This window comes from Panthera uncia, chromosome B1 (genome assembly GCF_023721935.1).
Source record: "Panthera uncia isolate 11264 chromosome B1, Puncia_PCG_1.0, whole genome shotgun sequence".
Classification (NCBI taxonomy): Eukaryota; Metazoa; Chordata; class Mammalia; order Carnivora; family Felidae; genus Panthera; species Panthera uncia.
Window position 1 is genome coordinate 173,983,606 of NC_064811.1, and position 144,179 is coordinate 174,127,784.

At 45.4% G+C, this 144,179-nt stretch overlaps 1 protein-coding gene and 2 long non-coding RNA genes across 4 annotated transcripts in view; 2 read left to right on the forward strand and 1 right to left on the reverse strand.

Annotated features, from left to right (window-relative positions):
• Nucleotides 1–12,472: 12,472 nt before the first annotated feature.
• On the reverse strand, nt 12,473–16,130 carry LOC125923885 (uncharacterized). Its single transcript, XR_007458186.1, has 3 exons — nt 15,999–16,130; nt 15,633–15,728; nt 12,473–12,507 (listed from the first exon to the last, which is right to left on the reverse strand). It is a non-coding gene; the product is annotated as an uncharacterized LOC125923885 (long non-coding RNA).
• Nucleotides 16,131–17,508: 1,378 nt separating this feature from the next.
• LOC125923882 (uncharacterized) lies at nt 17,509–76,695 on the forward strand. Of its 2 annotated transcripts, XR_007458182.1 has the most exons (5): nt 17,509–18,504; nt 26,621–26,696; nt 45,107–45,234; nt 64,839–64,995; nt 76,502–76,695. It is a non-coding gene; the product is annotated as an uncharacterized LOC125923882 (long non-coding RNA). The 2 variants fall into 2 exon arrangements; XR_007458183.1 differs by lacking the exons at nt 64,839–64,995; nt 76,502–76,695 and adding an exon at nt 47,143–47,342 and having other exon boundaries at nt 17,513–18,504.
• Nucleotides 76,696–129,424: 52,729 nt separating this feature from the next.
• The window catches only part of DUSP4 (dual specificity phosphatase 4), a 15,876-nt gene continuing 1,121 nt past the window's right edge, over nt 129,425–144,179 (forward strand). Inside the window, exons 1-4 of the mRNA XM_049632505.1 lie at nt 129,425–130,388; nt 139,302–139,447; nt 140,458–140,677; nt 141,290–144,179. The exon at nt 141,290–144,179 is cut by the window's right edge and continues 1,121 nt beyond it. Coding sequence (XP_049488462.1) covers nt 129,956–130,388; nt 139,302–139,447; nt 140,458–140,677; nt 141,290–141,675 — 1,185 coding nt within the window. The 5' untranslated portion in view covers nt 129,425–129,955 and the 3' untranslated portion in view covers nt 141,676–144,179. The remainder of the gene's footprint in view (nt 130,389–139,301; nt 139,448–140,457; nt 140,678–141,289) is intronic.

Here is a 144,179-nt window from a genome sequence, read left to right on the forward strand (position 1 = left end):
CATTCCCCCAACAGTACCCGACAAAGGAGGCTTTCTAGGAGGAAAAGTACTGATATTCATGGAACATATGTCCCTGTAATGCCCGAGGGGCAAAAGTCAGTTGACTCAGCCCCAGGCAGGAGCCCCTGACAGCCCTCCCTGCACCCAGGGCACGTCATTTGTTCAGTGGCCGCGTGGGCCAGCATCCTGGCAGAGGCGATGCTCGGGGCACTCAGCACGCTCAGGCAGATGGGCCAACCCTCAGGGAAAGGAAGCTCTTCTGAGATCCTCCTGTCTTCGTTCTTCCCAAATGGGCTTTGCTATAAAAAGCAAATTAAACAGCCATTGTTCCTTTCCTCCATGAAGCTGGCAGACGGACATCCTGCCTAATCCCAAAGCTCCCGGATGTTTGCTGCCGGCCTGCTGATGCCTGCTACTGCTTGACGCAGGAAAAAAGAACTTACCCTCCCCTGGGGAACGGAACGCGTCTTAAGTTCTGAGCTTTCCTTTTTCATTGGGGACTTTTAAAATTTTATTTTATTTTTAAATCTCTTATTGAAATATAGCTGACATATAATGTTATATTAGCTTCAGCGTATCGTTTGACCACTACATACATTATGCTGTGCTCACAAGTGTAGTTACCACCTGTCACCACACAAAGGTATTATAATATTTTGACTCTGTTCCCTATGCCGTACTTTGTATCTCTGTGACTTACTTAGTTTATAACTGGAAGTTTGCATCCCTTAATCTCCTTCACCATCTCCCCATCCCCTCACCCATCTCCCTTCTGGCAACCAGTGTTCTCTGTATTTATTTATGGGTCTGTTTCTTTTTCTTTCTTTCTTTCTTTCTTTCTTTCCTTCCTTCTTTCTTGATAAAGAAAATGCGATGTATGTACGTAATGGAACCTTCCTCAGCCATAAAAAAGAGTGAAATTGTGTTGTCTGAGACAACATGGATGGTCCCAGAGGGTATTCTGTTAAGTGAAATAAGTCAGACAGAGAAAGACAAATAAATACAGTACAATGTCACTTGTATGTGAAATCTAAACAACAAATACAAATAGCAACAACCAAAGAAAAAACAGACTTGGGTCCTTTATTTTCGGTGACATATAATACACAGCAGAAAAGGACTTTCTTTTTAACCCTGGCCTGGAGAAATACTTCCACTGGATTGATAAATAGGCTTAGGGTCATAATCGGAGGAGATCCTAAAACACTGGCCCTTAAATCTTCCCCTACCTGTGAAAGTATGTGTCATTTCTCAGTGAAAGACTTACTTCAGTGTTTTTGGGAGTCCCTCTAAAATGCCAAGTAGTCAAAAGGAGATTATGCGGAATGATTGATGTGTTATTTAACTTGATTGTGTTAGATATTTCACAATGTGTACCTATATTAAATCATCATGTTGTATACTTTAAATGTATACAATTTTATTTGTCAGACCTCAATAAAGCTGGAAAGAATAGAATAGAATAGAATAGAATGAAATGGAATAGGTAGTCACCCACCCTCATCTAAAGTAGAAAACATAAAACACTTTCTAAAAAGACAGACTATGGAGGGAAAGACAAATGATACTCTGAGCACTTACAAAGCAAGGCCTTAAAATATCATCTGTCCTCAAGTAGCTCTGGGTCTCTGCAAAGAAGAGAAAAGAGAAAAACTGGGGAGAGGAGAAAGAAAGAAGAGCAGGAAAGGAAATTGGAAGAGAGAGAGAGGGAAGGGAGGCGACCTGTGTTTCTCATATCATGGCATTTATCATACTGTAATATAATGGCTTGTGTAATACTCTCTCCCCTTTATAGACAGTCCAGGATCTACCTTGCAGGCTTTTATTTCATATTATTTTTTAGTTTATTTGTGTTCTTTTTTAATTTCTATTTTTATTTCGATTTTCACTGAATTCTAACCTGTATCAATGGGTCACTGAAAGCCATAACATCCCAAAGTGACTCACATGGCTAATCCTTCTGGAAGAGTATCTCTGAGACTTCTCCGTGGACCGTCCACGGACAACTGGGCCCTGGCTGACGTTGTGTGACTGGGTGGTGCCATTTCTGTTGGAGAAGCCGAGATCTCTCCCTTCACACTTTTATGTGGCCCATAGGAGGCCACGAGCCACAGATCGCTCTGGCTGATGGAATTCCTAACTTACAGCAAATGACTCAAGTATCCACTTCATGACGCTTCAGGAACCCTAAGGCAGAGATCCAGCATTTCCAACAAACCTCAGGGGAGCTCCAGATACAAGGCACTGATGAGGGGCAGTTCTGTAAAAGTAAGTCCCAGGAGGAAAAACAGGTCTGAAAAATGTGGCTGGCCTCAGGCCGAAAGGCTAAAATTATTCAAAATGATTTACTCTTCCATCGTTTAGAGTGAAGGCTAGAATAGCCATTTTAATCACTAGTTTCTGAAAAGTCAAGTGTACCTACCTTTGGGTCATTTCACACTTACCAGTTCTCTAAACCATTACTAAACTTGGGGGTCTTTGAGGTTTCTAACGTCAGCTCTCACATTAAGATTTTCAAAGTGAAACTTCAGTACGTGTTTCCTGAACAGCTTCTCTCTACATGGTCAAGTGGACTTATTCTCAGAAAAGGAGAGCCACTTCTGGTAAATAAAGGACCAAAACAGGAAGTGAGCCCATGACAATCAAGCAGAGGGTGTGAATGGTGTGGAAAGATGAGGAAGGTTCCTTAGGGGTACGGCTCATGCTCTTCCAGCCACAGCTTCTCCACAACAGGGTCTTCTCCCCCTCAGCTCCTCAGCTATGAGAGTCCTGGATAAAGCCGCTCCTCGTACCCCTGTAACCACAGGAGCTCATTTTTAGACTCCTGCCCTTTCTCCGATGCTACAGCATTGACCAAGCTAACATTCTGGGAGACGCAAATGGTACTAGATTCCTAAGGCTGCTGTGACAAATTACCACAAACTTAGTGGCTTGAACAATACAATTTATGATCTTACAGTTCTAGAAGTCAGAGGTCGGGCACAGGTTTTACCAGGGGCCCAAACCAAGGTGTCAGCCAGTCTGTGTTCCTTCTGGAGGCTCTACGGCAGAATCCGTTCCTTACCTTTTCCAGTTTCTAGAAGCCACCTACACTCCTAGGCTCATGGCCCCTTCTCTATCTTCCAAGCCATCAGACAGACGGAGTTCTTCTCGAATGGAGTCACTTCTGCTTTTCTCTTCCACTTGTAGGAACCTTGTGTTGACATGGGTTCCACCCAGATAATTCAGAATAATCTGTTTTAAGGTCAACTGATGAACAGCCTTAATTCCATCTGCAATTTTAATTCTCTTTTGCCATGTATCATAAGAGTCACAGATGTTAGGATATGGACCTCTTTTGGGGGGCCATTATTCCACCTGTCCCACAAGCAAACCAAAATAAAAAGGATATACAATGGGCAGAACATACCTTCTAGATTAACACACACGAAAATATCTTGAAAACGCCAGGAAATAAACGTGAAGTCAAAGGTCAAAAGTAAAGAAAGAAAGTAGAACATCAATTCACGTTGTATCAAAAGAGGTCATTAATTAAATCAGAGCGGAATAAAGCACCCTAAGATGATCTATGAGACCTGGGGGGAGCCTTATGAAGCCATATGGCTACCATTACTTAGTGCTCAGACAGTAGTTCAGAGTCAAACGTTTTCACAGTCAAATGTTTTGATGCAGCAGTCAACGATACTCAAAGATGGAAACCAGCACGAAGCAAGCTGTCAATCATTGCAACATTGCAACCTTACCTTGGAAAGCATCTCTAGCTTTCACATTATTTGTCTGATTCCCACCCCCACCCTCTCCAACTCTGAGTCACTGTTGAAAAGAACTGTTTACAGCTCAGGAGGCAAAGTTCTTACACCTCCCTGTAAAAACATGATTTTTTTTTTTTTTTTTTTTTTTGGCAAGAGCTTGCACGTAGCAAATTGAATCCCCATTACCCTGTGTGTTGAACTGGTTGTTGGAAATCTGACAAATATCCGGTGCCCTGTTGGACAACCAGTGCATCTTTCACTGATTGAGACCCAAGGACCAACCTCTCACTCTATCTCTCAGAACTTATTGAGATAGGGGGGAACTGCTGTCCCCATTTGGCAGACAAGGGAGATTGAAGTTCCAGGAGAGCTGAGCTGGAGTTTGGACCTTTCTAGCCCTGAGTCAACATTGTTCTACTGTATTGACGGCCACTCATCTAATCATCCCTGATGGCCCTGCTCTTCTTGTGACATTGCACAGCAGGTGAATTTCCTGGCTGTTGTATATATAAACAGTGTGTATATGTTACCCAGATATGCAAGTTAGTGTCAGTAAATACCTCTTTCTTTCTCTCCTCTAAGTTTTTCCAAATACTGAATCTCATTATTTCTTGTTTTTGTATGAAATACTGCATCTACAAAACTGTCAGGATGCCTGGGTGGCCCAGTTAAGTGTCCAAGTCTTTATTTCGGCTCAGGTCACGATCTCGCAGTTCGTGAGACTGAGCCCAGAGTCAGGCTCTTTGTGGACACCGCGGAGCCTGCTTGGGATTCTCTCTCTCCCTCTCGGGGATTCTCTCTCTCCCTCTCTCTGCCTCTCCCCTACTCGTGCTAACTCTCTCTCTCTCTCAAAATAAATAAACATTTAGAAAAAAATTTTAAAAACCCTCTCTTTCTCTGTCTTTATCTGTTTCTGTCTCTCTCGGTCTCTCTCTGACTCCCTTCCTGTCCTTTGGAAATTCACCCCAGTGTGTCACGTCCAGGGTCACGTCTGTATCTTGTAGTCAGCAAGAAGCAAGTTGTCTTCCATCGTAGATTTCTGGGTACTTCCTCAACTTAAGCCATTTCCATTCGTTTTGCTCTACCTCTCTCCAGCCAGACTGTCTTAGGTCTAATGCACTTGCCTTTCCTAGATGAGTTAGAGCTCTTTTCTTAGTCTCAGCCCAAACCACTGCTGGGCTACCCATGAATTCCAGCCCCCTACCCCCTTTGCTGCTGCCCTGCTGAGCTCTGCCTTTTCCTCCTTCATCTGTTCATTTCAGCCACATTTGTAAGGTCCTATCCAAAGTGTTCTCATGGGAGATTTTTTACCCCAGACCCACCCGCTCCCCTCCTCCCCTTCCCCATCTGGTAAAATCTTGCAAAATTTCCATCTGCCCTGCAACATTGTCACCACTGCTCTGCTTTAACAAATACACCCTTTCCTCTAGGGTGGTGGAGTATGTGAATAACAGCAGGTAGCAGCTTTTAAAAATAAGATCCAGAGAAACAGTCTGACATTATAATTCATGAATGTAAATTCATGCAAGAATGGGAATGTGTTCTTCCCTTCCTCCTCAGAAGGGGCTTTACCCTGTCAAAGGAAAGAGAACAGGTCTTATCAAGATACGCAATCTGCTCCATTCACTCAACTGCTGAGGTTTGTAACACCTCTCCGGTGAGTTTTTGCAGAAAGAACTTTTGCTTTGTTCAAAAGGCTTCTGTGCTAGAAAAAAAGCTCCAAGTTTCAGAAGAGCAATTAAAAGAAGCCGTGGAGCTTAAGCAAGGCAAGAGGAGGATCATTTTCCCTGGTGAGGCAGACAGGTGAGGGAGGAAAGCCTTTGAAGATCAGAGGAGATGGGAGAGAGTCCTTGGCTCGCGGAGAAATCCCAGATACAGAAATTGTCTTTCTGTATCGAGGGGAGGGACAGCAACACAGACAGCCTTGCCCCAAAGCTTGCTTTATTTTTATTTATTTTATTTTCTATTTTTTTAATATGAAATTTATTGTCAAATTGGTTTCCATACAACACCCAGTGCTCATCCCAACAGGTGCCCTCCTCAATGCCCATCACCCACCCCCCCTCCCACCCCCATCAACCCTCCCTCCACTCCCTCCCACCCCCCATCAACCCTCAGTTTGTTCTCAGTTTTTAAGAGTCTCTTATGCCAAAGCTTGCTTTAAACTGAGATGTTCCACCCCATTGGCCGGCTGTTAGCTTTAAATTTGAGAGAACACCAGAAAAGTTACTGTCCAGAAGTACAACACTAGTTTCTTTCCATCTTTAAATGCTTGGGGAAAATACCAAATGGGAACACTGGACCTGAAAAAAGTTGAAACAGAATGCAGTAGAGGCAAGACCCTTATTCAGCACTTCAGCCACCAGCCCCCCCAGGAAAGAATGGGTGGACTTAAGTGTTCACAGCTACCCATAAACTCTGGGATTTTCATTACACCCAAGGGTGTACTATTATTTATTTAGCAACTAGTATAATGCCAGGTGTGTTTCATATCTCTAGAAATTACTGTAATCCTTCAAGAAAAATATTTTTAGACCCATTTTACAGTTGTGGAGACTACTATTTTACTGACAAGTTGGTATAGCCAAGACTCAACTCAATCTGATTCCACAACTGGTGTTCCTTTGCTCCGTGAAGGTGGGAGGAGGAGAGTGTCTACCCTTCGGTACACTGTCACTTACCAGTGTTCCCATAGGAAGCCCACTTGTTCCTACCTTTAGGAATTAATGTGAATGGCAGTCCCAATTCAAATGCTTTGCTCCATAGTCCCCTTGAAGACTCATATTATTGAGCTATTTTTCCTGATGTTTAGACAGTGAATTCAGATATTTCCACATTGTTAATACTCAGAATGAAAATGTCAACTGTCAACACAGAAGAAAGGATTCTTCAAGAGAGAGCTGTGAAACTGACAATTTCTGATAAGACTTGAAAATCACTAGTATTTACGGTTAGCATTCCTGGCTGCACGTCGGACTCACCTGGGGAGCTTTATAAACTAAATGTCCTGCTCCGTGCCTGGGGATTCTGTTCGGGATGTATGGGGCAGGGCTCAGCAATCTATACTTTAAAAAAAAAAATCACTCTAATGGTTTTGATCTGCAGCCAGGGCTGGTACCCACAGACGCATGGTAAAAACAGCCTTCAGATTTCCTCTCTGTTCTGTCACTTGCAAATGCAATCACAATGCAATCAAAGAGAGTCACAAATCCCTAATCCAGAAACCCTCCCAAAGCAACACAAAGCAATCACAGAATAGTTTTTTTAAAAATGAAGGCCAAAACTAAGCATAACTGGAGCAGGAAACCACCAGATGTGAATATATTAAGCTTTATTTTAAGAGATTGCAATTGGAAATTGTTTAAATACTAGAGAGTGCTGTGAGCTGACAGATGGCGAGCGGCACCGAGGAGGAAGGCAGCCTGGACTAGCAAACACTACCTTAATCCCGGTCACCGTCGTGGGACATGCAGGATTGTGCCCTTGAGACTACTGCCCGCCCCCGAACTGTTTTCATTTTCATTCAAACTTGATCCTCTGAAAGGGTCTCAAGTGCTACTGTTTTTAGAACTACAGTTGCAACAGCAACACCCCAGATGTATTATGCGTGTGTCCCATGTACGGAGGCTCCTTGTTATCTTGATCCTCCCCAATCACCACAAAAGTCATGAGTGTTAAACCCAAGTGCACAGACCGCTGGGAGAAGGATGGAAGCAGCTCCCATGGGCTAGAAACCGTCGGACAGCACGGTACACCATTCCGGTTGCCTTTGCTTAGCCTGAGGACCGTGTCGTAATGCCAGGGATCCCCCAAAACTAGAGCCACATCCACCTGCTACAAAGCGCTGGGCTCCGGGAGCCACTCGGTTAGTTCTAAAGGTGTTTTGATGTCTTACGGTGGTGCAGCTTTAAGAGTTTGGGGTCTCCCTCTCGGGTTCACAGAGAGCAAGCAAATAAACCGTGCGGTGAGCACGGCTAGGCTGGAAGCTCAGGGGGCACAGGCTCCGGGGGCAGCTATGTAGCAGGCCCCGGACACCTGCTGCCCGCTGGAGACAAAGCAGCCGGCCCTGCCACCTGAGCAGAAGGGTGAAGGACACTTCTCAAAGAAAGTCAGACTCAGTGAGCTAAAATGGGAAGGGTGTAAAGAATTCGCCTGATAAACTGGCGTGGGCAGAGAACAGCGTGTGAGCAGGAACGTGGTCCATTCCAATGACAGAAGTTCAGCGGAACCAAAACAGAGAAAGACAGTGAGAACCCCAGGAGTTAGAGACGGGGCTGGGTCAGCAGCCTCGCTGACTCAAATGGACTTGTAAAGCATGATCAGGAGTTTCGACTTGATTCTAGAAGCAGCATAATTGAAAGGTTTAAAGCCAGAAAGGGCACACTGACATTCTAGAATTATTCTGGGCAGGAGAATGGGCCAGCAGGGGGTATAACCCGTGAGAGGAGACCAGCTAACAGGTCAGGCATGGCGGGAATGAGGGTACCATGCAGAAGAAGCGTTGTCGGCAGGACGTGAGCGTTCATTTGACTGGCGGGCAGGAGTTAGAAAGACATGGAGAGGGAGAGAGAGGATCCAGCTAGCTGCGGTGCCATTTATTGAGGGTGAGGAAGCTCTGAGACCCTTTTGGACTGGTTGACTTTGAGGCACTGTGGCACACGCAAGGGACCGTGTCAAGTAGGCAAATGACTAACAGGCCCTGAGCTCCTTCAGGTCATCTGGCTTCTCCCCACAAGGTTAAACCAGCAGCCCTGTTCGTTCAGCCCTCCTGTCAGCTCTCCGTGTTTCCCCCCGAGTGACAGGCTAACCATCGCTGAAAAACGCTCCAGGAGAAATGAATGAAAAGCAAATGGCCAGTGGTGGACTGGTAAATATTTATAAGTGCTTCTTCTTCCCGCTCCCAAGGAAGCCCCGACCGGGACCATTCGGTGAGTTCCGTGGTATAGCTCTTCGTGCTGTGGCCCAGGTCGGGATACTGAGGTGCCACCTCCGGATGTGGACTTGGGAAGTATGTGCAGATTCAGCTTCGGCAAGCCAGCGTGAGCCGATGGCAGCCCAGCGTTGCAGACACGCCAGCAAAACTGAAACCAATCAGTGAAGCCTTCAGGCAAGAGTCCAAACCACACTGGCCCATCAGGCCAACCCCAGGTGACTTCTCCTCTCCAAGACCTGGGTCTCACAAAAGTCCTAGAAAAACATAATTCTGTTTGGTGCCTGGGAAGATCCGAGACCTTCTAGGGAGGTTGAGTGGAACCTTTAGACATCTGTTCTCTAAAACAGGGATCAGCACATCATAGCCCTTCGGCCAAACTGGGCCTACTTTTTAAGGTCTGCCAGCCACCGATGATTTTTACACTCTTAAATGATGGCATTTTAAATAGTTACATAAGTACCTGCATCATAGCCTTCATTTTATCTGTTGACACATAATCCCTGCAGCCTAAAATATTTACCATTTGACTTTTTAAGAAAAAGTTCACTGACTCTTGCTGTCCTGAAGGTCCTGAAGACACAGCCAATTCTGACCCCTAACATTTTTTAAGCAGCACGGTAGCCAGTGTTTTTCCCTCCCCACCCGGGCCATCTCCCACCTCCTGATTGGGCTACACCACCATGGAATTAGGAGACCCCCTTTAATCAGCCTCCCCTCTCTAGGGCACCCCCACTACTTGCTCCATCTGAGGCTAGCCCTGGAGTCTTCCAGAGCTGCTCCCACCATGCCTGCATTTGCCTGAAGTTCAAACCCAGGGCAGGAGCTTTGGATTCCCCTGGAGCTGGGCTGTGCAACCTGCAAATGCAGGGCTTAACTTCCCACGAGAAAAACCTTGATCTATGAGAGACAAAAGATAGAAGGGAGCCAACAAATAAACTTCTTCTTCCTTCCTCCTCCAGGGGACTATTCCGAACACAGTATTTCTGTGTCACCTGCCTTGATTCATCCCATGTGGCTGAGCAGCTAGCTGTATCCCTTATGAGCAGCTTCTCTACCTCACTTCTCTTTTCCCCAATTCTGGTTACCCTGGATTTGCACCTCTTAATAAAGTATTAGCACTGTAGCTGTGCATTAGGCTCTTTTTTTTTTTTTTTTTTTTTTTTTTTTTTTAGGAAACTGGCTAAACAAAACAAAACAAAACAAAAACAAACAAACAAAAAAAACCAGCCGATAAGGTATTATCTTTGACAATTCAACTCTGTCCCTAAACAACAGCAAAAACTAGGTCACCGTGCCATACCTCCTAAATAAGTTCAAATGGTTATACAATTTTTTTAAAAATAGGCATGAAAGGAACTTTTCAGAAAACTACAGAAGACCAAAGTATGATGTGATGGCATTTTTACAGTCATAAGATATATTCATTATAAAATAAAGACCTAAAATGTCAGGTATTAAAAAAAAAAAAAAAGTAACAACCAGAAGAGAAAGAGCAGAGGCAGTGAGCAAAGCAAAGAAAAGACTAATCCCGGAAAATGCCTCAGGGGAAAAAACAAGAAACTATTAAAACTCAGGTACTTAGGCTGTAATCTGACCTCAAAGGTGAGGCCCAAGCACACAGCCAGAATGGATCTTACTTCTTTATTGGCCAGGGAAAAGGAAGAAGAGGCTTTATCTGGGAAAGAAAGGAAAGGAAAATGGAAACCCAGAGCGAGAAAGAGAAACTAACTACAGAGATGCGGTGAATGCGTTAAGGGATATCAATCAGGTGGGTTGCAGCTGATGTGACTGAACTTATGTCTCTGTAACTTCCAACACTGTTTTGTCCTAATGGTCCCTCCTGTCAGGACAGCTTTGCCTTCTACATAGATCTGTGCTGTGCTAAGAGACATTACCTAAGAACATCACACTTTGTGGGTGAAAGGAGTGGATCTCCAGCAACAGATTCTTGAGGGTGGGAGGGGCCTCTGAGCCCATTTGATTTATCCTTTTCCATATTCTTTAGCCTTTTTCATGAAACCCTATCAAGCATTTATTGTTTTCCATGGCCCTAGATAAAGGTCTTAGAACTCAATTCGTGCTCCACATCCAAGAGCATCTCTAAACTAGGTGTATGGACAACAATGGATCAGTATCCAACGTCATGCCTGGCACCATGGACACCTAATAAATATTGTTCAGGAAATGACTGAGCACATGGCCAGTCCTTGAATGCCCATTTGTCCTTTTCCAGAGCGGGAAGCCCAGAATGCACTGTTTTTGTATACCCAAGCCAAATGGATTTCAATGCCCTTTCCAGAGAATCAAATGATTTCTTCCTTTGAGAAAAGAGTGAGGAGCAGGCTCACTTATTCACCTCACTCTACCACATGACTTAAAACTCTGCCATTTGGGCTAAGAAGTTGGAAAATATCTAAGAGACAAGATTCCTTGGCTGCCTCTTTGCCAAGATAACCACTTGATGGGTCTCAAGAATTAAGTGAAATAAGGGTTGCAGAGCATTTAGCACAATGTCTGGCACACAGCAAAGGCTAAATAAATGTTAACTGCAGAGGTAGGTTTGACTTACTGTTGTTGCTGTGGTTGTGACTTACTTGTTAACTATTCCAGCGCAATAGTGAAAGCAGCCTTCGCACGCCTGACTTTTAATGAGTTCCATCTAAATGAAAAGTCTTATACTAATCCTCTATCCAGACCTGCAGAGGCTTTCCTGAGATGATTTCCAAACACAACCATACAACTTAAGCTTTTTAAAATGTGGAGGATTTAGGAGAGCTTTCTATGCAACAGAAGGAATTTACAATTTTACAAGAAGAAACAAACACGCAAACAGACAGACACCTTCCCTGAGCTCAGTACAGGGTTGAATTTTCCTAGAGAACAGTAAACATTTGGCCATGAATGATCTGCACACCTAGAATTCAGGAAAGAAGTACACCGCACTGAGCCCAAAGCCCCCTCCTCCTGCAGTGTGCGTGGCCCTCTCAAAGAGGGTCGAAACTTAACCACTGTTCTCACGGACACTCATGACCCCCACGTGCCCAAACTCCCTTCATCCAGATTGCTCCTGGCTTCAAAGAATATTCTAAAACCCCGCAGGGAGAGACCAGGTAAGGCCCTGACCCATTGGTCATATTTAAACAGTGTAGCCATGTACTGGCTAAGTTTATGGCATTTGAAAATCAGAATAAAGTATTGAATTTCCTGGGTACCTGGGTGGCTCAGTCAGTTAAGCATCCAGCTTCGGCTCAGGTCATGATCTCACCGCTTGTGGGTTCAAGCCCCACGTCGGGCTCTGTGCTGACAGCTTGGAGCCTAGAGCCTGCTTCGGATTCTGTGTCTGGTTCTCTGCCCCTCCCCCACTCACACTCTGTCTCTGTCTCTCTCTCTTTTTCTCTCTCTCGAAAATAAATAAACATTTAAGACTTTTTAAAAATTAATTAATTAAGGAAACAGGTTGGATCTTGGGGTGCCTGGATGGCTCAGTCGTTTAAGCGTCCAACTTCGGCTCAGGTCATGATCTTACAGTTTGTGGGTTCGAGCCCCACGTCGGGCTCTGAGCCGACAGCCTGGAGCATACTTGGGATTCTCTTCCTCTCTCTCTCCGTCCCTCCCCTGCTCATGCCCTCTCTCCCTCCCTCTCAAATAAATAAACATTTTTTTTTTTTTTTTAAAGGAAACAGACTGGATGTCTCTAAGGACCTTTCCAGACCAGCGACATTCCAACACTGAATGAAGAAGAGTGCCTCAGGCTCTGGTGAAGACCCAGAATGAGAGAAGGTACTTGCCTCGGGTGCCTGATCTAGGCTAAGACAGCAGCACCTGCAAGAGACCAATATAAGGGGAGACAATGAAATACGCAGGAGTGGTGACACCATGACAGTTTCTGTGATATTCATGGATTTTAAGTCAATACTAAGAGAGCTTCTGGAAGAGTGAGTGCATCCATTTAGTCACCCTCAACTCATTTCACTAGAAATAAAAGAAAGGGGAGAGGAGATACTAAAATTTTACTCCATCCTTTTCTAGAAATGTCCTAACTGTCCAGATGAGATCTGGGAGAGAAAGTTAGTCTGGAGCCATGTTTGACTAGTCAGATAGGCTCACAGGCTTGGGATCTTCTGAGCAGGGGGAGACCATCTTTCTGGTGCTGCCCCTGACCACTGCCCAGCTGAGTCCCCAGAAGTGTAACAGCTGTCCATCCTCCTTTCAGCCAAGTTCAGATACAGCTTCCGCCCCTTTTCATGAGCCACACCATGCACTTAGTCAGCAGGGGAGGGACAACAGCAGTCATATTTGAACCAGAAAGGAGGTGTTATGGACTGAATGTTCATGCCCTCCAAAAATTCCTGTGTTGAAACTTAATCTCCAACACGGTGGAACTTTGAGAGGTGATTAGGTTTAGATGAGGTCATGAGAGTGGGGTCTCCATGTTGGGATTAGTGCCCTTATAAGAAGAGATACCAGAAAAACCTCTCTCTCTGTCTCTGTCTCTGTCTGTCTCTCTCTCCATCATGTGTGGGCACAGCAAAGAGGCAGTCAACAGCAAGTTAGGAAGAGAGCCCTCACCAAGAACCTAGCCACACTGGTACCCTCATCTTGGACTTCCCAGCCTCCAGAACTCGGAGAAGTGTCTGTTTATGGTATTTCATACGCCCCATCTATAGTATTGTGTTTTAGCAGCCAGAGATGACTAAGACGGGGGAAACTGCTAAATAGAACAGGAGTGGGTCCAACAAACTTTGCAATACCCTTCAGGCCCTGGCAAAACAACAGCTGCCTTGTTCTTATCCAATCTAATCTTTCCGAATTTATGTTCCTTAATTCTCCTATGTGGCCTCAATACAGACAAAAGAAGTACGTGGCCTTTGCCAGATCAGGTGCCATCACCCTGCCAAGTCACAGGCCTCTCTCAAAAGCCAGTAGGCCCACGCTCCTCCAGGCAGCTACCCTATCACATACCTGGACGCGTGGGCCGCGGGCATTGGGTAGGTGAAAAATAAGTCTGTCTGGGAAAGTGGAGCTTTCCTAATGGTCTAAAGAGGAGGCAATCTCTTTTCTGAGCAAGGAGTCACATGGATTAGATGGACTCTGAGGTCCTTCCCCAGAATCTACACACAAGTTCTTGGATGCCCAGTGACGTCTGCTGTTCGGTGGCTTCAGGAGGCCGCTTTTCCTACCGGATGCAAGCCCGGGTCAGAGCAAAGTGGGCAAAATATACTCACTGCTGGGGGTTCAACTGAGCTCCAGCTGAACTCTAAAGCACCTCCAACGGTGGGTGTAGAATTCAGCCACTTAGAACCTCATGAGCCCTCTTTAAAGAGCTTGTCATCCAAAATGCAGGATAGGATGGGGTCATCTGGATCTACTGTAAAGTAATCCTGACCCGGAAGCAGGTAATATGCAAATGACTTGCCTGTTTCCAGAGCCAACTTTGAATAAATCCCATCAAAGTCGTGTTTCTGCCTGGCGCAGAGCCTGTGCTTTGGCCGCTTCGGAGGCTTTGGTGGTCCTGCCAGGCCGTTGGGTCACCAAGGCCAAGAGTGCTGGGGAGAGCTCGAGAGTTGTAAGTGGGCGAGCAGCTTCATGGAAGCAAATGACCTCTTCTGGAGGCCCAGTTTTCTTGAACAAAGAGAATTCGCCTCATGTAAATGAGCACTTAACTGAGAAGAGGGAACACGTTTCAAAATCTGTTGTTGTTACTGTGGAAAAACAGTCCTTTGCCAACACCACACAGGTGCTGCAGAGAACAGGGACAGGGCGTGGCCTTTCCTGCAGTTTTCTGGCGGAAGGAAAAACGATGCTCACGTCTGGAAAATGGGTGACTTCCACAAGTGAAAATCTGGCTGATTCCATCCTGTCGAGAAGGAGCAGATGATTATCTGCCCCTGCTGCCTTCCCTTGTGCTGACTTTTATGGTGGTGGCAATTTTTTTCTTTTTTTTTTTTTGAGGGACAGAGAAGACAGAACTGAGATCTTAATATTTTCTGTTCCTCTCCAGCAGGCATTCAAGAGAGGTCACAGGGACCATTGCATTTGGGGAGGAATTTGAGAAGGGCGGGACAACAATGTGAAGAAAAGGCAGTCACATCACACATAGAAGATGCAGACAGTTCTGAGAACGCAGGTGAATTGAGTGACTCCAGCTGTGCCCAGACAAAGGGACAGGAGACAAAGTGTTAGCATGGATCAGTGAATGCCACAGGCTAGAAATGAAAGAGAGGGGCATCAGCTTTTCCTATCTGGGCAATGACAGGCATGATCTGGTTCCCTTATCTAATATCAAAATGTTCATGCTGATACCCTGCCCGGAACACGCAGACATCTGTACAACACGCTTCATTTTGTAAATGGTGCAAGAAGGGATGGAGTCCACGAATTACTCACTCGAGAGAACCCAGTAGACACTCAGTGGCAGAGCCAGTACAGGTCCCTAAATGTCCAAGATGGTGGGATAGGAATTTGAATCATCTTCTTGGAACAGGTGAGGTTTCCTTAGATGTTAATGCATACTCACATGAACAAACGCCAATTAGAGTTGCCAGATAGTATACAGGAAACCTGGTATATTAGGATTTCAGATAAACAACAAATAATTTTTAGCGTAAGTATGTGCTAAATATGGGACATACTAGAAAATCATTCATTGTTTATTTGAAATTCAAAGTTACTTGGGCATCCTATAATTTTATTTGCCCAGTCTCACAACCCTAGTGTCAATGGCTTTTCCTCCCTGGTCACTGTGGTTATGCTGCTAGAAATGATCTCCTCTCCTTGCATCTATTTAAATCATGCCCATCCTGTAAGGCTTAGATCACACTTTGCCTGCTGCAGAAATCTTCTCCTGACTAGTCTCACTCATGCCATTGTCTCCTTTTTGTCAATACCTGTGCTATATTGTGATGGAACACGGGCCAGCCTGGCATGCACTGCTATGCCCTTCTCACCTTGCTTCGTAAGCCCTCACCGCGTCTCTCCATGGATGTTTCAACCTCCGAGGGTCAAAATCATGTCTGATTCTCACTTTGTATCGTCTCTTGCATCTATGAGGGGACCAGGAAGGATAGTCAGTAATGGATGAAAAATTATTTGCTTTAGAGCACACGGAGAATTAGACAAAGAGAAGATTAGGATTATCATTATCATTTTCCCCCTAGTTTCTCCCGGGTATGAAAAAGGCAAAGGATAGAGGCGGAAGAGACTAGAATGCATGAAAAAATGATTTGCACATAAATTAAAGATAACATTTGCGTGTGGGATAAGAAGCCACAACAAAATTGTGCTGGTATGGTAAGAGCAGGTGCTATACTGACCTGTAGATTTGCTTCTATGGAAATTCTCCTCCCATCTAAAGTCTCTGCAAGTATTGTTTCATGCATTGAACATTAAAGCTGGAAAGACCTTAAAAATCATCTGGGTCAGACTATCATCATACGGGAAGAGAAATTGAGACCCAGAGAGGAAAGTCGCTTGTCCACAGTCATGTAGTGGGTTAATGACAGTCTCCTGGTCCCCAGACAAAGCTCTTTCAATTTGTCGAGCTGACCTTTCAGTCTCAGGGACAGCGTCTCATGCCAGGAGGCAGGTTTTCAGCTCTGCTTACATATGTATGTATGTATGTATGTATGTATTTAGAGTGCCAGCAGGGGAGAGGGGCAGAGGGAGAGGGAGAGAGAGAGAATCTTAAGCAGACTCCACATTCAGTGCAGAGCCCGACACAGGGCTTGATTCCACAACCCTGGGTCATGACCTGAGCCAATATCACGGGTTGGATGCTCAACCAACCCAGGTGCCCCTCAGTTCTGTTCATTTGAATAAAAAGACATCTGTTGTCTTTTTTTAATCTATAAAAGGTATTTAATTTTATCAGGAAATCTAGAAGATATAGAAATACATAAAGAAAAAAGTTTAAGTCACCCAGTAACCAGAAAAACTACCGTGAACATATGCTGTATTTGCTGCCATGGAGTTTCCTATGCATAACAGACTATAAACTCCATGAAGGCAGGGATTTAATTACCCTTGTTTGGCTCATATCCTCAGCATCCAGCACAGTATCTGGCAGATAAAAGTCACTCCATCCATTCTTGTTGAATAAATGACTACATAAATATGTATATGTGCATATAATTATGTTTATGTGATTTCAAAAATTGAAGTCATGCCATTATAGTTCACTTAATGTTTTCTTCAGTTAAGATTATAGCATAAGATTGTCCCCTGGGTGCTTTAGTCGGTTAAGTGTCCAACTTCGGCTCAGGTCAGGTCAGGTTGGGTCACCTGGGTGGTTTAGTCAGTTAAGTGTCCAACTTCGGCTCAGGTCATGATCTCGTGGCTCATGAGTTCGAGCCCCACATCGGTCTTTGTGCTGACAGCTCAAAGCCTGGAGCCTGCTTTGGATTCTGTGTCTCCCTCTCTCTCTGCCTCTTCCCCTCTAGTGCTCTTTCTCTCTCTCTAAAAAATAAATAAACATTATAAATAAATTTTAAAAAAAGATTGTTCCCTATCAATAAATATCCTCCTATAACAATATTTCTTTTATTTATTTATTTATCTTTTTATTTATTTTTGAGAGAGAGACAGAGTATGAGCAAGGGAGGGGCAGAGAGAGGGAGACACAGAATCCAAAGCAGGCTCCAGGCTCCGAGATGTCAACACAGAGCCCGATGTGGGGCTTGAACTCATGAACTGTGAGATCATGTCCCGAGCCGAAGTTGGACACTTAACCAACTGAGCCACCCAGGCGCCCCTAATAATATTTCTAATAGCTGTAAAATTCTTCTATCGTATGGCAGAACCATAATTTATTGACCATTCTCCAATCAGTGCATGTTATGGCCCTTTGCAAATTATTTTGAATTACAAATAGTACGATGATAAATATTTCTAGACATGAATCTCAGTAAGAATTGGTGCATGGGGAAATAGACGTTGTCTTCACCATTAGGTGAAGTTTGGGCAAAAAAGTATAGCGAGTGACATGCCTGGGATCATCTTCTCGGCCGTGTGTGCCATTTTCACTCAGGTTCCCTCACAAATCACAAACCTCAGATTGGAGCTGCCAATCTCTGACAGAAGGCGTGAGATGGTCAATTTCCATGTTATCTCCCCATGTGGGTGAGATAAAGATGTCTGAACCAAACAGCATTTCATAGTTGAGTTCACCAGCCTTGTTCTTAGCCAAAGTGCACTTAAATCTAAATAAAAGAAGTGCCCTCCTCTCCCCAGCAAGTTCAAAACACATATTCCACTAGGAAATGACTTCAAATTCAAGAAAAATAATATAGATGACCCAAATCCCAAACTAAGTAACAGATTTCTTTTTCTAATGAAATCCATATACATGAGTCCCTGCTTGCCCATACTTGATAGAACATTCTTCACAATGTATATTACAGGTCCATTGACATTCAGCCATCTCTGAAGTCAAGCTGCCTTTTTAATTTTCCCTTTTCGCTGAAACAAAGAAAAACCAAAGCAGATCCTCCAATGGCCTGAAGCTTCTGTTCTGAGATGCCAAAGGGATCTTTGTGACATCATTTTATGTGCTGCTCTGGCCACTGAGATAAGGGAAGTGGTCAGGGAAGATGCAGGGGGTCCTTTCCCACCAATGTCACCTCCTTCTTCTCTCCTATGTCCCAACCCAGCTGAGTTCCTGGTCTGAGGAAAGGACATCCGATTCAAGGATGAGGCAGAGAGCTTTGGTAACCTTTCTACTGTAAAATGTTCTGGTGTCGGTATTCTGGGTGTGACTACAGACTGCATCTGTTTCAGGATCGTTCACGCCACTGTCCTGGAGGCCAAGCCATGGCTGGACAGGTAATGCCTCTCTCACATAACCTTCCAGTCGGAATCCAACTAATGTTGAGGACTGTGGCCATTTCTAGTCCCGCCTTATATCCTGTGGAAGATTCAGAGCTGACTAGACTCGTGCAGGCATTCCAACTGAAAGATAAAGAGATTGGACAAGAAGAACAAATATTCCTCATCTTATGAGCTGGTTCGAATTGACTAGTGGTGATTTCCTGCAGTACTATCTGAAGGATATCAGCCCTTGTCCAGAGCATAAAAGAAAAAAAAAGTTTCAGAGTCACAGAGTGATGGGCCCAGAAAGAAAACCTAGCACCACTCAAAGCCCAGAACTGTGACCCTGAGGGTAGGCATTTCTTTGACTCATCTTGTAACCCCAGTGGCTGACACAGTGCCTGGCATGTGACGGACGTTGAGTACATGATTGAATGAAGAAACAAATTCTGAAAGTCTGACCGCAGGGCTTACATTAAGTTGTTACTGCTGGTACAAACAACAGGAAATTCTCTGCAAAGAGAGAACGTATGCCAACACTTCATAGAGATCAAAAGGAACCTAAAAGGAAAGACACCTCACCAGGGATTGCTAGGGAGGCAAAGGACAGAAAGAACAGTGGAGATGCTGTCTCCCTTTCACCTCATGCCCAGCCAACAATATGGCTGAGTGTGGTTAACAGGGAAAGGCCGTATCCCATACCCACTGGTGAAAACATTCCTGGAGCAGAACCATCTGGACTAAATAGGTTCCTACAAAACTGATGGTGTCATCGGCCTAACCTTCCGCTTCCCACCCACTTCTTCTATTCTAGTGGAAACCAACTCCATTTTAGAGAGCTAAAGCATCAGTTTTCTTAACAACCACCTCTGCAGTGAGAGCTTGAGTGTCTGACCCATTCTAGAAAGGGTTTCTCTTTAGTCAAAGTGTTTTGTCTACAGATGATCCCTTCAACCTTGGCCACCGACTTTTAACCCTGAGGAGATCATTCTAAGGATGCAGCCACTACAGGGAAGAGGGTAGAGGAGAAAAATGGGGAAAATACAGTCCCTGGTAATAATACTGTTGAATGATAGAAGTGACCTGGAATGCCCTAATGAAGAAATTTTTATTATGCATGATTTCAAAAGTGTATTATTTAAGCTACTTTCAGTTGGGTATTCTATTGCTTTCTGTTAAAAACATTCTGGGGCGCCTGGGTGGCTTGGTCGGTTAAGCGTCCGACTTCGGCTCAGGTCATGATCTCACGGTCCGTGAGTTCGAGCCCCGTGTCGGGCTCTGTGCTGACAGCTCAGAGCCTGGAGCCTGTTTCAGATTCTGTGTCTCCCTCTCTCTCTGCTCCTCCCCTGTTCATGCTCTGTCTCTCTCTGTCTCAAAAATAAATAAACGTTAAAAAAAATATTAAAAAATAAAAACAAAAAACAAACAAACAAACAAAAAAAACATTCTATTGGATGTACCGAAGTTTCATGGCCACAGGAGGGCTGTGACAGGTATGACTCTAAGATCCAATTCACCTTTTGGAGCTGGTACCAGATCTTTAACACAAGGGATGGAAGTTTTTCCCTAGAAGCCCAGGGCAGCCATTGATACGGCCCAAGATTGGCCGGAACAGTGAATGTCCGGTTGTGAATGACAAAGCCAGGTTGAGGAAAGAAATTATTCTAGAAAGGAATCAACCTTAGAAAATTGAGAAGAAATTGAAATTTGCATCCTTCCCTACTTTCTGCCCCCCTAGGAGATTTTTCTTGAGGCTATGAAAAAAAAAATCAAAGATCATCAAAGTAAAATAGATTACTTCTATTCTATTTATAGCTTATAGGTGGTAACGCCAACAGCACCATTCACATCCTTACTTTCTTTTCTAATTACTACTTTTCTATGTGAGGATTATAACACAGAGTGTCACCAGCAATTCCCCCAGGCAAAAAATGAAAACATTTCAGGGGAGAATAAAGATCCTTAAAAAAAAAAAAAGAAAAGAAAGGTAGTACAGTCACTCTGCAAAGGTGACTGATAGTAAAAAAGAAAGGAGGAGGGAACGGTGGAAGGAAGGCAGGAAGGAAGGAAGGAAAAAGGAAGGCAAGAGAGAGAATGGCAAGGAAGAAGGAAAGAAGGTAGAGAGAAAGAAAGATAGGGAAAGAATCTATTATTACAACAGATGTTCTAAATCCTTGAGTAAAGAAAGTGATGAAAAATAAATCTGATGCTCTGTCTAGTATTTGTGGTTCCCCAGGATGATTTCACCACTGAAAAGACTAGAACAATCCATTCGTAGGAGGCAGAGTGAGACAATGGAAAGAGCACAGACTTTGAAGAAAGGACACTTGGATCCCAGCTATGCTAATTGTTTGCAAAACTCAGGCCTGAGGTCAGCAAACTACAGCCCACAGGCTGGTCCCATGTTTTTGTAAATAAAAGTTTTTTTGTTTTTTTTTTTTTTTAACACAGTTGCAGTCATTTGTCTATATATTGTCTATGTAGCTTTTGAGCTACAGTGGCAGAGCTGAATGGTTGTACAGAGGCCATACGAATGCAAACCTAAAATAGTTACTATTTTGCCCTTTAAGTAACATTTTGCCCACCTTTGCATTAAGCAATTGTCTAACCTCTTTAGCACTCTGTTTCTCCACGTGTAAAATAAAAGTAGGATTCAAAGCAGATTTGAGCTTACAGAAGAAACCATCAGTGAACTTGAACTTGAAGACAGATTCATAGAAATTTTCCAATCTGAAAAACAGAGAGAAGAAAAGATTAAAAAAAAAAAATAGTCTCAGAAATCTGAGAGAAAACATCCAGAAAGACAACATACATGTAATGAGGGTTCCAGAAAAAGAGAGAGAAAAAAGCAGAAAAAACATTTGAAGAAATAATGATTGAAAAGTTCCCAAACTTGATTCTAAAAATATTAATCTACAGGGTTGCCTGGGGGCTCAATCAGTTAAACATCTGACTTCGTCTCAGGTTGTGATATCATGGTTCGTGGGTTCAAGCCCTGCATCGGGCTCTGTGCTGACAACTCAGAGCCTGGAGCCTGCTTCAGATTCTGTGTCTCCGTCTCTCTCTCTCTGCCTCTCCCCCACTTGCACTCTGTATGTCTGTCTGTCTCTCAAAAATAAACGCTAAAAAAATTTTTAAATATTAACCTATAGATCCAAAGAGCCCAAAGAACCCCACATAGGATGATCATAAAGAAAGCCACACCCACATACACCACAAACTGCTAAAAATCAAAAAAGAAAAGAAAAGAAACAAAGAATAAAGTGATACATCGTGTGCAAGGGAACAATACAATTAATGTCTGACTTCACATCACACCGATAGAGGCCAGAAAGTAGTGAGACAACATATTTAAAGTGCAACAAATAAATAGCCTGTCCTTGCCAACCAAGAACTTTATATCCAGCAAAACTATTCTTCAAGAATATAAGCAAGATGAAGATATTTTGGGGTCAACAAAAGTTAAATGGATTTTTTCTCTCCTTGTCCTTCATGTTAAAAGAATATGACACTAAACTAACCTGAATCCACAGGAAGGAATGAATAGATTTTTTCTCTTAGGCTTTTTATAACAACACAAGACTGTATAAAGCAATACTTATAACACTGTTACTGCATTTATAATATATATAAATGTACAATATATGACAATAATAGCATAGGGTTGGGGTGGGGATGTAGTGAGACAAAGGTGCTCTACTTTTCCAGAATTAAGTCGGTATTTACCTAGAGTGTGGGGCCACCGTGAGAAAATAACTAAAAAAATTGCCTACAGAATCAACAGAGGCACTAAAATGGCACACCAAAAATGTTTAACATGAAAGATGATTATAAAGAAGGCACAAAAGATTAACAGGTGAGTTCATATATGTAAGAACATATATGACATATATGTTGGCAGATAGGACATGCCACGCAAGTGTGGTCATCAGTGTTCTCGTAGCTGTTGTCATTCAACTCTAGGAGCAAAACGAGCTCACCCAGGAAGCTTTCAGGCTGGTAAATCACCAGGTGTGGAGAGCTAGAAGGGAGCTAGCAAGCATCTGGAGAAAACAGTATCAATACAGAAGCAGGAGGCTGGCTCTCTTGACGACTTCAGAATTCTTAAGAAAATGTAAGAATTGTTGGAAGATGGAAAGGGGTGGGGGGATATGGCGATGACGGGGGCACTTGACCTAGCATAAACCTCAAGGTCATGGACCCGAAAGATGCCTTGGCATTTTAGCCCAGAAAGAGGACTCCCACAAAGGTATCACATTCCAAAGGGGCTCTTCGAAGGTTGTGTGAGTGACAAGAGCCAACTGAAGCTTGAGGCTGATGGTGTCAAGTTAATGAAAGACAAAGAAAAAGCAGAACCCCACCCACTGCTGCTCTGTAGGTGCCTTCCAAAGAAAGGCTCATTTATGGGCTCAACTATATGCTGAGACGTCTCACTGAATCTTGAAACCCAGGAAGACAGAAACTAAAGCCTCCCACTGAACAATGAAAGGAGTTGCACCTTGCTCGGGGATTCACAGCACTTAAGACAAGTCCTGTCTTTTTTCCCTGTTACTGTCTCCGTCAAATAGAAGATCTCTGATCTAGAATTGTAAATGTGAGAGAGCTGAGCCAGCAGACCGAAGGGGCTATAAGGAGGTACTGGGTTGCCCTGCATGGGCACAGCCTCCTCACCCTGGGGAAGTCTCCCCAAGTGCGGACAGAACAGATGCATTTATTTCTTACAGCTGCTGTAACGACACACCACAAACTGGGTGGCTCTTAACTGCAGCACTTCAACCAAGGATGGCCTCGTCTTAACTGCCAAGACCCTATTTCCAAATAAGATCACGTTCTAAGGTTCCGGGTGAACACAAATTTGGGAGAATACCATGTAATCCAGTACAGGTGTCACGTGCACACAAATGCCACAGGACACTTGTTGCACATAACAAGAAAGCTAGAGGGCGTGTGCAGGGTGAGGAAAGAAGACGACCAAAGCTAGAGCCAGGGGTGGGAGGAGGCATTCCAAACATAAAGGAGGCAAAATGCAACTCTTCGAGACACGTCCTGAGAACAAGAGGTGAGAGCACCATACAAGCCATGGAATCGTAGGGTTTCAAGAGGGAAGAAGTGGCAAATGTTGCAGAAAAGCCAAGCAATAAAACCCAAGCAGGCACCAGGAGGTGCGGCAATTAAAGCTCATGATGTACTTGTTGCATGGTTTTAGTGGAACAATGGGAGTTCCATCGCTGCCTGAGTGCAGCGACCTAAAGAAGGACATGAGGACTGGGGGGTGGTAAGCAGAGATGTTCTGCGGAACATGATCCACAGAGGATGGGGAAGGTAGGTCGTAGCTGAAAGGGGTGCGGAGTCATGTACTGTTTTGAAGATGAGAGACACTCACCCGTGGTAATATGCTGAGATCAAAGAGCCAGGCGTGATATATGGATTGTACAGTTTTCATGCATAAAATGAAGGGGAAATTGATGACTCAGTGTGAAGAATAAGCCTTAGATAAGAAAAGAATCCCCTGAGACACAAAGAAGGAAGAATGCGTCCTGTTTAAAAGAGTGAAAGTTGCCACAGGAGATTAAGCTGACAGCCTGGATCATAATGATAATAACAGTGATGGTTTTGTTATTAGTATTTGCTGTGGGAAGGGGCCAGATCAAGGGCTGAAGCAAACAGAGAGGAAGCCAGCCAAGCATAAGGGCAGCAGAAGGTTGGGGACCTCAGATTTGCAGCCACGCCCACCTGCATTTCCTCCACATCGACTGCTCTGCCGAGGAGTTGATCTAAGCCTCCAGCATTTGTGCCCCAAACCACCCCATAGGTACAGGGTAGACGATGTATTATGTCAGCAGTAGCCTGTGTGAAATTGACTTCAGAGTGTTGTAACTGAGCGGCTGCAAGTCTAAGTGCATGGTCTGTTCAAGATGGGGCTGCAAGTTCATGGTTCGTCACACCCCCTCTGCTCCAAACACATAAAAATGAGCAACAACGTATCAAAAGAGAAATCCAGTAAAACACAGCTGGCCTCAGAAACAAACTAAACATCTCCACAGACCAGAAGCAGATGGGAACCAAGGCAACGGGTGGAACTGGAGCCTTGAGCCTCTTGGGTTCTGGGGTCTGAATCAGGCAGTGGAAGCTAAGAGGTCAGCTGCCTGGAGAAACAGGGACTAACGGGTTCCTGCCTGAGCCAGAAGTGGTGCCGTGGCTGAGAACTTGGGGGCAGCCTGCTGCCCGGGGCTGTGGCTGTGGCTTCATGGGCAATGGTGGCTCTAGTGCCTGGAGAGGATTAAGACTCAGCCCCAAGGCCAGGAACAGAAGTAACTGCTCACTGACTGGGAGGCTGGACCTGCTACCCCCTAAAATCCCAGGCAGGCAGAGCTCCCTTCCGGATGACTGCGGACGGGAGTGTGGTTCACTGTGGGGGCCTCTCAAACTCGCCGAACAGAGTGAAGTAAAAACAGCAAATGAGGGAATTGGCCTGTTTGAGCAACAGCAAGGAGGCCAGAGTGGAAGAGAGGAAATATGGGGACCGTGGCAGAAGATGAGGTTGAGGGGAAGCCAGGGGCCATGTTGTACAGGGCCCAGTAGACAGTAGTGTTTGGGAATGTGATCCCAACACAGAAATAACATGACTTATTTTGGGGTCTAGACAAGCTAATCATGAAGGTAATGTGGTAAAAATTTAAAGCCAGGTTATCCAGAAATTTTTTTAAATGGAGACCAAGGACGGGGGAGGGGGGGAATATTAGCCCTGCAAACATTACAATAGAAAGGCACAAGAAATAAAATAAGGTAATATTAATACATTAATAAGAAGATAGACCAAGATAACAGGTCTAAAAGTCCAGAAATAGAACTCAATATAATTTTTTTTAATTTAGTATATGACAAAGTAGCACTTCAAATCTGGGGGAAAAAATCTATAGACAGGGGCTGGCTTCACTAAAACATAGATAGGCATCAATATTCCAAAGAAAAACAAGCACAAATATCAAAAGTTCATGGGGTGCCTGGATGGCTCAGTTAGTGGAGCAGTGGAGCATGCAAGTCTTGATCTTGGGGGTCATGAGTTCAAGCCCCATGTTGGGGGTAAAGTTTACTTACTAAAATAAATAAATAAATAAATAAACATAAATTGTTTAAAAATCAAGAGTTCACAAAAAGGAAAATCTAAGTGGCTCCTAAATACATAAAAAGACATTCAAAAGAAATGAAAAATAAAAACATATTAAGGGTTTTCATCTACAAGACCGGCAAAGATCCAATACATTGGATTATGCACCACATCGGTGAGCTTGCCAGTCATTCGCCTATTTTACTCTCAAATCCATTGCCAACTCTTTCCTTCCTGGCTCGTTTTAATATGTACCATATCACCAAGAAGCATCTGGCAAGACAGCCTTCTGGAAGCTTGAGACTGTACAGTTGGGATACCGTCCCAACAGGATGCAGTACGTGGTCTGAACAAGAAACCCATATATGTGTGGTTTCCCCCATGGTGCCCAGGAGCAGAGATAGAGGAATGACTTCTCACTATACCTGATGGCCCATCACAGAAAGCTTCCAGTCTTGCAACCCTGGGCTCTGCCCAATTAGGAGTATTGACTCCCAAGAGAGGAATGTGTCCACCAGCAACACAAGAATAGTTGCACAGAACTGGAAGTTGAGATTGCCATTGGGCTACTTGGAACCAATGGGCAGGGAAAGAGGTTATCAGATTGGTGGAGGGGAATAATCTCATTTACCCAGAGGAAATAGGCTTTCTGATACACCATGGGCAGGGAAGGCTATGTCTGGAGCAGAAAGCAATCTCTTGGTGCCTTTTAGTACCACATGACCCGTAGTAAATGGAAGGCACTTTACTCAATAAAGGCGGGACTATTAAGAAATCAGACTCTTGGGGGAAAGAAAAGATTCCTGCCACTCTACCAGGTAAAGATTCCCCAAACAGCCACGTGTTGGCAGAGGACAAAGGGAATGTTGAATGGGTCATGGAAGGAGAAAGTCATAAACATAACCTGCAGCCTCGTGGCCAGCTAGATATGAAGACTGAACAGCTGTGTCTGCCTTTGTAGGTATGTATTAGCTAACTTTTTTTTTTCTTTTTCTTTCTCACTCCCTGATGATTATGTACGAGGGATGCCAATGGTACTTAAGTTCACAATCAGAAGAAACATCCAGACCTGAACATCTAGGCTTTTGAGACACCTGTGGTAAGTGAGGGGCTTTATATGTCCTCATCTGGGGGAAGGGCTTGAGTGCTGGTACAAAGGATTATTGAGCTCTGTCACACTGCACAGGACATCATTGTCACATGACCATTAAATATGGGCGGCCGGTGAGAACGGGACTGAGCACAAAAAGATTGGGCTGTGCTAGTCACTGGCCTGATTTGCTCTCAGAGCTGCTCCCCTTCTTTCTCTGCTCTGGTCTGTATTCATGGGAAAATGCATTTCCTAAGCTCTGGCTGAATCCGGGTCCTTTTCAGAAACGTGAGGCATTGGCAGGCAGTCTGGAAGGCAGTGGAAGGGAGAAGCCAGGGTATTTCTCCCCTTCCCTGGCTGCCTGGGGGTTATCTCTATCTGCGGGCAGCTACTTATCCTCCAGCTCTCTCCTGACAGCACCACCCCCCCCCATCCTCCCAGCTCCTGCTAGGCAGGCCTGTCATCCTTCCAGCTGCTTCCAAGGCCCGGCTCCTGGGGTCCAGTCACACTGCCTCCTTGCCAGGCCTCAAGGAGCTACAGGTTCCCGCCTCACCACCCCACGTTTGACTTTGCTCACTCTTCCATCTCTTGGCTCATCAGTACCATGTTTAAAATCCCAACAGAGGACTCTTTGCTGACTTGGTGCTCTTGGTCCTTGGTCCTTGGCTGATTTGGTGACGAAATGGGAAAACCAGCAGGTGGGCATCAGAACGAGGTGGAACATTCTTTTCTGGCGGGAGCATAAACTGACAAAATTCTGTGGAGGGTAATTGGGTGACATCTATAGATCCGTCAGGATTATGAAAGCATGCACCCTTTGTTCCAGCATTTCCACTTCTGGAAATTTCTTCTATACGTACACTCGCACGTATTTAAATAATGTTTGTACAAGATTAGTCATCACAACGTTGTTTGTAAAGGATTTGGAAATTACCTAAAAATCCACTGATGGGAGATAAGTTCAACAGACCAGGATACATTCAAAAGTGAATCAACTGCAGTCACTCAACAGAATGAGGAAGTTCTTTATGTATGTTAAGGGTAGATCTCTGAGATCTGAAAAGGCAAGGTACAGAACAGTACATATAATGCCACCATAAAATAAATAAATGTAGCTACTATATTTATTTATATTCACAGTGATCTTACTTGGAAAAAACTAATAATTTTTTGGCTGCCTCTGAAGAGAGAGTCTGGGAAGATGAGAAGGAGAGTTTTTACTGTTTCCTCTTTAGTATATTTAGAATTTGGTAATTTATGCTGGATTACATATTTAAAGAATACATAAAATTTAAACTAAAAAAAAAAAAAAACAACCCGCATCTCTACACTACTTACAAGAGACATACCAAAAATACACACATGCACGCACAGAGGGAGAGAGAGAGAAATGTTGAAAATAAATGGATGGAAAATATATACTATGAAAAACTACATAAAAAACAAAAGAATGCTGGAGAATAAATCAGACAAAACAAAAATTAAGGCAAAAGCCTTAATTTAGGGGCGAAGAATGACATTATATATAATTTAATGGAAAAAATCCACCAATTGCAAATATGTATATTCATGCCAATCTACCCACGTAAGAAGAAATTGATTGTGCCAATACAAGATTAGTAAGGGCGTAGACAATTAGAAGAATAAAACCAACAAATGTGAGCTAATAGACATAGAATCGTTCACCAACAAATGGAGACCACATTCTTTCCAAGCACAGAAGGCAGCATACACAGAAACTGACCATGACTACAGGGACAGAAGAAATCCCAGCATGTTTCAAAGAATCCATGTCATGTAAGCCATCTTCTCTGACCACATGTTGATAAGAAATCAGCAATGAAAAGATTCTTTTATAATGTTTGGAAGTTTAAAAATCTGTTTTTAAAGTAAGTTGCACACCTAAGGAGAAATCACAGTAGAAATGACAAAATATTTGGAACGCACCAGCAATGGGTGGTACTAAATATCAAAACCCGTAGGAAGAATATTCAGAGGGAAATTGATAGTTTTGAATGCATCTATTTTAAAAAGGTGAGAAAGACTGAAATAAATGAATAGACCATTCACGTCTCAAAGCTAATACTTTTAAGTTTTTTAAAATTTATTTTTGAAAGAGAGGGAGAGAGAGTGCAAGCAGGGAGGGGCAGAGATAGAGGGGAACAGAGGATCGGAAGCGGCCTCTGCACGGACAGCAGAGAGCCCAATGTGTGGCTTAAACCCATGAACCGTGAGATCATGACCTGAACCGAAGGCAGATGCTTAACTGACTGAGCCACCCAGGCGCCCCAAAGCTAATAGTTTTATAGAAAATGGAAGAAAGGATTCTGGGTTATGATATTTGAGCCCATGCACCTAATTATTCCCCCTCCAGAGGATCCACTAGGAAAGTGCAGAGAAGGAACTGCTTACAAGGGCAAAAATGCACAAGCACAGGGAGACAGGAGAGGTGGGAACAGCAGTTAAGATGTGGATGCTGGCACACAGGTGGATAATGAGAAAGGACTCTGCAGACGGGCCTCAGCCCAAATCCTCCACTGGCCATGGGGGGAGCTGTGAGCAAGGCTGGTTCACAGGCCAGCACCCTCATGGGCTCAGACACTGGCAGCACCAGGTCCCTGGACTTGGGAAGAAAGGGGACTACATTAAGGAGGATTTGGTGAAAGCTGTTTGGGAATCGGTTAACCCTTAGAGCCCCTCCTCTTCTCCACACTGCAGATGACCAGGCAGGTGGTTGACCAGAAAGTCTTCTCGGCTGGGGGCCACTGAGACACAGTGGAAGGCATGGGTATTTGGGATGGATGGTCTGAATGTCTGTGTCCCTCCCAAAATTCATATGTTGAATCCGAACCCCCAAAGTGATGGTATTAGGAAGTGGGGCCTCTGGGACGTGATGAGGTAATGAGGGCAGAGCCTCAGACCGAGTCCTGAGAGAGCTCCCTCACCCTTTCCACCATGAGACATCACAGCAAGAAGATGAAGAGCCAAGCACTCACCAGACACTGAATCTTCTGGTATCTTGATGTTGAACCTCCCAGCCTCCAGAACCATGAGATAATGTTTGCTGTTTATAAACCTCCCGGTTTATGGTGATTTTGTTATAGCAGCTGGGAGGGAATGATCCAGTCTCCTGCCCCAAAAAGAGAGATAAAGTGGCCTATGCAACTGAACACTGAGGTCCCAGCCCTCTTTTGCCACTTGGTAAACACAGGCAATCCTAAAACTTTTTTCCAAGAAAGGCACCTGGGTGGCTCAGTCAGTTCAGCATCCAACTCGTGATTTCACTCAGGTCATGATCTCACGGTTCATGAAACCAAGCCTGGCATCGGGCTCTGTGCTAACAGTGCAGTCTGCTTGGGACTCTCTCTCTCTCTCTCTACCCCTCCCCCCTCGCATTCTCATTCTTACTCTCTCTCTCTCTCTCTCTCTTTCTCAAAATAAAGAAATAAACATTTTAAAAAATAAAAAATAAATAAAACTTTTCTCTAGGGAGCCTGACAGTCCGAGAGGACCTCGGTGTTTCTCCAACAGCCCCCCTCGATCACTCTGCAGTGAAGATAAACGCTGACCAGCTTCACTATTCTCTCAATACTTCCAACCAGCTTTTAGATCTCTACTGTTAAATATGAGCAGGTACCCAGGATCACGTCCTCCCAAAGGGATTCATAAACTCTCAAGCTATCTGAAGCCCGCGCGTAACTTGAAGATTCTATTTAGCCTGTCTTCTCTGGCAGGGGAAATACTGCTCTTTCTTTGCACGGCTGGCTTTGGATTGGCTACCCAGTTTGGGAAAATCTGCTTTTGAACTGTCCTGAACTGGGATGTGTACAGGTTGGAAAACTCTAGTGAAACCGAGTGGTGTCTCTCTGGGAGAACCAATAAAATGAGGTAAATGAGTGCCATAGAGGACCAGCCTGGCTGGTCTCCATTTGCACCACCGACAGATCCCCTTCGCCGCCCTGCTCTGACCCCTGGGGAGGCGATCCCCACACGCTGAGGCACCAGCCCTCTGGCTGATGTCCTCTGACCCCCTTTGGGATTTGACCAACAGGAAGTAATGGCCAAAGATCAGAAGGCCTGAAAAGAGAGAGGAGGAGGTTATTCCCACACCCCCTCCCACTCTGGCACTCCTCTGTCAGGGGCTACGTCTGTCTATACCATGATTCTTGTGGGTGGCCCCTCTTCCTCATCTCCAGGAATCACCCAGTCTCCTCTAACACCATCCCCTATCCTTGCACCTTGAGGCAGAACCGGCTCAGGAGGAAAAGGGGTGTAATGCAAAGAAAATGTTCTGGGGCAACTCGTAAGCCTTATGAAAAATATAATAAAATTAAATCCCTGCACCACACACACACACAACTCAATTCCAGGTCAATTAGAAACCTAAATTAAGGTTGGCAGGCCCATAACACTTAATGAAGAAAATATAGAATAATAGATTTATGACCTCTGGTGGGTAGTAGGAAGACTTCCTTAAAAAGACAGGAAAAAAAAAAAGAGGGCAAACCTTTTACAACACATTTAACGACATTAAATTTAAATCTTTGTGTTCATCAAAAGACACATAAACAAAGTTAGAGACAAGGCACAGTCTGGGAAAAGATATTTGCAACATTTAAAGCTAACAGAGGATTATGTTCAAAATTTATAAAGGATTCCTACAAATGAATAAGAAAAAAGACAAACATATCCAGGGCAAAAGAGGCGAAGTACAGAAAGAGGCAAACCACAGAAGAAGAACACTGAAAATAAACATATGGAAAACATATTCGCCAGCACTGATAATTAGGGAAATGCAAATTAAATTTTTTTTTGAAGTTTATTCATTTTTAAGAGAGACAGAATGTGAGCGGGGGAGGGGCAGAGACAGAGGAAGACCCAGAAGCTGAATCCAGGCTCCTCCGAGCTGTCAAGACAGAGCCCTACACGGGGTTTGAACTTACAAACGGTGAGATCGTGACCTGAGCCGTGGGACGCCCAACCCACTGAGCCACCCAAGTGCCCCAAGGGAAATGCAAATAAAAACAACCCTGAGATACCCTCAGATTGGTGAAGAATGTGAATGTGAAAGAAATAAGCCATGGAGCCATGAAAACGTGGGAGAACCTCAAAGGTTCATCACTAAGTGAAGGAAGCCACCTTGGAAGGCTACATATTGTATGATTCCAGCGACACGACCTTCCGGAAAAGGCAAAACTATGGAGACAATAAAAAGATCAGTGATTGTCAGGGGTGGGGGATGGGAGATGCGGAGGCAGAGCACAGAGGATTTTTTAGGGCAGTACAAATATGCTGTATGATATTATAATCCTGGACATTTTTCCTTACCTATTTATCCCAGAGAGTGTGCAACACCGAGTGAACCCTCAGGTATTTGGGTCATTATGAGGTGTCAGCATAAAAAATATACCATTTTGGTGAGTGATGTTGATAATGGGGAAGGCTATGCATGCGTAGGGGCAGGAGGTATATGGGAAATCTCTGACCTTCCTCTTAGTTTTGTTGTAAACCTAAAACTGCCCTAAAGAAAATTAGTCTTAAGAAATGGTAATATGGGGGCACCCGGGGGGCCCAGTTAGGTAAGCGCCCGACTCTTGCTTTCGGCTCAGGTCCTGATCTCACGGTTTCGTGAGTTCAAGCCCATGTCAGGCTCTGCACTGGCAGCACGGATCCTGCTTGGGGTTCTCTGTCTCCCTCTCTCTCTGCCCGTCCCTCACTCATGCTGTCTCTGTCTCTCTCTAAACTTTACAAAATTTTTAAAAAAAGAAATGCTAATGGGGTAACACCAACATTTGGTTAGATTGCGGAGAAACGGGACCTCGTACGCGTACTCACAGTTGTGTACTTGGCAATATTCATAGATCCAGCAATTCCAAGAGGTGTATATGCTGGAAAAAAATGTTTCGTCTGCAAACTAGGGAAAAGGCACTAGAAGATGTATTGCAGCATTTTGTAAAAGGCAAAGGAAACAGCATAAATATCAAATGGAGAGTGGATACACAAATTACACTATATTCATAAAATGCAATTCTATATAACAGTATAACAAAAAATGCAACAACACGGAACAATCTCCAAAAAATAAAACGCTAGATGAAAACCAAGTTAGAAAAGGATCCTACCGACTGACAACATGTATGTAAAGTTTTAAAATGTGCAAAACACCACTGTATATTTTTAAGAATATATGCATGTATAGTAACAGTGTAAAAAAAGAAAAAAAACACACACACATACAATTGAAACCTACGAGACTTGGGATAATGATTACCTCCGGGGAGGGAGAGTGTGAGTCAGGAAGCCAGGGAGTAGGGGAGGGATATGAAATGGGATTCCCAGGAGACACCAAGTGTGGCTCTTAAGATTTTATGGCAAAAAAAAAAAAAAAAAAAAAAAAAATTAAAAAGCTTTCGATGGAGTTGGGAAGCAGGTACATAAGCATTTGTGATTTTTGTATTTTTTTGTAGGTTTGAAATATTTCATAATGAAAATATTTAAATCTACTATGATCTTAAAGGGTGTTAATAGAAACGTGGCACCAGAGTAGTGGAAAGAAGGCTCCCACTCTAAGCTGTACTAGGCAGATTCCTTAGGAAGTACCATGTGCGTACTTGGACGACAGACGAACAGGTGGTTGGCTAGTAAGTAAGCAGTGACCAAGACCTGTCAATAAACACAAACTAGGTCGGGGGAAAAAAAAAAACAAAAACAGAAGGATGCACCTGGGATGGTTAGCCCGGAGTCAAAAGACTTTCTGACATTTTACAAGCAGTGGGGCATGCCAGCCGCCCATGGAATGTCATCCTAGAAAGTGGCAGCTGGCCAGCGACCACTTTGTATCCCACAAAGGATACAAGTTCAGATGAGAGACAAATGCTGTTCGGTTCTCGGCCTCACCCTCGTTGCAGGGCAGCTCTGGCAATCCAGATTCATCATGAAAAGAATCACCACGTAAAGCTGCACAGAGTCAAGCCTTCTGTGCCTTGCCAGAAAGGCACAGATGCCCTGACTGCCCTGTGGTCCCAAAGCAGATCCCCTGAAAGGCACAGCAGCCCAGGAGCAAACTCAGGGTATCTTGTGGCCATTCAGATCATCAGTCTTGGTCTTGGCCTGAGCCCTGGAGTGCTGTGTCTAAGTGGTTAGATGCAGTGATCTATTTACATTCATTGAGCTAACCAATAAATGGGCAAAGAGCTCGTTTGTGACACTAAGTACAGCTTTCTCTCTACCGCGCACCACCAACAACAAGCTTCCAATCATTTCTATTCCATTAAACATTGCAAATTAGAGTCCAAGGAGGAGGCTAATTTCCAATCAAACAGAAGAACCAAGGGGACCCAAATCTGTTCTCGTTTTTGCCCAGATGGCCATGTAGGCACACACTCACAAGCCAACTCGCCCACTTCAAAATATAACAGAGCAAACACACAAAAATAAACAAGTGACTAGATCCTGTGTCATGTGCTCTTTTGCTTTTATTAAAGGCATCCATTTTTGGAAGCAACTCAAGGGACAGGCTTTGGATGCTCCAATATTTTGCAGAAAGGGCACAGATATTTTAAATGGGTTTGCTTCCTGACTCAGTCCTCTTGCATGGGTGCTAGAAGGTTGTGCCACAATTGCCCAGGCAGCCTTGAAGTGTGCTACAATCTTCCATTTGAGCTGATATTACACTCGGCCAAATGAGAGCAGTACATCCACATTTCAGACCAATTTATTCTACTTGAATATAATGTGTCTCATTAATCTCTTCCATCTGTTGTTTATGTGCATGAACAATTCTAGTGGGAAATATAAAGGACTGACACAGGATTTACTACTTGGGCCTCTGAGTCCAGCTTTCATTTGTAAGGAGTTACTATTCTTGCAGATGGGTCACAGATATCTCAGAACTGGCTCTCCCCCAGCCCCAGTGACATTGTGAGAACTTCCCCGTCTGCCCGGGCAGCGTTCCCATGGCTGGTGCCACACAGATGCTCATGTGTCAACCTATCCTGGTATCATCAGAAGTCAAAGGCAGAATAGGATCTCCCAGACAGGAAGAGAGGTCCGCCAACTCTGTTATTCAGGCATTTTTCCTCTGCCTTCTGCTACTGCTGCTTTCTGATCGATTTGTTGCCCAGTACACCTTCCCCCAGGCTCCGGACAGGACAGACAAAAGTCAATGTCAGTTGGTTTTCTACTTGGTAGCAGTGCAGTTGGAAATGCTCATGTGAGAAGACTCTGACGTTAAATTGGCTCCACCGAGGATTGGGGATTACTGCCTATGCAGCTTCCAATCCCCACATCACCAAGGATAATCAACATCTTGGAGGGAAAATTAACACCTTATGAAAAGCCAATCTGAAAACCCCTAGTATAATTAGATGAGACTAGCTAAGTGTGTTCGTTAGTTCAACACATTTCTGAGGGTCCGATAGGCACCGTGCTTTGTGCCGGACCCTGGAGCACTCAGTGGTATGTGAGACAGACGATCCCTACTTGCCTGAAGCATTCAGTGTGTTGTGTGCCCATTCCCCAAATTCAGATGTCAGAGTCCTAATGTCCAGTACCTCAGAATGTGACCTGATTCGGAGACAGAGTCATTACAGAGGTAACCAAGTTAAAATGAAGTCATTAGAGTGGACCTTAATCCGATATGACCAATGTCCTTATAAAAAGGGGAAATGTGGAGACAGACACACACACGGGGAGGACGCCTGGCAAACATGAAGGCAGAGATCAGGGTGATGCTCCTATAAACCAAGGAGCCCTGAAAATTGCCAGGAAACCATTAGAAAGTAGGCAAGAGGTGTAGAAATATTTGTCACCTGGACCTTAGAGGGAACCAGTTCTTCCAACACCTCAATCTTGGACTTCTAGCTTCCATAACATGAAGCGATGCGTTTCTGTTGGTTAAGCTGCCTAGTTTGTGGTACTATGTTCCAGCAGCCCTAAGAAACCAAATATGTATGCCTTCCACAAAATAATGTCACCTAAAAGGGAAGAATTCATGAAAAATTAGAAAAACCTTTCCTGATTTTCCTTTAACCAGCTGAGGGATCCAGCTTCCAATAAACAAAGCTGACCTCCATCACTCCCAATGGCAACAACCATTCCCAGTGATGCATGACCAGCTGCCTCTGATGGAACGAGGGCCACAATAAGTGAGGGCTCCTTGGGGGCCTGTAGAGAGGACCTTAAGGGCCAGTGGAATAAGAAATAATAATAAAAAGAAAAAAACTCTCCAAAATTTGTCTGAGGGTTCCAGGATTATCCTGTCACTTTATCTGTCTCAAAAACTTCTGGGATGTACTGGCTGGCTTCAAAGATATAAAATTTCTAAATTGCTATTTTTAACCTGGGTTCTAATCCCATTTTATGCTTCGGTCAACTCTGACCTCAGGCAAATCTTGTCTCCTCTCTGAAACTCAGTGCACCCATTTGTAGAGCAGGAATCTAGACTACAAGATACATAGGTTCTCCCTTTAAATTCAGTTGCTATGCAATTTGCCCCTCACTAGTATTGGGTAGTCTATGAAAGTAATGATGATGATGATAAATGTGAGGGCTTCTTTTACCAAGTTTTGTTCTATGAAGTTTTTATAAATTAATGAATTTAGTCCATGAAACTCTTTTGGAAGAAAAATAAAAGCAAATAGCTCTTGGTCATTCTCCAATTTCTCCACATACCCAGACTCAGTGGAATAAAAAAAGTTGTCGTCACAAGGAAGCAAGTGACTGTCTCAACAGTGTGTGAAATGGTTCCTAACCTTTAGAGCACCAGATGAAATGGCTTGGTCTGCCTTGCATGCTAGACATGGGGCCTGAAGTCAGCCACAGATGCCACATCCCGGGCAAACAACCCAACACAACAAGTGGGCCTGTGTAGCCTATTAGCAAACTCTCATAAGCAATTATACAGAGACCGCTGTCCAAAAAGCCATTGACAGAGAAGCGAATTCAGTGTGTGATGAAACCATTGCTAAGAATTCCACCTAGTCTAGAAACACGTTCCATGAAAAATAACTCCTCTCAGGAAGAGGCTAAAGTCCAGTACATTGTTGAGGCTTCTAGGTACTGCTAAGGGTCAATACTTTTGTCTGGAAACCAGAAGCAGTGGGGCCGGCCTGGAGGAGGAGGTCACTGGGGCCACCTCTCCTCTTGCGAAGCAGGACAATAGGATCAAGATGACCAGGCGCACTCTGTGGTGGCCACCTGCTACCTGGAAAGAATTTACGAGCCCTAAAAGAACACTTCTTGGAACTCTCTGTTGCAAAGACAGGGAAGGATATGATGAAAATTTGTGGGCTTAGTTCAGCCTCTTTTAATGCCTTCTTTGTAACTAGAGGATTTTTAAAAATTATACAAGTGAAAGCACTTTGAAAAGTGAATTAAAAGATTTTTTAGGGGAGCCTGGGTGGCTCAGTCAGTTGAGCATCCGACTCTTGAATTCGGCTCAGGTCATGTTCCCAGGGTTGTGGGATCGAGCCCCCCACAGGGCTTTGCGCTGAGTGTGGAGCCTGCTTGGGATTCTCTCAATCTCTCTGTCTCTCTGCCCCTCCCCTCTCTGCTTGTGCTCTATAAATAAGTAAATAAATAAATAATATTTAAAAAATATTCTTTAAAAATAACACCACAACTTTAGTGTGCATTGTCTTGTAACAAAAGACAAATCGTTGATTAAATTTGAATCAATCATCCGTCATTAAATCTGACACCATTTAGTCATCTCTATAGATCAGTGACTTTGTCTTAAACCATCATCCTATAAGGAACTTCTGAGTAGAGGAGCAATCAAAACTATAGATTCATATCTATATGAATAATCCATATGAGTATATTGAACTAAAAGGAATCTTCTAGAATATCTGATCTAACTCCCTATCTTTTTACCGAGAATACCGAGGCGCGGAAAGAAATAAAGTAATGTGCCTAAGATCACGTAGCTAGTTAGAGACAGAGCTAAAAGGAAACCCACAGCTTCTGACACTGGGTGAGCCAGGACTCAGCGTTACCCCCACCACCTCCTAGATGCCCTCAGATCCTTCCCTGCACTCACCTCAGTGACTCACCACTGGCCTGGTTCTTCATTTCTATCTCTTGCACGTGAAGGTTGCGGGGCTGACCATCTGTAAAATAGAAGCGTCTTTAGAATTATATTTTTGAATATCTAGAAACATCATTTTAAGTAACTGGGCTTATAGCCAGAATTTTCCACCGAGTGCTACCACCAAATAACTTGAATCTCATTTGCCAGACTTTCTTCCCTAATCTCCCTTCCCCTGTCCTCTATTAACAAAATAAAACAAAACAAAACAAAACAGAACATCAGGAAGAAGGAACAAGGAAGAGGCTCTCCATAACTGCAAGAATGCAGAACTGGTCCCTGTTTCCTCAAGGCCTGGCTGAAGCCAGGGGGAGGCTGAGAACAGTTTTCAGGAAATGGGCCCCTCTAGAGGGTTCCCAGAGTGACAAGCAGCCATACTGGGTGTAGACTGAAGAGCTAGCTTTTGTAGGGAAGTCGCTCAGGTGAATGAAGTTCGATGGGAAACAAGTTGGGGAAGCTTTAAGCCATGGCTTCCTGCACAGGACCCTCGGCCCTTAGCACTTTGGTGCTTAATGTTCTCAGCTTCAGCTGTGGACATACGATCCCACAATCCATGACATACTCATCTGTAACTTTGGGGAGACACCAGTTTGAATCACATGCTTTGAGGGGACTGTGAAGAAGTCAGCCCCTTGGCTAAAGCATGGGCCTAGCTCAGTATCCAACTTTCCTACTTCACTGGCCATGATTCTTTTTCTTCTGACACCAGCTTCTGACATGACAGCATATGCTAGAATGGTATTGTATATGTGAGGATTTCCAGAGCTCTAGTGTTTTTCCAAATCATCAAAGATCTGCTCTGCAAGACCTGTCTGTGGAATCCCTCAGAGATATTCATTCGGCCCACGGCTGAAAACTGAAGAACAATCCTTTGATCAACTTGCCCTGAAATTCTTTTTTGTTTGTTTGTTTGTTTTTTGAGGGGGGGGGTGCAAATGAGCAAGGACAGAGAGAGAGAGAGAGAGAGAGAGAATCCCGTGAAGGGGGGAGAGAGAGAGAAAGAGAGAGAGAGAGGGAGAGGGAGGGGGAGAGAGAAAGAGAGAGAGAGAAGCAGGGCTCACCCAAAACAGGACACAACCTCCCCTGACGTGGGACTCAAACTCATGAACTGTGCGATCATGACCTGAGCCGAAGTCAGATGCTTAACCGACAAAGCCACCCAGGTGCTCTCCTTGCCCTGAAATCCTTCCATCATTCTCTTGGCAGTTTACCTGCCATCTTCTCTTAGCCTTCAGCCCTATTCCCTTCTCCTTCATTATGGCTCTTTCCCCTTGCTTGTCTAACCTGTAGGGTCTTTCCGTGCCTCACTAGGGTAGTGGTGGACCTCCGCTTTCCAGAGCAGAGGTTCAGACGCAGTATGCATGTAGAGCTGATAGTCTGTTGCATCTTCTAGTACCCTGCTTGCTGGTTTCATCAGCTAGAAGAACCCTAGGGGAAAACCTGCATGTCCACGGATAGGGGTCAGATAACCACAGACATGTTCAGCAAGTTGGCAAGAGATGAACAGAAACCAAACTGCACAAGGAGAACTCAAGGAAGCCTCTAGCCTCAGGGAAGGTGGCGGCCAGTGTTGACTCAACAGCTGAGTAAGAGGTGGAGGGAAGTGGTCCCTGGAACAACACGGGGACTGTTTCCTGGGATCCTTTGCCCATTCCACCACTCCAACAGCTTTTGTGGAAGACAGAGGCAGAGAAGCCCTGTCCCTATGTATTTTGCAGAAGAACAGTAAATATGAGCAGTCTGGAGTGTAGCAGCAGGCGGGGCACTGAGCAGAAGTCTGGGGTAAGGGAGCTCTCGTGGTGGGTGTGCCCGTCAGCTGGATTGGTAGACCCGGGGAGAACCGTGGGGTGGGCGGCCCCCCTGGGGTGGCCCTGAGGGGGTCTGCAGGAAACAGTGCCTACAGATCAGTGAGCAGGTCTGCAGCCACGGTAGCCCCAGAGGGTCCCAAGGGGTGATCTGCCAAGAGACCAACACAGCGTGGTGAGATGAAAATCTGCCAAGAGGATCATTTAGATTGAAGACCTCCAGTGAACTCAGACACTCTACCAAAGGGAGGAGATTGACATGGAAAGGGGCCTCGGGTCCTGCAGTCAAGAAAGTGGAAAGATCCAGCCACATTTGGGCCTGCGTAGGCATGTGATCTTACCTTTCTTGAGAGTCATAAGGTTGGACAACGTGAAGTTTAACAACACAGTTTGTAGACAGCTCTCAACAATTCACAGAAGAGGGGGTCTCTTCATTTCTCTGTGAACCACTGTGCATGATTTGGCATAGATATAGACATAAAAGAAGTAAATCATAAGAACCAAGCAGGCATGTGAACCCACCATGGGAAATGCAGTTTGCTACAGGACAGGGAGGTACAGAAATCATCCTACCAAGAGGAATTCTAAATCGTGTGATGTATGGTGTGCACGCTTTTATTTCTTCTTATTCAAATGAGCAGCATTTTCTGTGTATATGTGGACTCAGATTATTGGGCCTCCACCTTGGCCTCTAGTTTACCCAAGTTCAATGCACCCTGGTGTGGACCTCCAAAGATCGCCAAAAATTGCCCTGAAGACTTTGGACAATGATATCACCTTAGTGCTCTACATTTAGCATGCTTCCTTTCCACTGACTCAGTAGAGCCCTGTCTACATTCTGGGACAAGAATGCTAACTCTTCTCTGCAGGAAGGCTCTGAGGATTGAGGGGGCTTTCTTTGTGTGGGCCATAAAAATCATTAGTACTTATTGTTAAAAAAAAAAAAAAACAACAACTTAGATTATAGAAATGCATAAAAGTAAAATATAAAAAGTTCTTTATTTTCCAACAGAACTTACTCCCATGCAGACGATCCAGACTCCCAAAAATAGACTCTGTGAAGAGGCTGGGGTACGTGTTTTATTTTCCAAGTATATTGAAGAACCCCGCCCCGCCCCCACGGACACACACACACACACACACACACCAAGAAATGTAATCATACTACCCATAGTATAGGCATTTTGCTATTTCAATCGATACTCTGTCTTGAACACCTTTCCTGCCAGCACTTACAGATTTCCCTTATTATAGTTTTTAATAGCTGCATGGTTAGTCCGTTCTATATATGAACCATCTTTATTTAATCCATCTTTTATTCATAGACATTTAAGTTATTTTGAGTTTTTTGCTTTTGCAAAGAATGCTACAAAACTATCCTCGTGCAGATATCCGTGCATGGTTGCATGGTTTATTTCTAAAGGTAAATTTCCTGAAGTAAAACCGGCAGATCAGGGGGTGTATGTGTGTTTTGTATTTTAATGAATATTTTCAAAGGTTGTACCAGCCTATCCTCCCAGAGAGGTGGTGTTTGTGGATGTGGAGTGTGTTATTGCTCTAGGTCTTGAGAGATCCCTGTCTTGCCTATGAGGCTTGGAAGTAAAATCCTGGGGTGCCTGGGGGATTCAGTTGGTTAAGCATTCCACTTTGGCTCAGGTCATATCTCGTGATTTATGAGTTCGAGCCCCGAGTCAGGCTCTGTGCTGACAGCTCCGAGCCTGGAGCCTGCTTCAGATTCCGTGTCTCCTCTCTCTCTCTGCCCCTCCCCCACCCCTCAAAAATAAAAACATCAAAAAAAATTTTTTTTAAAGAAGTAAAATCCTGGACATCCATTTTGACTAAAAGAGCTCTCTGGTGCTCTTGGCCATTAGAAATTCAGCAAGTTCACAGTTCCACCAGTTTATTTATGGACAAGGTGGTCTTCAGCAGTTACGGGGGAGGTGCTGTTTCAGAACCACAGAAGGTTGGCACAATAGGGTCCCCAGGGAGATGGTTGCAATCGACCTCCTCATTTGACAGATGAACAAATGGAGCTGTGGGCGGATGCTGTCTCTGGGTGTGCATCACCCTGTCCCCATCCTTCTGTGAGATGTGGGTGTTCATCAGTCATCCAGAACTTCTGGGTCTTTCTAATGCAACCTCGGTACGGGGTGGGAGGGGACCTGCTTGTGGACGTTTGGCCGGCCACCAAGGCTGTGAGAGGTGTTCCCGCAATGTTCGTCATCCCAGTGTAAATACGTGGTACCTGCACGGGGCTGGACAAAATGATGACACTGTGTTTGTTGAACAACAGATTGAGGTATAAATCTACCTCTCGTGGCATGACTCACTCTTCAGCATGTGATCTGTGGGAGCATCCCTCTCCATCCCAGCCTTCCTACTTCAGCCGTTAGAGTCAGAACTCCCTCCCTGTCAGTATGTCTACCCAATTTCCCACCTCTCTGTCTCCTCACCAGAAGAAGAAGCCTGGCTCCTCTGAGTGGTCGGACTGGCAAGAAGGAAGGGCCCCCCCGGGTCCTGTCCCAGAAGAGGTGTGCCTGAAGCGCCACCCTCCCAGGCTGCCTTGTCAAGTGTGTGGGTGCACACCTTACAGGAGGCGCCTGACCCGGTCCAGCTCTGACTATGTTCCCGCACGCGTCTGAGGATAGACAGGCAAACGGATTCAGTATCTCTGTGGCCCTAGTTCTAGGCTGACTCAGTCTGGCTAATCAGAGGATATTTTCATCAGACTTCTGTTTTGATCTTTTGATTGATACAGAACTCACCGGAAGAAAGGAGTTTTATTCATTGGCTGTCTTACAACCATAACATTCGCCCTCAAAGGCTGTGAGTTTGAGGACAGGGGAGATAGACCCAGTGACTCACCTAACAAATGCTCAAAGGCTTTCTGTGTGCAGCAGCTGGTGGGCCACGGGACCCTCGTTCCTTTTCCCCTCAAGGAACAGGGATCCAGTTGGACTGGGTCTCTCAAGTATATTCAGTAAGGCAATGCCCTTTTTTACCAGACTGATAGGATTGGGATCCAGGAACCTCCTGGAACTTCAACAGGCTGGTTAGCAAGGGTGCAGAGGTGCCTGCAAAGCTGAATTGCACAGAATTGTGAGAACACGTACGCACGCGTGCGCACGCGCGCGCGCACACACACACATGGGGTGGGGGTGGGGCAATTAGAAAATAATTAAAAATATAACGGAGCCACATCTCTCAAATCGTTAGGAATGTTCCTGATACGGGAAGAAAACCAAAAAACAAGTTGCAGACTAATGCATTTACTTTAATTATATTTAAGTAAAAACAAACCAGAAAAGAATCTATCTCTATGTAAATATGCATTTGCATCTGTTTGAATGAGCAAGGGAAAATCGTGGAAAGTAGATAGCAGGTGTTAGTGCTGGTAGCTCAAGAGGATGGGCTTGGCGAGGAGGCCAAAAGAGAGGGCTCGCTTTCATTTTATAAATCTTTGTACCATTGCCATTGTTACAATAAACGTGTCTTAACTTTTGTACCAAAAACCGTCAGGAGAGGAAATTAGATGAAAAGGAAAAGGAAAATGTTAGTTCCAAATTCGCATATTTCTCTGTGTTTGGGGGGAAGGGAGAGAGAAAGGGGGAAGCAACGGATAGAATAGTGTATATCATATGATCTATTTATGTCAACGAAAATGATTCATTCACACATATGCTAGTATTGCATCAAAATATATTTCAGTACAGTTTGAAATATTTGTCGTGGGCATGCAATTCCTTCATTTGTCAAAAAAACTTAATTATATTTGTGAATAATTTATAATACAAGGAGAAAATGCTGGTGATGTATTAAACAAAAGAGCAGTATATCAACCTGCTTACATATTAAAATTTCAATAGTAAGGGAACAGTCAGGGGAAATGTACAGACAAAAGACTGGGTGAAAAAGTGCCATAATGTCAACAGTGACGGTTAAATTATAGGTGGCATTTGCTAAAATTAAAAACAGGTCCTGTGGGCATGACTTCACCTCTGATGCTTAGGGTTGGGAAAGATCTGGCCTGGTTGCGGATAGACAGCAGATTCTAGGACCACAGCACCTTCCTGGTACCCCTTGGGGGTCCTGCATAACGCCCTCAGTGTCAGCTAGGACATGGGAGGGATTGTGCAAGAACCAAAGCAGCCAGCACAGAGAGAAAAGCAGCTGCCAGCCCTCACTCCAGTGACAGGGTCAGTACCCTTTTCTCTGACTACAGACAATATTATGAAAGATGGGGAAAAAAACTTCATTGGTTTGAATAGAAGTGAAGAATGTTCTATGTTAAACAGCAGCCTTTTACTAGAGAGACTCAGAACACAGACTCTGGAGTTAGACTGCTTGGATTCGAATTCCAGCTCTGCAAACTGGGTCAGGTGCACGCTTCTTCACTTCTCCATGCCTTGACATTTTCATCTACAAAATGGGAAACATAAAAATAATAGCATACGCCCCATAGGGTCCTCATAAAGAGTCAACAAGTTAAAAGATATAAAAATCTTAGAGTAATACTTTGAGCATAGTACTACATAAGTGTTTGCTATTGTTACTAACAATATTATTCCTTACATATTTAGAAAATGGTGGCACTAATTCTTGGTCTGTGGTCATTGCTTTAATAATTTTTACAATTTATTGGAGGTCAAAGTTGTGTCTGGAAAATACATGGATCTCTCAAGGCGCCTGGCTGTCTCAGAAGAGTATGCAACTCCTTTTTTTTTTTTTTTTTTTAATGTTTTTGAGAGAGAGAGACAGAGACAGAGCATGAGCTAGGGAGGGACAGAGAGAGAGGCAGACACAGAATCCGAAGCTGGCTCCAGGCTCCGAGCTGTCAGCACAGAGCCCAATGCAGGGCTCGAACCCACAAGTGGTGAGATCATGACCTGAGCCGAAGTCGGGTGCCCAAGCGACCGAGCCACCCAGGTGCCACTGCCTCCCGTGCAACTCTTGATCTCAGAGTTGTTAGCTTGAGCCCCACATTGGGTGTAGAGATTACTTAAAAATAAAATTATTCTTAAAAAAAGAAAATACAAAAGGGCACCTGGATGGCTCAGTTGGTTAAGCATCCAACTCTTCATTGTGGCTCAAGTCATGATCTCACAGTTTGTGAGATTAAACCCCACATCGGGCTCTGTGCAGATAGCGTGGAGCCTTCTTGGGATTCTCTCTCTCCCACTCTCTCTCCCCCTTCCCTGCTCTCTGTCTCTCAAAACAAATAAATAAGCTTAAAAAAAGAAAAAAAGAAAATACATGGATCTCTTCAGGAAGGGCCATGGGGTCAAAACAAACAGTACATGAAAGCTTTGCCCTAATTGGCTCTCCCATGCAGGCTTGGGTTTGAGAGCCTAGAGGTCTTGCAGAAAAATTATGCACTGGGGCAGGTGGTGGAGACAAAAGACATTCTCAACAGGGAACATCTCAGACCAAAGTCTTGGAATTTTCCTTAGCAAATTTAAGAAGCTTTATACTATTTCAACTCATAAAGCTAACCAACCAGGTCTGAAGCACTCCTTATATTTCAGGACACGGTCTGTATTGTTCTTGGAGCCACCATATCACATGCTATTTCATTCATGCATGAACCAAAGTGAGCCCAAAAGAAGATTCTACAACTGATATGCCATTTGCATCTCCTTGGATAAATAAACAGGTAAAGGACAACAGCCACACAACTAAATGAATATCTATAAATATTGTCCATCTAACTCTGTTTTCAGGTGCTATATATTTAGTTATTGGGAATGCTCATACCTTCATTCATCAAGTTCTGCCCAGGTAAGGTCCTATATGACCATGTCTTCTGCAAAGTGTCCCCTACTAGTCACTCCCAGATCCCATGGATACCCTGCCTTTTGGAATTCTTAAGCCTCTTAAATAATTCCCAACTTAGTTATAGACTAACTTGCATTGTTCCAGGTGTTTCATATGTGTTTGTCTCTCTTCTTGATAAACTTCCTGATGATAAATGGTATAAACCTACTCCCTGTCTGCCCTTTCCCCACACCTGAAAACAAACAAACAAACAAAAAAAGCTGAGCATACTATGAAACTTAATATAGAATCATAAGCTCCCAGAATCTGAGAGCTAGAAGGAACTTTAATCTATGGAAGGACTCCTTTCATAAGATGAGGAACCTCATCTAGCATCATCTACCAGGAGGACTATTGAATCTGAAGTGTGGACATGCCAATAAACACACACAAACATACACACATTCTTAGTAGCCAGTTCAGTTGAAGTCAAATAGGCACCATCTACCATGACAGACCCAGACACAGCAGAATTCTAAAGCAACCTCTGATCGGCCAAAGGGAGACCTAACACGTCTTTCTCCATCTGCTGAGACGGGAGATTTCTGGGAGCTGTTCTTTTTCATTGTCTTTGCCCTACAACTGCAAAGGGAAAGCACCGTGGCTTAACTAGCCCTAAAGTCTCAGCCAGTAAACCTTGGACACATGCTTTCTAGTTCACACTGCGAAGCACTGTGTTAACATGGTACTCGATCCTGTTAATCGCACTAATCAGGAAACTCCGTGCAGAGTTTTATTTATTTATTTTTAATATGAAATTTATCGTCAAGTTGGTTTCCATACAACACCCAGTGCTCATCCCAACAGGTGCCCTCCTCAGTGCCCGTGCGGAGTATTATACCTTTATGCTAATCTATCTTTCTCATAAAATGTAAATAGGGCTAGACATTCAGCCCAGGATACTTTTCACCCTCATATGAAAAGAAACAACTGCTGGCCGGGGGCCCAGGGTGGGTGAACATGGACCCCAGCAACAAGTCCCATGTCTTGGTTTCTTCCTTCCCTAATGAGCACAGATGGAACCAGGAAATTGGTTCCCATAGTTATTAACTGTGACTTTGGGGGTAAAGCAAACCCCATGCTTTCCTCACTGCATTTATAAACCACACACGGTAAGAAGGAATGGGACTTCACTGGTCACCCACAAACTTCTTGAATCCTGTGAGTCAGAAGTGCCATTGCAAGTGGGGAAGGACTTTGCAGCTTGAGTTTGGTGGTGGGGCTTCTGGTGTGATTAATCTCGGAGAAACCTTCTTCCTCTTACCTTGCATCCATTAGACTATGCACTAATCAGCGATCGTGTGTCATTTATTTTTGTATCTTCACACTAGCAAAGAGCCTGGCATGCAGGAAGCGCTCCAGATGTAGTGATTGAACTGATGTGAAAGTGACCAGAGTAGATGGTGGGCAGGCTATGGCCCCTGACAGTAACCGGCCCCTTCAAGATGCTTTCCCTCTGTTCACCACCAGTCGCCACTCCTTTTCCTCTCTGCACATCTCTGAGATTGAACAGGTTGGCCCTGACTGCAGAGCAACCCCCAACTGGCTCTCATCTAGTTTAGAAAACTGACATTTGTTTACAGATGATCCCAGATTACACAATGCTTGCCACTTTCCCCAAATATCATGCGTCAAAACGTAGCCTGAATATAGATAGTAAAACGATCACTGATGTTCTGCCTAAAGGCCTTCCACAAGCTGCAGAAAGAATATTAATTCTGTGCCCTATTTGTTTTCATTGCCTAAGGGAAGCCCGGGACAGACACCAGAGCATCTTTAATCTTCTCTGTTTCCTGTCTGGGGAGAGGCAGACTGACTCTCCTTCCACAGACTTTCATATTCAACCCTATCCATTCATGTCAAACTGCTGAGCCAGGAGAAAGCACACAGGAATCTGATGGAAGTTTTTTCCCAAGTGAGGAGTACCATTAGTGTAATATAAATACAACAAAACCTTACAACAGTTCTGAAATGACTTTCTTCTGCATCTATTCAAACACAGGATGTTTCTTCTTTCATAACGGTCCAGTAGAAGGACTACCAGAATGTTTTGCCTCTCTGCCAAGTTCTGTGTCTCAGACAAAGTTTACCCACAGCCCAAATTTCATACAATTATTGAATTGTAGAATTGCAAGAACTCTTCTAAGGTTACCATATAATATTAAGTATCTTTTTCATTCCAAAGTCTTGACTAGCCTTAAAGTCTACGTCTTTCTATAACATCCTAGGTTATTTGTGGTCTTATATTCTAATAGAAGTCCAAAAAAATGGAACAGTAGCTGTACTTACGATTTAGTTTTCAGCATTTCCTGAAATTGATTTTACCATAAAGTAAGTGAGCTTTAGAAAGGAAAATATGTTTAAGGACCCAGAGTCTGCTCTATTTGGACTTTGAGAAAAACCGTTCATTTTTCTAGCAAACTTAGAAACTATTTCTTAAAACAGTTTTTAAGCAAAAGAAAGGATTTCCTGATAATGCTTTGGCAAGTAGTAATCTTTGACAAGGATAAGCCTTGCGAGAGCTTTTTTGACCTAGCTTTTTCAATGAATCGTTCTCACTATTACATTTCTTTTAAAAGAACATAATAATATGTTTAATGCATTAAGGGACAATAAAGATTATACCAACTAGTCAATCAAAAAGTACAAACGGCCCTTACTAGGTGGCAATGGTTGGCCTAGATTTTCAGTCTGCATAATTGATCCTGCACAGAGGTAAGCACGTCTGCAGCCAGCTATGCTGAGGATGAACCAGAGCCTTCTTCAATGATTCTAGCCGACAGAACATGCTCACAAGTGGATGTCTCCTGTTACATGCTGCCTAGCACCACAGTCTTTGTGGGTGATGAAATACAAACCATCACCACTGGAAAACACACACACAACCACGCACACACATTTCATCATACCCACTGTCTTTCACTATACTGCGTCATGGATTTCCCCAACAGGAACAAGACTAGGGTGCAATGAGTGAGGCACTCATCTTGGGAACAAAATTTAGGATGATACCAAAAAACTCAATTACCAAGATAAATGATAGTTTAATGCAATAGTCATGAAAATAAAATTCAATGCAAAAAAAATCCATGACAAACAAAATATTGAAAGTCTAAATAACAAGATGCAACCTGTCCCTTGTACAACCTTGCCTCACTTGTCTTACACCAACCTTGGCCCTTGTTCCAATAAAACTTTATTTACAAAAACAGGCAGCCAGCCATGGGCCATGGTTTGCCAAACTGATTTTTTTATATTGCATTAAAATACTATTTATCTTGATTACTGAGTTTTTTGGTACCCCTTTAAATATCATATCCTTGCCCTGGTTCTGTTCTCCCACTGAACAGTAAATACTATGAGGGCAGAAACCAAGTGTTAATTCATCTTTGGTACACAAGTGCTCATTGAATTCTCAGAAGTGATTCTCAGAGATGAAACTTAAATTTACATTCCAATCATTTCCCTAAATGTAATCCTTAATTTTCTGGTAAAAAAGATACATAGATTGTCCCTTAAGAGAAATGGAAATATATAGCATGAACTACAAATATAATCATCATATTTAATATGGATGTTTTACTTCTAGCAATTTATCATAAGAAACTAATTCAGCTAAGCAAAAAGATATAGGTATGAAAATATTCATGGCAGCATAAATAATTCCCAAGGGAGGAGAGCTGTTTAATATATGATCATATGTTAATATGACAGAATCATATGTATTATTAAAGAAAATAATTTTTAAAGATATTTAAAAATTTGAAACATTTTGTATCATAAACTAATAAAAAGTAACAAAATACTAAGAAATATGTACACCGTGGAAAATAAACCAATGTATACAATTCAAAATTAATATGCAAAACAAGCTTTTCTAGGATTATGGAATTACATTTTCACATTTTCTACTAAATTACTCTTTAATCATGTTTTCATAGTGCTTCTATTAAAATAATTTGAATTAAAACATTTTGAATAAAATATTCTCAGCACAGGGTAAGTCCAATACCTATAGCAGATTTCCTCTCGATGAATATCCCAACCCATGGTAAGAGGAATTGAAAACCAGAGAACAAAAAGTGATCTTTCTTTTACTTCCAGTTAATTCTTCACTCTTGATTTTTCTTACAAAGCTTTCAAAATTACTCTGTCTAAAAGCGTGGCAAATACTAGGGGGAATCACATGGAGAGGATTTAAATATCACAAGTTTCCACTTCAAATGTAGATGAGCATAGAGGTAAAGAAAGAGGGAAAGTGTTCTAGGGCAGAGACCAGTAAACCAAGGTCCTTGGGCCCAATTCAGGTTGCAAACTAACAATGGTTTTTATATTTTTTAAGGGTTGAGGAGAACAAAGAGGAAGAGAAGGAGAGGAAATGATAGAGGCTTACGTGGCCAACAAAACCTAAAATATTTACCATCTGATCTTGTACAGAAAAAGTGCCAGTCTCTGCTGTAGGAGAAAAAATAATACATGTCTCTGTGTTAGTCAACTTTATACATTTCTTTAATTAGTAGCTTTTACCTTTTTAGAGCAGTTTCAGGTTTCCAGAAAAATCGAGCAGAAAGTACAGGGTTCCCACAAAGCTTCCCCCTCCCAGTTTCCACTGTTACTAATATTTTGCATTAGTGTAGTAATTTGCTACAGTTGATAAACCAATATTGATATTATTATTAACTAAAGTCCATCATTTACATTAGTCTTCACTCTTATTGTCGTACAGTTCCATGAGTTTTGACAAATGCGTAGTGTTAAGTATCCACTGTTACGGTATCATACAGCATATAGTTTCACTGCCCTAAAAATCTCCTGTGTTTCACCTTTTCACCCCTCCCTTTCTCCTCCAAAACACCTGTCAAAAACTGATCTTTTTACTGTCTCTGTAGTTTGGCCTTTTCAGGAATGTCATATAGTTAGAATCATACAGCATGCAGCCTTTTCTGACTGGTTTCTTTCACTTAGCAATATGTATTCAAGATTCCTTCATGTCTTGTTGTGGCTTGATAGCTCATTTCTTTCTATCACTGAATAATATTCCATTGCATGGATGTACCACAGTTTGTTTATCCATTCACTCACTGAAGGACATCTTGATTGCTTCCAAGTGTTGGAAATGAGGAAAATTATGCTATAACATTCATGTGCAGGTTTTTGTGTGGACATAAATTTTCAATTCATTTGAGAAAATACCAAGGATTGCTAGATCCTATGGTAAGATATGTTTAGCTTTGTAAGAAACTATCAAACTGTCTTCCAAAGTAGCTGTGCCATTTTGCTTTCCCACTGGCAGTGAATGAGAGTTCCGGTTGTTCTATATCCTCACTGTATTTGATGTTGTTAGTGCTTGGCTATTGGCTACTTTAAAAGGTATGTAGGAACATCTCATTATTGTTTTGATTTGCAATTTTCTGATGACATATGATGTTGAGTATGCTTATTTGCCATTCATAGATCTTTGGTGGGCTATCTGTTCAAATATTTTGCCCATTTTTTAATTGGGTTGTTTTCTTATTATCAGGTTTTAAGAGTTCTTATATATTTTAGACACAAGTCTTTTATCAGATGTGTGCTTGCAAGTATTTCTTCCAGTCTGTGATTTGTCTTTTCATTCTCTTAATGGTATTTTTTACAGAGCAGAAATTTTTAATTTTAATAAAGTCCAACTCATCAATTTTTTGTGTCATGGATCATGCTTTTTTTGTGTGGTGTCTAAAAACTCATCACCAAACCTAAGGTAACCTAGATTTTTTATCTATGCTACCTTCTAAAGGTTTGTAGTTTTGCATTTTATATTTAGGTCTATGATCTCTTTTGAGATATTTTTTGTGAAAGATGTAAATTCTGTGTCTAGGTTCCTTTTTTCTGCTTAAGGATGTCCATTTGTTGCACTGCCATTTGTTGAAAAGACCATCCTTTCACCATTGAATGACCTTTGCCCCTTTGCCAAAGATTAATTATATTTGTATGGGTCTATTTCAGGGATCTCTGTTCTATTCTGCTGATCTATTTGTCTATTCTTCCACCGACACCATGCTGTCTTAGATACTGGAGCTTCATAGTAAGATTTGAAGTTGGGTACTGTCTGTCCTCCAACCTTGTTTTTCTCCTTCAATATTGTGCTGAATATTCTGGGTCTTTTACCTCCCATATAAACTTTAAAATTAGTTTGTCAATATCCACAAAATAATTTGCTGGGATTTTGACTGGAATTGTGTTGAAACTATAGATAAATTAGGAAGAACTGACATCTTAACAAAATTGAGTCTTCCTATCCATGAACATGGAATATCTTTCTATTTGTTTTTTATTTCTTTCATCAGAATGTTTTAGTTTTCCTCATATAGATTATGTACATATTTCATTATATTTACACCTGTGTAGCTAATTTTTGGTGCTATTGTAAATGGTGTCATATTTTTTATTTCAAATCCCAAATGTTCATTGTTGATCTATAGGAAAGCAATTGGTTTTTGTATGTTAACCTTGGATATTTACAAGGATATATAGCAAACTTACCATAAGATGCTTATTCGTGCTTTGAGATCTTCTACATAAGCAATCATGTTATCTATGAACAAAAACAGTTTTGTTTCCTCCTTCCCAATCTGTATACCTTTGTTTCACTTTCTTGTCTTATTGTGTTAATTAGAACTTGAAGTATAATGGTGAACATGAGTGGTGAAAGGAGACATCCTTTCCTTGTTTGTGATCTTAGGGGAAGAGTATCTGGTATCTCACTTTGAAGCATGATGTTAGCTGTAGAGTTTTGTTATGGCTGTTTTTCCTCAAGTTAAGGTAGTTTCCCTGTTCCTAGTTTGCAGAGACGTTTTATCATGAGTGGGTATTGGATTTCGTCTAATGCTTTTTCTGCATCTATTGGGTATCATCTTATAATTTTTCTTCTTTAGCCTGCTGATGTAAAAGATTTTATTAATTGATTCTTGTATGTTGAACCAGCCATGCATACCTGGGTTAAATCCCACTTGGTCGTGGTGAGAATTTTTTTTATTTGTTTTTATATATCTTTTCATTGTTGGATGCTATTTGCTAATATTTTGCTGAAGTTTTGCATCAATGTTCATAAAGACATTGGTATATAGTTTTCTTCCTTGTAATGTCTTTGTCTGGTTTTGGTATTAGGTGTCTACTTCCTCAATGAGTTAGGAAGTGTGCCCTCTGCTTCTGTTTTCTGGAAGAGATTGTACAGACTTAGTATCTTTTTTATAAAGAAATAAATTTACCAATGAAGCCGTTTAGGCCTAATCTTTTCTGTTTTGGAAAGTTGTTAATTGTTGGTTCAATTTCTTTCACTGCTATAGGCTTTTTCAGGAAGTTGTTTCTCCTGTGTGAGTGTTGGTAGTTATGTCTTTCAAAGAATTGTTGCATTTCATCTCAGTTATCAAATTTTGAGGCATAGAACTGTTCATAGTATTTCTTTCTTATTCTTTTAGAGTGCATGGGATCTGTAGTGATAGCCCCTCTTTCACTTCTGATATCAGTAATTTGTATCCTCTCTCTTTTTTCCTTTGGTTAGTCCAGCTAGAAGTTCATCGATTTTACTAATCTTTTCAAAGAACCAGCTTAAGTTTTGTTTATATTTTCTATTGAGTTTCTGTTTTCAATTTCACTCATCTCTGCTGTAATTCTTATTATTGATTTTCTTCTGCTTACTTTGGATTTGATTTCTTCTTTTTCCAATTTCCTTAGGTGGAGGTTTATACTATTGATTTTAGATCTTTCTTCTTTTCCAACATAGGCATTCAATGCTATACAGTTCCCTCTAACCACTGCTTTTGCTGCATCCACGCATTTTGAGGATTTGTATTTTTATACACATCTATGTGTTAAGTAGTCTGCTTTTTTATTTTTTTTTTAAAGTAAACCATATCTATATTTTCATTTCTAATAAACAGTTCTTTCTTAGAGGTTCTTTAAAGTTTGAAAAGATGTGATGGGAAGGAAAAATAATGGGGAATTTGGAGAGAGTGAACTACACTGACTTTTCCTGAACTAATTATTGTGAAAAGTGACTCTTACATCTTCCCAATGCATATAGCCTATGCCAAAGAGCTCAGACCAAAAACAGCCACTGTTCCCATTCCTCTTCACCTGGCCTTTCTTTGTTGAGAAGTGATGTCTTACTAAATGTTATGGTGAAGCTGAAACCAGCTTGTACCTGCTCTGGACAGTCCATTGTTAACCTGATGTCAGCTTGAAATTAGCCATGGTGAAAGTATTTGTACCAGGGAAATTGGCACGTAGCACAAATCAGGACTAATTGTGGGTAGAGGAGGCAGTGGGGTGGGGGGGAGGCTGGCTCATCAGTACAGCAGTGCCAGATTATAAAACCTATTTATTTCCCCTAGCTTTCTAAATTTATTGGGCAGAAATAAGAAACAGAATCTATTGTACGTGAATATTAGAGAATCATAGAGCTTCCAAAACCCACTATTTCCTCCAGATGCCGTGAATATGCCAGGCCATGTGAGAAGAAGAATTCTTCTTTCAAGCAGCAATGTGAAATGTAGCTGGGCAAGAGTCCAAAATAGATTTTCTAAGAACACTCAGTTATGTCTTTTATAAACATAACGAAAATATTCTTCGACAAACTTCCATAGGGTTAACCGTAGGTGAAGTGATTCATCCAAATGTACAAGCTAAAAGTAACTAAAAATGGAAGCCACAGACTTGGATTATTATTTACTCCATGGTGGTTTGGATCAAGGTTTTCCCCTAGGAATCAGTCTCATGCGTGGTGCCAGAATAAGGGCAGTTATCTGAGGCTTGGGTTTGGAGGGACTGGGCAATAACAGGGAAAAAAAGGCTGGAAGAGAAAGAAAGGATGTTCCCATAAAGCTAAAAATACCTTTAGTGTCATTATATACTTATTTGTATACAAATGCACATTCCTAACTATAGTTTGAATGGACATCTGGCCCTACAATCTAATTATTGCCAGAAAGAATAGAGACGGATGATTCTAAAACTAACGTGACTACTTTCAATCATTTATAAATAAAAATTATACAAAACAAATTATCTCATTTAATTTCTTTGGTGTATATTTTACAAACTCATGAAGAGAGGCACACGCATGCGCGGGCGCGCGCGCACACACACACACGTGAAAATCCATCCGTATCTATCTCTTCAACTTTCTTCCACCTCCCTACAAAATACAATTAAATAAAAATCCGTCGTACTATTACTCGTATGGCACTTATGGTCTAGGAAGGCTTTTCCCAGACATTATCCCACTCAGTCATCTTTTGTTAATAATGTAAATATTATTTGCATCCTAGTTTAGAGGTGAGAAAATTGAGCCTCTGAGAGATTAGCCGACCTGCTCCAGGTCAGCATATGCATCGGGATTCAAATGTAATTTCTTTTTAACTAGAGCCCTCTATTTTCCTTTCATCACATGTAAACTTCTGCTCTATTTTGCCATTTCCCCTGTCATGGCTGCCCCGGACAAATATTTTAACCAAGGGAGTGGTGAAGGGTGGCATGCCATGTGGGCATAAAGATTATTTTGAGCTGAAGGCAATGGAGAAGAAGCAGACACAAGAAAAGCTCTCTGCTCTCCCCTCTTCCCCTAAAAGCAGGACAGAAATTTACAAAGGTGTCCGTTCCTTCTCCCCTCTCTACCAGGAAGGGCAGAAGTCAATCTCTAGAGACAGCTCTAGACCCTGATCCATCCAGAGACAACAGCAGAGGAATCCACCTAACAAACTTTGTAAAACTAGCCCTTGTCTCCACCATTAGTTTCCTCGTGTATTTTTCTTCCCACAATTTGTTGCTCTAAAGAAACTTAAAGTCCTTTTCTTTGGTCTTGTCACTTCTCGAAAATGTTCTTCTGTGAAGATCCTGTATCAGCAGGTTTCTAACCAGCCCTCTGAGTTACTCACCACTGGGTGCTCCCACGTTTATGATCAATGCACCTGTTAATAAACTTGGGCTTGTTTTTTCTCTTGTGCATCTGTAGTTTGTTAGTCTAATTGCAGGGCCACTGCCTGAAACCTAAGATGGGTATAGGAAAAAGATTTTTTCCCCTCTCCTACAGTGTCCTACAACAGGAATAGCCTTAGACCAAGAATTTTCTTGCTCTCCTTCTTCTCAGATTCATGCTATACTGCACATTACCCTGGAGGTTTCGTGTCTGCATTTAGTGTCTGCAGTATCTTTAGTAAGAAATGTATCTGCATTGGCCTAAAACATGATCCAGCAAAGGGTCTTTCTGAGGCAACCATTTCCCTCTGAGCCCATGGGCTGCCGCCCTGCTTGGGTTTGGTTTTACAAAGCACAGATAGTAATATCGTTACTGCTGAACTCCTAATGCTTAAAAAGAGAGTTCTCACTATGTCATAGCTTCTTTTTGGACTTTCCTATACAGAAATAGAGAAAATAACTTTTTAAGTCAACAAGGTACTAAGGATGAAGTCATTTGCATTCCTGGAATGTCTAAATTTGCATCTATACAAAAGAAATTTTTTTATTTCTCTAAAAATGAAAACTACCCGTCCAGTATCATTAAAAGTCTCTAAGTCATTCTGATAGATTTTTTTTTTTTTTTGATGTTTAAGGATTTTGGTCTGGTTGTTATTACCATTGATTTTCATAATCTTTGTCAGCCACTTCCTATGTATCTGCGACCTCATGCAAAGTGTATTATTCAGGTCATAAAATGCAAATATGAATAGGGAGTGTGTGTGCTCATCTCAAATTCTAAGAATTTATGACCAATTCAAAGAATATATTTTTTAAAACAACAGCATTTTCTTCACGTGTTTTGAAGCCCAAACTAATTTTGGAAGATGCCTTTGGATTTCAAGCCTCTCTAGATTTTAAAACATACAAACATAGACAAGTATTCAGGTTATAGAATCATGAGGAAAGGCTAAACCAGCTGGAATCATCCCAAATGAGCTGCTTGATTGGTGTCTAAATTGCCCAAATACCCCTTTACTCTGTCTGGGGTAGAGAACCTGCTTCTGATTACAGACACTATTTGAAAGCAAACATGCTGTAACCAATTTGGCTCACCAGCATCAGGAACTGTCGATTTGCTTCATGACTAACTCTATCCGGGTATTTTGTTAAGGCGGCACCTCAAGATATTAGAAGTAGGCTCATAATTCACTCTCCAACAGGGAGGTGAGGAAAAGCATTTTCTAAAGCTCTTACGCATTAAATACTCAGTACAGGGTGTTAAATTAATTAAACAAGGAGACCGTTAGACTGAGGTGGTTCTAATACCTTAGCAGCCCACGTAAGCAAACTAAAACCGAAGTCGGTAAATGCCTCAAGGTTAAGAAATCTAAATCTAAGGACAACCAAGGACAAGCAGCCAACTAGGCCTTTTTCAAATCAAGCAACTGCTTAAACTGTGGCCAATCAAATAATTTCCTTGCTTTGCTTCCCATCTTCTCTATAAAAGTCGTGCCCCTACCCACTTCCGGCTGGAATTCTCCAATTCGAATTGATGTTGGCTCAAATACACTCCTAAAACTTTTAATATGTCTCCGTTTATCTTTTAACATGAGACAACGTAAGTGGGAGGACTGTGTTGTTATTTGAATTATTTGTGAAGTATTTCCCCCCTTCCTAAAATTCCTCTTTAGCTATACGGGATAAAATTGAAACAGCAGACCCGTCCTTAAATTTAAGTACGAAGTTACCACACAAATGAATCCCTCCTCACCTACCCTTTGCTAGCAAAGGGTTTAGGGGAGAGGAGAAGGGGGTTGGTCCTGCAGCTCAATACACATGGTTACTTGGCACCGGCCGGGCCCCTGGCCTTTGGTCAGGTAGCTCTTGGGTTCTGGAAAGCCGGCACGCTTCTCCAGAGGGCCAGCCTGGGGTGGGTTCACAGAAGGGAAGATCTGAGCACCGAGATGCTCCTCCCATATCCTATTAAAGAAAAGCATCCTCTGAGAAAGCTACCGAGTTTTGAGACACCAACACCCCCAAGGCCTCCACCCGAAAAAGCCTCAGGGCTCTCTGTTTGTTTCAGTTTCTCGATTAATGAACGTGCGCTTCTGAGTCCAGAAGTAGCAATTGTCTCTCTTCTCTAAAAGCAGCAACAGGACACACCCAGGGCTTTGGGTTTGTGTTTGGAAGGTAGCTTCCGGTCCATCATTTCCCCCACCCCACCCCACCCCACCCCCAGCCCACATGGTGTTGCCTAGCTGGATCTGTAAGTGCCTCATTTACAACCCGAAAGGTTAAAAAAAAAAAAAAAAAAGTGATGGCTGGAATTTAAATAGCAATCCCAAAGAGTTCTTTGCCTAGCAGAGAAACCAATTACACGAATCCTCTACTATTTTAACTTCCTGGGGTCTATCCCCACCCCCCATCTGCCAAACGGTGGCAAAATTGTTTTGAAAGCACCGATGTGCACTTTTTTGTCTTGGGAATGGGTTGCAGAGAGCTCATCGGATTTTCCAAGACCCAAAAACTTGTGGAACTACTACTGTGAGATGGAGAAATGGAAATGCAATCAACAAAGCCAGAAAGGAAGGAAGGAAGGAAGGAAGGAAGGAAGAAAGAAAGAGAAAGAAAGAGGAAGAAAGAAACCAACCTGGTGCTCCCTGAACTAGATGACAGTCTCCCTGCAACACTACTCAAGCTATGAGGATTCCGGCTGAAGCCAGCAAACCAGCAGTCGGGGGAGCTTCCCCTGGGCTCCCAGTGTAGATCATTCTCCTGAGAATCTGGGAAGGCTTCTGGCTCATGGACGCAGTGTATTTGCATGAAAACAGTCAGAAACATACCAAGAAAAGAAGACTCCTAACATTGCTTGTCTGCACTCTTGTTATGACACAGGTAAGTAGGTGCACGCGGCGGGTTTGTGAGACCTCTGTCACTTCTTGTACTGAAAAGGACCAAGGCCATCTAAAGCCCCTTCAACTGGAAAGCGATTTTTAAAATAATGTTTTAATTGAAATACAACAAATATACAAATGCATAAGTTATAAGTATGCATCTTTATAAATTGTCACAGAGTGAGCATACCCATGGACCCGCCCCCATATCGATATATAAAATAAAGCATTACCAGCATTTTCCTGGTGACGAGTGATAACTAACGAGGCTAGATGTTTTTCATATGTATTCTGGTTATATATGGCTTACATAATGAATACTAATGTTAATAATATTTTTACATTATTTGGATATTCTCTTTTATAAAGTGACTTTTCAGTTCTTTTGCTCCTTTGTTGTGTTATCTGTCTTTTCTTCTAACTGACATGTAAGCAATAATTTGTGTATTCTGGATATGAGTCATTTGCCAGTTTTATGCGTTGCAAATACTTTCGCCCACAGTGTTAGTGGCCCTTCCCTTCTGTGGAGACATCTGTGATGAATACAATTGACCGTTAATACTTGGTTTGTGTCTTGTTTAAGAAATCTTTGCTCACTTCGAAGTCATGAAGATATTCTGCTGTGTTCTAGAAAATGTGTTGCATTACCATTCACATTAAAAGATATAGTCTACTTGAAATAGATTTTTATGTGTAGGAGGTAGGGGTCAAGTTTCAATTTCTCTACACGGATATCCAATTGACCCCACACCATTTGTTGAAAAGACTGTCATTTCCCTATTGATCTGCAGTGTTCCTGTGTCATAAATATAGTGTCCATTTATGTACAGTTCTTTCTGGACTCCGTTCATCAATTTCACCTACTTATCCTTGCACCAGTTACATGCTGTATTAATTGCTGTAGCTAAATAAAGTCTTGATATCAGCAGCATACATTTTCCAACCTCATTTTTCAAGACTATTTGGCTATTCTTGTCCCTTTGCATTTCCACATAATTTTCGAATCAGTTTGTCCATTCTGTCATGTACAAAAGAAGGCTACTGGGATTGCACTAAATCTAGGTATCAATTCAAGGAGAATTGACATCTTTATATGATGTCCTCCATTTATTCCAGTATTCTTAAATGTCCTTAATTTCTCTCAGTAATGTCTTTTAAAATATTTTTTAGATGTTTATTTATTTATTTTTGAGACCAAGAGAGAGAGCTCGAGCAGGGGAGGGGCAGAGAGAGAGGGAGATAGAGAATCCCATGCAGGTTCTGCACAGTCAGAGCAGAGCCCCATGTAGGGGTTGAACTCATGAACTGTGAGATCATGACCTGAGCTGAAATCAGGAGTCAGACGTTTTAATTGACTGAGCCACCCAGGTGCCACTCCGTCAATAATGTAGTTTTCCGTATAGCTGTCTTGCATGTCTTCCTTAAATTTATTCCTAAGTAGTTGATTTTTTTTAACTATTCTAAATGAGAATACTCAATATTATTACTAATTGTTTATTGCTGGCAAAACTATTAGTTTTTATATATGGATCTTGTATCTAGTGATCTTAATTCACTCATGGATATTAAAAGTACATCTGTAGATTACTTGGAATTCCTATGTAATACTGTATTACCTATGATTAATGACATTTTTTTTCTTCCTGTTGAACCAATCCTAATATAGTCACTCTTACATGTTTAACTTCTTCTTTTTTTGGGTAGGGCATCAGGACAATGTATAGTAGACGTGGTTACAGTTGAGCATTCTTGTCTCAGCCCTAATTTCAGGAGGAAGTTCCAGAATTTCACTGTCAGGTATAATATTTGCTATGGGATTTTTGTAGACACACACTGTAAGATTAAGGAAGTTCCTTTTTGCAGAAACCAGCTTCCAAGATGGTCCCCAATTCTTCTTCCCTCTTGGTAGTCAAGTCTTTGTATAGTATTCTCCTACATAGAATCATGGCTAGCCTGTGTGTTCAATCGAATATGGCAGAAATAATGAGTGATTTCCAAAATTAGTGACAAAAAAAGCATTTCAGTTTCCACTTAACCTCTTGGAAATCTTAATCTCTCTTGGATCACTCATCCTGGAATAAACCAATCATTACTTCCTGAGAAGACTCAAGCAGCCATTTGAAGAGGTTTACATGTGATAATAATGATAAGAAGAATGCTTCCACTAATAATCAACACCAACTTCTTAACCATGTGAGACACCATGAGAGCAGAGCTTCCCAATCAAGTCTTGATATTGACAGAGAAGAAAAATAATTTTCCCTCAACCTGAGTTCCTAGCTGAGACCCTTAATAAAAGACAGATTAAAAAGAGAAAAACAAGTAGAAATGTATGATCATGTCTTCCTTATGCATATGTGAGAGATACCCAGGAAATAATGAGTAACTCCCCTAGGTGGCTTGGAATTCAGGCTTAAATATCATCTTAATAGGGAAAAAGAAGGGATGTAGGCCACTTAGGGGAGAGGAAATGATTTTTAGGAAAGATGAATGGGCCCTTTGAATAATAAAGAGGAGGGGTGGTAGTTTGTGGAAAAGTGTGTGGGTGTGGTGTTGACTTCTAGTCTCCTCTCCAGTGGCAGGGGTCAGTCCCCCCCCCCCCCCCCCCCCCCCCCGTGGATAATACTTCCAGGGAGGGGATTTACAACAGGTGAGCTTTTTTTGAAGGATCTCTCGTTGGGCATGTAAGGGAAGTTCAACGAAAGCCTCTCCCTTCATTTACTGTTTTCCAGGTGCCTACAGCTCACAGTAATCACTATACCAAAACAGCATATTTGGGGGTGGCATGTCGTGAACCCCTGCAGTCTTATTTTGGGGTGTCATATTCTGCTATTCTTCAATACGACTGCAGCCCCAGCCAACATATTGATTGAGCCCTCATTAAAGATCCAGAGGGAGAATTCCAATTTAAGATGTTCCCACATTCTGAAGCCATTGAAAATGTAAGGATAAGTGTTGATTGTTGTATTGAGCCACAGAGTTTTGGAGTACTTGGTTTATTCCAAGCCAAGGCAATTAATACAGGGGTGCCTGGGTGGCTCAGTTAAGCATCCCACTTTGGCTCAGGTCATGATCTCACACTCCGTGAGTTTGAGCCCCGCATCAGGCTCTGTGCTGACAGCTCCAAGCCTGGAGCCTGCTTCTGACTCTGTGTCTCCCTCTCTCTAACACTCCCCTGCTCACACTCTGTCTTTTTCCATCTCAAAAATAAATAAACATTTAAAAAAAAGAGACAATTAATACACCTACACTTACTCTGCTAAGAGTTTTTATTTTAAATGAGTGTTAAATTTAATATAATATTATTTCTGCATTATTAAGATGATTGTATGCTTTTTCTCCTTTATTTTACTAATGTGGTTAATTGCACTGATTTTCCTTATATTACTAGGATAAATCCAGTTTGGTCATGATAGCTATATTATGTATTTCTGAATTTCATTTTCAAATTCCAGTATATTGCTTAGAATTTTTGCATCTCTGTTTCTAAGAGGTATTGACCAATACTTACTTCTTTTGTTCTTTTGTAACGTCCTGGTCAGGTTTTGGTGTTAAGGTGGGAAGTATTTCCTTTTTTTTCTATTCTCTGAAAAAGCCTGGTCTTCCTTACTCCTAACAGACTTGAAAGAATTCACTGGTGAAATCATCCAGGCCTGATGCTTTCTTTGAAGGAAGGTTTGAATTAGAGATTCAGTCTTTGGTGGCTACAAGACAATTGAGATTTTCAATTTTTGTGTGTGTCTATTTTGCCAAGTGATGTTTCTCTGGGAATATTCCTTTCATCTAAATTCCTAAAAGTGTAGCATAAAGTTGTCCATGATGTTCTTTTTCATCTCTTTATTTTTCTCTGTAGAATATTACAATTTGCTTTGAAAAATTCTTAATATTGTTTATCTCTGCCTTCTCTTCTTTTTCTTAATCAGTCTCACCCGGGGGTTATTAACATTATTAGATTTTTCTAAAGACCTTTTTTGGCTTTTTGATCCTAGGTACATTGTTTTCTGTTGCCCTGATTTCTGCTCTTACATTTATTATTCCCTTTTACCTGCTTTCTTCCCTACTTCCTTCCTTCCACTTTAATTTTCTGTTACTTGTCTAACTTCCTGTATATCAGCTTAGATCATGGATTTTCAGCTAATATAAACATTTAAAACTGTGAATTTTGCTTTAAACACAGCTTTTGTGCATCTCACAAGTGTTGATACATTTTGCATTATAATTCTTTTCAAAATATTTTTATTTTCCTTATAAATATACCTTCTTCTTGGGGCACCTGGGTGGCTCAGTCGGTTGAACATTTGACTCTTGATTTCGGCTCAGGTCGTGATCCCAGGGTCTTGGGATTGAGGTCTCTCTCTCTCTCTCTCTCTCTCAAATATATATACGTATATATGTATATAATTTAAAAATTTTTAATGTTTATTTCTGAGAGAGTGAGAGACAGAGCACGAGCTTATGAGGGGCAGAGAGAGAAGGAGACACACAACCCACAGCAGGCTCCAGGCCCTGAGCTATAGACCACAATCTGGGTTCAAACCCACAAACTGTGAGATCATGACCTGAGCCAAAGTCATATACTTAACTGACTGAGCCCCCCGGGCGCACCAATAAATAAGTTTTTTTAAAAAAGAAAAAAATACATGCTTTTTTCTTAAATCCATGGGTTATGTACACACACATCACTTAATGTCCGAGTGCTCAGGGATTTTCTTTTCTTGTTGTTACTAAATCTCCCTGTGACTTGAGAAGAGTGTTCTTCTCTACAGTGTTCTGAAATTCTTTCCCATTTCATTCTTAAATTTGTTATGACTTTATGGCCCAATTGTGGTAAATGTTCTAGATATTTCTGAAAAGAATATAATCCCTGTGCTTGTTGAGTGAAATCTTGATTAGGTCAATTCTGTTCAGTATATTGTTCAAATCTTATTTTTCATTACTGAATTTTTGGTTTTGGTTTTGCTAGCTACTTCTGTCATTTACTGAGAGAGGAGTGTTAAAATTTCCACAATGATTATTTGTCAATTTCTCCCTTCGGTTCTGTCAATTGCGTATATATGTATGTGTGTGTGTGTGTGTGTGTGTGTGTGTGCACTGTTATTAGTGCTTACAAATTTAGAATTATTATGTCTCCATGATTGACTGCACATTTCTCTTTCTGAAATATCCCCTCTAATTTAATCATGCTTCTTTCCTTAAAGCCTATTTTGTCTGATACAGCACTTTGTCTAATAGGATTGCCTGGTGGATTTTTCTTGTTTTTTGTTTTTTGTATTTTTTTACTTCTCACATCTCAGTATCCTTATATTTAGTATCTTATAAGCAGCATGTAATTTGAGTATTTCCTCATCCATCTTGATAAGCTTTGTATTTTAATTGGAGTAATCTCCTTACATTTACTATCATTACTGACACATTTGATTATTTTAACATACTACATTACCATTAATTTCTATTCGTCCTACCTATTCCTTTTTATTTTTAAGTTTATTTATTTTTATGAGAGAGAGAGAGAATGTGAGCAGGCAAAGGGCAGAGGGAGAGGGAGGAGGAATCACAAGCAGGCTCCACGCTCTCAGCGCAGAGCCCTACGCAGGGATCCGTTCCGCGAATGGTGAGATCATGACCTGAGCCAAAATAAAAAATTAGACGTTTAACCAACTGAGCCACCCAGGCATCCAGGTCCTACCTATGCTACGTTCCTTTCCTTTTCTTTCATATGTTCTTTTGTATTAAGTGTTTTGCATTACTCCAGTTTTCTGCTCTATTTGTTCGCTAATTATACTTTTCAAAAAACCAGTCTTTCATCAGTTACTCTAGAGATTGAGGCATTTACCCTTCGCTTAAGTCAAATGTAAACCACTGCTTTGTCACTTCTTGGCCAAGGCAATGACCTTAGGACATTTTAACTCCATTTAATTATTCATGCTTTTGTACCATGGTTTCATGCCTTTTGAGTTATACATACTTACAAATCTGTGAAACATTTTAATTATTATTTTATATATTCCATTTTTATTTGGATTTACCCATATATTTACTTTTCAGGTTGTTTTCTGCATCTCTTAGCTTTAAGCTGAGGATCATTTTCTTTCTGCCTAAAAGAATTCCCTTTCCTATTTCCTTCAGGTCTGCTGATGATGGATTGTTTCCATTTCTCTTAGAAGTAATGGCTTGTTTTTTCTTTGTTTCTGAATGAAATTGGCATTGGGTCTGGAATTCCGAGTTCAGTTATTTACTTTCTGTATAGTAAAACCTTGGATTGCAGGTAACTTGCTCTGTGAGTGTTCTGCAAGACAAGCAAACATTTCTAATAAATTGTAACTCAATAAACGAGCAATGTCTTACAATAGGAGTAGTAGGTGACATTGTCACGTGATCACGACTTAGCCAATGGTTCTTCTCTCTCTCTCGCACTGTGGGATTGTGGGTGATTGTCTCCCATGCTCAGATGCTTGATCTCAGGCCATGGTGTTTGGCAGAAATCAGTGGTTTTTCAGGATGTTGAAGGTGCCCACAGCCGGCACCTAGTGTATTTTTTGTCACTTTAAAGCACCTATGGACAGGCCTTTGCTTTTCCATACGAGAGTAAGCTTACGAAAACTTTGCTTCATTCTAGGTCATTGGATAGGTTCTTTATGAAAGTTGCACGAAAAGAAAAAGATTCCATTGAGCTAATAGATACCAGTGGTTCCATTAGCGATAGTGAAAGTCCTCCTACACGATAACCCTCCTCTCGCTTGTCTCTCTCACACTAGCCACGAAGGTTTTCAAAGGTAAGTGCAGATTCATTTGCTTATTTTTCTTGATATTTTGTATTTTCTTTATTATTTTGTATTATATTACAGTATTGTAATCATTTTTATGTGAATATTTTTGGGTTGTGGAACGGATCCTCTGAGTTTCCATTATTTCTTATGGGAAAATTCACTTTGATATGCAAGTGCTTTGAATTGCAAGCATGTTTCTTGAACGAATTATGCTTGCAAACCAAGGTTTTACTGTCCTTTGAATTCATCATTCCATTGTCCCCTGGCTTCCATTATTGTGGCTGAGAAGCCAGCTGTCAGTCCAATTGTTGCTCTGCTTAGGGGAATTAGTCTCTGTGTCTTTTTCCAGGCTGCTTTTTCAGATTTTGCATTTGTCTTTAGACCCTGTATCACAGAGGGCTGCTACAAATTGATAGGACACTATCCATATCAGCAGTAAAGACTGCTTTACAGTTTTTACAAACCATGAAGAAAAAGACAACCCAATAGAAAAAAAATGGGCAAAGAAGGGCAACAAAATTCACAGAAAAGGAAAACAAATGGCACCTACACGTATGAAAAGACGCTTAGTCTCACTCAAAGTGAGAGGATGCAAATTAAAATCATAAAGGTACACCATTTTCTTACCCCTCTCGTAATGGACAAATCAGTAAGTTGATCGCCCTTTGTCAGCAAGGCCTCTCACGTATTACTGGTAGGATGGTAAACTGATAGACTTTCTTGGAGGGGCTATTTGGCCATATCTGTTCTCTATCAAATGTGCACTGAAAATGCACATTACCTGTTGAGTCAGAAATTCCACGTCTAGGAATTTATCCTACTCACCCGTGTGCAAAATAGCATGTTGTTTTTATCAGGTATGCTAAGACGTGCAGACGCGAATATGACTGTCAGGGAGAAAGGTTTTAGGCCGGGGGCTTCAGGTAGGAGGCACACCACACCATGCAGGGTCATATGGAGAGGCACTAGCATCTGCCAGGAGGCAGAAGGAGTGAAGGCTAAGATAAGCAAGAGTCTCTCTTGTGGTTATTTTTTGGCGGCTGTTTTGTTTAAAGTTTATTTCTTTTTGAGAGAGAGGGAGACAGAGTGTGAGCAGAGGAGGGGCAGAGAGAGAGGGAGACACAGAATCCGAAGCAGGGTCCAGGCTCTGAGCTGTCAGCACAGAGCCCGACGCAGGGCTCGAACTCACGAACCACGAGATCGTGACCTGAGCCGAAGTCAGGCGCTTAACCGACTGAGCCATCCAGGCGCCCCTCTGTTGTGGTTTTTGAGGGAAGAGTGGGTGAGGCAAGGTAAGTAGGATAGACAGGTTTAGGATCAACTAGTGTGAATAATTTCTGTGGGCTCTGGGCATAGAGACGGCCCCCAGTTGTCTAACACTTGGCCCCGGCATGATTAGGGCAGATGGGTAGCAACCCAGGAGAACAAGAGCTCAAGAAAAGACCTGGTTGAGAGACATGGACTCTGGACTATTGGGCTTGCAGTTGAAAAACACACTCACAAGGGGGCCATTCGCTCCGAGAGTTGGCTAGCCCCAGAGGGGCTCTCCCCAGTTGGTAAGGCCCCAGATGCCCAAGCATCAAGAATACAGAAAATAAGAAACTGTGGTTGATACACACTTACACAAGTTTATTCATTGAAGCATTATTTGCACTAGCAAATATGCAAACAACCTCAAATCCATCAATAGGGAACTGGTAAATATATTCAGTTCCGTTCAATGAACTATTTTTTAAAATATTTTTAATAGTTATTTACTTCTTGAGAGACAGAGAGAGACAGACAGACAGACAGTGTGAGTGGGGGAGGGGCAGAGAGAGAGGAGACACAGAATATGAAGCAGGCTCCAGCTCTTGAGCTGTCATGACAGCACAGTGCCGGATGCGGGGCTCGAACTGACAGACCGCGAGATCGTGACTTGAGCCGAAGTTGGACGCTTAACCAACTGAGCCAACCAGGTACCCCTCATTCAATGAACTATTGCATAGCCGTACTAATAAATAACTGGCACTTTATGCACTAATTTGAAAGGCAACATAATTCAGTGGTTAAGAGATTAAGCTCTTAAACCAAATATTTTAGGGGTATAGCACAGCTTTACCCCTTTAAAAGTAGTTCTTAAAATATTGTGTCATAGTAGAGAAAGTATCCATGGAAAACAAAATTTACTTTTTTTTTCACCTTGCTGTTTTTGTGAAGACAACTGATGTTGTCAGTTCCTCATGTATCTAGGTTTCTAATTACAGGTGACCAAGGAATGAGCCCTAGCTAATCCACAGAATAAGCAGAATTCGGTAAGGCCAACATTGAAATAGGACTTAGGTAATTACCATGAACTATGAACTACCTAGAACAAATTTCAGGAAGCAAATGTGAACTCCCCGAGGCAATTGCATCAAACCACTGGCCTCGATTCTACCAGCAGGAAGTAACTGTGAGAGAGTAAGCTATAAATATCAAGTTTTGGCGCAAAAATGGAGCAAAGTGTTAATACATGTCCTCTGGTCTTCGTTCTAATGCCCTCCCATTTTTGATATTTTGTCTGTCCTTCTAATTTTTGTCAGATTTTTAAGAACTCATTATAAATTCTTCTCGCTAGATTTCAATATCCTTCACAATATGGGACTGAAATTCTGTGGTAATATGGGGCGAGTGGGGGGCTTGCACAAGGAAAGAACACGTTTATACATGTAAATGATAAAGCGTTACACTCTTATGAAGTATGATCTATCCATTCAACAACCCAACTGTGGCAGATTGACCACCATTTACCTAAAATCTATTCTCTCCATTGCATTTACTAACAGAAACCCAGTTGTGTTGGGGAGGGAAAGGCATTGTGCTCAGCTAAACAACCTATACATCCTATCCCTCCTTGAATCTCAAAAGTCTTCTTGGAGATGTTTGCTTTCATAAATATGGGTACTATTTCTTCCACTTTATTCCTTTCTTCTTGCTGCTTAGAATGTGGACATGATGTTAAAAACTGCAGAGGCTTCTTGGAACCATGAAGGAAAACCCAAGAGTTCACAGAGACCTTGGCCCTGACATCCTTGGGCCATTGAGCTAACAGTAGCCATCACTTGTGCCCAGATTTCTTGATGCATGAGGAATCAAAATAAACAAACTTGTGGGCTTGGAGTATTAGTAAATGATAACTTCCAGCTCCCCCGGGGGAGAAAAAGCCCAGATTTTCTGTTGTATAAGTTCTCCCACTGAAGCTGATTTCAAGCTACCAATGTGATGTCCCTGAATGCAAAGATGAGAACAGATACATAATACCACACTGGTATATATAGTATTCTAACTAGAAAATAAAATAGATGCAAATAATCATGGGAGCACAGATGATGGCAAATGTACTAAAATAATTAGGATGTAAGGATTTTTGTATATTTATTATCTTTGTTTGTAATTGTACATTTATACCACTTAATTTTAATAATGGTCGTATTGGGGTTCAGTCGGGTGAGCCTCTGACTCTTGGTTTCAGGTAAGATCATGATCCCAGGGTCATGGCATCAAGCCCTGCGTCAGGCTCTGCTCTGAGTGTGACGCCTTCTTGAGATTCTCTCTCTCTCTCTCTCTCTCTCCTTCTGCCCCTCTCTCCCATTCACATGCTCTCTCTCTCTCTCTCTCAAAAAAAATAAACCTAAAAAATAAAAATAAAAAATGAATCATAATAATGGCTGTATTTTAAAACTGACTTGCAAATTTCCTGAAAATTCAGTACTCCGTTCTTGTGAGCCAGGATGCATCCAGTCTAACACACCATTCGGTTTAAGCCTGTTGCTATAGGAATTAATATATCAGCCAAGGTTATTTCCCATCATTCTTCAGTCTGGGCCTCTAGGTCGTCTCACATCTCCCTTTCATTATTTTCTATCTTTAAAAAAAATACAGGCCTGTGTCCTATAGGAGTCCTTCTGGAAAACTCCGTGCCTATGATGGACAGACACTGGGGTCACCCCCATGTCCATACCTTTTATAATCCCCTACCCTTGCATATGGGTGGTGCCTGGGACTTGCTTCTCTCCAGAATCCATTGGTGCTGCTATCCAATAGGATGTGGCAAAGGTGATGGGATGTCACTACCGTGATTGTATTAGGTTCTACATGGATGAGGCTCCATCTTGCTGCCGTGCACTGGAGAGCTTCTCCTTGCTGGCTTGATGCAATAAGCAGCCATGTTGAGGTAATGCGATTGTTAAGGAACTGCTTGTTCGTGGCCTCCAGGAGGCTAGCAGCCTCCATCTGATAGCCAGCCAGGAGAAGAATGGGCCCTCAGTTATATAGTCATCAAGAAATTAATCCCAGTGACAACCTGAATCAGTCTGAAAGAGGATTATCCTCCAGTGAAGCCTCCAGATTAGAGTACCTCTTCATCACACAGCCTCGTGTGATGCTGAGCAGAGAACCAGCCAAGCCGCACTTGGGCTTCCGACCCACAGAAACTCTGAGATAATGAATGTGTTGTTTTAAGACACCAAGCCTGTGGGTGATTGTTACATGGGCTATAAAACAACTATGATGCCCCACCGTCGTCTTCCTCCCTGCTTTCATTACCACTTCGTTTCCATACCAAGAAAATCACACAACTTAGGAGTTCTGTGCTATGGGCTTAACATTCATTGATTCCAGAAGTCTCCTCCATGTTAGCGATGTGTATACACGGGCCACTCCTGCCTGGATACATTCAGACCTGTCCAGTTCCACTGTTAATAATTTGCATGACATGTGTTCATCAGATGCATATGCAACATGAAGTAGGAAGGCATGACCAATTTTTTTTTAACTGATGGAATAGATGAGAATAATGAGCAAAACAGCAAGATAATGGTTATGAATGTAACATATCTTCAAGTTCAAAAGAATAGAATATGAGAGACCTGAATTACCAGCAATACAGATGTTTGGAAACAGTTGACCACAGAAGGAATGAAGAGTCAAAAAGACCTGTCTGTTGTGTGTTTTTCCAACACTGTCAAGCAGTTAACTCAATGTTGACATTTCCTGCCTGGAGATAGTGTCTGATCCCCCAGGATAAGGGCCCGGTCCTACAACACTGGCCCCCTCCAGGTTCTCACCTGTGCTTCTGACTGGCCACAGATTGAAAGTTCCAACAACCCCCTCCTTTGGTTCAATTAATTGCTAGAGTGGCTTACAGAACTCAGAGAAATACTTTACTTATTAGATTTCCAGGTTATTATAAAAGGATCTAACACAGGAACGGCCAGATGAAGAGTTGCACAGGGCCAAGTATCTGAGAAGGGGCCTGGAGCATCCATGTTCTGAGTGCCCCACTGTCCCTGAGTCTCCACGTGTTTACCAGCCTGGACACACTGGAAACCTTCTCCTGGCCCCACTCAGTCCTTTTGGGGTTTTATAGAAGCTTTATTACATACGCACAATTGGTTTACTCATTGGCCATTGGTGATTGAACTCAATCTTCAGTCCCCCTCTCTCCAAGGAGAGCTTCAGTGGGGGAAGGCAGGCAGAGGGTTTGGACTGAAATTTCCAACCCTCTAGTCACATGGTTTGTTCCCCCCAAAACCAGCTCCAGCCTTAGGTTACTGAGGGGCTTTCCAAAAGTCACTTCATTAATATGAGCTCAAACAGAGTTCCTTATGAATGACAAAAGACACTGTATCACTGAGGAAACCCCAAGGATTGAAGAGCTTTCTGCCAAGAACTGGGACAAAGACTAAGTGTATTTTTTACTTTATCACTAACTGTAAATATCTATGTTGAAGAAAAACCTAGGCCAGGAAGATGTCTGAAATAAGTAGTTAAGGGGCACCTGGGTGGCTCGGTTGAGCATCTGATTCAGGTCATGATCTCCCGTTCCTGAGATCGAACCCCGTGTCGGGCTCTGTGTTGACAACCCAGAACGTGCTTGGGATTCTCTGTCTTTCCTTCTCTCTCTGCCCCTCCTCCTTGCCCAAAAATAAATAAGTAAACTGAAAAAAAAGTATTTGAATTCACCATTATCCAAGGCGCCATTTAAGAATATGTTTCTATGTGGGGAAGTATATTCATCCCAAGGCATGCAAAAAATTGCTAATTATGGTTCTTACAGAGTCCAATTTGAAGATATAAAATCATTTTAACTCTTGGCTTGCCCATCAGGACCTACAGCATTGTACGTCCCTCCCTCCTCTCTCCTTGGCTTGGTCAGTCTCAATATAGCTGATTGTATCAGTTATTTATTACTGCAGAGCAAACAATTCAAAATTTAGTGACTTAAAATAAAAACCATCCTATTTACTCATAGTTCTGGAGGTCAGTAATGTAGGCTGAGGTCAACAGGGTAAGTAACTTTTGCCTGTGTGGCCTGGAGTACTCAGAGAGGCTGAAGTCTTGGGGGGTCAGCTGGGGGCTGGGTGGTCTAGGGGGTCCTAGCTAGGTTGGTTCATCTCTGTTCTGCATAGTTTCATCCTCTAGTGGGCTAGCCTGGGCTTCTTCACGCAGCAGTGGTGGCATTTCTGGGGGGACAAGAACAGAAGGTACAAGACCTCCTGTGGCCTAGGCTTGGAGACTGTGCAACATCACCCTATCCAACATTTTATTAGTCAAAGGCAGTCCCAAGGCTGCCCAGGTGGAAGGGGTAGGGCAATAGTTTTCACCCCTTGATGGGACAAGCTGCAAGGGACAAATAGCTTTGTGCTGTTTTTAATCGCCCACATCAAGAAATCCATCTAACTTTATCCTTTCTTGTACCGATGCCTAGTTTTCTGTCTGTATCCGTTGGTGATGCCAGTCCAACAGGATGGGAGTGAAAGCCTTTTCCAAAAATGATTCCAGCTGTGATGGGGCAGCTGTAGCCTCATTACAGTCTTTGTGGTTGTTGATAAGGTCAGGCACATCAGACCTTTTCGGAAACTCTGTCGCCAGTATCTTGTAGGAAGAGGAGGCAGAATGGTCCCAATTTGCTACCCACGACAGATTGCCAGGGAAATGGTTGCTTTTTTATACTCAAGTGCCTTTTTCACAGAACCCTTGCTGATAAACTAGTGTTAGCTGAAGACCAGTTAGCATGCTGACATTTCTCTAAGAGTTGTTATCTCTAGGCACCTGTGGATAAATGTGCTAATGAGAGACTTTTCTTAAGGGCTCTTAGATCCATGATTATTCCAAGCCATGGTTGAATGCAAACATCATCAGAACAGCGTGTTATGCTTAATAGCTGAGAATGCCTCTGTAATACTTAATCCCCTTTATGCTCGTGACAGATCAGCCTCTGAAATAGGAGCACGGCCCCAGGGGAAACGCAGCTTACTCATCAAGCCTCAGGTAGGAAAGCACCAACAAGTAATGACTTCCCAGCCGTGGGATGTTTCTAGAGTCGATATATTTCCAGTCTAACCGAGACAGCAACCAAAGTGATCTTTTTCCATCAAACTTCATTATTCAAACCATTTATGGGATAATTCTCTGAGAGAAGCTGTTTCTTAACACTTCCTTGGTTGAGTAAGCGGCCAGTGGAAAGATTCTATATATCACTCAAAGGCTCTAATCAAAGGGAGTCTTGGAGACCTCCACTGTTTACACAAATCTGGTGACGAGGCATTTGGAATTTGTTCAAGTTCCTATGGGATCAGTGTGATCCTTGATGGTCTACCTAATAACATTAAGGCCTTAAACCCTGACCTTGGGCAGTTTTACTCTTCCCTTCTTAAGGTTTTCATGTTCCGTGTGGACTGTCCTCAATTGTGGTTGTTACTTTATCAATTAAAAGTATTTCTTTCTGGGGCGCCTGGGTGGCGCAGTCGGTTAAGCATCCGACTTCAGCCAGGTCACGATCTCGCGGTCCGTGAGTTCGAGCCCCGCGTCGGGCTCTGGGCTGATGGCTCGGAGCCTGGAGCCTGTTTCCGATTCTGTGTCTCCCTCTCTCTCTGCCCCTCCCCCGTTCATGCTCTGTCTCTCTCTGTCCCAAAAATAAATAAAAAACGTTGAAAAAAAAATTAAAAAAAAAAAAAAAGTATTTCTTTCTGCGGCACCTGGGTGGCTCAGTCTGTTAAGCATCCCGACTCCTGATCTCAGCTCAGGTCTTGATCTCAGGATTGTGAATTCAGGCCCCATCCTGGGCTGCACTCTGGTTGTGGAGCCTACTTAAAAAAAAAAAGAAGAAGAGAAGGACAAGGAGAAGAAGAATTTCTTCTTACTGCTTGAAACTTCTCTTTCCCAACATGGCCTTTCCTTTTACTTTCTATCTTCATTCTCTGATGGGACTTGTTTACTTTTTAAGTTAGGATTTGGTGCCTGAAACAGAATCCACAAGGATTTAATTAGGGAAGCAGTGGGAAAGCCAGAGAAGTGGCATTTTAGATGAGTTTCCAGGAGAAACTCCTAGAATGCCAAAGAACTGATTACCAGTGAGTGGCTCCCTCTCCTAAAATCAAGAAAGTAGGCAATCAGGAGGCTGTTCTAGAATCTACTGAGTTCAAGAACATGGCACTAGAGCTGCAATCTAGGGCTGAAGAAACTGGGATCTGAAAGTTAGGATCAGAAAGTCAGTGCTTCTGATCACCCACAGAGCTGGACAGGTACTCCAGAAAATTCCACCATCCCTTGACCTTGCTTGCCTGTAGCAAATAGCGAAAAGCAGCATGAAAATGGTTACTATCTCACTTCCTCCTTGCAAATATCACACAAGTAAATCTAATGAAAGGAAGCAAATTTCTAACTGAAAGAATCTGGGAAGTGTGGTAGTTTGAGGCCTTCTACCCTGTGCACTAAGGACACCCTAAAAAAGAAATGAACAGGAGTACCTATTGGCTAAATCCTGCGGGGCGACTCTCACTGCTCATCCTCCCCTCTGACGACATTAAGTGGAATATTTAACAAACAAGCATGTGCCAGGCAGTCCTAAACTCATTTTTCAACATTATCCCACTTAATGCTTACATCACCCCCCTAAATTAGGTGCTATTCACCCAGTTGTCCAGATGACGAAACATGGGGTCAAGGAAGTGAAGGAATCTGCCCAAGGCCACAGAGTAGGAAGGGGAAAGCTGGTAATCGGACCCAGGTTTGTGTGATGCCAAAGGGAATATGTGTCCAAGCCTACTTGGTGCCAAAAGCTGTGATCATAACCACTACATTAGACCACCTTACAGAGGTGCGCATTCGGCGCCCAGAGATGGGGCTCAGCCAGCCTCGCACAAAAGAATAGATTTTCATTCCCCTTTCTGGAATGGGACCATTTGCTTCATTCCCTTAACCCACTCCAGCCAGCTCTGTATCCTGAGTAAACATGGGCCAACGAGAGAGGTCTGACAATACTCTTGCTACATGACATTAACCATGGCTTCCTTCACCGCCCATACGCCAATCGGTTTTCTACAAAAACAGTTATTCTCACAGAGAGACTTGAAAAGCATTGAGAATCTAATGGTGTAAAAAGAGCTTGAGAAGGATTTTTAGCTCCGTGTTCATAATCATCCCATGCATAATGACTATCACTCACAAACATCGGGACAGTGAACACAGGCCCTCACATCTACTGCTGACCCAATGATGAAGAGCCTTTCGGTAGGTGAAAATCAAGACAAGGGCATAGGCTCACCCACTTGATCGGGCACCAAGGGCTATTTCATGCATTTTCTTCTACTCTGATAAAGAATGTAATTTAGAATCTGCTGGAAAAAATCCCCCTCTGGAGGCTGCTTGAAGCATTCTTCTGTCATGGCTGATTACTACACTAGTGTTTATTGTCAGCAAAACGAAAACACAAAAATACCGTTCTTGGCATCATGCTTCTTTTTTTCCATTATAATCCAATCAAGGTTTAAATCCTCTCAACTGAGCAGTTCTTCCTTCAAAGAGAATGCTGCAAGAGTCCACGATGGACGTGAGGTGAGCATGCATCGGCTCCGACCTTCACCGGACTCGGAATCTGGCCGGTCCTCTGGCCATGGGCAGCCTCGCCTCTGCACTCAAGACATTTTCTTCTTGGACACAAACACCTCAAGAGAGTTTCTGGCCCTTAGAGGGAATCACGTCACACACACGAAGAGATCAGTAAGAAATGCTTTCAGCAGGCAGGCTTTTTGAGAACTATCACTTCCTAAAAAATGTAGCATAGGCTGCCAAGAGGGGTTATTTTTATCTGAGGAGTCCCATGGGCTACACCCTCCTTAAAAGGATAGGATAATGAAAATACACCTTCCTTCTTCCTCTTTGAGGATCTCTTTACCAACAGTAAATGGTCTCAACTAGCCATGAAGTACACCTTCTGCCTAGAAATCACCTCAGCATGTGTGGGGCGTTAACTAAACGTGGGTGGTGATTCATCATGAGTAATAGTCGATGCTGTGGCATCATCGGTTGGGAGAATAAAAAGTCCTCCTTTTATCAGTCAGATTGTCTGCTCTTTTTATCTTAACAGATAATAATGTAATATCCCACGCTAGCACCCAAATGCTCAACTCCCTTTTTTGTTTCTTATATAATTATTTGCAAATTCTTCCTAACTCCTGTGTGATGCACCTGTCTCCGTGGGAATTGTTACTGTTTTCAGATATGAACGGTTATTTATTATATTCAACGTCCAGTCTTCTTTGGGTTGAGTAGTTCTAGTTCATTTGGCTTTTCCTTAGCCTCCAGCATTAGAAAGTCAGCTTTGTGACTCATCTCTAAAGGCTCTCCTGGTTCTGCATATTCCTGTTCTCTAAAACCCTGGGCGAGTTCTGATCTCCTGGAGCACAGAGTGTCATACAGTGTCCCAGCCTCCATATGTGCAAGAGGAAAATGACCTGCCCTGAAAAGGAACCGACTCTTCTTTAGAGATAGGGACTTACTTTAGGAAAGGGATTTATCAGCCCAGCTGGCATGTGAGTGGAGAGTAAATGGTAGTGCCTGAGCCTGAGCTCAAATTGAGATGGAACCAAAAATATCTCATCAGTGGATGATGTCCACTCAGTTATATTACTTGTGCCCAAAAACAGTGACTCAAAACTTCTCCGTGCCCCAAATTCCCTTATCGGTTATTTTTCCCGGTGTCTCTTTTGTAAACTACTTTCCTTTAAACTTAGATTATGTACAGTTAGTCTGTTTGAAATTCTTGATTTTTAATTTTATTAAAAAAATGTTTTTAAACTAATGATGATTAGCATTTTACTAAAAGTTTATGTCCACTAACGAGTATGCAAGATACATTTGCTATTTACTTTTTTGTAATGTTTTCTCATAAAAGGAAACACAAAATAGTACCTGCAGGAGACCCCTCACCCTGACCGTGCTGTGCTCAGATGTCCGTAGCTGTCTCCAAGAGAGGGTTATTTTTATTAAACCGAGACACGTACTGACACAAAATTCATAAAATAATCTCCCTGCATGAGCACAAGTTGTATAACAACACAACCCATCTGGGGGTTTGGACTATATAGAAAAAAACTGATCGATTTGTCATGGGGTTTCAAAAACAAAGGGTGAGGAGGAAGGTGTCCCCTCATGTGTCTGTGAGTGAATATTTAATTTCCTTAGCCAACCTTTCCCTCCCCATGTCTAGGGTGATGTGAAAAGGGTGATACCACATCATTACCCTCTGGCTACGTGAACAACCACTAAATCCACAGTTTTCTGCCTCCCTTACCTACCTCAGTGTTTCTTCAGAGGCATCATCCATGAAATGAGCTGGCTTCATAGCAACCCCCGGAGAAGTGTAAGTGATTTTTTTTTTTTATCTGACGGATACGTGTCTTCCTCAATTACATTGGCAGATACCAGCATGTTATTGTCTGACTTGAATATTAAATATCATCTGCATAAATTGTTATATCATATTGGCCACTCATATGAGGCTCTGGAACACCAGCCATTCAACACTATGTTCTAACCTGTCCCCAAGAAAAAGCTTCACCACCACCACCCCCCCCCCCCCGCCCCCCGCTGCCCTGCTATCAGCATCATGGAAATCATGTTCGTAAGAGTTTCTTTCCAAGGAAAGTGCATTCATTCGCAATTTACTTTTCCCACTTATATTCATTGAATATATCAGTATGTGCTCGTCGGATGTTTTGATGAACACGAGGTGTACAGAATTCTGGAATGAGTCGGTAAAAATCCAGTCAAGAGCACGGAATCTTGAGATTTTTGTTAACCCACAGCCTTGCCATGAGTCAATGACGATTTAAGGTGCTGACCTCACCCCCACCACGCCAGACTCCCGCAGGTTCTTCCTTTACATGATCTAAGGGTATAGGGACTCAGCCCGGAATCTCTGCTCCAGGGGACAGTGCCTCAGAAGACTTTCTTAGGTGGCCCTTCCACCCAGTAACCCCGAGGCTGAGGATCACGAAAACACACAGCCACCTCCGCCAGCAGCTAAAATGTAGGTTAACGTAATAACCATGGAGATCATGCCACAGGTGGGATTTTGTGGTTGGTGATGTTGGGTTGAGGTGGGGTGTTGATTACTGTTGTTTTGCTTTGCTTTTTTCTCCCATAATGTTCACTTGGTGAATGAGTGTGGGGGCAGTTTGGTGACCATGACCTCAGGCACTCTGTTAGCTGATCCTCTGTTCTCCCGGCCTCTCATAAACTCCAGTGGTCTTAGAATTCAGCTCTTTCCTTGTCCCCCTTCCTCTGCCACCTCACAGCAAGAGGCTTCAGTGGCTTTATTAAGCAAGGAGGCTGGCAGGGCCAAAGCTAAGCTTTTAATGCATCTGGCACTGGGATCCTACACGTGTCTCCACCGACTTGCATGGGACGAGAGTCCCCTAGGGCCCAGACACTTTTGGACACATTTAGATACTAGGAGACTAAAATTGCGGAACAGACAAAAGCCAAACTACAAAAGGGGACTTTAGGCCTCTGAACGAAAATTCAACTTGAGGGAAGAAGACAGATCAGTCGGTCTCAGCACCTAATGGAAGGAGGGGCAGCATGGTTCTGGAACCCATGTGGTAGTTCTGCCCCATGGGCGTGCATCCTCCACAGGTGGGCAACTGTGTGTGAAGAGCTGTACAAGCTCCTCTAGGAGGGACAAGGGGGCCATCTGGGAAAATTCCACATAGAGGAGAAACCACTCCCAAACCGGGCGTGGGTTTCCATTGCTGGCTCGTCACCAGCCCATCTCCACCTCCCTCCACCAGGGTGAGCTCACTCGTTCTCGTGGGTCCCACTACCACGTGCCTCCTGATGGCTCTTGAACCCTTTCTGCAGCCCACACTTGCCCTGTGTGCATCCGCGTGTGTGCCCCGAACCTGCCCATCAAAAGGCACCACAGATTTTAACCTATTCAAACTGAACTCATTTTCCTATCCCTCCACACACCCCCACCCACACCTGTGTTCCCTGTCCGCCGAGTAGTATGATGTTGTGAAAGACCAATAGAGCTTTTAAAAAACGTAGTTCCCTGCCAGAGAAAAATTCGTGCTTTTTAAGTGCTGAAGATGGGGAGTTTGTGATGATTATTGTAATTAAGAATTGAAAACTGTTGGGGCGCCTGGGTGGCTCAATCGGTTAAGCAGCCCCTTCTTGATTTCCGCTCAGGTCGTGAACTCGTGGGTTCTTGAGTTGACTCCTGCATTGGGCTCTGTGCCAAAGGATTCAGCTTGGAGTCTGCTTGGGATTCTCTCTCTGCCTCTGCCCCTGCCCCCACCTCTTGAAAGAAAGAAATAAACTTAAAAAAAAAGAAAAAGAAAAGAAAACTACTACTCTGGAATGGCCAAAGTGAATTTGGAAATCTGCCAACAGTTAAAAACAAGCCCCTTACAGAAGGTGGCTGCCTTTGTGGTCAGCACAGCATAATACTAGAATTGTCAAATCACTGTGTTGTGCGTCTGAAACTAACGTGACATTGCGTGTCAACTACACTTCAATAAAAAGCAATCAAAAAAAACCAGTGAGAAACCAGCCCCAGACTTCTGTTAGGTCATGGGTTTCGCTCCAGGTGCTTGTCCTCTTTGGTTCAGAGTCAGTGGCAATGGAACACGGCTTTGATATTTCTTAGGCAAGCCTGGCTGTTGCCAAGTAACAGCTTTTACAACTTCTACTGGGCCACCAAGCCAGGAAATCTGGGGTTGATATCCTGGTTGTCTCTGTCCTCATGCACACTGCCTCTTATCAAGCCTTGAGTGCCTCTTGTCCTGGATCCTCAAGATGTGGCCAGAGGAGCAACATTCCCAGCATCACCCGGGAGCTTGTTGGAAAGGCAGAATCTCGAGCCCTGCCTCAGACCTGTGCAATCAGGGTCAGCTTTTCGACAAGATCTTCAGGTGTGATTCATGGGCACATGTGCGTCCGAGAAGCACTGTCCTCACTCCTGTCCCTGTGACCATGCGTCTGCAGCTCACCCTCCAGCTCTTTTAGACCTTCCTACAGTGTAGCTGTGACCAGTGCACCCTGAACGGTTTTATTTGTGTAACATCCTGCACCCTGGCCCCCCTTTGCTGAAATCTGTCCTTTCTGACCCTGGCTAAACATGAGAATCATGGGGATTGCTTTAAATATTTCGTTTTAATGTTTTCTCATTTTTTGAGAGAGAGACAGAGCACGAGCAGGAGAGGGGCAAAGAGGGAGACACAGAATCCGAAACAGGCTCCAGGCTCCGAGCTGTCAGCACAGAGCCTGACGCGGGGCTTGAACTCACAGACTTCGAGATCATGACCTGAGCCGAAGTCGGACGCTTAACAGACTGAACCATCCCAGAGCCCCTTTCAAAAAATGTCAATGCCCTTGCCCCAGTCCCTGAAATTCTGATTCAGTGGAAATGAAGGTTTGGTCTAATGTTTAAATTCCCCTCACCTGATGTTAATGAGTAGCCACGAGTTGAGAACCATTGAGCCAAAGATGAAGTTTTAATTCACTACGATGGCAGGTGAGTCTCTCTAGGGCTGAGCCTCTCGCTGGCTTTCTCTCTGTCACCACGCTGTGTCCCGTCATGCCGAATCCATAGTTGACAGCCCAAACCATTTGTTGGATGAATGAGTGTTTGCATCTCCTACACCGGGAATGGTGATCTGTGGAAAGAATGTGTATTCGCTGCATTCTGAGAAACGCAGAGGCTGCATTCGTGGGCGGAACGAGGGAATGATGGAAGATACGTTTTTCAATTTACGACAAAGCAAATGCCTCATTTAACGACAGCCAGGGACTGCAGACAGCCATGCGGGAATGCCCTTTATGGCCCCATGGATGATTCTACACAGTGACAGCTCTTCTCCTCCCAGACTGGCAGGCAAACAGGAAGCGATGGGTCTTGCTACCCAATCAAATATTTTCTGCTTTTAATTGAGTGGCAACAGAGCCAACGGAGCTTTATCGGAGGGACTTGGTCCTAGAGATGAAAACATAGACATTTTTTTAGTTTGCAAATGGCGTTATTGTTTTTTCCATTTGCCAAAACATAAACATGCTTGGGTTTTTTTCTGATTTTCCTTATATTCCTGACTGACAGAGAGGACATGGCTAACCACGCCTTTTACACAAAAATGACTGTTAAAAATTTGGTCTACTTCATGTTTTTAAAAGCCAATCAGAGGCATCGTGACACCGCATTTCTCCAGCATCTCTTTAACATCTGGACATGGCTTATGTGCCGTAATGCTGCAAGACGTCCGGAACCCTTAGTGCTGTCACTAACAAAACCATAACCATACTGCTGTTATCACACCCAACAGAATTATCCACAATTCCTTTGTACGTATCATCCGTTTCTCTCTTGAGCAAGCTCTCCAGGTTCTGTCTTTATTAACCTCACCCCCTACTCCCCCCCGCAAATCCTTGTGCCCTGCTCTGTCCATTCAGCCAGACCCTCTGGAAAAGTACTTCCTGGGAACACCCAGCTTCAACAGAAGGGTGAGTCACATTGAAAGTACATCATCACGTCCATTCCTGCCTTCCACCCCATCTGTGTAGAAAAGTCATAACATTCTGATTTCTGGAAGATTAAGGCACCTGGTTTTTCTCTTAAAGGGGAAAAGCAATAGGTCAGCTCACTTCCTTCTTTCTCTATTTTTAAACAGCCTTTTCTCTAACAATTTCCTTTCCTGTTACGCCGTGCCCACATTTCTCCTTTCCTTCTCACTTACCCTCCTCCTCACCTACCAAAGATTACTCACATGGTACTCAGGATACCAAGTTAACTCACAAACAGTTCTCTGGAAAACCTAGGCCTGATTTTCAGTAACCTGGATCAAGGGTTTTTTAAGCATTTGATTCTCAGTCTTAAACACAGTCTATTAATTATTCCATTAACAGTGATGAATCCCACTATGCCTCTTCCCCCTTAGGGTGAATTCACTCAGCTGAAGACAGGCTTTCCACTGAGACCCATTTAAGAGAAAAGGGCATTAACATTGAAATGGATTTTTTAAATATAAAGTAACACTTATTTACTAACACCAAGTTAATTCTGTACAGGAATGCTCTGTGCGTGGTTGAAAAGCCATTGCCACCAAAAGTCTGGAAGTGTTGGGACAACTGGAGGCGAATCCCGGAACATAGCTATAGCCTTATAGAAGCAAACACACGGTGTTTAGGACCCCACTACTGAATTCTGTTAACGTTTATTTAGCAATTTGCCATGCCTCAGTGAATCCTTAGAACAACCCTAAGAGGTAGGTATGATTATATCCATTTCACAGTGACTCACCCAGATTGCACAGCTAGCTGGCGACAGATATGCTCCAAAGCCCTGTATTTCCCAGCCAAATACCCAGGACTCTGGTTCTCACACACCGTGCTTGTCACTCTGAAGACAGTGCTTCGTTTCCCTTCCCATCTCCAAACTGCATTGTTCCCTGGTACCTCTGAAGAGGCTTCTGGAAACATGACCCCATTCAATTGCATGCAGATGTTTATGTCTGTTTGCATTCATTTATTTTTCTGGGGAAAAAAGACTTAAGTTTAACAGAAAACAGAAAACTAAAAGTTAAGAACCACGTATTTATTTATTTATTTATTATCTTTAGGTAATCTCTATACCCAACATGGGGCTCAAACTTACGAACCCAAGATCAAGAGTCGCCATGCTCTACTGACAGAGCCAGCCAAGCACCCCAAGAACCACCCTTTGAAAACACTGCAATTATTTTATTTACTTATTCATTTATTTATTTATTTAGAGAGAGAGAGAGAGAGAGAGAGAGAATGCAGGCAAGGGAGGAGCAGAGACAGAGGAAGGGAGAGAATCCCAAGCAGGCTTTGTGCTGTCAGCGCTAAGCCCAACGTGGGGCTTGATCTCACGAACCACAAGATCATGACCTGAGCAGAAATCAAGAGTTGGATGCTTAACTGACTGAGCCACCCAGGTGCCCCTTAAACCCTATAATTGTTTTAAACCTCTGGTTGTGCAATTGGCAGCCTCAACCTGTCCCTCTCACAACTGTAGTACATGAACACACACATGCACGTGTACACACACACAATATATCCCTACAGAATCCCCACATCCTTAGTTTAATTGCCCTGTATGACAAATATTCCTCTGACCCAAGAGGCATTTTCAAGACCAAACTTGGCACGGCTCATATAACAACTAAACACATCTAGGGGAGACCATTTTTCCTGGAACAGGATGCCTTTAGAAATGAAAACTCAGAGCAGTTGTTCAGGTGACAATTGTATTACTACTTCAGTCTACTCAGAGGACAACAGTAATAGATACACAAATCCTTGGCTATAGATTCATTACTGACTCAACGAGCATTAATTAAGACACTTCTGCTTTCACAGCCTGTGAGATTTTTGCCATCAAAGGTATTTCATCAACCAGACTTATGTCCCAGAGAGAAAATAGCTGCCCACCTGAGAAGCTGGAGCGGCCAGGAAGGATGAGATTAAATTATCAGAATGCAGGCCAGTGAAACAAAGTTATTGCAGGTGATAGCTGGACATCTGGGGTGGGGGGAATAAAATAACGACCCTCAAACTCCAGAATCCTGCAGCTTAAAAATATGCTTTGTAAACTGAAAATTTTAGTAGCTGAATTCACTGTTCTTATCTAAATTGATGGCCTCAAAAATCAAGAACACCTCAAAGAATACAGAGAAGAAAATTATGGGGGCAAGAGAAGAGGCTTGGAGAATAGATTAAGGAAACAGCATGTGGAAAATTAATGTCTACACAGTCAGGGCATCCGTTACCAAGGTATGGTAAGTATCGCAGTTATGTTAGGAGTGAAATCAATACCAGCATTCTTATGAACGGGATGATAAAATGTCAACGACTTGCTTTCACATTCTCAAAACAAAAACAAAAAACCCAAGCAGAATGAGGGAAGATGCAACTAGATGAAGTAAGAATGATAATATGTTGATAACTGTTGAAACTGGATAACGGTGCAAGGGAATTCTTCATAGTGTTTTAAAAGAAGTCGAGTTAAAACAAAGTGACAGAGAATGGTGGAAAATTGAGGGTGACAGCGGTATGGTAGACCACACGCTCTGAAGAGCCTGCTCCCACTGAAATGTAACTAGTTCCTTGGTAACTTACAACAAACAAAAGCTGTCATGATAATGTATGTTGGACATACCAGAAAGTAAAGGAAATGTTCAAGAACCAGAAAGAAAAGAAAAAGAAGAATGAGGCCTTAATCTTGAGTTGGGAATATAAGCAATACACAGGTAAGTAGGAAGATTAATAACACACGGCAATCCAGTGGGGTAATCTTTTGAACTGATAGTGCTAGAACAATTTGATTTTCATATGTAAAATTATAAACAGGTATATAAGGCTGACCCTTCCCTCACACCATATACAAACGGAACTTAAAATGAATCGTAGGTGTTGGGTGGGGGGGAATGGGGTGGGGGGTTGGTGCCTGGGTGGCTCAGTGGTTAAGCCTCCGAGTTCAGCTCAGGTCATGATCTGGTGGTTCATGAGTTCAAGTCCTAAGTCAGGCTCTGCACTGATAGCATGAAGCCTGCCTGGGATTCTCTCCCTCTCTCTCTCTCTTATTGCCCCTCCTCCACTCATGCTTTCTTTCTCTCCCTCTCAAAATAAAATAAGCTTAAGAAAAAAAGAAAGTGAATCAAAGACTGCCCTGAAATTTTTAAAGAGATCAAGATTGGACTTGATATTCTCTTTTACAGGTCGCAGGCCCTTTTTATCACCTCCCAGGATGAATTCCTGATGCAAAACCTAATCGGAAGCTAACACAACGACTTAAGGCCTTTTTATCCCTAATTATCACCACTAACCACCAACTGTCCCTCATGATAAAAAGCATTTTTATATCATTCCTATCACTGGAGTCCTACATCCTACATCCTGTAGTCATTACAGCTATTTTCTAAATAATCCCAGATCTACCCCCTTCCAGTCACACAAGAGAAGTGCACTTCCTGTCTCCCTTGCAGCTCATTGGTTGCCACGTGAATAGGTCCCGCCAAGGAGTCGTGAGCAAAAGAGATGTGCATCACTTCCGGTTTAAATGTTAATTACAGTGCAACCAGCAACCTTCAGGGTAGGAGCAGCTCCATCAACCCGGGTGTTTGTGTGAGTACCGTGAGCGGGGGCCCAGACGGCCATCGATGGACACAGAGCGAGAACAAGGAAAAGACCTTTGCTGTTCTGAACGGCTGAAACCTCGGGGTTGCTTGTTACCGCACTGTAACCTGACCCATTCCAATTAACGTCACCCCTGGGCGAGGAGATGTCGTTTTAAATCACTTCGGAATTTCATTCATTCCTTTATTCCTTTATCTACCGAGGCCCTCCTCTGTACTTGGAATTGGACTAGCTCTGGGGAAACAGCAGCCCAGAGGGCACACGTGGTCCTTTGCCTAGGTCTGTGGCTGCAGGTAGAAAAATGTGGGGGAAATAAAAACTTTATTCACTTAAGTAGAAAGTGGCTTGTCAGCTAGCCTCTGTGAGGTCCGTTTCCTCATCTGTAAAATGCACACAATACCTACCCTGCAAGGTTTTTATAGAGGTTGGCAGCAGTGCCTGGTCCCTGAAGAGGAAACTAAACAACAGCTATAAATATTTTATTTCACATTTCATAAAAAATTACTTTGGGCAAACAATGAAAAGGTAACAGAAAATAAGAATTTAAATCCTGTGAGTACCATTTTCACATTATTGCCATTTTCACATGATTCTTTATTCTAGGGTATCTTGGGGGGTGTGTGTGTATGTTTATTTTTAATTTAGTGATTGGCCTTCCGGCCCTAACTGGAACTGGTTCCAGGATCAAGTAGCAAGTAGCTTGGGTTTCCTTGGAGATGAAAGGCCTCAGAGAGGGTTCTGTGTTTCCGTGGGCCCCGCTTGCTAAGGACAAATACCACCTTCCCACAAGCCCTCAAGAATACCTGTGTGAAAATGAACCTCTGATGTACTGGGATCTTTTCTGTATTTGGATCACCTGAAAGGCGGGAGAGGCAGGGCGAGAAGAGATGCCCGCAGAGAACAGGTTGCACGGAGGGATTAGAGATAGTGGAAGGTACCCATGTGGCCTACATGATCATTTTCATCGGTATGAATGAATGTCTGCATGAGTGGGCGTCCGTGACTCAGGCCAGGTCTGAGTGGCTGAGGATGCACATGATTTCGAAGCTGTCCCCAACTTCCTCGGTGTCAAACAGAAATTGAGAAGAGGCACATGAGGAAGTTTTCTTGAGATAATCATCATCGCCATCTCGAAACAGTCCCTCGACGCTCCCGGCAAGAGTGATGACATTTGGACCGTCTAGAAAACATGCAAAATAGCCGAGCATTTGCTTAATCTTTACGAGGTGAGCAGGGATGGAAAAACAAATTCAGTACTCACACCCTGGGGAGCTAATCAAAGCCAGAGAGCTGTTGACTGACAAGCCTGAGGAATGGGCAGGTCTTAGGGTGTGAGGACAATGTTCGGGGACATGTTGCATTTGGGAAGCCGATGGAGGTGGTGAGTATGTGGTCAGATGTGCGAATGTAAGCCAAAGTGAAAATGTTAGGGCTGAAGATACATATTTGGGAGTCACCCTTACATGAATAGTAATTGAAACCTTGAGAATGATTAAAAATAGTCCAGATTCTAGGGGGACCTGGGTGGCTCAGTTGGTTAAGCAACAGACGGCGGCTCAGGTCATGATCTCACAGGCCGTGAGTTCGAGCCCTGCATCGGGCTCTGTGCTGACAGCTCAGAGCCTGGAGCCTGCTTCAGATTCTGTGTCTCCTTTTCTCTCTGGCCCTCCTGCTCACACTCCATGTCTCTGTCTTTTTCAAAAATAAATAAACCTTAAAAAAAAGGTAAAAAAAAAAAGACTATCAAAGTCATGAAAAAAAAAATAACCCAGATTCTAGACAATGAAGGCCGAAGAGATAACAGGATGGTGTGAAAACCACGATTGCTAAGAACATCAGGCCTTCTCTACGGTGCCTCTAGAAATGAGCAAAATAAAGAGGAACATTGGGTTGGTCCCTGTCTTTTGCTTCAGCCATTAAAGCCTCAAAGTGCCAGTTCTTCCTAAGCGGTGTAACATAAAAATTAAAAGCACGGGGTTTTCGAATCAGGTAGATTGAGATTTGAATCATTGAATCATTTCCAAAATGTACTACATGTGTGACCTTGAGTGAGTAAGTTAATCTCTGAGTTTTGGTTTTTTCAGCTATAAAATATGATAATATCTACAACAAATAGCTGTTTGCTAATTAGAGAGTTACATTATATATATATATACACACACACACACCGTATATATATACATATACGATACATATATACATATACATATAACTATATATGTATGTATATATATATGTGTGTGTGTGTGTGTGTGTGTGTGTATACACAACAAATATCAGCACTCCCTCCTCCATGGTATAGAATCTTTGCTAGAAAGTGGTTGTCCGGCCAGAGACTGTATTTCCCAGGCTCCCTCGCAGGTAGGTGGCCACGTGACTGAGTTCTGTCCAGGAGAATGTGAGCAGAAAAGACAGCACAAACTCCCAGGTCCGGCCCATAAAACCCTGCCATTCAGGGCTCCTCCATTTTTTTTCTCTTTCCAATGGATAGAATGTCAGTCTTGGGTCCCAGACTTATGATGTGGAGGAGGGTTATCTTGCTGAACTATTCTATCACCCACTTGTTCTATGAGCAAGAAATAAATTTTGAATGTGTTAGAACCATTACATACTTGGGAGTCTATTTGTTATGGCAGGTACAAATAGCAAATAACCAATAAGGTAGCAGTTAGCCTATTCTAATGGGTTTTATTTTTCAGTGACATGACTCCTGAGAGTCAAGCATGTATCTAAGAGGTACTGATAAATAATAGTATCATTCTAGTGCCTTCAGGCCCCACGTCTGTTCTTGTTAGGGCACTAAATACCCAGAGATGTATACTCTAATCTTTTTGGAAGAGAGAGAAGTTGATAATGTTAGGGTTGGCTATACAAGCTTTTAATAACACACCATAAGAAACAGGGTAGGTTCTGAAAGAGGGCAGGGCACAGGTTGAAGTTTGCAGACATGTGGTCAGTAAGAAATTTCTTGTGGCAATGTGCTGGAGGGACTCTTAAAAACACAGGTGTCAGGAGGCGCCTGACTGGCTCCGTCGGTGGAGCATGTGACCCTTGATCTTGGGGCTGTGAGTTTGAACCTCATGCTGGGTGTAGAGATTAGTTAAAAATAAAATCTTGGAAGACAAAAACAAAAAACAAAACAAAACCCAGAGATGTCAAATATTCATTTTTACATTGCTGAAATGTAAACCTCCTTTTCTCAAAACTTAAACAAGTTTAAGCATAAGAGACTCTTAAATACAGAGAACAAACTGAGGGCTGCTGGAGGGGAGGTAGGTGGGGGGATGGGCTAAATGGGTGATGGGTACTAAGGAGGGCACTTGTTGGGATGAGCACTGGGCGTTATGTGTAAGTGATGAATCACTGGGTTCCTCTCCTGAAACCAATATTACATGGTATGTTAACCAACTTCAATTTAAATAAAGAAACTAAAAAATAAAATAAATTTTAAAGGAAAAAAAAACCCAAAACACCAAAAAACAAGTTTGATATGCACACACACACACACACACTACATCTCTATATTATACATCTCTAAAAGTAGCACAGTTTTTTGTAAAGATATGGCTGAAAAGCTTTGGGAAAGCCAAAACCTGGTTATGGCTTAGATATCTCAAAGAGGCACTTACTGAAATAGGAGTCTAACTAGAAAGACTAATTAACTACATTGTGCTCAGAAGGAAGGGTAATGGTAATCATGAAACCTTAGTGGGGCAGGAGGGTGGCGGGGAGAGAGTTAAAAAAAAAAAACAAAAAAAACAAAGAAAGAAGGGTCAGTCTTTGCCAGTGTTTATCAGTGTCCTGGAAGAAATCCACCGAGTCTGGTCAACAAGACCATTCCATTCAGAAGAGTGTTTCTACTCCATTGGAAGAGATGGATATTTCATTAGAGCAGTCTATGCTAAAAACAGCCTTAAATCATTTATTTCAGCAGTTGTAGCAAGAGATGGTAAGCAACAGATATGTCCATCAAATTATGGTATGTCCATACAATGGAAAAATCAGCCATCTTGGAAAGATATCCAAGGTATAATGTTAAGAGAGAAAACCAGGCTTATGATGGTGTGTCTAGAGTACTACCAGAAGTTCATCTACAAGTGAAAGAAATACACAAACACGTATGTCTCTACACATATAGAATATATCTCAGAGGAAGCAGAGATATTGGTAGGGATTGATTGAACAGGGAACATATGTGGGAATGTGCTTCTGCTTTCACTGCATCTTCTTTTTTTATTTGAATTTTTTAACGTGCATGTTTATCATTATTATTATTATTATCCAAGAATAATAGTAAGTAGTAAATAAAAAGACAGAACAGCAGATCATCTGAAAAGCTGTTTTGTTTTGTTTTACTTTAGCAAATCTGCTGCACACACAAGAACAATGAAGGGGTAGCTAAAATTGGATGTACATTCTAAATTCACTCTTTTCCCTCTAATTCTAGCTGTATCAAGGCCTTTCTTAAAATTATAATTGGCTTCTCATATACACAAGTCTACAGAGAGAAAACGACCTGCCCAGTGAGTAAGCTGTCCTCTGGTCCCCTCATGGTTATATTTCTTACTCTAATTCAAACATCTACTCTTGGGAGTTTGAGTATAATAATTGTGTTCCTGTATGTCTAATCAGAACACCTACATCTGAAACTCCAACCAGAAGACCAGATCTGGTAAGGGGATCTGCCCCAGAGACTGGCAGCTGGTCAGTCCGGAACCCTCCATTCGCTAAGTGGGTGGCTAATGCCCGGAGCAGAGGACGAGCAGTTTGCCCAACTGGCCCCATGCCTATGTCAGCCACACTCCCCACCTCCACTCCTCAAGTTCCTTCTGCCTGCCTTTCATCCAGCCCTCTATCCCATGGAACCCATGCCATTTCTGGGAGGAAAGGGAAGAATGCGGATTTTTCTCACCAGGCAATGGTTCTGTAACCTCATTCGGGGGCTAAAATATTAGCAGAGGATGTGTTATGAACCAAAATAGACAAAATAACAACAAAACGAAGCCAGGGCTATCTAAAGACTGTGTCATTAAAAATGATTTCATCCCCCCTGGGCTCCGGAGACGTGATTTACAGGAGGCAGTCAGCCTACCCAGGTGGTGAGAACTCATTTTTAATAAATGATATCGAGTAGGTTTATCCCGACCTGTGACTATGAGTCACCGTATTTGAAGCTGTTTGACAAACACCATCAGAAACAGATGACCTTGTCCAGGGGACTTTTCTTTTCAGGGAAACTAAGTGCGTTTCCTGAGAATGCTGCTACTGAAGGTCTCACGTCAGATCAGTGAGAGAGACGTGGGCCTCTGTGGACCAGACCGTGTGGTCACCAGGGTCCCCTTCTCCTCCAGACGTCTGTGGTTCTGCGTGCTTGGAAACCTGGTAGGAGGAATAGCATGTACTTCTGAGTAAAACGAAACGTGGTGGGAGAGGGGGCGACGTTACTTTTCGGGGAAAAAAGCGACAGGCTTGTGATCCCTGCCGTCACTGATCATAGTGCAAGTTAATGACAGACTGAAAGCTCAGCAACCGTTTGTTACTTGAAATTCCCCATCACTGTGATTGAGCACCTTTCCCAAGTGTGAAATGAGGAGACTATTCACAGGCGCACAGGTACCTGTGATGTGTGGGGCTGTGGGCCAGGGACAGGAAAGAGGGATTCTCTGTGAATCCCAACAGAGGTAGGAGTGATGGGGACACTGTACTCTCAGAGGACCAATGTCACCCCTTTGATGGACTCTTGCCTTCCACAGTCTGGCAGCCACACGAAAGCAGCTGTGGGACGGCTTCCCAGAGGCAGTAACGGCCGGCTGCAACCCCTTTCTCTTGACTTCTCCCCATTTCTTCCACTTTTTTCCTTCTTACTTGAAGGTACCATTCTATCATCGAATAGGAATTTTTGAGAGAGAGAGAGAGAAAGAGGGAGAGTGCCAGCAAGGAGAGGGCAGAGGGAAAGAGAGAGAATCTCAAGGAGGCTCCGCGCTGAGCCTCCAAAGTGAGGCTCCATCCATGACCCTGGGATCATGACCTGAGCCGACCTCAAGAGTCGGAAACTCAAACAACTGAGCCACCAAGTTGCCCCAGTAAATTTGTTTTTAAAGGCAAGAAGAAACAGGTGTTTGGGATCAGAGATAAATAGGAGTGGCACTTTCTCACTCAGGTAGGAGAGGAAGGGATGAGAGGATGGGAAAGGTGAGAATCTGATTGAGAAGCCAGAGTCTCAATCCCAAAGAAAAAGATAAAGCGTGGTGGTGGTGGGGGGGGGGGGGGGGGGGTAGGTCAGTCCAAAGCAGAGCAACCTAAAAGTCTTTTTATTTCCAGTGTTTGTTTTGTTTTCATTTTGGCCCACACTGATGCAGTGAACATTTGTGTGGGCACACGCATGCGTGTTTGCTTATATAAACAAGAAAAATCTCTGGGAAAATACACAAGAAACATAACCTCATTTGCTTCCAGAAGGGAACTCCTTGTACGTTGAATGAGGTGGCTATATTACCTATTCAAGCTATACATCAATAAAATATGTAGACAACAGAGTGTTTCTTAACTAATGGGTATAAGAAAACAGTGATTCCTGGGGCTCCTGGGTGGCTCAGTCAGGAAAGCGTCTGACTTCAGCTCAGGTCATGATCTCATGGTTGGTGAGTTCGAGCCCCACATTAGGCTCTGTGCCGACAGCTCAGAGCCTGGAGCCTGCTTTGGATCCTGTGTCTCCCTCTCTCTCTGCTCCTCCCCCACTCAAGCTCTGTCTCTGTCTCTCTGTCTCTCTGTCTCTCTCTCTCAAAAATGATTTTTAAAAAACATTAAAAAAAAAGAAAACAGTGATTCCCATCTGAGCAATAATGAGTATAATTTTACAGGAAATTGAACCTATCAGCAAATGAAACACTTCTAGATAAGAGTCACAGTAGGACATTCCACAATCAGATACACACACACACGCACACACACACACCATTTTCAATACATGACAGGGTAAAGAGGTTGTAGTTTTGAGACTCAAGAATATATAAATCTTTAACATTTCTATCTTAATAATTGTAAAAGTAACACATGCCAGATGTAGACGATACTGAAAAAATATTTTTAAAAATAAAATTACACTTACTCCCACAGTCAGAATTAACTACCTCAAGTACTTGCCCTGCCTAGAGAAAGCACAGTCAAGATACAAGACCACTTTTTGGTCCTATCTGACAAAACCACAATGTAGAATTGGCCCAGAGGGAGAAATCCCTTAAAAAAAATTGCCAACCCAAATCCATAGCTTGATGTTTTGAATATTTTCCATTTTAAGTCTTTGGACAAATAAGGCAATATTTTTTTTCCCCTCTCTCTCTCTTGGGGTCATCAAATATCTGATTCCTGCAGTATGGAAGATTCTCTAGGATTCCTCCAGGAAGGATTCTGGCTTTTCCCAATCTGGATGCACTAAGGTTTTTTCCCCCAGAAAAGGGGAGGTGGGCTACCATCAACCACGCTTCTCCGTGGCCCCCCAATGACAGAGACGTGTTAACCTAGGTCAGCTCCAACCCTTTGCCACCCCTTTGGCATCCACCCAACAGTCCCCCCAAAGAAATAAAATTCAGTTTGTTTGCTTCAATGCCTTAAGTTAAACTCCCCTTGGAGGGCTAACATGAAACAAATCCAGAGATGCCGCAAGCGGAAGCAATGGGAGGCGTGTCGTTTAACACCGTTTAGAGGTATAAGTCCCTCAGTGTGTCACATGAGCAAGTCCCACATCGTGTGCACATCAGACTCACTTTCCTGCTCATTGCGTGTGATAGAGCACTGCAATTAAAAGCAGGACTTTGGAGTCAACCAGACCAGGAGCCACTGGCTGGTACTGCTGATTACTTAATGGGGACTTTGGACTGCATTTTTATCCTCTTAAGTCTCTATTTCCTTATCTACGAAATCAGGATAATATTACCTTCTTCATGGAATTTTTGTGAGGGTTCAATGAAAAAGCTATTAAAAATTAACCCAATGCATGAGGCACGGCACACACTGAGTCAGTATTATCTGCTCCCATTGTTCACATAGCGTGGAAACGAGAGTGCCTGTCTCACAGGTGAGTCAGCATTGCTCATGGTTTCCTGTCCCTTTCTGTTGTTGCCGGCCTCTGACACTTGTTCTAGTCCATGGGAATAGAGGAAAAAATCAATTCAATCCCTTGTATCTGGTTTACTTGATTAGGTTCATACAGTTGAGTGTAATTGGGTTTGAAAACGTCTCTGAATGGCAAATGTCTCTGCGAGCTTTGGTGTCATTTCCTAGCAATAACCGAGCGCCAGTTAATTTTTCATTATTTCATACGTGGTTCCCCAAACTCTCATATTCTATTATTCTGGGTTCTAGAGCCCTTGACTTTTCAGGAACCATAGAAGGGACAACTGATGTCTTGGGTTCCAATTGGGTTCCATCTAGTTTCATCCCCACCACCCCCACACCCCACCCTGTATGACTGAGCAAACAAGACATCGTCAGAAAGGAATGGATTTTCCCGTTTAGGATTCAACCCCGATCACAGGCGAGCCGTCTCTAAGGAAACTCCAAACAATAAAAAGATGGCTTCCAATGGTTTTTCCTAAAATCCCAAAAAGTCTGGGAAGCTTGGCAAAGAGCTTTCAAAATCCTATCGGTCCCACGTAAAACACGGAGAGTCCGCTGCCATCAGCTTCTGGCTTCCCCAGACAAGAAGAGAGCATCCCGGCAGCTCAAGGACCCAGCAAGTGACTTCAGGGGACTCTTGAGTGCCCAACCACTCTTTTCCAGATCATTGTGTGACCGGTCACAAGGTCACAGAATTTGGAATTTTTTTACGTAACAAACAAGGCACATTTCCTATATCCCACAGCGGTGACAAATGTCAGCATATAAGGCACTTGTGTTCAAAACGAACACTTTCCCACCAAAATAAAGATAGAGCCATGTAGATTGGCTTAATTCCAACTTGCTTGATACGTTCTGTAAATTCCTCCAGTGTGTTCCTAAAAGGAGACTATGAGAATACGTCTTGTGCTCCCACGGCTTTTCCCCTTTACCCCCATTCCACTCTTACCATTCTCACCCCACCCCTACCAAATAACAATAACTAAAAAAAAAAAATTAATAAATAAATAAGATGCCTTGCATTTGTGTGCTAGGTTCTCCTAAAAGTGGGCTGCATCCTGTTTCTCTTATGAGTAGGGAAACCAGGACGAAGGAACACAGACCATTCATACAAGGCACTATTGTATTGTAATGAATAAAACAAGAACTATGGGGCCAAAAGAAAGTTCTACCCCCAGCCTCTCAACATTGAGGAAATGAAGAAGGAAGAAGAGGAACCCAAAACCCCGCTCCTGGATGTCTAAGTCTAGTGAATAGTGGCTTTTTCATCTAAATTAGGCAGAATCTAGAAGCTAGGAGTCAGGCACCTATAGGACAGTTGTTGAGAAGGCAAGGTGGTGGATGGAGAAGGGAGGGCTCCGGTGAGTGGGCACTGGCTGTCAAGAAAGGGTAATTTATATCCGAAGGTAGGACGACCGTACATCCCGGTTTGCCTGACGTCATCACGTTTCACTGTGATCACTGTAGCACTAGTTCAAGGAGAAGGCGCATCTCCTTTCACTCTCCAAACTGTCCTTGTTGGGACGCTAAGTTTTACATTCACCCTACCACCGAGAGACATCATAAAGCCGCTAAATGTCCCACAAGGGACGATAAGGAAGGCTCGTTTTGGTTTGGTAGAGACAAAATCTGGGTGAGTTGATTGATGTTCCACAGAGGATGTTGTAGAGAATAAATATCAATAGAGAAGGGTTAATACCGCACAGAGGGGAGCCCGGGGCACTACTGTCCCTCAGGGACATTACAGCATGTCGCCACCCTCTGTCCTTCGAACTCCCTGCGTATTTTGTACTCGCACCCTTGTTTGTCTTTTATAACATTCCGTCTTATCCTATAGCTGTGTGCCTGTCATACATACGGAGTATTTCTTCTACTGACAGGTAAATTCCTCAAGGTAGAGGTGATGCCTTCGTTTCCTCTTCATTTCCTCACCCAGTGACAGGAAGTCACGGTGAGAAGAAGAGGTTGGTATACAGAGAGAAGTAATAAATTCTTATATCTCCAATTAGAAGGTGGTAATTGAGGGGGCGCCTGGGTGGCTCAGTGGGTCGAGCGGTGGACTTCAGCTCCGGTCATGATCTCGCAGTCTGTGAGCTCGAGCCCTGCGTCGGGCTCTGCGCTGCTAGCTCGGGCCTGGAACCTGCTTCCCATCCTATGTCTCCCTCTCTCTGCCCCTCCCCTGCTTGCTCTCTGTCTCTCTCTCTCTCTCTCTCTCTCTCTAATAAATAAATAAACATTTAAAAAAAAAAAAGATGGTGATTGAGGCTGCCAGCTCCCCACCAACATCCATTTCATCCTTCTGTCTGGGCACATAGCTGACCACATTACCCAGACTCCTTTGCAGTCAGGATTACCCTGTGACTAAGTTCTCCCTCAACAGAATGTGAATAGAAATGGTGTGTGTCATTTCTAGGTTTGAGCCTGAAAAAGTGGTGGTGCCTCCTCTGTATTCTTTTGTTCCTTCCTACCAGAAAACCCACCCACCATTCAAGCTTCGGCCGGGTGGCAATTATAAGACCCCGGCTGATGGTGTAAAAGAGTAGTGGAAGGAAACTTGGTCCCCAGGAGTTTGTGTGGGGGAGAGCTGTCCGCCAAACTAGAATGTTCCCTTGGATTGTTATGTGAGAGAAAAATCACTTCTATCTTCTTTAACCACTAACCTGTCACTATGTCTGTATTATTATAGTGAGCCCTGACCCAACTAATAGACCCAACTACTAAGTTGGGGATCTTTACTGCTTTGTTTGTGCCTGACAGAAAATGGCAGCAACAAGTATTTGTTAAAGTAATGAATAAAATCACCCCCCCCCATATGAATGACAGAAAATTTGCCAATAAGACTCAAAGGTTCGTCCTAGATACCACTAGAAAATGGCTTATCTATTATGGAAATATCTCTGTATACATTATGAACTTAGAATAGCAGCCCGCTGTGAAATTAAAGTTACAAGACAATGTTGAGTCTTGAAGGGAAAAATTAGAATGCATTAATCAGGCAGTTCTTCTCTGATGCTAGCAATAAAAGACAGTCCCTGACCAAGTCTGCTTAGTATATGTGCCTCTTCAGAGAAGAAAATGGCTGATAAACCTGGCACAGATTAATTGAAAACACGTTAAGATTATCCAGCTGCTTTTGCTCTGCTTCTGATTTCGTGAGGCCACTGTGTGGTATTCTTTGATTTCATAAGCAAATGTTCCTATTCGAAGAAAAAAAAACATGAAGCACTCATTCATCAGTTTATACGGACTCAATTGTTATCTGTATCCATGTAGCATTCAGTATCAGCTAGGTTATGGTGCCATAACAAACACTCCCCAGTCTAAGTGCTACGTAAGAACAAAATTTTATTTATTGCCCTGGTTTCCATGCCCATTGTGGGTTTACAGGTGGATTCTGCTCATTGTATGATTCAAGGATCTAGAAAGATGGAGTACCTCCTACCTAAATGTTGTCAGTCACTGCCACAAGGTAAAAAAGAGGGCCGTGGAGGGTCTTAAACTAGCAATTAAATGTTCCAGCTAAAGTGACAACTGGCCTTGTTTAACTCTGAAAGTCCCACATCCTGGGAAACCTCGTAGTCTCAGCCCCATCGGTATGGTTCGTCACAGTCCTAGCTGAGAAGTGACACATCTCGTTGTTATTCACAACTCAATGTCGAGAACCAGTCACATGGCTTCTCCTAACCACATGGCGGGCTGGGGGGGGGGGTAGGAGGGGGAAGGGTGGGCAGGGAAGTACAACCTGTAAGTGTGACCAGAAGCGGGAAGAACCAGAAATATTTGCCAGCCAGCATTAGCATAATCCCTTATCATAAATTGGTATTCTTATTTATACATCATTCTCTCGTGAGTTTTTTTTTTTCCTCCTTGCTTTTGATTCTATGGGAACTTGTTTATATAAGTAAATTCTGAATTTGGCTCAGTGTGTTGAATCCCCACCTCTATGCTGAGTTATACAGGCTCTGTAGAGACAAATAAGCTATAAGCCCTCCCCTCCAAAAGTTTAAAATTATTAGGGGACGTAAGATACCAACATTATAACCTAAGGTGGAAACAGAAGATTATAAAAAGGGCTGGGGGGCATTAAGAATAGGAAGAATCCTACCTAGCTAAGAAGACATTCTGAAGAGGAATCCAAGAAGAGTATTACCCCACAGTAATATTCCATTCTTCTTCATCAGGTGATAGTAGTCATTAAAACCTATCTGCCTAGGGGCACCCGGGTGGATCAGTTGGTTAAGTGTCCAACTTCCGCTCAGGTCATGATCTCATGGTTTGTGGGTTCGAGCCCCATGTTGGGCTCTGCACTGACAGCTCAGAGCCTGGAGCCTGCTTCAGATTCTGTCTCCTTCTCTCTCTGCCCCTACCCCATTCTCTCTCTCTCTCCCTCTCTCTCAAAAATAAGTAAACATTTAAAAAAATTATAAAACCTATCCGCCTTGAATGAATTGAAAAACCATTCCCAACCTGTTTGTATGGAAAATGAAGAAAATCTTTTGCCTTGAGAAATGCTTGACATTTTCCTTTTCCTAGCTGTGATCCACGCGGCCCGAGAAAAGCCAGTGTCAAACATACTATTTGGGTCCATCTAAGCCCAATGCTGAAAAAAATACAGTCACGTCAAGTCAAGGAGAGAGATTTAACCGCACGTTGTGTTCAAATGGGATTCCATTCAGTTTCGTGGTGGCGAGACAGTCTTGCCTGCTCCACAGGGTTTATGGGTTGTTTCACAAATGCTATCCTTCAAAGCCCTGTGAGCTTCTTCCATGTGATTACAGTCACCAAGAAGTTCTATGATTGAAAACTCCCCTTTGCCTAGGATTTATTTAGATATTCCTCTGACACACTCTCGCTAACTCTGTAGCTCCGGTGGGAATTGTACAGGGAAATTTACTCATAAGTCACAAAAGCAAGCTAATATGACAAGCGGAGAAGAGCCATCTGGCAAATTGTTTGTAAAACACTTTCCTTGTGTTTGTTAAATCCTGTTTCCTTGTAAGCCACTTACCGGGAGACCGAGCGCACACAGTTGAACCAATTCTAAACGTCCCCCAAAGCTTTCTCGGGGAGGATCCAAAGCAGGAAAATAGTTAAAGCCTTCCAGGTATAAAATGCAGACTTAAAAAGAAAGACTTAGATCCCTTTAGTGTTAGGCTACTTAATTATGGTATTAGGAAAGAGATGCAGGCCTTACGAAACAGACTCAGAAGCTTCTAGAACTTCCAATAACTGATGTTAACAAAAGCAGCCTTTGGTAGGTTAAAGTGCCAGACCGCTTCCTTGGAGTTTGCAAGAGGTTGAGAAGAAGGGGAGAGAGAAGAGGACAGACAGACACACACACACACACACACACACACACACACTGTTCGCTCAGACTTACAGGGCCCAGTCAGGGTTCTAAGACGGTCAGCCACACAGCACTGCATTCGGCGCAGGAGCCGAGGTATGAAAACAAAAAGGCCTCAGACTCTCAAGCCGCTGATAGCAGGTAGGGAGCAGAAACCATCAGACAAAATCCAATCGAGCCCAGCAGAGCCTTTTAACTAATGAAGCTCCGAACCATTTCATTTCAAAACACAGCTTACACCTCTAGTTATTCTCTTGAGGCCCAGGGACTACGAAATGCTGACAGATTTTCAATGGGCCTTGGATTAGCATCTGATAATTAGCAATCCTAGTTCGCACTTTGGTGTGTGTTCACAGCTTGATTAGCAAAGGCCACATTGACCCTTGGGGTTTGGAACAGCAAAGCTGAGCTTCAACCCCTGTCTCCCTGCCCCCTCCCCCGCTCCACCTCGCTCCCTCCTGCCACCAGAAACACAGGTGTGGCCCCTGCCCAGCCCGGCCTCAGCTGCTCTGACTGCTCAGCAGCTGACGGTGTGGGCCCGGCCGGGGTGTAGACAGCTGTTGTCGCTGGGGTTCCTACCGAGGGATAGATGCCAGAGGTAGAGACCTGCAAAATGGTTCATATTAGTTTGAGTAAACCGAGGCGATGTCAGATGAAAAATTTACAAAACAGGAGTCTCCAGCCTGAAGTGAAGGAAGGGTTTTAGGAGAGCCCCCTGTTTCCATGGTCCCCCACGTGTGGGAGGTGTCTTCCCCCACCCCCCAGTGCTCGCTGACTCTCCATGAATTCACCCCACTCCGGGGTGAGGGATGACGACCCTCATGAATCCACTTGTGGCAGGAAAGAGATAGGAAAATGTGCTGGTTATATCCTAAAGTGCCTGCTGTCCCAGGCTCGTGGGGGTGAGGGGAGGCGAGTCTGGTTTAGAGTCTCGTGTCAGGGATTATAGATTTTTCTACTTCACTTCCTCCATCTCCCAAGTGGGGATGGTCACGGTCAACCCCACCTCTCCTGCTGGCCCTTACTGTCTCCACAACCTTAGCTTTGCAGTACTTTGGAGAAGAATTTGTTGATTTTTAAGGAAAGAGATCTACAAATATGATAAACTGGAAGAATTGGGACAGTGTTGTTTCGAATAAAGTTATCAAGTCCTAGACGTGTCTACAGTGGCCTCTTGAGACCACGTGATTTCTACCATTTATGTTCAGAAGTCAATTTTCTGACGGCACTTGTCAATTTTCTAATTACCCATGTTAGTCAGGACTAGACCCGGTCTGATGACGTGAAGCCTTACTGTACTGAGTCCGAGTGGTGCTTCAACTTACTTTCAGAGCAAAGACACGTCACCCCTATTATCTTCTCAAGAGCCATCTGAGTGGAAGAGACTGAACAGAAACCCAGGTATGCTCTGTCTTACAGGAGTGCTGTGGACTCAGGTCTGCTGTGTATTCAACGTTGACATTTTCACCAGCCTCCCACGGAGATTTTCCGGGCCACTTTCCCACCCACAGCGTCAAATTCCATTTCCGTGCATTCCCTGGAGCTGCTGAGCGACTTTGAAGGTCAAAAGCCTTTTGCCCTCTGTGCCCTCTCTGCCTTGACCCCCCTGGTCAGGTTGAAAGAGTGAGCAGACGGGGCACCTGGGTGGCTCGGTCGCTAAGTGTCCAACTTAAGCTCAGGTCATGATCTCGTGGTTCATGAGTTCGAGCCCCGCGTCGGGCTCTGTGCTGACAGCTCGGAGCCTGGAGCCTGCTTCGGATTCTGTGTCCCGTCCCCCCTCCCACCCTTCCTCTGCTGGTGCTGTCTCTCTCTGCCTCTCAAAACTAAATAAACGTTAATAAATAAAGAAAAGAAAAAGGAAAAACAGAAAAGAGCAAGCAGATAGGAGAAGCAGGAACAGAGAGGAAATAAGATCTCTCTGGCGGGTCTTTCCTTGGTCCCAAATGTGCCTCCCACCCCTCCCCTGTCCACTGTGTCCAGCCCCAGATTATCAGGTCCCTGCGTCGGGTTTGAAGAGGTGAGACAGAACAATGACGAGCAGAACAGTGAGGAGGACAAGACCAGATAGTTGACCTAAGAGACAGTCACACAGGAAATCAGAATAGTTGATCAGCACAGGTGCTTCTTTGTTCCTGGAATTTGAAGAAGAAAATTCAGATCACAGCGTTTCCCACGCAAATCACGCCATGGAGTTTGGAAAGCAATGGGTATGTTGAGAGAAAAGTGTTAACTCAGGAAAAGAAGGCACAGTGACGGGAACCTGGTGTAGCCTGTACAGGGGCTTTAAGAAGACAATTTTTTTTTTAAGTTTATTTATTTATTTTGGAGAGAGAGAAAAACTGTGAATGAGGGAGGAGCAGACAGAGAATCCCAAGCAGACTCCACACGGTCAGCACAGAGCCCGATGTGGGGCTTGAACCCACCAGCCACGAGATCATGACCTGAGCTGAAGTCAGACGTTTAACTGACTAAACCACCCAGGAAGCCCCAGAAGATGAAGTTTAAATATGGACACTGGAAGAAAGAAATGCTTGCAGTTTATCCAGGGTATTTGCCTCTTTCTCCTGTGTTTTACTCACAATGTAACAGTCCCCTCAACTAGTTGGGAAATGTATGAGAACACAAAATGCTCAAAAAAAGAGACGAAATTTGCGAAAACAGGTGGTGGTCAGGGATGAGGGGAAGGGACGGCCCTGAGAATAATGGTAAGCCCAGAAATTCCACTTCTGTGAATTTGTTCTACGAAATAACTGGATAGATATATATGGGTAAGTATATGTATATTATCATTATTTAATCATATCATCATTAATAGCAAAAAAAAAAAAGAGGGAAAAAAGTATCAATGGGACATAAGGTAAATAAAGTGCGGTATATCCACAGGACAGAACGCTATGGAGCCATTTAAAAGCATTGTAAAAGCAACATGGTAAATTTACATTTGACGCAGTCAGATGTCTAGAGCCTGGTAAGTTTAAAAAGCAAGCTGCAGGGGCACCTGGGTGGCTCCGTCGTTTAAGTGTCCGACTTCAGCTCAGGTCACGGTCTCGCGGTTCGTGAGTTGAGTTCGAGCCCCACGTCAGCCTCTCTGCTGTCAGCACAGAGCCCACTTCAGATCCTCTGTCTCCCTCTCTCTGACCCCCCTCCCCGCTTGTACTCTCTCAAAAATAAATATTTTTTAAAAAGCAAGTTGCAGGGACGCCTGTGTGGCTCAGTCGGATGGGCGTCCGACTTCGGCTCAGGTCGTGATCTCACAGTCTGTGAGTTCGAGCCCCATGTCGGGCTCTGTGCTGACAGCTCGGAGCCTGGAGCCTGTTTCGGATTCTGTGTCTCCCTCTCTCTCTGACCCTCCCCCGTTCATGCTCTGTCTCTCTCTGTCTCAAAAATAAATAAACATTAAAAAAAAATTTTTTTTTTAATTTAAAAAAAAATTTAAAAAAGCAAGTTGCAAATGGCACTTACAGATTCCATGTTTTGGTTTTAAAAAACAGGCACATACAGGGGTGCCTGGGTGGCGCAGTCGGTTAAGCGTCTGACTTCAGCCAGGTCACGATCTCGCGGTCCGTGAGTTCGAGCCCCGCGTCAGGCTCTGGGCTGATGGCTCAGAGCCTGGAGCCTGTTTCCGATTCTGTGTCTCCCTCTCTCTCTGCCCCTACCCCACTCATGCTCTGTCTCTCTCTGTCCCAAAAATAAATAAACGTTGAAAAAAAAAATTAAAAAAAAAAAAACAGGCACATACATGTGTGATCTAATGTTTCCCCCTAATGATTTATACATACTCTATTTGTGTAGACAGGACAGGAAGAAATCACACTGAAATGTCAATGGTAACTAGGAGGGGGTGGTGTCTTTATGGTCTGAACCTTTATAATGAAACACATACATAACACGATCAATTTTCGTTCAAAAGAAAGCAAGAGCCTCTGTCCGGGCAGTCGGTGGGGCCCTCACATCTGTCCTCTGGAGCACACGTGCTGTGCAAGCCAGCTCACAGGATGATATGTGCCAGGGTCCCTCCTGATGCCTGGAAGGAAGTTCCCAGGACTCTGCTACTGTCCCCAGCTGCTTCACGGAACAGACTTGAAGATTTGTGATTTTGGTCACTCCTCAGAGGAAAATATAAGCAGCAAATGAGTCAGAGAAACCACATGTAAGGAAAAAACAGACTAAGCCTCCCCCCCCCCACCCCCACCCCACCAAATACACTAATCTGAGTTTGGCTGTTTCCTGGGGTCAAGTTCAGAGTGATAAAAGAGAGAATCTGAAGATAACCTCTGTTTCAGTGCAGGAAGCTTGGACAAAACAAAGCTTTATTTGAGGTCAAACAAACAGAAGAGGAGAAACTGATGTCTTGTGACGTTTTCTGAGTCCATCATCTTCTTTTGCTTCCTTTCCACCCCCAGCTGTTTCAGTTAAGACTCTCTCTGGTGGTGACTTGTTATGGTTTCTGTTATTTCCCCAAAGACCCGGACAGGCAGATAACAACCTCTCCCGGCAGGTGAAGGACTGGGGGGGAGGGGGGGGGAGGGGAGAAGCATGGAGAAAAAAGACGACAAAGAGGGAAGGAATGAACAGGAAGAAAGCTGGCGAGCGTGAAAAGAGAAAGACTCATCCAGGACTCCACAGAGGAAAAGAAGGAAATGGAGTTGCCCTCCACACCCTGTGCCACAGACAAGATTCTCCTTTTAAAAATTTTTTTGTATTATGTATTCATTTGAGGGAGAAAGAGAGAGAGAACAGTGGGGGAAGGGCAGAGAGAGAAGGGGACAGAGGATCCGAAGCGGGCTCTGTGCTGACAGCAGAGACCCCGACGCGGGGCTTAAACTCACGAACTGTGAGATCATGCCCCGAGCTGAAGTCGGACGCTTAACTGACTGAGCCACCCAGGCGCTCAGACGTTCTCTTTCTGAAACAAGGCAAGGGCGACGCAGTGGGCCCAGGTCTGGCCAGAGCCCCGGAGAGCTGGGCCGTGGACGCTACAGCATTAAAGGCTTTGGCAGAGCTCGGGGACTTCTCAGCACTTTTGTTGCTCAGGGACTTGCCACCTAAAGACCTTCACGTCTCTTGAGTCGGGGGGTGGGGGGTGGAGGTGGGGTCTGAGGCTCCAGTTTTATTACTCCTGATTTCCTCTCCTGCCATTTCCACTTCCTGTTCCCACACACCACCTGAGGAAACATGGCTTCCTCCCTAAATGACTGGCCTGACCAGAGGCCTTATCCAGCTGGCTGACCCAATCGTGACTTTGTCTTCTCAAAATTTAAAACTCAGTTTGTTTGTTTTTTTAATATACTTTGGGGTGCCTGGGTGGCTCAGTCGGGTGAGTGTCTGACACTTGATTTTGGCTCAGGTCATGATCCCAGGGGGATGGAGCCCCGAGTTGGAGCATGGAGCCTGCTTGAGAGTCTCCCTCTCTCTCTCCCTCTCTCTCTCTCCCCTCTACACCTCTCCCCCATTCGCGCTCTCTCTCTCTCTCTCTCAAATAAAAGAAAAAAAAAGTGCTTTAACAAACTTCAACTAACAGCTCATGAAAGCCAAACATTCGCACCACCATAGACTACAATCTTGTGATGGAACTTTTATTGCCCCCTACTTTTACAGGAAGAGCCTAGCCCTCAGAGAAGTTAAGTACCTTGCCCAAGATTACAACGCTCAGTAAGCATTAGAGCTGAGTTGAAATCTGAAATCCACAGTGTGTTCTGATATCTTTGGTGATGTCAGAGTGATACCCCCAAATGTAAGAGATCAGACCCCTGGTCCATCCAAGAGCAGAAGTTCAAGGTTTTGTGTGTATTATTAAGGACATTTCATAATCAGGGCCAGGTTGCTGCGTAGCCCAAAGGTCATCCACCCCAAATGTTTCCAACCACCTTAATAATCCAGGAAACTCTAGCACTCAAGATACATTTGGTCTGTTCTGAAATGCTTGGATCTTTTATCCTGAGCCACTGTAGAATGGGTTCTAGGCCCATGGCTGGCTTAGGGGCTGGTTGACAGAGTCCCCACTGATGTTGAGGTAAGTGACCCAAGTTCCAGGCTCCAGTGTGTTCACTTGTGCACCCACGGCTTGAATCAGTGATCCTTTCGTTCATTTCAAAAGAACCCTTCACCTCTTGAACCTCAGTTGCCTGTTGTGTGCAAGGGGGGCAGGCCTTCTGAAGGCGCAGCTCAGACGTGTGACAGCCCGTGGTTCTGAGCTCACCTGTGCCCTCCAGCTTCTGTTTTCCCCTTGTCTGGGTTCTAGTTTCCCCAGCCAGTCTGTTCCCGCATCCCCTTTACCATTTTTGTCTCTGTAGGAAGGTGTGGGGTGGATTGCACCTGCTATCCAGTCCTTGGGGCCACGGGTACAGGCTCCTTCCCCAGACTGGGCAGTGCTTTCTTTCCCGAAGGTGACCTCATCAGATAAGATCTTTCACGGGTAATGGCATCCTCTGTGGGACTTGAAGGTGGGCATCTGAGCATCTTTGATGAAAAACCCTTGGGAAAACATCTCCGAGGAAAACTTGGTGTCTCTCTTTTGCAATTTTCTCTTTATGTTATTTTCTACAAGGGCACATTTCTTTTTTTTTTTTTTTTAAGTTTTTATTTATTTATTGAGAGAGAAAGAGAAAGAGAGAGAGAGAGAGAGAGAGAGAGCAGGGGATGGGCAGAGAGAGAAGGAGAAAGAATCCCAAGCAGGCTCAGCACAGTCAGTGCAGAGCCCAAAGTGACGCTCAAACTCATGAACCGTGAGATCGTGACCCGAACCGAAATCGAGAGTCGGACGCTTAACTGACTGAGCCACCCAGGCGCCCCTACAAGGGCACATTTCTGAAGGAAGAGTGGCAGTGCGACTTTGACCTCCCCTCATTTTCCTTAAAACTTAAGGAATGCCCCCAGCTCCCCATAACTCCCTGTATTGGGTGTCTCTGCTTCCTTTTCCTACCCTGTCAAGTTGCTCCCTTTCCATTCTTTGGATTCCTCCAGAGATAAGTGTGAGGGGACTAACATTTAGAAGCTCTATGTGCCAGCGAATGAACACACACACACACACACACACACTTTTGTTTATTTTATACACATTATCTCCTTTAATCCCCACAGCAAACCCCTAGAGGGTATTGCTATCAATGTTTTACAGATGAGGAAGCTGAAATTAGGAGAGGTGGAGTAATTTGCCCTTGATCTCTGCTACATTGCCTGTAGGGTAAGTTACAAACACTTCAATAGTAACAGTGTGAGGCTTGGCCAAGATCCTTCTGATCTATACCTTGGGAGCACCTAGTGAGTATTCCAGGACAGCAGTGGTCAACAGACTAAGCGCCCTAACCAAGAATCAATACCTTCAGAGGCAGTTACTTGGCATTTAAATTGCAGTACGTCACTGGACACTGAAGAGTTTATTAGTTAGCATAAGGGATGCCAGAAATATTTCTGTTGGTGATATGAATAGGTGATGTACTCTAAAATAGGTCATTGGTTAGAAATATGGTGCAGTCTCCGGTGCCATTGCATAAACGAGGCTCAAAACGTGGGCAAATCCAGCAGTTAAAAGCCGAAAGGCATCCCAGTTGCTCCTGAGCTCCTCCAGTTCCCTGCGGACCTACCAGAAGGCATGGCCTGAACTCCTGAGCAGACCTCCCGTGCAAGGTCCTTGTCGGAGCACTACAAAATGGGTTGGGTGAACAGGTCATACACCTGCTACCAGCATGCTAATAAACGTTTGGACCCCTGGCAGAATTGAGCCTAAGACTGGCTTTCACTGTCACTTGGAACGCCGCTGTGGGGAAAGGGACATCAACTCGCTCGTCTCTGGTCTCCAGAGAACCCCCCGCCCCAGCTCTGCGAGGTGGTCCCTGCCACGTGCCACACGATCGGACTGGCTTAGGCGCGGTCCGAGGTCGTCCCGCAAAGAGTGAGGGGCAAGGCCAGAATGTGGGGCCAAGTCCATCTCCTTCAAAGCCCACGGGCCAGCTGCCTCTTAAAGAAAGGGTGAAGGCCAACGTGAGCAAACAGCCATTCAATACCAATAGTTCTGTCAGTCAACAAAGTAGGAAAAAAAAAATCCTCTTTATTGACTGAACTACCTTTAATCTGCAGGATCTTCCATTAAGTGAATCCTTAGAAATCCTACTTGAGTCCTAAGTTCTTTAAAGGTCAAGCTGCATATATAATCCACTTTAAGCCCTAACAGGAAATAAATGATGTTCGGCCTGAAGGATGTACTTAGAATATCTCATGTAAAATTCAGTACCAGGCCCGTAAGCGGGAGGGCTGCAGAGTGGAAACCACGGACACAAGTTTCTCAGTGTGCCTTTTCAAAAGGTCAAATTTATTTTAACTCTGGTGTCCCTGGGCCCGGCCAGGGAAATGCACTCTTCTCTTTCATGTGGTAAGACTCCAGGCTGCTGCTGTTTCAAGCAATCAGATTGTCCAGATTATCAACAAATACTTATTTTTAGACCTGAAAGGATGAGAATTTCCTATCCGTCCACCATCCTGTGAAGGCAGTAGGGGCCTTGTTTGTGAGTATTATCAACAAGGATAGAAAGCAGAAAATCTTCCAGATTTGTTTCCATCCGCACTGACAGTTGACTGAAAGCATTTCCGAATCGGACCCAAAAAAAGAAAACATTGTGAGCAGGAAGGTCACCTCAGTGGGAATGAACGGTGAGCCGTGGTCTTTAAAACATTCGTCTTGGTTTTTCAAACACATGTGTTTATTGCAAGAGATTGCTGTGAGCGTTCCCCCCGAATGTGTTTATAGTGGTGAGGCCAACAGGCTTACCTCAGGTCCTATGAACAGCTGGCTGTAGAACCAGAAGAATGAAGGAGTTTGGAATCCTAGTGTCCTCCCCAACCCCCACCCCCAATCCACTTAGCTTCAGTGCCTGTGGGTTCCAGGCCAAGTGTTAGAGTTAAGGTATCATACATAACAATCTCTAGATCCTTCTATACTAACCCTTTTTAAATTTTTTTTTAAATGTTTACTTATTTTTGAGAGAGAGAGACGGAGACAGAGACAGAGCTGAGCAGGGGAGGGGCAGAGAGAGACAGAGACCCAGAATCCAAAGCAGTCTCCAGGCTCCGAGCTGTCAGCACAGGGCCCGAGGCGGGGCTCGAACTCACGAGCCGTGAGATCATGACCTGAGCCAAAGTCGGCCGCTTAGACTGAGTCACCCAGGTGCCCCTATACTAATCCTTTTGTGATAAAAGAGTCACACTGGGGCAGAGTTCCCAGTAAACCTTCTCTTCTCCACACTTCTCTTGAAACCTTTAGTTGCGGCCTGAGAAAGACTTGAAGTTTTTAATACTTGTCATCTAAGGAAATATATTTATCCCTGCATTGTAACAAATACACTGAAACACATTTTATACCCCCTTGTGAAACCAGCTTCCAAGCCACAGCCAAGCATCTGGTTTCCTGAAAAGCTGAATCGTCAGCGCCCCCGGCTTGGGTCACTGAACAGCTGTCCATCATCTGGCTTTGTTCGGTGCCTTTATGAAGATCTGAAAGCGTCGGCCTGAGGCAGCGGTGATCGAAGTGAGAGAGGCAGTGCTTCTGAGACCTGGGGGCTTCCCCGGGGTTCTCCAGGTGAATTTCTTGATCCCGAAGGGAGGAGTCCTGTGCTTGAGTCTACCGGTACCTAAGAATAAAAGAGACAAGGAAGGGGCCTGGGGACAAGAGCAAGAACCCAATCTGATTCTAACTTTACTCTGGAAACTCTTAACCCCCTCATCCTTATCTCCGGAGCCCTCCCCTGGACCGGTTTCCCCTGTTTGACACCGTTCCTTTGACTCTGTAGCCTGGAAGCTGTACCTTTCTGGGTAGCAAGGATGATGTGGAAGGTAGGATGACCCCATGGCAAGAAGACCTGACAGCCTATTTACTTCTTTTTTTTCATTCATATGTGTTCTGAACACTTGCCCTGTGCCGGGCTCTGTGCTTAGTTAGCACCGATGCTCTGGTATGAACTAACACCCACATTTTTCTGGCTAACCTTCTGCCTTACTCCTAGGGATCTAAAGTTGCCTTACACCTCACCTCTTGAACCGAGCTTGAAGAACTCTATCCTCCTTTGCCTTTCACCCAAAGACTTCCTGATTCAGCTGCTATATGTTCAAAATGCTGTCGGGGTGCACAGATGAATTAGGTAAGCATCCTGTCCTCATTGTCTAGGGGAGAAGATGCTCATATAAAAATAGAATGCCCATTTGGGTTGTTTCCAGTTTGGGACCATTATGAGAAAAGCTGCTATGAATATATTTATACAGTTCTTTTTATAGACATATGTTTTCATTTATCTTGGGTAAATATGTCATCCAAAGGTCCACTGTCAGGTGAATAGAGAAACTGTGGTATCGTCATCCAATGGAATATTACTCAGAAATAAAAAGGAATGAACTACCGGTATTTGCAACATCATGGAAGAATCCCAAACACATTATGATGAGCAAAAGAAGCCGGGCACAAAAGAGTTCATTCTGTACGGTTCTATTTATATAAAGTTCTAGAACAGGCAAAACTAATCTATTGTGAGAGAAATCAGGACAGTGGTTGCCTCTGGCAGGGGGGATTGACTGAAAAAGACACATGAGAGAAAATTCTATATCTTGTCCTATCTGGGGTGATGGTTACACAGAAGTACGCAGTGGTCAAAACTTACCACACTGTACATTTCAAATCGCTGTACTTCATTATATGTGGATTATATCTCAATAAATATTTAATTAAAAAGAAGAAACAAGTCTGCACAGGGTTTATTTGTGTCCAGAATAAAAAGAAATTTGACCATTAGGTGTTAGTTACATAGGTATTTGTTGTTTGCGGTATTGTTTCTGTACTTTACCATATGCTTGAAAAATTTACAATAAAAAATCCTTTAAAAGTCCAAAGGCAAGAAATAGATATAGAATAACCAAACCATAGGGGTGCCTGGGTGGCTCAGTCAGTTAAGCATCTGACTCATGATTTCAGCTCAGGTCGTGACATCATGGTTCGTGGGTTCAAAGCCCTGCATGGGGCTCTGTGGTAGCAGTGTGGAGACTGCTTGGGATTCCCTCTCCCTCTCTCTCTGCCCCTCCCCTGCTCAAGCTCTCTCTCAAAAAATAAACTTAAAAAAAAAAAAAGAATAATCAATGTTAGGAGGGATCTTAGGGTTCATTTAGCCGAACTTCCCATCTCGAACTTGGATCTTCTTAAAACGTCGCTGTTAGATGGTCTTCCAAGCTGGATTTGACACCCTCTGGAGCAGCAGATTCTAAAACCAAAATAATGATGGGGCGCCTGGGTGGCTCAGTTGGTTAAGTGTCCGACTTCGGCTCAGGTCATGATCTCACGGTTCGCGGGTTCAAGCCCGGCGTCAGGATCTGTGCTGACAGCTCGGAGCCTGGAGCCTGGAGCCTGCTTTGGATTCCATGTCTCCCTCTCTCTCTGCCCCTCCCCCACTCACGCTGTGTCTCTCTCCGCCTCTCAAAAATAAATCAACGTAAAAAAAAATTTTTTTTAACCCCAAATGATGAGTGAAGCATTCAGGAAGGTACAGAGATGGGGTGCTATGACAATCCAGAAGAACATAGCCCACTGTTCTCAGGAGCAGGCTCACTGGAGAGCCACCACTCTGAGCATCACTGGGGGCCTCCACTGGAGGTGCAGTCATGAGCAAAAGCTGGCCATGTCGCCACGAGTGGCTGAGCTGTAGCCGCTGGGTTTGGCAGGCTTAAAGTTCTGGTTCTTTCCTCTCTGCTGAACACTCTGTCTCCAGCACTGATGGAGCTCCAGGGCTCCTGGCCGAGCTGGTCTGGAGGAATGGGGAAAGGCCAGGAAGGAGAGACAGCCAAGTTGGAGTCTGACCTAACAAGGAGTCAGACCTGGGAGGCCAGGCTAGATGCAGGCAAATACTGAGAAGAACCACCTCCCTTCCCCTCTGGACTCGGGCAAGGTAAAGAGAACATTCTGGAAACTCCAGTCCAAAATATGAAGGGATTTTCTTCATGGCAACACTGATCACACGGCAGAAGGGTGGGGGCAGGCCAGCTACTCGACAGGCATCACAGTGCAGGTAAGTCGCTCGGCTAGCTGGACCCTCCTCTCTCCAGGCCTTCTCTGTCACTGGGGAAAGCAGGTTCCAAGGTCCCTGTCAGCCTGACCGGTTCTATGTCAACCTCTCCCTGTGCAGGATCAGGTCCGGGGACAAGGCTCTGATTAGCTTTCTTAATACTTAGGGGTCTAAAGTTGCCAGCGACAGAAAAGAACTCTGGATAATCTCAGCAAGAAAACGAATGTATTGGACAGATAGAGGGTAGCTTCCAGCACTGAATAATCAAGTTCGAAAAGGATAGGAATCAGAGCCATCTGGGATCTGAGCAGCAGAATCTTATCAACAGGCCCACTGAGACAAATCCATGCCAGCTGACCTCATGTCTGCTCAAGAGAAAGACAGTCTGATAGGCCAGCCTGGTGGCTGTGCCCACTGAAGGCAGCCAGCTTGATTGACAAGCCCACCCAAATTGAGAGAAAGCATGTTTCCCCACAGGAATATCATGCCCCTGCGGCCAAAAGAGAGAATATTGGGCAGGTGGCATGCCCAGTACAGTTCCACTGCACTTACTGCCTGCTTTGTGTCCTTACTGGACACAACGTAGGGCATTTTCCGGATGATGTGACATTATGGTGCATCGTGGCATGCTGTGACCATCCCCCTGCTTGCAGCTCAAAGAATAAGCAGAAGAAGCGAAGACCATGGATTCCAGAATGTTTTCTCCAATGTTTCTCCAAATCCACCAGCCAAGCTATGCTCACAAACATGCGTTTCCAAGGTTCCCCACTTTGGACCAACCGAAGTTCCAATTGAGTAGGAGTTTTCTCTGAGCAATCGCTGGGATGGCCTTTGTGAGTCACCTCTGTCCCCATCTGGCCGAACAAGATTTCAAGTCTCCCCTTGCAAGCCCCGCCCCAAAGCTGACACTCGGGAAGCCTGTGCCTTTTCCGGGCCGTGACGGGAGCTTACGCAGGGTAGCAGGGGCCCGCAGACCTGAACGTTACCTTAGCCTCGCCCCGCAATCAGTGCCAACACCCACGGTGACCCGGACGGGGAGGGGGGCCACGGCTGGGGGAGGAGGCAGTGGTGGGGACACAGGACACAGGATGACGGAATGCCCATCAGGGTAACATCGGCCGAAGCCTCAAATTCTTAAGAACCTGGCTAACTTCAATCACTCATGCACTAGAATGTGAATTCCTGGGGCGCAGAGTTTCTTGTCTGTTGGGTTCACAGCTCCACCTGCTCCACCCAGGGCAGCCCCTGGCCCGTTCGGGAGTCATGAAGAATTTGCACCACGAATGGGGTAACGCTGCTGCTCTGCCTGCTTCGCGAAACTAGTCTGGGGTCTCCACTAGTCTGTGGCCGGGCCTGTCTGCGGAGCGGAGCTAGAAAGTCAGTCCTGCCATTCGGGGCCGGCCGCTGGAGGCGGCCGAGTGACCGGGCCAGGCAGCCAGCAGGCTGCCGTGCAGTGCTCGGGGCTGGGATGAGTCAGGAACTTTGCACGGAGGAGCCGTGACGCGGGCGGGGGGGCCCCTCTGGGCCGGTGCTCAGGGCAGAAACGCACAGACAGACACACGGGAGGCCTCAGCCGAAGAGCGCCGGAAGGAGAACGGGACGGTTATGTAAGACAGAAGCGGGGATCAAAGGCCTGCACAGGGCGCTCTCCCACATGGCACTATTCTTGGGCTTTTTTCTTCCTTCAGCTCCAGAGGACGTGATGAAAAGGAGGGGAAAAAACCTGCTGCGGAAAGAAGCTTCGTTCACTCGGCTTGGGAGACAAGCTCTCACCTTCGCTCAGGCCCCTCAGGAGCTGAAAGGGGGCCCATCCCGAGCTCCCCCAGCCATGCTAAGGGGCCTGGACCCACTTGTTCTTGGGAGGCACCTTTTGCAGGCCTGGCGTCCTGCCACTGTCCTGTTTGCTAAGCCCATTAGCGCTTACCCCGCTTTCCTCACCCCCACCATTCTAGCGTTTGGGGGGTCCGGTGACTGCGGTCCCCAACTGCGGCCCGCTCTCGGCTTTCTCCCCTTCTGCTTCTCCCCGGTGGCTTCTGTGGTCAAGAAGTACCTCCTTGGCAACCAGCTGTGGGGGTTAAGGAGAGCTGCCTGCCAAGGCTCCCCCCGACCCCCCAGCGGCCCAGCAGAGATCACCTCTGGCTTTGCCCAGTACGGCTCCCCTGGGCCTGGTGAGGGGGGTTGCTGCACCCCAAACTCACTCCCGAGCTGCCTTAAGTCATCTTTGTTCTCCACTTGTACACACCTGGGAGCCATGGGGTGGGGGCGGGGGGGGGACAAGGGTAAGAATCCAGAGCCAGACACCGGAGTCACAACCCTGGCTCTGCGAAGCAGCACGTTCCTCCCCGGGAACCTCCCGGGGGCCCCAAACTCTGCGTGCCTCACCGTCCTCCTCTGTAAACTGGGGAGGTCATTGCAGGACCCACCTCCTAGGCCTGTTGTGAGGATTAACTGGGCTCCCGTAGCACCTAGAACAGCGACTGACATGCAGCGCATGCTTGATAAATATTTGTAATTATGATTACATCTCTCCTAACCCCTCCTACCCTTCAGGGCCTAATTAGATGCCTCGTCAGGGTCTTTCTCTTCTCCGAGCTCCCCGAGTACGTTCATCTGAACCTCGAAAGATAACGCTTTGCATCACACGTTGTCCATGGGATTCTGTGAGTCTGGAATGTTCTTCAGCGAGGCTCTCTGTGCTCCTCAAGGAGGCTGTGAGCGCCCCCGGCTCCGGGCGCGGCCTCTCCCGTGGTGGCCGGTGGCCAGCTGCCCTGAACCCCTGCCGACAGTCTCTGTGAACCAGGCCATTTTGGGGTGTGGGAGGGGGTGGATTTCTTACAAACTAATTTCAAAACTGTCTTTTAGGGTTTCCATATTTAAATTCAGACAACCAAGAGCGATTTTTCATGATTCTATCGTGTGTGGAGACATAAAGATTAATCAACCCATCTCACTTCGTTGGAGCCAGAAACCTTTGAGTCATGCCTCCCTCTCGTGCCTCCCCTTCCCCCGGTCCCCGTCTCAGTCTGTCACTGGGTCCTGTGGCTTTCACCGCATCCTTCCCCTCCTGAACTTCCGCAAGGCATCCGCCCTACTTGGGGCCCCGCCGTTTCTTGCCTGGCCTGTTGCAAAAAGTTCTCACCCGTGTCTCTGCTTCCAGTCTCTGCTGCCCCTCCCCCGGGGCATCGTACCAAAACGCAAATTAGAGCAGCGTCCCTCACTGACCACCGAGTACAAGTTCCAATTCCACGCGAGGCCGTCACCCCTGTGGCCTACTCAACCTCACTAGACTCAGCTCCCACCGTGCTCCTTCCAAGCACCTCGGATTCAGGTCCTGACAACTCTCCCTTCTGCTGAGCACGGCTTTCTTCCCCGACTCTCTTCCCCTGGCAACCGCCACCCTGGCTTCGAGGCCAGGTCAGATGTCACTTCCCCGAACTCCCCTCGCAGCTGTCTCCGCATCTTTCTGTTCCCAGAGAGCCTGGTGCGATCCTTCACTAGGATGCCTGTGGCTGTTGGTGGTAGCTCCCGGGGGTTCGGCTCCGTTCCTTTGGCACCCATGCCTGGCACACGTTAGATGACCGGGAAATATGGGATCGACCTAAAGTAAAGAGCACCCTAAAGCGACTTACCTCCCATTCTTTGCTCGCTCTTTTCGGCAATACTGATCGGAAGGGTGGTTTTTATACTCACTGCCTCAACTTTGTCCGTCCATCCCGTTCTCTCTTGCATCCATTTCAACCAAGGTGGAGTCCCGTCGAGGGCACCGGTGACCTCCGTGTTGTTAAACCTCCGATCTCTGTCCTCATCGTCACAATGGATCACCGCCTCCTCCTTGCTCACTTTCCTCCCCCAGTTCCCCGGACACACAATCTTCGGGTGTTCCTCCCGTCTCCTTGGTGGCTCCTTCTTAGACTTGGCTAAGTCCTCCTCATCTTCCTGACCTCCTACTGCTGGATTCTTAGGGTTTGATCCTGGGACCTCTTCTCTTTTTTGTCTACTTTCTACCTCACTCCCTGGACCCCCTTGTCCAGAGTGATGGCCTTAAGCACCACCTCTCCGTTGATTACTTCCAACTTGAGAACACCTGCCTATCCTTCTCTCTTGAACGTAAAGTTCTTGTATCCAGCTGAATAGTCCGCATCTCCACTCCACATTTCAAACTTGTTAAACAGAAATCCTGATCTACCTCCCCAACACCTCCTTCCTCTCAGTCCCGCCATCTCAGTGAATGTCAACTCCGGCCTTCTGGCTCCTCAGCTCAAACACCTTGAGTTCACTTGCAGTTCTTTCTTTCTCTCACACCCTACCTCCGATTTGTCACCAAACCCTGTTGCTCTGTTTTCAGTGTATATACAGACTCCAACCACTTCTCACTGCTCTGGCCAGTCTCGCCCGGCCTCTTCCAACGGGTCCCTAGCTGGTCACCCTGCCGTGGCCTTCGTCCCCATCAGTTTATTTCAAGAAGACGACCTGATTGGTCTCGTGAAAACCTGAGCCGGATCACGTCACTGCTCTGCGCAGAACTCTCCAGCGGCTCCCGTCTCACAATGGCCTGCAAGGCTCCGGGCGATGCGGCCCTATCACCTTTCTGCCACCACGCGCTACTGTTCTCTCCCTCCCTCCTTGACTCGGCTCCAGCCACACTGGCTTCCTTGCTCCTTGCTGTTCCTCAGACAGGTCAGGCACACTCTGCTTCAGGGATATCGGACTTAACTACTCTCGCAGCCTTGAATGCTTCCCAAAGCTGCACACTCACCCCTCCACCACCTTCAAGTCTTTCCACAGGCCACTTTCCCAATGATCTTCCCTCAACGCCAGTTATGACACTTGTAATTTACTTTAAAATACTTCAGTATGGTCAGTGGTGTATGAGAGATGTGCCCGTTAGTTTAATTCTAGAGATGGTCAGTTCGCGGGCAATCAAGAACGCATGGTTCAGGGATGCTCAGCTGGCGTTCCACTGGTAAAGGCCACACTCCACGGCAGGTGCTCCAAGAGTTTCTGTTGCCCCATCTCAAGCAATGACCAACACTGTTAATTAGCACAGTAAATTAAAAAGAAAAAAAAAGGTCTTTATTGGTGAAACTACAAACCTGTTGGGGTGCCTGGGTGGCTCAGTCGGTTAAGCGTCTGACTTCGGCTCAGGTCGTGACCTCACGGGCCGTGAGTTTGAGCCCCGCGTCGGGCTCTGTACTGACAGCTCAGAGCCCGGAGCCCGCTTCGGATTCTGTGTCTCCCTCTCTCTCTGCCCCTCCCATGCTCATGCTCTGTCTCTCTCTGTCTCTCAATAATAAATAAACATTAAAAAAAAATAAAATAAAAAAAGAAACTACAAACCTGTTAAGCAACAGGTAAAATTGAAGAATTGCCTTTCTTAGGTAAAATTAAAGTCACCTCTGCGGACTGGCTCCCTCAGTTTGCTATGATACGTAAACAGGGCATACGAATCCAGTAAGGCTTGTAACCTGTGCCCACTAGGAGACACTTGTTCCCTACCCTGCCCCATCATCAGATACCAGTTTGGAAGAATCTGTGGTGTATGGTCCCAACTGGAAGGCAGAGAACCTTGGAAACGTGAAAGGTCGCTGGGAATTGAGGTTTTATGAATGCTGTCAGGCCTGCTTTGCGAACAAGTACTCGGCTAATAGATGTGATAAGCAGAATCCGGTTTGAGATTTCCTGATGGTGACATTGTGGGGGAATGGCCAACCGTCACCTACCTCAGACTTCTTCGTGGCCACTATCATCTGCCAAAAAGAACTTAAGAACTGAGCAGACACAAACCAGCTTAGGTCTAGTTTACAAAACCTTCTTATTTAAAAGCTTTACCATCCTCCCACACTCTGTAGCTCTATCCCTGTTTTATTCTCCATGACCTGTCAACCTGTAACATACTATACACGTTAGCTTTTTGTGTTTGGGGCCTGTCTACCTGTAGATAATACAAGCTCCACGAAGTCAGGGATTTTCATCGTAATTTATTGACCAATAAATTGGTCCTGCTGACCACCACCACCTGGTGCAAATAACAGTGCCTGGTAGAATAACAATGCCTGCGTGTTTGTTAACTGGATCAGGAAAAAATGGAGTGCTGAAAGAGTTGAAAAGAAAAGAGGATTACTTCTGGCTGGAGAATCAAGAAAACAGAGCATTTGATCACAAGGAACAAAGACCATGCCTGTAAGTGTATAGGCATGAATGTATCGTTTGCCACACTAGGAAGAGCCACATCCTTTCAGAAATGTCAGTGTGTCTCCGTGAACCGAAAGTGAAAGGGGTAGATATAATGTCAACAGAAGTTTTGTCCAAATTTCCAGTTGACTCAAAAGGGAAGTTTGAAGTCTCTTCTTGAGACGGGTTACTGTTCTCGTTTTGCATCACTCGGATGTGGGGTGACTGTCAAACAGACCCACGATGGGCTCCATGAGTCCCTGGTGGGAGCGGACCGGGAATCACACAGCGCGCAAATTCGTCCACGCATGCGCAGAGCGGGGCGCGCGCTTTCTTCGGCTGTCTCGAGAGACCCGGGAGAAGGACACGTGTGAGCCAAAGCACTCAGGTGAGAAAATACAGAGCACATCCAAGGAAGACACAGAGCAAAGGGTGACTCTGGACAAAGGGTCAAAGATGTTGGGAGAGGAAGCAGATGTTTCGGGGTAGACTCCTTGAACGTGGCCAGCAATAGAGTCATCATATGTTTAAAACCAAGAGGTACGATCGGAGCTGTGTTTAAGAAAGTTAATCCCGCAGCAGTGTGGGGAAAAGACTGTAGACGCACCACCCGTTTTGGTGGGAGATGGTGGGGCCAAGAGACATCTGCGTCTTCATGGATGTATGGAGAGGGCTGGGGATTCCTCTGCCTGTGCACCACTTCTCTTCCCCACTCCCCAGCAGAGCTTCCGGCAGATGCTTGGGCTATGGAATGACCAGTGTTTACCCAACCTTTGTCCCTTTTCTGCTGCATTGGGAAGAAAGGGGGTACTTTTTTATTTTTAATTTTTTCCAATGTTTATTTATTTTTTGAGAGAGAGAGAGACAGAGACAGAGACAGAGCACGAGCAGGGGAGGGGCAGAGAGAGAGGGAGACACAGAATCGGAAGCAGGCTCCAGGTTCTGAGCTGTCAGCACAGAGACCAATGTGGGGCTCGAACTCACGAACCTTGAGATCAGGACCTGAGAGCTGAAGTCCGACGCTCAACGGACTGAGCCACCCAGGCGCCCCAAGAAAGGGGGTACTTTTAAGGACACAGTACCCAAATAACTCTAACACAGTTCCTACCCTTGCCAAGCATATCCTACTTGCTTCTCTGTCAACTTTCCCATTTCAGCACCTTCTGGAGAAATTAGGAACTAGGCTAGGAAGGGCAGGAACAGGCAAAAGAGAGGCAAGAGAGAAAACCGCCACCAGTGGGCTGCCTTGTGCCCAGGCAATGCTCTTCCCAGGGCTGACCTCTTCTCCCCCCCGGTTCCTCGGCCAGGAAATGCTGCCCACCAGAGCCGCGACCACAGAGCAGGAGAGCGTGGGAGAAACGGGTGGGAGGTGGGGGTGGCGGGGGGGTGGTGGTACTCGGAAAGTGCTGATTCCAGCAGCTCTGCAACACGCCTTCTGATCTAGAAACTCCTTCCCTGTCCTCAGGGACGTCCTCCATACACTGCCTTCTAAAGCAAGGAGAGCCAAGCTCTCCCAGCGAATCTGGCACTCTCCCTTGTCCCCCTCACTCTCCTCAGCTGCTCTTAGCAATTGCTTCTGACTCTCCTGACAAGCCATAGGTCACCTTCCACAGCCTGGGAAACTGCTCATCCCCGGAATCTGACAACCTAGTACAAGCAGATTTGCCTTGGCCCCAATCCAAGGCTAGAGCATTTCGATTTCTGTCTGTGGCCACACTGGCCTCTCCACCAGGAGACCTCTGCCCTCCCCTTGCCTGCCCTGGGACAAGCACCCTTGGAGTTGAGGCTCCCTAGCCCTCCCCCACCCCCAGCCCAGCAGGGGAAGGAGCTGCTGGAGGGAAGGTCCAGGAGCACAAAGCAGGTTCAGCTGTGCATGTGGGATCCAGGAACAGCGCAGGGCCCCAGGAGACAAAGATCCTTCCCTTGGGGTTCTGAGATATCCTGAGGGGGGCATAAGCTATTGACCCAGCAGGCAATTGCTCTCTTGGTCAGAAATAAATGTACCTGTCTGATCTCTAGATGGGCATGTGCTTGGGGACCTCAGAGAAGTGAATGAGTCAAGAGGTAAGGTAGGGGACATGAGTCTTGAACCAGGTAGCATGCCAGGCTCTTTTACGTCATTATATTGAATCCTTGGGCTGCTCCTAAGGTGTGTGGGTTTTGTCCCATTTGTCAGCAGAGGAAACTGGAACTCAGAAACATTAAGTAACTGACCTAAGGGTACACAGCTAGAAAGGGCCAATCTGGGATTCAAATCCAGTCCTGGCTGATTCTAGAACCTGAGCTCTCTCAGCCACACAGAACTACCTCCTGGGGAGAGTGTCAAGAAGAATGATATTGAAGATTTCAAGCCTCTTTCTGGGAAGAGTTAACAGCAGCTCTGTTGTGTCACCAAAATTCATATGTTAAAATCCTAACTCCCCGTACCTCAGGATATGATGTATGTATTTGGAGATGGGGTTTTTGAAGAGATAATTAAGTTAAGATGAAGTCATAAGGGTGGGCCCTAATCCAATATGATTGGTGTCCTTATAAGAAGAGGAAAGTAAGAAAGGCCACTGTGAGGACACAGAGAGAAGCCAGCCACCCATGAACCAAGGGGAGAGGCCTCAGAAGGAACTACCCCTGCCGGTACCTTGATCTTGGACTTCAGGCCTCCAGAACCAAGAAAATAAATTCCTGCTGGTTAAGCCACTGTGTCTGTGGTCCTTTGTTATAGCAGCCCAAGCTGACTAAAGCAGGTCCCCATTTTCTGGGTGCTCATTGTGGTCTACACCCTGGGCAGGGTATTTGTCATGGAGTCATGTTCAGAAAGGAGCCCCATCCAAGAAGTAGGCAGAAGAGGTTGCTCAGTCCTTTCAAAATAGGACTACAAGTGGGGGCACCTGTCTGGCTCAGTTGGTTCAGTGACTGACTCTTGGTTTCAGCTCAGGTCATGATCTCGTGGTTTCATGAGTTCGAGCCCCATGCCGGACTCTGTGCTGACAGTGTGGAACCTGCTTGGGATTCTCTCTCTCCCTCTCTCTCTCTCTGCCCCTCCCCTCATACTGTCTCAGTCTGTCTCACAATAAATAAATAAACTTTAAAAAAACCCCACACAATAGAACTAGAAGAAGCACAGGAGGGATTCAGAGAGACAGACACAGACCCTCCCTGATGACAGGCACGAGCTGACCTTGAGGCACTGGCCAGGTAGGAGTCCAGGCCCTTCTTCTCGGGGCCTCATTTGAGCAACTACTATTCTTCTCTGCAATGATGAGAACGAAATGCAAGACGGCTCACTCCTGGATCCTCCCTGATCCTCCCTGTCCACCCCCAAGGACCCCGCATCAATCATCACCCAGTGATCGCTGCTGACCTTCCAGAGCGGTAACTGACTCAAGAAGCACCGACATGTGGGAAAACCCAGACTGGAGGTGGAATAAAATCGGTCTCTGAATTTTGCGAGCACTGAATTTGAATACATCCTATCACAAGCGAGCAGGAGTTAACACATACAACAGAAGAGGAAGAAAGCCCCTTTGAATTGCAAGGGTGGGGACGGAACAAGGAGGTTTTACAAAAATGAGCCCAGGTAGGGACAGGGAGGTTGGAAATGGGTGTTTCAAGAAGAAAAAAAAAATGTATATACACACACTTGTGCAGATGTGTATGTATATACAAACACATGCATACAGGTATGCGTGTGCATATATGTATTTTTGCCCACGCACAGAGATACACATACACATTTTATCTTCTGAAATCTTGGGGGATTTCATACAGGAAAAGGCCTTTGTCAGACCTGCCCTACAAGGAAGGGTTAAGCCCATCTGCAACTTTTTTTTTTTTTTTTTTTTTTTGAGAGATTGAGAGCATGAGCAGGGGAGGGACAGAGAGAGAGGGACAGAGAGGATCTGAAGCAGAGGATCTGAACCAAGCACAGAGCCTGATGTGGGGCTCAATCCCATGAACCGTGAGATCGTGAAATGAGCCAAAGGCAGCCACCCAAGTGTCCCGCACAACACTTTTTCTTGATTCTTCAGCCAGTTGGAGAGCAGGCACAGAAACAGGGGTCCTCGTAAGGAAGACCAAAAGAATCTACAGTTTCAGCATTCTGCAGTTTGGTATTTTTCAACCTTGGTAACTTCCAAGTGGAAATCCTGAAAATTTCAAAAACCATTTCTGTGCTTTTCCCAACCCAAACTCTGTGAAGCTACTGCTAAAGGTACCTAGTCTGATCTCCTGCTTTTCCTTTTAAACCAACACCGAATCCCCCAGAAAAATGTCTGCTCTAGAATTACATCCACTGACATTTGTGTAAAATATTTATCAGTATGCTCTGTTTACTCCACTTTAACTCACATGTATAAAAGAGAAAAAAGGAAAAAAAACCTCTGCCTGGCTTAATATTCTAGAAGCGAATACATTCTGACCACACTTCATTACAAGCCTGAAAAATATCCCTTATGAAAGGAGAAAAAAAAGTATATGTGGTGTTTATGCCTCAGGCCAGGAAGTATACCCTTTAGCTCGGGTTCTGCTCTGCACAGCCATCTACACACATAAGCCTGTTTCAATGTGACTGCCTTTGTGCGCCTCAGCTGAGCGGAAGCAGCTAGTTTGGTCAGAAGTTCCTGCAAAGCACACGCCTCTTCAGGGCAGGATTGGAAACTGCCTGGAGCTTTGGACAGTTGCTCAAGCTAGAGGGGTCCAAGGAGAAGTTGGCCCCGTGGACTAGCTGGAGGCTAAGGGTCTGGATGGGTCTCTCCAGGCACCTGAGCTGTGGTCCTGGGTCCCCCGGCTGCAAACATCAAAACCACATAAAAGGTGCAGGAAATGGTGGGCAGAGAAGCCAGCAAGAGTGATGGTGTGCTGGAGCAGGTGAATCCTGCAGGGTGTGTGAAAGACCGTAAGGAGCACAAACGAAACACAGAGGTGGCACTGGGGGGAGGGGGAGGGGGGGAGACCGGAGGGGGGAGGGGGGCGATACAAGGAGCCTCGGCACTTGTTCTGCATAGAGCTCGGCCTGAGGATTGTAGGAGTTTCGTCAGGGTTCAAGCACAGAGCTTACAGTGTTGCCATTCACATGATATGGACAGGGGCTTTCGTGTGAATTTGCTGCAATGTCTAAGATGAGTTTCAATTCTGCCATTGAAAATAAGGAAAACTCCGGCTGGAAGTGGGAAGCTTGCTGCAGACTGAATGTTTGTGTCTCCCCAAACTTCATATGTTGAAACCCTAATTCCCAGGGTGATGGTACTCCCAAGAGGTGGGGCTCTGGGGGGTGATTAGGTCTTGAGGGTGGAGCCCTCATGAATGGGATTAGTGTCCTTGTAAGTAGAGACAGGCCAGAGCTTGTGTCCTCCCTCTCTGCACCGGGTTATGATGCCATGGAAAGACGGCCACCTGGAAGCCAGAAAGCGGGTCCCCACCAGACCCCAGATCTGCCGGCACGGTGATCTTGGGCAGAATCCCCAGCCTCCAGAACTCTGAGAAATGAATGTCTGTTGTCTCAGCCGCTCTGTCTGTGGTATTTTGTTATAGCAGCCTGAACAAACTAAGACAGATAGTTTGCCCAGGAGTAGAATTGGAGGCTACCGTTGCATCAAGAGCACTTCTCACATTCCTTAGTGGAAGGAGAAGTACCGTGCAGAAAACAGTTAAGAAAGAAATGAGTGCAAGGCAGCAAGGATTGGAGGAAGCCAGAAGCCGGAAGGGTTGCCTTTCTTGCTGAAGGGGTCACAGAGGTTCTCACTGATACAGTGAGATGTGTGTGGGGATCCGTGGGGTGGGTGGAGGCATATGGAGGGGGATGGGAGGGGGGAGCACGGAGCAGTCCAGGGTAGCGGGACGCAGCAGAAAGGATCCAGGGGCCTTTTGTGGCACATTGGCCGATGGGCAAACACCTGGCTTAACAGCTGGGCCAGCTCAGTAGCCTGGCCTGACGACACTGTACCTACCCGGGCTTTTCAACGCACCTGGAGTTTTGCCAGTTGCATCTCTGATTCTGATGTATGAATCAGAAATGCTGCCTCACAGGCATCTCCCAGCTTAAAAAATTCTCCAAAAGAAAGGGAATAAATTTTGAAGAACGACACTCTCCCAAATTAGCCTAAGCATTTAGTAACACTCCCATTGAGAAGATGTGGAAAGTAAAGGTCAGAACTCATCCAAAGTTCCCCAGGTGGCCAAATGACCAAGTTAGCACAGAAACCCACATTTGTCTGGCTCCAAAGCCTGTGCCTTTTTCCACTGCACCAAACGAAACCCAGGTCTGGAGAGGATATAGCTCAGGTTCAAGGCAGGGGCATCCAGATGGGCTTTGAAAAGGGCCCTTTGGTCACCTGGAGGAGAAGACCGTTCTCATTACCTTTTTCCTTGGTAGGGAGGTTGAAGACTGTGTGACAGACAGGATACAGGACACCAGGAGTCTGGGGAAAAAGAGAAATAGATTAGATTAAAAACGGAGTTGGCTGGGTGCAAATTAGTTAACCTCTAATCAATGGGATAAATAGCAGGATGTAATTAACCACTGCTTAAAGAGAACCCTGGGTATTTCCCTCAGTGAGCAGACCCCTGGGGATTGTTATGCTAATCACAGCTGAAAAGGTAGAGAGAGGGACAATTCTTATCTGGAAAAGAATAGAGCAGGTTTAGCTGTTTTCCTTTTGTAGGTTGATGCCGGCTGGCCCAAATCATTTCTTTCAAAAAACAAAAATTGGATTAAGCAGCAGATTAGGTTGTATGGAAGAGAATTTGCACTGTAGGAGGGGCAGCTCCTGGCGCAGAACATGGAGGCAGTGTCGTGACCAGGGTGCGTGGGTAGGTGGGGCTGTCATTCTGCAGGAGCTTCTGGGGACTCCAGCCCACGGAAAAGCTTGAGGGAGAGAGCAGAGACCTTTTGCTCCCCCTCGCCTCTGCTTCTCCCTTGGTTCCTTTGCAGGGCTGGTAATCTGAGCATCCTATTCAGCTGGGAGAGGCTGTTCATGCCCTGACCCCAGAAAACGATGATTTCAACTGGAGTGAACCGATCAATCTCCTGCACTGTCAAAGGCCTTTTGCTTTTTGCTAAAATTGGTAATTAAAGGTGGAAATTTTTCATTCATGAGTTGTTGGTTCTTGGCCTCTCCCTTCTGTCTACCTGAAAACTCAGAAATAAGGACTTCAGGGTTTCTAAATGATTAAGGGTTTCTAAAGCCACTGATTGGCTAAGTGGGACCGGTTTGTCACTCAAGCAAAGCTCAAATTGAAACTCTGATACCCTTCCTTGCGCTACCCAGTACCTGCTCAAGCTGTGATATGGTTATCAAGGGAATCAGGATACAGCATCCCCAAATATGCCACTTTGGCATAAGGATTGTTTTGAGCTGAAGGCAATTGAAAAAAAAAAAACAAAAAAACAGACAGAAGAAGAGCTCTCTGTTCCTTTTCCCATCTGCCTAAAAGTAGCACATAAATTTCCCTTGTGCGGGTGGCTCCTTCCATATAAGGAAGGGGAGAACAATCCTTAACCACCAGAGACAGAGGTGGCACCAAGATGAGTCTGTACAAATCTTAATAAACAGTCTTTATCTAACGTTAGTTTCCTCCCATAGATTTCCTAGTTGTCTTTCCATAACTTATCAGCCCTAGAAGCCCAACCACCCTTTGTCTAGTCATTTATCTACAATTTATTACCCTTTGTTAAAATGGCATTGAAGTCCTTAAGTTTAACCACTTCTTTGGTTTTCATTTCTCTGTGAAGCCCCAGTGCATGTAAAAAAAACAAACAAACCCACAAAACAAAACCCAAAATAAACAAGAACAACAAAAAACCCCAACTAACATCAATTAAAATTAAATGCTTTTTCTCTTGTTAACCTATCTTTGTCAGTTTAATTTGCAAGCCCCAGGTACAAACCTAAGAGGGCAGAGGAAAGATTTTTTTCATCTCCTACAGTTTTGATGAGAGTTAACCAACTGTTACACAAATAAAACCTCAATGAAGCCAAAACATGGAAGCAAAGAATAGCATAAACATCTAATAGTAAGGACACACACTCCCCACACTTACTGGGCAGGAAGGACCATGCCCAGGACCGTCTGCAGATTGAATGTGGGGTATCAGTGGATAATGATGATCTGGAGCTAAGGTAGCAACTATGGTAGCAAGTAGGTAGAATGACATAGGTTTTCTTGGTTGTTTTGTTTTGTTTTGTTTTGTTTTTACTGTTTCTCTAATGAATAATGCCCCAAAGTCCAAGATTTTCTGTGATAGTCTTAATTTGGGGCTGTTCTGATTGCTTTCGATTAAAGAAGATTTATAAAACATATAAACAAATGTGATTTCATGTTTACCTCTTGGTAAGAATTTTTATAGAAATAATTTCATAAGTCCAAAAATCTTTTCTGAGCATGTACTCGACATTTGATTAGGCAAATATGTTCACCAAGGCTGGGTCCTTAGAAAGGTGATTTTGATATTTTGTTGTCCTAAAAAAAAAAAAAAGTAAGTATTACATTATTTTTCCTAGTTTTATAGATGGTAAAATTAAGATCTAGAACAACTGACTTGCTTGCGATGACGTCACTGTCACTAGAGTCAGGCCCACACTTAGGTTACCTGGCATCTAAGGTCAGCTCACTGTCCAAGGCATAGATTTTCTACAGAGTTTTTGCATCATCTTGGCTCTCTTGTAGCTTCAGACCAATCGCTCATCTATTTTTAGCAGGCAAAACCACTGGGGAAGAGAGAGGTTAACAAATGAAAGGAAAAGATGTAAGGCACAAGGACAGAATGAATGTCAGAGGTGGGATAAAAGTTAAAAAAGAAAAAAAAAAAAGGACCTAACAGAGAAGTCAAGGATAACATTTAAGTAGATGAAATGCATTTTATTCGCACTGGCCTTTTCCTTCCATTTCCCTAATCCCGCAGCACTGTGCAATCCCTTTCTTTTCTGAATCCCCCTGGCATTTTATTTGTTTTTCCCTAATGATATTTATTAGATCCTTGCAATAACGTACGGTGACATTCACACCCTGAGTAGCCCGACTGAATTATAAACTCTTTGAAATTATAGTCAGTATTTTGGATAAGTTTGTTTCCCCCACCTTATTTCATGTGTTTGTTGAATAAATGTTATCAAGCTACTTGGGATATTAGCACTTGACAAAAAACATCTAAATAAAAACTACCAACTTTGCTCTCCATGAGCAAAAGAGGGCCAGATAGGAGTTAGAGACTGTTCCTGGTCTTGGGAATTTAGTGTGCCAGGCTCTGGGGAGGGAAAGGAGAAGGCTGCTGAGGTTTGGGCTTGGGGTTGACAGGAGGCTCTCCTGTGCAGATTCACACAGGGTGGGAAATGGACTAGACCTTAAAAACTGCCCTGCCCCAACTCTTCCATTTGCAGATGAGGAAACTGAGACCCATGGAGATTGTCTTGCCCAAGATCACAAAGCCACATGGTAGCATAGCCTGGATTGAATAGTTTTCAAATAGATTAATGAACCAAGCAATGTATTGAAACCTTTCTTCAGAGACCCTAAGGTTAGAAACCTAGCATTTTAAATCATTAGCAAGTGCTATAGTATTATGCATAGAAAGTAAATGTGACAAAGTCAGGTCTAAAACTTGAGGCTATGTTTTTGACATTGCTTGGTGATGTTCAGTCCAAATGCTGAAGAACATTCCATTGCTTTTGAGTTCTGACTTGATGAGCAGAGGTGGGCAGGGAAGGACAGACATGCCTCAATTCCATTTGTGTATGTTGCCTAAGAACATGCAGGGGACACACACTTTTCGGCTTTGAGGAGCATGAAGACAGCTTTCCAGTCCTTTTGAGCGTTCTCACTGCCAGAGGAGAAGCTTCCCAATCAGCTGATGTAGGAAGCCTAACCAACAGGTCCTTGCAAAGCAGATCATTTCCGTTCCAAGTGAGAGTAATGAGCAAGGTAACTTCTCTGCTCAGGAAAGAGGAATCCACAGACCCTTTCTTTCCAATGCCACCTTGATTAATTCATTAATGGGTTTTCAGGCAAGTTTTATTCAGGCACTTTGGGACAGGGCAGTGAGTCAGAGGTTGGCATCGAAACCAGAATAGAAGCCATAGTCCTCTCTGGGGACCCTACTCTGGGCTTTAAATTCCCAGATCACACAACAACCTAATTGGAAAGAAATGTTCTTAAACAAGAGCAGGGGTTTTGCCAGGTCTGCCAGGGACTAATAAGGTCGGTCTAAGGACTGTCTGATGAAAGAGAAGTTGGATTTACATGTCACAGCGAATTTTTAAAGTATTTTCACCCGGAGGGTTACTGCTGAATATAAATAAAATCTCTCTCCTTGGGCAATCCCACACCAACTCCTGCAGATATGCCTTCCTTAATTAAATTAACTTTGAAATGACATTCAAACAATGTCTTCCTGCCAAACGCCTTTGTTTTCTCCAAGATCTACCTTATTGACAAGCTGTTTCACGAGGTTCCTTTGTAAACTGATTGTTTCCCACTCCCAGCCTGCACATTAATTGGAGAGGAGTTTTGACGTCTCTATAGCCGGTATCAGATAGCTCTCACATTGCATTCATTTAACCGTGTACCAAATGGCCGGCACACTTACAATACCAAAAATTAAAAATGAAAAAAAAATTATCTAGGGTGCTTACAGAGAACCGGATAAATACAAAATTTAAATTTCATCTGCTGAAATTCACACGCCTGAAGGCTCCGGAATTTCCCAAGTTGAGGAAAGAATTTTTTTTTTTTATTAGTCTCTCAAAAATCAGGCATTCGCACTTGCAATTAAAGCTGCTGCTGGCTTAAATACATTAAGTCCGAAGCTGCGGCTCCCCTCCAGGGTGCGGGCGCGCAGGCGCGGGCACGCAGACGTGGACACACACACACACACACACACACACACACACACACGCCCGCCCACACCACCTTCCTTGTGAATTGCCTGCGGGATTTATGGGCTTCGCCACCACGGATTACTGTCAGGTGCAGAAAGCAAGCCTTTGTCCTTGGGCATTTTCCTGCCCACCCCCCCCCCTACCCCCGCTCCCCCGGATTTGACGGTTATTTACCGGCCACGTGAGCGCTGGGCGGGGGTCGGGCAGGGGAAACAAAGGCTAGCTGAGCGCGGCCAGTGTGGCCCAGGGACCGCTCCCCAGCTCCTGCGACACGTGTGACATTAGCCCAGACCTGCCTCCGACTGAGAGGCTCCTCCAAGAGAAATCTCGTCCAAGCCCTTATAAAAGTGTCGGCGTTTCTTGAGGCCAGGAGAGCGCTCAGTCAGCGGGCCGGGCAAAGCCGGGTTCCTGGGCCGCCCCGGACCTCCGGGACTTGGGCGGCTTCTTGGAAAGGGCGCACACTCCTGGTGTACCAGTGAGAGCGAGTGTTTAGACAGAGCCTTGCTGCCGCTCAGCAAATGAGAAACCGGACACAGGCCCCCTTTGCCCTCAGGAGGAAGTACAAACCCCTCCCCAACGGAGAGGTCACGCAGTGAGCCTTTGGCTGCTGACCTCCCCACCCGGAGTGCCTGGCGCCCAAGGGCCTGCCTCCCCGAGGCCTCGGTCGGTGCGCAGTTGTGGCCCCCTCCAGGGCTCCGATTAGCAGCAGCGTGCCTTGGGCGTTAAAATTTCGGAGGCACCGAAAAGTGATCAAAAATGCAGTGCTTTTTAAAACAAAATTAATTGCAAAAAATGTATATGAACAAATTATTAAATGCTAAGTAGAAACCGGATCAGTGCAGTGCCGTGCTGAGCCATTTTGTAATCCGAGGTAAAAGGAAGATCCCCCTACTTGACCTGAGCCCGGGTATCAGGGGATTCGCGGCGCAGTAGGAGGGGAGCGCGGGTGGTAGGCCTCGGAAGCCCGGGGGCCCCCTCCCGAGGCCCGGCTGGGGAGTGGAGGAGGGGTCCTGGGGGCCCGGAGATGAGAGCTCCAGGGAACCGCTCTGCTAGTAACAAAGGCGGAGCGGAAGGCCGAGTTTGGGGCGGGAAGGACCCCGCGGCGGCCGTCGCTGCTTGGGTCGTGCTTCCAGGGGAGACCCAGAATGGAAGGCCCGACCCCGCTGCTACCGGGGCCGCGAGCGAGTCCTGTAATTCCCCCGCTCGGTGGTTAATTCTCACTAACAAGATTTGGCAAGATGTCGGGCGAATAATTTTTGGCTTGTGTCGTGTCCCCACCGCGGCGCGCGCAAACCCCATGCCAAAAGCGGCCTCTGGGATATTAAATGCCTAAGTAAAATTGGGGGCGGGAAAAATGCTACATGACCTGGAAAGAGAGATGCTTGGAAACCTGAATCACCCTCAGAACTTATTCAATCCTTTAGCGTCAATTTCTCAGGGTCTAGCCTCGCACCAAATGTAGACCGTAACTGTCATTTCCTGAGAAAACAATTCACATGCATGCAAGATGAGGTGAAGTCTTTTCCAAAAGCCTAAAACGTCGGGTTTTCCCCCCACCGGGATTCAATAAACATCTTTAGGAAGCGTGGACGGGAGTGGCACCCCTACCTTCCTCCATAGGAACAGCATTCCGGCAATTAAGGCCTCCCTCTGGGTCGTAAAGCAACAAACCCAACACCTCACTACTACTGGGCTGCGGGGCAGGAGGGCTTTTCTCTTTCATCTTGTAAGTTAGGGCTTGCCCACGTTCTCGGGAAGCTATAAAGCTGATTTAATGGCTTGAGATGAAAATCGATCACGCTAATGCAGAAGCTAACGTCTGAGGAGTCGCTTTGACAAAACGACCGGCCGGGCGGAACGCACTCCGTAAGCCCCGGGCGAGGAGGTCCCCGGCCATGCCCGCTGGGCAGCGGGGCAACGCTGCCCTCTGCACTTCGGTTCGCGGGAGGAGACCTGCGAGGCTGCTAAGGGGGAAGCACGGGGGCAAAAAGGAATGAAACCTCCAAAACCGAGCCCCGGCCGCCGTTAGGCCGGCTTCCCGGCGGGCCGTTTTCCGTACGCCGAACGCCGCATCGCCGCGGCGGGGAGGAATGGCTGGACTGCCACTAGGGTCCGGGCGGGACGCGTGCCGAAGAGGCCGGGGCCGGCCGGCGGGCTGCGACAGGCGCTGCCGCGTTCCATTCACAAAGTCCTGGCGCGGCCGCTAGCCTGCCGGTCGGAGGCCGCCTCCCTCTTCCTCTAGGTCTCGGTTTTATGAATGGGCCTGAAGGCGAGCGCCGAGCGCCCTGTTTACTCTGCTCTTTGTGACGTCGCGTTCCCATGACTGGGCGCAAGCGGCCCGCGCTCCATTCACGCGCAGGGGAGGGGGCAGGGGAGGGGCAGGCGGGGCCGAGGGAGCAGGCGCGGGGCGGGGAGCCGGCGCGGGGGGCGGGGGGGAGGGCGCGAGGCCCAGAATGGCAAGGGGCGGGGCCTCTCGAGGTAGTAATGAATCTGCCCCCTCCCGGGGGAGTGCAGAGGAGCATTAATACATCTACAAGCTAAAGAGGAAACTCTGGCTGGGGCAGTGCGCGGAGCTCCGGCTGTCGGTGGCGAGCGGCAGCGGCCCGAACGGCAGCGCCGGTGGCGGCTACGGCGGCAGCGGCACAACGGGCAAAATACAACAGAGGCAGCAACAGAAGGGAGCCCCGGTGGTTCTCTCTCCCATAAACACACTCCCCTTCACCTTCCCCTCAGCACCGCGCGCGGTGCCGCCCGGTGCCCGAGGCCGCTCGGACTGCTATGTAACCGCGAGACTGCTGGAGGAAGGGGACCGGGGAGAAGAGGCTCGCCCGTGGGAGGCCGTGGGGGCCAAGTTTGCGGCCACTTCTGCACGCGCTTCCTTTAGCCCCCGCTTGTCCCCTCCTGCAGCCCAACTGGCCCGGGTCCCCTTCGCCTCCTCCTCGCGTGCCCAGCAGCCGCGGTTCCCGGCGACCATGGTGACGGTGGAGGAGCTGCGGGAGATGGACTGCAGCGTGCTCAAAAGGCTGATGAACCGGGAAGAGAACGGCGGCGGCGCGGGCGGCAGCGGCAGCCACGGCGCCTTTGGGCTGCTGAGCGGCGGCAAGTGCCTGCTCCTGGACTGCAGACCGTTCCTGGCGCACAGCGCGGGCTACATCCGAGGCTCGGTCAACGTGCGCTGCAACACCATCGTGCGGCGGCGGGCCAAGGGCTCGGTGAGCCTGGAGCAGATCCTGCCCGCGGAGGAGGAGGTGCGCGCCCGCCTGCGCTCCGGCCTCTACTCGGCGGTCATAGTCTACGACGAGCGCAGCCCGCGCGCGGAGAGCCTCCGCGAAGACAGCACCGTGTCGCTGGTAGTGCAGGCGCTGCGCCGCAACGCCGAGCGCACCGACATCTGCCTGCTCAAAGGTAAACTCTGGCGCCGGGGCGCGAGCTGGAGGGTAGGTGTCGCGGGGCTTGGCGGCCTGCGCCTTAGTGGGCAAGGGAAGAAGTAAGTGTCTGGAGGGACTCGTGGCTGCGTGGGTACCCAGGCACTCCTTTGTGCGTGCTGTTTTGCATGGGTTTGCAAGGTTTTCGTGCGTTTGTGTGCAAGTGCGAGCGCCTGAAATCCTCAGAGACGGTGAAGGTGCGTTTCCTCTGTCACCTGCAAGTCGGTACTCTTCCTGGAGACTGCATTTATTTACGCTCACTAACCGTCAGGTCTCTTAGGCGTAGCGGCTCCACTGCGTTGCCCACCCATATATAGTCCAGGGAGGTGCTCCCGGTGCTAGTGTGCGGGTGCGGAAGGTCAAGCCTGTCGTTTTGGCGTGCTCGGGCCCTGCACTGAGTCCGACCCCTTGAACCCGAGAGGTGGGGAATACGGTGAAGAAGGGCGAGCGCCGAAGTGGGATCGGCTTGGTAAATGCAGAAAGGAAGATCGGGTTGCGGACATTGCGTGGAGCTATCTGCTGCCCAACTCCGAGCTCCGCCTGGAAGGTGGCCAACTTCTCCCGCCTCGGGCTAGACCCCAGCTCCGGGAGCGGGGGAGGGGGGAGGGGCGGGAGGACTGAGTTTCGGGGAACGCGAGACGCGAACGTGCCCCTTAAATTCAGGCCGCGGAGAAGTACGACCTTTTGTTCAGACGGGGTTCTCGACTGTCTTGTTAGCGCGTGCTTGACTTAAGTGAAACCTGGAGAAACTCTTCGGGGACGGGAGTTCTGGTCAAATCTGGAAGTCAGAAACCCCCAAAGGACCGCGTGCTAAGTAACTGGAGGGACGGTGCCCCGGCCGCACCTGCCGGGCCTCGTCGGGTCCCGGTCCCCTGACGTTCCTCGGGTGGGAGAGCCGTCAGGACGGGGTGTGGGTAGGGGCGCCCCTGCCGCGCTGCGCCCCGTCTTCCCACTGCCGCATTCCGCGCATTCTTTCGCCCGCGTCCGGTCCTCGCCTCCGAACCCGAGAGGCGTTTCAGACCCTGGCCTTCAAAGAGCCGCTCCTTTCCCTGCCGGCGTCCTTCGCCTCCTCCCTCCTTTCTTTCCCCTCCGGACCTGCTCGCCCCGGAGGAAGGGAGGTGGTGGAGGGAGGAGGGGCGGAAACCTCTCCCCACCGCCCTTTCCAAAAAGCACAACAAAACTGCTCAGTGCCGCCGAGCCGGGTTCGCCCCTGCCGAACAGCGGGGGGCTTTGTTCTCGGCAGTTGTTTCCTGGCCATTTGACCTGTCAGCTGCTGGGGAAATGCTGCTGTTGACCTTTGGTTGAACTACTAAGGCGATTTTGCTGATATTTCTTTCTCTGTGAGAGCTGCCTTTTGCACCTCCGATCCAGCCTAATCTTCCTTTTTTCTCCCCAAAGCGCTTTAAGAGAAAGTGCCGGGAAGGAGTGGCACCGGAAGGACCGGCGAGCCGGGCTCCTGGGACTCGGCGGCCTCGCCTGCCTGGGGGCCGAGCTGTGCCCGGAGCGCCCGGCAGACGCACGTCCGGCTTCCACCCGTGCCAGTGTGGGGGTCCGGAATGCTGAGCGCGCCTCCCCTCCCCTGCCTGGTGCCGGCGTCCATGGCGACAATGGGAGAAATTTCTCCCGGGAGATAGCCCTTTCGGGTGGCACGGGCTGCACTCCGAGCCGCGCTGCCCTGGATCCCTCCTGATGGAGAGCCCGAGCCTGTGCCTTCCTTCGCGGGCTCGGAAGCCAGGGCTCTTCTCGAGGTGGTGCAGATCCACGTGGAGGCTGGCTGCGTTTTGTTTTGTTTTTCTTCCTGGAAGAAACCCGTAGGGGATCGCCCTAGAGCAGCAGCTCGGTCGGGGACCTTGACCCCTGGGCTTCCGGGCTCCAGGACGCTTAAGCCCCTGGGAGGGAGGCGTGCTTTTAAGGTTTCCTCCTCCCGCTGGTGGCACCTCCCTGGACCCGCAGGGGAGAGCCCAGAGCCAGATCAGTTAGGCTGCTGGGCGCGAGGCTAATGTTAAAGACTGAGTAGGGCAGAAGCCTCTGGGTAAAATGACAGTTCCCTGGTCGTTGGCGAGGTCCCTGGAGGGAGGAAAAGGAGCCATCTAACGGCTCTTTCCTATGGGGCCCTGTACTGCTTCCTATTGTCTGACCTGGGGTGGTGGGGAGGCCGACCTTCCGCTTCTCAAAGTCGATATTCTTTAGTATCTAGGCCTGGGCGGCAGGTTGAACTAATGCCTCTTCTGGAACAGGCCAGAGGGAGTAGCCAGTACACTCAGCTGAACAGCTGTGTCTTCTAAGGGAAAGGAGCCTGCTTTGGAAGCAGCAGCCTAAAATTCAGTGGTGGTGGTGGTGGTGAGGGGCTTGTTCTGTAGTGATGGTAGAAGCTTCCAGGTTCACAGGGTCGTATGCTATTAACCTGGCTTCTTTTCATATGTGTGCTAAGCAGAGGAAGTATTAATTAACACCGTTCCCCTTCCTTCCCTTGGCCCTGTAATGAAAAGGCATCCCTAGTGAGTTGAGGGAGAACCGGGAAGTGTCTGCTCCCACACCGCTGGAAGAGGACAGCCATGCCTCCTAAGTTCTAGTGGAGAAGCCAGTAAAATGGAGAAAATGTGGGTTCATGGAAGGGCACTCTGGGGGCGGAGAACTAATGGGAAACTGGGGAGGAAAAGCCCCTTAGATTATCTTTAGTAAATGCCTAAATTGATTCAGTGTTGGGTAATTTGGTTCCCATCGGAGTTGTTCATTTTAATTTCCATCTAATGGGACTTTCTGTATATCTCATTGCACATGTGGTGGGGAATGTGAAAGGAAAAGTGGCCAGACCCGACTGTTCTCTGCCAACCTGCAGGAACAGAAAAACAGAATATTTTGGGAAGTTATATTATCCTTTCCAGCCAAAGGCTATCTAATTCTACCAACTAATTGTGTTTAATAATCTGAGTTTTCTATTTCTGCCACGTGGACATGCGTTGGTAGAAATGAGTTAACTGCAGGTGGTTAACTAATACCACATGCAAGAATTCGTAGTTAAGAGTAAATGTTACTTAATACCAATAAAATGCTGCCTGGCCTTTACATTCCCTAAATGTTATCCCAAGTTTTGCTAAGAACGATAACCTTAAATCACTACACTCTCTGGTCTTTTTGCTAGTAGAAGATTCCCATTGGGGCAAATCTTCCCCCCCCCCCCCAACTTTAAGCTCATTTTATTTAAAGTCCTGTAAGGCATTTTGGGGGAAAGTTTAGAAATTTCAGCTTTTCAGATTTCATTAGAATACACACCTCATTTGAACTCCCTTTCTTTCCTTGATAGCTCCTCAGATGAGGGTTTTAGACCCTGATCATTAGAGAAGGACAAAAAGGGCATTTTCTTACCCTAATACCTTACTTTTCTCCTGTCTCAAATTCATCTCAGCTCATGACTTTTGTCCGTTTTTTAAGTTCTGATTTAAAAGTTGTCCTGGCCCTGTCTTGAGGCAGTGGGACGATCAATTAGATATCAATTAGATAGCTTCTCCCTCCAGGTTGGGACTCACATACACTGTAGTCCTAAGGCCTGATCCTACAGACTGACATTACACTTTCTGTAGGAAACAGCCCCCAAGGCCAATGACGGAGTGGGGGGAGCGCTCAGCCAGCAGCTGAGCTGGGTCTTGTCTCTGTCTCCATTTTCCTGGCCCATCCTAGTCCCCCAGGAGGTCAGTGGCAGCAGACAGCAAACCCCGGCGGGGGGGTTGGGGGGGGGGATGAGGTTGCACACCTTTTGACCCAAAGAGAAACGGACTGGCCTTTCTTCTTATAAATATGATACAATGCCCGTGCCAGCCAAGGATTGAGAGCATTAGAATTACACACAATGGCAGGCCTTAGAGCTAATCTCTCACCTCTGTTGTCATTCGTTAAAGAATGACCCCGAGCGAAGCAAACTCCTTCCACCTGGATATTTCCAATCAACAAAAGTAACAGAAGACCGGGCGCAGGTATCAATTGAAAGTGAAAACCCTATCACTAGGAAGCCTATCACAGGTCCCTTGGGCTTGTCCTGAGGGCTTATAGGAGAGACGGGCTACACTGGGAACTGAGGGAAGGTGGCTTTTCCAAGGAGCCAAAAAATTCCTTTAAAAAATCAGAACATCTGAAACCAGATAGCCAGTTTCCTTACTGGGAGGCAGTTGCCGCCTAACAAAGGAAGTTTGACAGGAAGAAAAGTTCACTCTCCAGCGGAAGGCAGCACCAGCCAGCTTGCTGAATGTAGCAGATAGCCCAGAAGTACTGGGAGGGACCGTGAACCAGCTCCAGCTCCAGGGTGGCATTAAGTGTCAGCCAGCTGACCCAGGACGCGCAGGTCTGTGTGTGGGGTCCCAGGGTGGGAAGCTCACTTAGGTAAATCTTCAGCACTGCTCAGCGTTTACGTGGGTGCTTACTAAGTTAACACCCGCATCAACGGGAGTTCTCAAAGTCGAATGACCCCAGACTTTCTTGCTGGGCAGCGTTTGGCTCGTACTGATAATGAAGTCCCAGGAGAGCAAGCCCCTGTCTGTGAACGGGTGACATTCTGAGTGTTTGAGAGAGGGTGACTGGAAGAGCGACAGCCATATTAAGATCTGTGACCACTGTCCCCACCAAATGACTGGCTTCCCCATCACAGACCCCACGAAGAGTCCTACTGTGGTGATGTGATCGGCACTGCACCAGCCTGTCCTTTCTAGAGCACTTTTACGCGCACATCGCAGCCCTGCATGGACGTGTGGACAGTGGGTCATACTTTTCAGTAAGCTGTGACAGTTGTCTTGCTTTGTATGAGAAAAAGAGCGTGGAGTTCAGCTAGCTATGGATGTGATTATCCCTCAAAAAAAGTTGGGGGGGTATTATATTCCTTTTCTTCCCTCTAGACTCTCACGTTTCAAAATTAAGATGAGAAAATGAGAGCTTTAAGACCAGAAAGTCTATTATTTTTTCTTTAATTTTTTTTCTTAACGTTTTATTTATTTTTGAGACAGGGAGAGACAGAGCATGAACAGGGGAGGGGCAGAGAGAGAGGGAGACACAGAATCTGAAACAGGCTCCAGGCTCTGAGCTGTCAGCACAGAGCCCGACGCGGGGCTTGAACTCACGGACCGCGAGATCATGACCTGAGCCGAAGTTGGCCGCTCAACCGACTGAGCCACCCAGGCGCCCCCAGAAAGTCTATTATTAAGAACATGGGAAAAACAGGTCAAAATTAGTCAGAATATCTGTTATGGAATTACATCCAATTGGAGCTACACAAAACAGGCGGAAAGTCATTGGTGTATGTGTCATGAAACTGCATTCAGAAGCTAGAAATGCAGATCTTAGACACCTGCTTTGCAGAGAAGTTTGTGACATTTAGAATCGCAGAGTATCAGAAGTTAAAGATGATAACAGTCTGAAATCCTTGCATCGTGACCCCGTAGGGATACAGATACACCTGAAACCAGAGGCGCATGAACTTCTACCTTCTTTAAATGCAGTGGATTCTAGAAGTTTCTATCCTGTTGTGTTTCCTTAAATAAAGAGTGCTAGTCATGACTCTTTAGTGGCAACCTGTAGTTTGAAAAACACCGGTTAGACGCGGAGTTTGGTGAAATGTCACGAGTGTCCAGATCCTTTCTGTTTCTACATGTGTCTTCAATGGGATGAAACCAGCAGTCTGTGCCTCCCCCGGGAGAAGGACCACCAGGAAGGCAGAGATGGGCACACAGCAGGGTCGGCTCCCGGTGGCCAGACTAGCAGGTGGCTTCGAGGCCAGTGGCCTGAACGCTGGCACTGCCCTTACCTGAGGTTGCCCTGTGCCTCAGTTTCCTCATCTGAGGAAACTGTAAAACTGTAAAACTGGGGCCAGTCACCCCTCAAGGACTGCTGCTTGGGAAGAACCTGGCACATAGTGAGCATTTCCTCTATCCCTTTTAGTAACGTGGAGCCGATACCCGGCGTGGACGTGCTGGTCTTGTGGAGTGTGGACGTGGGTGGTTCCTCACTTGCAGCCTTCCGTCCCTGCCACCCCGCCTGCCACCCCGCCTGCGTGCTCTGGGGCCGTCCTTCCGTGCTGCGCGCAGCTGAGGTCCCAGCCCGGTGCCGCTCTCCACCCGCAGGAAGGAGCTCCTTGGGTGCAACTCTTCATAACGGTCAGCCACAGACCCTCCAGAGCTAGCGACAGCTCAGGAGGGAGAATCCCTTCCACGGCTGCCTGCCTGGGACACTCCAGTCCCTCAGGCAAATCTGCTTGTTCACTTGGTTCCTTTCTGCTTGTTCTTTAAAGAGCTGCCAAAGGGAACGGACCTCAGTAATCCTGTTTCTGCTACACTCTAATGCTGCCTTCTCCCACCCTCTCTGCCCTGTTATGAGAGGCTTGGGGGTGGTGCGGATGACAAATGGCCCCCCTTCAAGCCTGGCCTGACCCCCCGGGGTCACCTCTGTCCCTCCCAGTTGGCTGCTCGCCCCCTGCCTGCCACACCCCGAGGGCATCGGCCAGCTCGGGAGCCTTCTGGGCTGTGGGTGCTGTGCCACCTGCGGGGCTGACTGAGGATCGACCTGGAGGCAGCAAATGTCCCCTATGGGGAAAGGTCCTGGAACTCAGACAGTGAACTCAGCCCTTCTGCTGTCTAACTACCAGATCTCAAGACTGTGACTGGAAAAATAAGTAAAGCCCAGGAGGAGAGGGCTGTCCAGAGTCTGGGAAATTGCCCGTAATGCTGGAGTCCCCTTGTAAGTGCCAGAAAAGGAAGTCTTCGTTAGGTGCCTCCCCGAGGCCAGGTGCAGAGCACTGGCTGTTCCAATCAGTCCTCAGAGGATGCCAGGTGCGGATGTCTCATCACACTTTACAAGTGAGGGAGAGGCTCAGAGAGGTTCGATGACAGCCCCAGGCCGCACAGCTTGATGACTTGACCAGGTTGGGATTCAACTCAGGCCTTTTCAGTCTGGTGCCCTGTCCCGCACCTTCTCAGCAATGGGAAGGACATTGTGTGTTGACCACTCTGAGGCTCCTTCTACTTCCGCTGCCCTTTGGTGTGTGTGTGGGGGGGTGCTCCTCCTCGGTGACCTCACAGCCTGGCCCTGGCGCTCCTGTGTCTCCAGCACTCGCTTTCAGGGGGGCACCGCTAGTCTGCCTGTCTGGGTGACAAGCTTTGGGAGCGCACCGCCCATGTCTTCCATAGCTTTGAAAACAGCATATTTGAACAGCTCAAATTACGTAATAAACACAGGAAATCATTTTACTTAAAAGTCTTTAAATCCTATAGAAATACATAGAGTAACAGCTAATGGCTTTATATATAGGTGTTCAACAATGGTTTGTTGATTGATTCACTTCCCTTTCTGCCTTTCAAAGGGGAACATTTAAGGAAGTTTCCCAGAGTTCTACCTTAGGAACTTGAGCTAAAGACATTTGCTGGAAGAGCCATCTTCCCTCATTATGATTCACTGCATTTGGGGCAGCAATGTTTGTAGCCTTATAAAGAAAAGGGGGTGCTAATGGGAAGGAGGGGTGCCCCTGTGCTGAGATGACCATTAAGGCCACCAACGCGCCCGAAGCTGCCAGTACTGGGCCCTCTCCTCCGGGGGAAGCTGGTTATTGTGACTCAGCAGGAGCCGGGCCTGTGACCAGAGAGATCCCCATTTATATCCCGAGGGAGGGAATGGAGGGGAACAGAGAGGAAAAAATGTATACCCTGTTCTGTAAGCCTTATGATGTGGCGAAGAAGCATTCCCTTCTTCTGCAAAGCAGAATTTTCTAGGGCTGGGATCTGGGCAAGTGATTGACTGTCACATGTCTGCATGTCGGAAGGTTACCATGAATGTCTCTAGGAACCCGTGACACCATGCCGCTTACGCGTCAGGATTTAACGGTGCTAGCTACATTCGGGACTGTTGGTTGAATGGGTCCGTTACAGTGGTCGCTTCACAACCTGTAGGCTCTCCTGAATGAATTTGTAATATGTTTCGGGTCCTATGGAAACGGCAAGATAAAAATACAAGCAGGGCCACACAAGGACCGTGGATGCTAAGTTACTCGCAAAGCAAAGTCCCAGAACTGAGAGTAAATCGGATACTGACCAAGCGTTTCTCTTCTAGTGTTTCCTGCCCCTCTCCTGCCTCTCTGCCCTCCGCCAGCCAGCAGGAGCTTTTCGGCTTGGCACTAACACTATTCCAGAGAAGTCGGCCCTTTATCTCTTTTTACTTAAAAGACCTCCCTTCCCCGGAAGACGATCCCACAGATAACCATTCCAGAGCTTAGCAACTCGCAGGTCAGGAAATCCTGCCTTGCCCCAAACCTGTATGTAGCAAGAGGGATTTACATTTAAGCCCGGTTCCTCTTATTTTGGCCCCTTGCTGATGAACAGCTGTTCATGAGGCTGGGCGATTGGCATCTGTTCTGTTGCTGAGATCCAGAAGGGCTGGTGCCAGGGTAAATTTTTTTTCCTTCTCTCCCACATTGCAGAACCTCTCCAAAGGCAGGACTGGAGGTGGGGGATGACAGACATCTTTGCAGGCCCCAAGGCCCAGCACCAGACTGCCTCGGGGCTCCTGGAAACACACAATGGCCAGTCTTCCATGCTTTGTCATCACCCCAAGAAGCTGCCGTGGAAAGTCCCTTCTGCATATCCCCTGCACGTCGTCCTTTCTGTATCTGCCTCCCAAACCTAAGTCTTGATCCTAAAACTTCCCTTCCAGCCTTCAGGATGCAGCCCTGGCCAAATGCGGCTCTCTGAAGGCTCCATAGCCGTGATCTCTGGGCCCACAGCGCCACCTGGTGGCCAATGTAGATCCGGCCGTTCCCAGCTTCCCAGCCGTTCTCCTCAGTCCAGGAGTCGGATTCAAGTACTTCTCTGGGGTTTTGCAGGCTTCGTGACTCTATTAACACCAACGTCTTTCTCTTTTACAGGTGGCTATGAGAGGTTTTCTTCCGAGTACCCAGAATTCTGTTCCAAAACGAAGGCCCTGGCAACCATCCCACCTGCTGTTCCCCCCAGCACTGCTGAGTCTTTGGACGTGGGCTGTGGCTCCTGCGGAACCCCGCTGCACGACCAGGTAGACCCGGGCCCAGAGCCTGGGGGAAAGGGGCAATGGGAGGGGGTGAGGCGGGGGCAAGGGGGCTTATTTTCAGAGTTCTGCTTTTCAGAGGCTTTGGATCCAGTGCCTCAATTTGGGGAGAATGGAGTGAACCCCGAGTACTGGGGTGCAGTGTTAGGGAGGGTCTATTTGTTTCTTCCTTCCCTCTTATTACCCTCATTTGGAAACATACAAAGACCTAACTTTCTGACTTTGCCTCTAACTTCACATGCGGACACGCGGGGATTGCTGAAGCCAGCGCATGTGGGCTGCTGTGTAGAAAGAGCCAGGCCACCCTGCCGTGTACAAGCCAATTGCAAACGCCCAATGGACATAAATGGTTGGCCAACCCTCCCCCAAGAAAACCGGCTTAAGCTGCTCTGTGTCTTACCAGCCTTTGCACTTAGATGGAGAAGGAGTGGATTCATAGGGTCCAGCAAGTCTGCTGTCAGATCCCAGACCATTTGAGTTGGTCTGACTCAGGAAACGTCACGAATTGCAGCCCACATTTCCTCATAGATCCCGCCTCTTGTCTGTGAGGCCAAAACAGCATACGTTTCTAATGTGCCCAGGGAAATAAGCCCCTCGACCCCACAACAGACAGCCTGGCGCTGAGTTAGGTGTAGATTCGTGTCCTAAGTGGTGTGGCAAGGCCGGTGTTGTGTCTGCCACTTTATTTATCGAGGGGGAGGAGGGCTGCTTGAACCGGCAGGTGGGGCCCACGAGCCTTGACCTGTCCTGGCTTTGCCGCTCACAGCAGAGCGGAGCCTAAAGGCTAGAGAAGCCCACCGGGCCTGGTGTCCCGCCAGGAGCCCCCGCAGGCTAAGGGGAGACCCGGAAGGGCTGTGTCCACAGGTGTTCTCCCCTGGGCCTGTGAAAGCCCACCTCGCCCAGGTACCCCCCCTGCCCGTCCCAAGCACCCCGGCCATTTTCCTGGGGGCCTTACACTCACGATGTTGGGGGCACTCTGCCCTCTCTTTCTGGTGCAGGGGGGTCCTGTGGAGATCCTTCCCTTCCTCTACCTCGGCAGTGCCTACCACGCTGCCCGGAGGGACATGCTGGACGCGCTGGGGATCACGGCCCTGTTGAATGTCTCCTCTGATTGCCCGAACCACTTTGAAGGCCACTATCAGTACAAGTGCATTCCTGTGGAAGACAACCACAAGGCAGACATCAGCTCCTGGTTCATGGAAGCCATTGAGTACATCGGTAGGTTGGCTCTGGTGGTGCGGTGCAGGGTGCAGGCCGAGTGCGGGAGGTTGTGAGGGAACCACGGTACTTGCCTGCGGAAGGAGGGACCGAAGGGGCGCGGTCGCGGGGGTGTGCCCGTTTCCCCTGTGCCTCTGAGGAAGGCTCACTGCCTGGATGCTGTGTTGGGTGGGGATAGGAAGAGAGACTCCCCAGCCGGGCCGTTAGCTTATCTAGGCAATAACATTTTCCGTGCGTGGCTCCAGATGTCTAGATGATAAGGCTTTGGGGATGGGGAGGAAACAAATAAAGGGAGAACTGGGCCAGTGTTTTTGTTCCTGCACATGGAAATCCTTGAAGGTATGTTGGGATTTAACCGGCTTTACCATGCATTTTTCCCAAGCTTAGTGCATTTGTTTGGATCAGCCTCAAAAAAATAGCCCAGAATGGGTGGAAGGAATCCTAGAGTCCTTTGCGGTGGGCTTCCTCCTCCCCCTCCTCGGCCGCCAACGTTATTCCTTGACTGGGAGTGCCCCTCCCCCAACACTCTTCCCCCCCCCCCTCCCCCCGCGGCCCTGCCCGCACCTGCCATCTGGTGGAGCGCCACTAACCGCGTGGCGCTCTCTGCCCCAGATGCCGTGAAGGACTGCCGCGGCCGGGTGCTGGTGCACTGCCAGGCGGGCATCTCGCGCTCGGCCACCATCTGCCTGGCCTACCTGATGATGAAGAAGCGGGTGAGGCTGGAGGAGGCCTTCGAGTTCGTCAAGCAGCGGCGGAGCATCATCTCGCCCAACTTCAGCTTCATGGGGCAGCTGCTGCAGTTCGAGTCGCAGGTGCTGGCCACGTCCTGCGCCGTGGAGGCCGCCAGCCCCTCGGGGCCCCTGCGGGAGCGGGGCAAGGCCACCCCCACCCCCACCTCGCAGTTTGTCTTCAGCTTCCCGGTGTCGGTGGGCGTGCACTCGGCCCCCAACAGCCTGCCCTACCTGCACAGCCCCATCACCACGTCCCCCAGCTGCTAGGGCCGCTCGGAGCCCCCCGCCCCCACCCCGCGAGCCCGCCGGCCCCGCGGGGACTGACCAGCGTGGGGAGCAGGCGGCCAGGCTCCTCCCCCTTTGCTCCTCCTGGGCCAGCCTGGGGCCAGCTAGAATGGCAATAAGGACTTCGAATACACCTACTACGAGCAAACAAAACACTCCAACCTAGAGCAATAACGGCTGCGGCTGCCTCAGCGGGCAGGGAAGACCTTGGTTTGGTTTGTGTGTCTGTTACTTTTCAGATAGGAATTTCTTACCTCATTTTTTTAAGCGGTAAGGCTTGAAGTTAGGAAACCCACAGATCCTGGCAAATGTGCCCACCCAGTTTTATTAAGGTGGGGGGGAGGCGGGTGGGAGTGGGAAAGGGACAAAAAGAAAACAAGTTTGCCAGAAGTGCCTGGTTCTGTGTGCTTCGTCCTTTTTTTGTTCTTGTAACAGCTTTTTTTTTTTTTTTTTTTGGTTGTTTTTGTTTTTTGGTCGATGTTTTGTTTATGTTCTTTGACGAAATCTTATAGGACGTGGTTTTCCTTTTGAAGTCACCAACAGGTGAATAATTACACTTCGTAATAAATAAAAGTATTTATTAAGAATTTCCTCAGAGTATGTAAGTACAAGGAGTCTAGTGACAGTGAATTTTGGATATGTTTCTGTCGATGTCCCGCAGTGGAGCACGATAGCGTGCAAATGTCGAAGCAGTTAGAAGGGAAATGGCATCTCCCAGGTGTGGACAAGGTGGCGGGATAGACACCTGGGATTGGTTGCCACTGAGAAGCAGGCAGGGTGGGGTGGCAGGTGGAAGGAAGGTAAGGACTGCTGTTTGATGACTTTTGAGGCTGGTTCCTGGGCACATGGAACACTAAAGTGGCTTTACATCCCGACAGTACAGTCTTTTCTTTCTGAGGATCGGTGATCCAGTTGGCGGGAGCATGTTCTCACAGACCTGCCTGAGGACTCGCAAATCATCTGTGATAAATGCCATGTTGTATAAGGTGCTCCTGAAAAATTGGGCGCAGTGGAGATTTTCCTCCAGGGAATCACTGGGCCGGGCCATTAGGGAACCCAGCTAGCTAGAGCCAGACGTGATGTGAGTCCTGTGAGAGTAGAAGTACGTCAACAAATTCTTGCCTTCTTAAAATTCCCCGGCTTAGGTGAATATTTTTTAAAGGCCCTTATTTGAATAAAAAGAGGGGAATGGACACCATGTTTCAGGTCTAGGATGGAAGAGTGTGTGTGAGGAGCTGGGCAGACCCTTTGCTTGGGAGCTGGCTGCTGGGCTCCTGGAATGGGCACCGTGGGTGCTCGGGTGCCATTTTGGAATCCACTCTTGGGATAATGCCATTTGAAGGGGCCTTTCCAAACGGAGGTAAGGCTTTTTGAGGGAGGAGGATGTTGTGTGTGGGTTGGGCTTGGGGGGAGGGAGGAGGGAAGCTACATGTTACTTCAATTGTGGTAGTGTGGAACAGTGTTGTTACTGAGTGCCAGCTTAGAGGTATTTGCAAACTTGTCTAGAAATGAGAGCATGTTTATTTTTTGGTTGTTTTTTTGTTCTTTGTTCTTTTGTTTTTTTGTTCTTTAGCCCCTTGTGAGTCTAGATCTAAATGAATATTCTTGCTCATCCGTAAATAACTTCAAGCCTCAATGTCAGAATCGTGTTGGAATGCTCTTTCTTATCCTGGCATCCCAGACAGGACCAGGTTCATTACATTTCCTTCCATAAACATGAACCTGTGTTGGCATCACTCATCCTGCCTTTGTCAAGCCCTGTCTTTGGGTGAGGCCAGAGTTCCCGCTTCCTGTTTTTAGAAAAGCCAAAGGCTCCCTCATTCCCTAGGAGCTGCTTGGCTGAATAGGGGTGAGGTGTGGAGGGGTTAAGATGCCTGGACAATGGACCTATTTAGAGGTGGCACAGCTGGCCATTCCCACTTTTTCCTTGCTTCCTGGAGGTTGCTCTGTGTTTTGTGGTGAATGAGGTCCACAAGGTTCTGCAGCTGAGGGAGCCCTGGGTTCCAACAGCAGATGGACCTGGGGGGCAGGGTGGCTGTTGCAGGGGGGAGGAAAAGTAACCTGGAACAGACTCACTTTCTATAGAACAAGTGCACATCCGCCAAAACCTGTGTTTTCCCAGACTGGATTCCAACCATGTGGACAGTCGGAGCTCAGGACCAGCCCCAGACACGTCTTCCCCCACTTTCCAATTCAAGTCTTCTGTCACTGTGTCAAACTGCTATTTATAAAGCCATTTTCTTTGTACTTGATGACAACGTGAGTCCCAGAACTCTCAGAAATAAAAATAGGAAATTGGCTTGATAGGAAGAGGGGATTTGGGGGAGGTGGTCATAATTCTGCCATCAGAAGCCTCTTTGATGACTCGACATAACTCTAATGGAGTTCAAATGGTCAGGTGGGTTGCCATTGGCCTCTCTCCCACGAAGTGATTTCTGGTGATGCAAACTTTCTGCGATGGCCAGAAAACATTGCCACTTTCACCG